This window comes from Lithobates pipiens, unplaced genomic scaffold (genome assembly GCF_037356315.1).
Source record: "Lithobates pipiens isolate NorthernLeopardFrog02 unplaced genomic scaffold, aLitPip1_a1.2 Scaffold_16, whole genome shotgun sequence".
NCBI lineage: Eukaryota > Metazoa > Chordata > Amphibia > Anura > Ranidae > Lithobates > Lithobates pipiens.
Window position 1 is genome coordinate 496462253 of NW_027507748.1, and position 144179 is coordinate 496606431.

Sequence of the window (144179 nt, forward strand, 5' to 3'; positions counted from 1 at the left end):
GCTGGTCAGGCGGACTCAATGTCTGCTGGCTGCCCACAATAGTTCCCCGCAGGGAAAAAACAAAGCAGATCTCTGTCAGCTAAGCAGGAAGATAGATCTGTGTGTTTTCCCAGTCACACAGTCCCCCATACAGTTAGAAAACACAAACAGGGAACACATTTAACCCTTTGATCGCATCTGATGTTAACTCCCCTGCCAGTGTCATTAGTACAATGTCAGTACATATATTTAGGACTGATCACTGTAATAATGTCATTAGTTCCCCAAAAAAGTGTCAAAAATGTCCGTTAGCTGTCCAATCTGTCTGACGCAATGTCGCAGTCCTGCTAAAAATCACTGATCGCTGCCATTACTAGTAAAAAAAAAATGCCATAAATCTATCCCCTATTTTATAGACACTATAACTTTTGTGCAGACCAATCAATATATGCTTATTGTGATTTTTTTTTTTACCAAAAATATGTAGAAGAATACATATCAGCCTAAACTGATGAATAAATTAGTTTTTTTATATTTTTTTGGGATATGTATTATAACAGAAAGCAAAAAATGATTTTTTTTTTCAAAATTGTCAGTCTTTTTTTGTTTATAGCGCAAAAAATAAAAAGGCAGAGATGATCAAATACCACCAAAAGAAATATCTATTTGTGGGGAAAAAAAGTCATCAATTTTGTTTGGGTACAGCGTCACACGACTGCGCAATTATCAGATAAAGTAACTTCTGATCATTAAGGAGGTAAATCCTTCCGGGCTGAATTGGTTAATCCAGCATTTCCTCAATTCTATGTAACAACAAGTGCAGAGCCATTCTCTGCTCAGGAGCTGTCAAAAAAAAAAAAGCAGACAAATGTTTGTCAACATTCCTTAGCACTGAGAAATAGAGAAGAGAAGATATACAATGTATCATTTGGTTCTTTTATAACAGATAAACTTCTGTCTGTAAATGAGGTCAGTTTAACCACTTAAAGACTAAAACCTTTTTCTGACACTTGTTGCTTACAGAAAATTACCAAAAATGATACATATATTTTTAGCAGAGCCCCTAAAGAATAAAATGGCGGTCATAGCAATATTTTATGTCACCCTGTATTTGCAAAGCTGTCTTTCAAACACAATTTTTGGGGAAAAAATACACTTCAGTGAATTAAAAAAATGAAACAGTAAAGTTAGCCCAATTTCTTTGAATAGTATGAAAGATGATGTTACGCTGCCAAGCTTGTGAGAGAATTGTGATCTTTATTCTAAGCAAAACAATTGTGATTCTCATTTTATCCAGAATCGTGCAGTTCTAATATAATACATTTTTGTTCTGGGTTTTTATACACTTTGGTGTTGGTTTACTAAAACTGGTGAGTGCAAATTCTGGTGCATGGTAGCCAATCGGCTTCTAACTTCCGTTTGTTCAATTAAGATTTGACAATAAAAAGCTGATTGGTTTCTATGCAGAGCTTCACCAGATTGCACTCTCCAGTATTATTAAATCAATCCCTTTAAATACGACAGAGTGGACAAAATCATTTAGCTATTGGGATTTAAAAGAATGTCTAAAAAACACTAGGAAATCATGCAATCATATTTTATACATTATAAATGATATGCTGGTATTATTTTGAGAATAATTACACAACACTTGGGACCTGTACTGTAATATGCTCAAGCTAAACTTATTTTCTACTGTATCAAACACTACATAATATGCCCAGTGTCTACAATACAGTTATGACACTGCAGCATAAGTGACAACTAAATGTTGTTTAGCACTTACCCCCGAAAGGAGCTGCTGGTTTTTATTGGGTTTACCGTTACCTCAACTGCTCACTGTGTCCATCTTAAGGGTCCCGTTGTAGAGTGGATTAAAAAATGTTAGCTCCGACACTTTTTCCAAGTGTCCCATTTCCAAAGATTTATTTGAAAGAAACATGAAGTTTTTCCAATAGAGGGATAGAGGGTTAAGGGGAGTTCAGGTACCTTATAATTGTGGGTTAGAGGTATTTCCTTGATCCAGCGGACAAACAGCTTCCACAGGCTGGATCTAGCAATCACCGGATAGGCCTCTCTCACTGACCTAGCAGCTGGTGAGATGTCAAAGTCTCTGCCACAGATTTGTCAATTCAACTGAATTGCTGTGCAATCCTCTGCCACAGGAAGGTACAACCATCAGCTTGTTGAGAAATTAAAGAATTGTCACACAGTACCAGTTCCTTTCAGCCAGTCCGGCGGTACTGTGCGGTAGGTGACCCGGGATGCATCCTCCAACTGAGTCTCCAGGCTCTTCCAGAGATACCAGCCTTGTTGCTCGGTCCTCTCCTGAAAAAGTTCTCCCTTGGATCCTCCAGTTGCTTGGCTTCTCCCCGCAGGCAAGACAGCACAGGACCACCCCTGGATCAGTAGGCCCCAAGACTTCTGGGCCCACCTTTTCAGTTGCAAAGCCTTGAGCCAGCCGGCCCCAAGACATAGAGGAAGGCAGCACACACCTCAGGCCAGGAGGGCCATGAGGCCGGGACAACAAACCCCAAAAATATGGTGCCTGTACCTTATGTACCCTTACCCAGTGGGGGTGAACCACTCCCACTGGGCTATTTCTGAGTAAAAGGGGTACCTAATGCATTCAGCCTATTGCATTTCCAACACTTACCGGTGGTGACAGTGACGCCCATGGCCAAGTGGAAACTAGCACAACCCAGCCAAACTGGTACAGAAACCAGAACTTTGACATAATTAGTCTGAGCCAAACTGCAGCTTCAGACAAACTTAAATTTACAAAAACAATAGCGTCTGCTCATTAGGAGCAGGGCGCTACAGTTGCTTTACATTTTTGTAACTTAAAGAGACCCTATCATTTAGAACAGCAACATAAACTAAAGCCAGATTGTAAAAGAAGAAAATGTATATTTACCTTTCCAGCATTCCCCAGGTCTTAAAGATGTGTTGCAGATCTCTGGTTTCTTGCTCTTATCTTAGGCCGCGTACACACGCGGGGACTGTTCGCTCAACTTTGTCCGCTGAACAGTGTTTCGGCGGACAGTCCGCTCGTGTGTGGGCTTCAGCGGACAGTCTGACGAACAAAGTTTTTCGGAAATTCCGAAAAACTGTCCGCTGAAACTTGGTTTGAGCGGACAGTCCGCCCGTGTGTAGGCTTGTTCGTCAAACTAAGTCTCGCGCATGCTCAGAAAGAATTTACACGCCGAAGGTTGCATTGCAGTGTATTGGACGTCGTTTTCTAGTCCCGTCGTACGTGCCGTTCACGTCATCGCGCACGGTTTCAGCAGACTGTTCGTTCGTCGTGTGTGGGCAAGTCCGTCCATGCTAATTTTGAGCGGACTGTCCGCTGAAACTGTTTGACGAACAAAGTTGAGCGAACAGTCCCCGCGTGTGTATGCGGCCTTAGACTTCCAAGTATGTGGAATACCTGCTTCCCTGCTGCATGCTGTGGTTCCTCCTATTGGCTTCTAATAGAGGATTTAGGGCCCAGCAAGAGGAATAAGAGCATGCAGAGAGAGAGAGCATATATTCAACACACCCTGATGGGCAAAACTGTTACATTTTAAAATACATGCTGCCAGAAAGGTTAGTATGCTTTTTTTACAGACTAGTTTTAGTTTAATTTTAACCCGTCTGCTGGTAAAAGCTGGCCTCTTTCACACATACAATTCACTTTCCACCATCTCAAGTACCAAAAATTGCAGAATACTTAAAAAAAAATATTTTTCTGAAATCTTTTTTTCTTTACTAATGGTTGACCCATCCCCTGTCCCTGACAATAATGTTTTCACTTCCCCCTGCATCCTCCTGGGACACCAACATCACATTCCATAGGCTACTGTCTTCCAATACACAGGGGTTGATTTAGTAAAACTGGAGTATGCTAAATCTGATGCAGCTCTGCATAGTAACCAATCAGCTTCCAGGTTTTTTTGGCAAAGCTTAATTGTACAAGCTGAAGTTAGAAACTGATTGGCTACCATGTACAACTGCACCAGATTTTGCACACTTCAGTTTTAGTAAATCAACACCACAGTGTCAGGAAGGTACATTGTGTGCCACCCCAACAGGGGACCAGCTGCAAGGACCAGGAACAGCATCCATTGGGCTAGCAAGTACATTTATTTAGCATAAAAAAGCAGCAAAAGTATAGGGCAGTGTTTCTCAACTATATTCCTCAAGGCGCTTTTTTTTTTCCAGGATTTTCCTCAGATGAAAGGGCTGAGGTAATTACTAAGGCAGTGAAATGGATCAAATCACCTGTGCAAAATAATGAAGAGCCTGAAAACATGACCAGTTGGGGCACCTTGAGGACTGGAATTGAGAAAAACTTGTATAGGGCACATGAACCACATTTTTTGGTGGGAAAGAAAAGTTCCTCACAGAGGCATTTCCTGGGCTCATGTGATTATGTTTTTGGCTGTCACTATGGTTATGTTATCAGGAGCCCATCCTACCAGCTCTAGATTGTAAACAGTGACTATGAGCCTTTGGCTCATAGTCACTTTTGCTTGGAGTCATGTGATCTACATCGATCCCACAGAACAGCACCACCAGCTGTCAACATACAGTACATGTATACAGCTGGAGGGAAGGGGTTAATGACAGGGTTGATTTCATTTATGTACAGGACACCAAGAATGGGTCCTATATGAGTGCTATGTGGCACCAATATTTGGGTTGTGGTCCCTTTAAGAGAAATGTTTTGGGTACTCAGGGGTCTCACCTGTGATGGGTGAAGAATTTCGGTCTAGTGAAGCAGACGGATAGAAAAATAGGATTTTCCTCCGTCTGCAGAATCGGACAGTTGCGGAGGCGGACAATAGTGGGTGTCTACGGATGTTTATCCGCAGACACCCGCTATCCCATAGGAATGCATGTATGTCCGTATTTCATCCGCAAACGGATGGATGAAATACAGACATAATGTCCGCATGTGTGAAAGGGGCCTTAAGCCGTCCAGCCCAGAGGATCTCTGCCTTCACCTTAGTCAACATCACAGAGACACTCGCCTGCATTCCTGTTTAAAGGCTTGCTTGGTTGACATCCCTTCTGGCTCCAGATCCTGCTTGCTGTTTTACTATGATCATCTACAGCTCTCTGACGTTTGGCTTGTCTGACTATCCGCTCCAGTTCCTGAACTCTGGCTATGTTTTGACTAAGTTTGTTCTATTTACTTTTATTATTAAACAAGTGTGATTTAACTGTACTTCTGTCTCGATCTGATTTCATGGTTTCTGACAGGTCTCTGTGTAATTCGTTGTGGACTGCGCATGTGTCCACGATCTCCGATAAAGTTGAAGGCCGAGCATCAATTGTGACTTGAGGCCGGCCTGAAGTCGATGATGATGCAGGCAGAGCTGATGACACAGGAAACCGAGACACCGAAGATCCGGAGGAAGCATTGGACATGGAAGGGGGGAGATCAGTAGACGTTCCTGTCCAGGGCACCGGGGAATCGGATACAAGGGATCCAGGGGAAACATGGCAGAAGCAGGCAAGGCAGCAAGCTGTCCCAGAATAGAGGAAGATCCAGGAAGACAGGGGCATTGACGCATCCAGTTATCACCATCTTCCGCCGCGGCCCAGTCCATCATTAGGCAAAGAAAATGCTCCATGAGAGGTAAGCGCAGATGTGCTCCTTTGTGATTCTAGTCGTCTGCTGCCCACTAATGACGCATCCTCTGTTCTTTTTATAGGTTGAGACTCGTGCCAGAGGACCATTTTATAGGGCAACTGTCAACTCATCAACCAATCCCTGTTAAGTATATATATATTTTATTTATTTTTTAAATTGCCTTAACTGACTTTACCCACTTCAATACCAGGCACTTTTGCCCTTTCCTGCCCAGGACAATTTTGAGCTTTCAGTACTGTCGCACTTTGACAATTGCGTGGTCATACAACAGTGTACCCAAACAACATTTTTATCATTTTGTTCACACAAATAGAGCTTTCTTTTGGTGGTATTTGTTTACCTCTGCAGTTTTTATTTTTTGCTAAACAAATTTTGTTTTCTCCTTCACTGAAGAGCACTGATAAGTCAGCACTGATGGGCACTATTGAGGCAGAACCGATGGGCACTGATGAGTTGGCACTGACAAGGAGGCATTGATATGTAGAATTGATGGGCACTGATAGGCGGCACTGATATGGAGCACTGATGGGCATCAATAGGTGGCACTGACAGGTGGCACTGACAGGTGGCATTGATGGGCAATGACAGACGGCACTGACCGGCTGCACTGATTGGCACTGATCGGCCCTGACAGGTGGCATTGATGGACACTAATAGATGGCACTGATGGGCAGCACTGATTGGGCAGATGCTGACAGGTGTTAATGCTGGGCACTGATTGGCACTGTTATGGACACTGGCACTATGGTGGGCACTGATTTGCACTGTGGTGGGCAATGATTGGCAATTTACTGGGCATTGGCAGGGGGTTATGATGGGGCACTGACTGGGCACCGATTGGCAGCTTATTGGTATATTTGATGGGGGCTGTGCTGATAATCAGTGTGCCTATTATGCAATCACCTGACGCCTAGCGTCTGGCAACCAGTCACGCCAGGGGCTTGCTGCCGCCCCAGCATGCAGAGCGCTCATCTTCAGCGCCTAGTAAATTAGTTCTATCCACCTCTTCCATGTTCTTCAGCGTGGCTCAGCGCCTGAGGGAAAGGAGCACATTCTGAAGAGAGCTGCCTTTGCCTAAGCCTGTGCCTGTGACCTGCCTGTGAGTGTGAGCTGAGCAGCTGTCCACAGTCCACCTGCACAGCACCTGCCGCTGCCTGAGGTGTTGCAGCCTGTCACTGTGTCCATGTTCTGGAGGCTCGGAAATCGGCATTGACCTCTCACCCTGTCCATTTTGCCACCAGTGGGATCCCCATAGCAGCAATGTCTACAGGAGTCTGAATCAAAATTTTAAGTACAAACACACATCACAAGTTGCATGAGACATGAGAGCTTGAAAGGGACTTGCCTTGCCCAGCTCTGATTAACCACTTACAGACTGGAAGGATTTTCTCCTTAAAGAGGGATTCCACCAAAAAAAAAATATTAAAAGCCAGCAGCTATAAATACTACAGCTGCTGACTTTTAATAAATGGACACTCACCTGTCCCGGGTTCCAGCGATGCCGACAGCCGAGGCCGATCGATCGCTCGGCTCTCGGCTGCTGTAGTCACCATTCTAGGTGAGGGAATCAGGAAGTGAAGCGAATCGGCTTCACTTCCCGGTTCCCTACTGCGCATGCTCGAGCCGCGCCGCGCAATAGGAAATCTCCGCGCTGTCACTGGGACTCGTGTGTGTCCCAGCAGACAGCGCGGCAGGGCAGGAAATGGCGTAGACTCCCACGGGAGTCTATGCCCGGAAGTGGGTGAAAATACCTGTCTTTGACAGGTATCTCCACCCCCTCCCCCCTGAAAGGTGTCACCGGAGGGGGGGAGGGATCCGATCAGTGGAGGTTCCACTTTAGGCTGGAATCCCGCTTTAATGACCAGGCCATTTTTTGCGATACAGCACTGCGTTGCTTTAACTGCTTTGCGATGTTGTACCCAAACAAAATTATTGTCCTTTTTTTCCTCACAAATAGAGCTTTCTTTTGGTATTGGATCACTTCTGCGGTTTTTATTTTTTGAGCTATAGACAAAAAAAGAGGGTCAATTTTCAAAAAAAAAAATATATTTTTTAATTTCTGCTATAATAAATATCTGTGGGGGTGCTTTTGGTGGGCGTGATTTTTTTTTTTTTTTTTTATTGGGGGGGGCAGCATTTCATTCTTGGTCGCAGGCAGCACAATGTCTTGGGTCAGGTCCTGCTCTTACTATGGTCTTTTGATTGGAGAAAAAAAAATGCTAATATTTAATTTCATATCTAAAAATGAAAAAAAACGTGTTATTATTTAAGGTAAACATCTTCACAGATAAAATCTATTTTCTGTACTACTAATTGGCAAATAAATGCAGTTTAGCTCATGTCATTTTGCTGGAATATTACAACACCTAATCTGTGTTCATTAAAAGATAAAAATATCCTGGGTAACAGTTTCACTCTTATTAAGGCATGCCCTTTAATTTAAGAACATTTCCTTGTTTTTTGGACTTGGGGCTATAAAAATTCATCTGCTCAGTCACAGACCATTTAATTTTGGATGCATCATTGCCAGTTGGTTACAGTAATTAGCATTCCCTGTGTTGTGGCAGATTCCCCTAAGCTATGCTAACTAGGGTTGCACTTCTTGTATGAAAACATAAGCAGCAATGTGCAAATGAGCCAGGCCACCCATCTCACAGACATAAGCTCAAACTACAGTTTTTTGGCTCAGGGTGACTTGTAAACCCACCTGCAGATCTTATTTACCGATTATTTATGACCAGAACTGACAGCATCTGTGAACAAGCACATTATGGCATTTCAGATTCATACCTAATGTTTAATAAATTTACTATTTTTATCATGGCTCGTTAATTCTAATGCCTCAATACTCTCATAAATCACAACTCAAATTTTACCTAGAACTATCTTTGTGTATTTGCTCAGCTAAAGATCAGTGAAGGGAAGGTAGACTGGTAATAAATTGCATGCATCCAGGTTTTGCGGTTTTGCCTCAAGGTACAAGTTATTACAAAGAAAAAGTCAGCAATATCCAACCACAGTTTTTATCTACAAGCTCCTCCTTACAAGGGCACAAGTTTGAAGATGTATTTTGACAAAAGTAACGATTCAGCCAGGTTGCAGCCAGAAGCCACATGCTACCGAGATGGGCTACAACCCCCTAAGTACATGATTCTACGGGTATTATTTACAAAAGGCAAATCTACTTTGCACTGAAAGTACACTTAAGCCGCGTACACACGTATCCGTCTGTCCGACGTACTTAGTCTGGCGGACTTACCGCCAGACTGTCCGTCGGACTTTCCGAGCTGGCTACTTGCCCACACACGGTACTTTTTCAGTGGACTAATACGGCGTACTAAGTCCGCCGTACTATCCGCCCTACTTTTGAAATGAACGGACTCGCCCACACACGCGGAGGAAAGTCCGCTCATTTCGAGCGGGTCTCCAGGTAGGCGGGGCCCGCGAAGGATACGTCGCTGGCCCCACCGCCTGGTATGGACTTAATGCTGGGTTCACATTGCAGCGATGCGGGAAAGCTGCGAATCCGCGGCGGGTTCCCGCATTGCATGCCTCCCGGCGGCAGTTCACACTGCCCTATGCGAACTGCTGGGAGTGTCAGTGAAACGTTAAGGCTGGGTTCACACTGCTGCGGTTACGAGAACCGGATGTGATTCGCACCGCACTGCAGTGCAAATCACATCCGATCTCTGTGCGATGCGAGTTCAGCCATACAGATAGTATGGCTGAATTCGCATCGCACCCGCCCCAAACTCGCACAGGACCCTTTTTTTGGTCCGCAGCAGAATCGGATCGCATGGGTGTTCACACCATGCGATCTGATTCCTGTCCGAGTTCGCAGATCGCACTGCGATATGCGAACTGATCTGGGGGTGTCATTAACGTTTCACTGACACTCCCAGCAGTTCGCATAGGGCAGTGTGAACTGCCGCCGGGAGGCATGCGATGCGGGAACCCGCCGCGGATTCGCAGCTTTCCCGCATCGCTGCAATGTGAACCCAGCCTAATGACACCCCCAGATCAGTTCGCATATCGCAGTGCGATCTGAAAACTCGGACAGGAATCAGATCGCATGGTGTGAACACCCATGCGATCCGATTCTGCTGCGGACCAAAAAAAGGGTCCTGTGCAAGTTTGGGGCGGGTGCGATGCGAATTCAGCCATACTATCTGTATGGCTGAACTCGCAGTGCGGTGCGAATCACATCCGGTTCTCGTAACCCCAGCAGTGTGAACCCAGCCTTAAGGGGAACCCCAACGCCGAAAAAAATCGGCGTGGGGTCCCCCCAAAGTCCACAACAGACCCTTGTCCGAGCACGCTACCCGGCCGGCAAGGAAAGGAGGGGCGAGCGAGCGCCCCCCCCCCCCCCCCCTCCTGAGCCGTACCAGGCCGCGTGCCCTCAACATGGGGGTGCCTTGGGGAAGGGGGGCCGCGCGGCCCCCCCACCCCAAAGCACCTTGTCCCCATGTTGATGAGGACAAGGACCTCTTCCCGACAACCCTGGCCGTTGGTTGTCGGGGTCTGCGGGCGGGGGGCTTATCGGAATCCGTGAGCCCCCTTTAATAAGGGGGCCCCCGGATACTGGCCCCCCACCCTATGTGAATGAGTATGGGGTACAATGTACCCCTACCCATTCACCTGTAAAATAAAGTACAAAAAAAAACACAACACACAAGATAAAATAATTTATTGCACAGCTCCGGGGGTCTTCCGTCTTCGGGGGTCTTCTCGCCGGACTCCTCCGCTATCTTCTTGTAGCTCTTTTACTAGCAGAGGAGCCCGGCATTCTTCTTCGTCGCCGCGGCCTCTTCTTCCGACTTCGGGGGTCTTGTCCCCCTCTTCGGTTCTTCTGCCGGGCCACCGCGCCTTCTTATAGCTCTTTTACAGGCGGTGGCCCGGTCTTCTGTCGCCACCGCCGCCGCCTTCCGTTCTTCTTCTTCTTCTTCTCCTGGAGATGTTGACTCGACGTTCTCTCCGGCCGCAATGCCAGGGACGCGCTGTGCTGCCACTTATATAGGGACAAGGGGCGGTGTCACATGGGTTGATGTCACATGGGTTGGTGTCACATGGTGACCCCGCCCCCTACGATGTCACAGTCCCGGAGGATGCTGGGATTGTCGCCATGTGACATCAACCCATGTGACCAACCCATGTGACATCAACCCATGTGACACCACCCCTTGTCCCTATATAAGTGGCAGCGCGTCCCTGGCATTGCGGCCGGAGAGAACGTCGAGTCAACATCTCCAAAGAAGAAGAAGAACGGAAGACGGCGGCGGCGGCGACAGAAGACCGGGCCACCGCCTGTAAAAGAGCCCCGAAGTCGGAAGAAGAGGCCGCGGCGACGAAGAAGAATGCCGGGCTCCTCCGCTAGTAAAAGAGCTACAAGAAGATAGCGGAGGAGTCCGGCGAGAAGACCCCGGAAGACCCCCGGAGCTGTGCAATAAATAATTTTATCTTGTGTGTTGTGTTTTTTTTTTGTACTTTATTTTACAGGTGAATGGGTAGGGGTACATTGTACCCCATACTCATTCACATAGGGTGGGGGGCCAGTATCCGGGGGCCCCCTTATTAAAGGGGGCTCACGGATTCCGATAAGCCCCCCGCCCGCAGACCCCGACAACCAACGGCCAGGGTTGTCGGGAAGAGGCCCTTGTCCTCATCAACATGGGGACAAGGTGCTTTGGGGTGGGGGAGCCGCGCGGCCCCCCCTTCCCCAAGGCACCCCCCATGTTGAGGGCACGCGGCCTGGTACGGCTCAGGAGGGGGGGGCGCTCTCTCGCCTCTTCTTTCCTGGCCGGCCGGGTAGCGTGCTCAGACAAGGGTCTGTTGTGGACTTTGGGGAGACCCCCACGCTGATTTTTTTCGGCGTTGGGGTTCCCCTTTAAGTCCATACTAGGCGGCGGGGCCAGCGACGTATCCTTCGCGGGCCCCGCCTACCTGGAGACCCGTTAGAAATGAGCGGACTTTTCTCCGGGCGGGAAAAGTCCGTTCATTTCAAAAGTACGGCGGACTGGCACACACACGGCCGGATTGTCCGCCGAAATGCGAGTCTGGCGGGAAGATTGGAGTGTAAAACTACATTCTAAGTCCGCCGTACTTTCGGGTCAAAAAAGTATGCCGGAGGCTACACACGGGGGGGTTGTTTGGCGGACTTTTCCACCCGCTTGTTTGATCGTGTGTACGCGGCATTAGAAGTGCAGTCGCTATAAATCTAGGGGGTAGATCTGAAATGAAGGGAAGCTCTGCTGATTTTATCATCCAATCATGTACAAGCTAAAATGCTGTTTTTTATTTTCCTTGCATGTTCCCCTCGGATCTACAGTGACTTTACTTCCAAGTGCACTTGCAGTGCAAAGTGGATTTTCCTTTAGTGAATAACCCCCTGTGTCTTGCACAGTCAGAGGGCGTTGCTTGGAGTCTTCAAAACATGTGACATACTCTTTTTGTGCGATTGTTTAGAACATTCTTTAACCACTTGACCACTGGGCACTTAAACCCCCTTCCTAACCAGACCAATTTTCAGCTTTCGGTGCTCTCACATTTTGAACAACAGTTACTCAGTCATGCAACACTGTACCTATATGAAATTTTCGTCCTTTTTATCACATAAGTAGAGCTTTCTTTTGGTGGCATTTAATCACTGCTGTTTTTTATTTTTTGCACTATAAAAGAAAAAAGACCGAATATTCTGTAAAAAAAATGAATTTTTCTTTGTTTCTGTTATAAAATTTAGCAAATTAGTATTTTTTTTTCATAAATTTTAGCCAAAATGTATACTGCTACATATCTTTGGTAAAAAATAAGTATAAATTGGTGTATATTATTTTGCCTTTGTGAAAGTTATAGAGGCCACAAGCTATGGTGCCAATATCTGAAAATTGATCACACCTGAAGTACTGACGGCCTATCTCAGTTCTTGAGACCCTAACATGCCATAGAATTACAAATACTCCCCAAATTACCCCTTTTTGGAAAGAACACATTCCAAGGTATTTAGAAAGCTGCATGGTGAGGTTTTTGAAGTTGTTATTTTTTCCCACAATTCTTTGCAATATCAAGATTTTTTTTCTTTTTTTTTTCACAAAATTTTCATAGTAGCAGGTTATTTCTCACACACAGCATATGCATACCACAAATTACACCCCAAAACACATTCTGCTATTACTCCTGAGTATGGCAATACGACATGTGTGAGACTTTTACACAGTGTGGCCACATACAGAGGCCCAACATGCAGGGAGCACCTGCAGGCGTTCTAGAGCACCCAGGACAATTCTGACATTTCTCTACTACATGTAAAAATCATCATTTATTTGCTAGAAAATTACATAGAACCCCAAAACAATATATATATATGTTTTTTTTAGCAAAGACCCTAGAGAATACAATGGCGGTTGTTGCAATTTTTTATCTTGCACGGTATTTGCGCAGCAATTTTTCGAATGCATTTTTTTTTAAACAGTTTTGTGCTTTAAAACAAAACAGTAAAGATAGCCCAATGTTTTTGCATAATGTGAAAGATGAAGTTATGTAAGTAAATAGATACCTAAGATGTCACCCTTCAAAACTGTACACACTCATGGAATGGCGTCAAACTTCGCTACTTAAAAATACCCATAGGTGATGCTTTAAAAATTTTGAGTTACAGAGGAGGTCTAGGGCCAAAATTATTGCTCTCTCTCTAACATTTTCAGCGATACCTCACATGTGTGGTTTGAACACTGTTTTCATATGTGGGCGGGATTTACGTATGCTTTCGCTTCTGCATGCGAGCACACGGGAACAGGGGTGATTTAATATTTTTTTTTTTATTGTTAATTTTACTTTATTTTAGTTTGACACTTTTTCCCCAAAAAATAATTTTTTGATCACTTTTATTCCAATTACAAGTAAACATTCCTTGTAATAGGAATATGGCATGACAGTTCCTCTTTAAAGTGAGATATGGAGTCAATAAGACCCCACATCTCACCTCTAGGCTGCGTAGCCTGAAATAAAAAAATAAAAAAAATATCCTGGCTTTGATCGTGTTGGCGAGTCGGTAGAAGCACCAGAGGGCGGCAGAAGGGGGGATGTCCCCTCTCACCTCCCATAAGAATGATCAAGCAGCAGAACAGCTGCTATGATCATGCTTATGGTGTAGGGAATCGCCGGCTGAAAAAGCTGATATCTGAATGATGCCTGTAGCTGCAGGCATCATTCAGATATCCCCACACAAAGTCAAGAACGTCATATGGAAGTGGTTAAAATGCATTTTTTTTAACACAAAATTGTCAATTTATACAATATTTCTAACACATAGCATGTACAGATCAAAAATTACATCCCAAAATAGATTCTCCTACTCCTCCTGAGTATGGCGATACCACATGTGTGAGACTTTCACAGCTTGTTCACATAGAGAGGCTGAGTACAACCAAGCATGGCTGGGTATGGCTGAGTATGGCTGAGTATGGCTGGGTACGGCTGGATATCGCCGAGTATTACCGAGTATGACTGGGTATCACTGAGTATTGCAGAGTATGGCTGGGTATGGCAGAGTATTGCAGAGTATGGCTGGGTATGGCAAGGTACTGCAGAGTATGGCAGGGTATTGCAGAGTATGGCTTGGTATTGCAGGGTATTGCAGGGTATGGCTGGGTGTTACAGGCTATGGCTGGATATTGCAGCGTATTGCAGAGTATGGCTGGGTATGGCAGAGCATTGCAGGGTATGGCAGAGTATTGCAGAGTATGGCTGGGTATTACAGAGTATTGGCAGGGTATGGCAGAGTATTGCAGATTATGGAGGGATGGCTGAGCATAGATGGATGGATCCATAGATGTGACTGCAATTGTCACAGAGCAGCGCTGTGGGCACTACAGATCCATCTGCAAAGCAGCACAGGTGGCCCACACCCCAGGGCAAGGATCAGTAATGCAGCTTTTGGGTACTGTACACAAATCTGCAATGGCCACGTCCATGGACACTTGTATCCGGGTGGACCCCAGGTTAACCAGTTGCACCAACACTTGTCCCTACCGGACAACAGACAGAGTTCTGGCTACCAACCATTCACCTTTGGTTTCAGGTTGCATTGTGGTTCGACCATCACAGTGGCCCCTCTTATGTGTCTTCTAGATACCACAGGAAGGGGACACACCAACTCTTGACATGGGGGTATAATAACCCGATGACGGGCAGGGAGACGGATGACTCCCAACTTCTCTGTGTGTTTATGACTCTGCGTCTGAACAGTCCGACAAGCATTGATCAGGTTCTGCAGTTGTGGTTCTGACTGCCCGGATGCTTGCGTTGACGACTCCCGCAGAAGGCGAGTTAAGTCCAGTTATTTTAGGGCCCAACACCACTGGAATTTCTGGGAAGGAGAACTTTCGGGTCACTATGACCCCAACCCTAGGGAGGGTTTGCTCATAAACTTTCATGGACATCCAAGTGACCCCTACTACTGGAATTGGTAGGTTGTTAGCAGCTTTCAGCCTCAACCAGGAGGGGTCTAGAGTTGGGGTCGGCCCAAAATGTTGCTGGTAGAATGAATAGGCCATAGTGGTGATTTCTGATCCAGTGTCCACCAGAAATCTGGCCAGCTATCTGTTGAACTTCACTGTCCCCACTGGGCACCCAGAAATCATTGTAGGATCATGTTCTAAGGCCGTGAACAAACATTTCCCGTGGGCCGCCCCTCCACCACAGGAATCTCTAGTTTAAAGGATGGTGTTGGAAGTCCTGGGCTCCCATCTCGCACAATTCCTTGCAATGTGGCCTAACCCTCCACACTGCCAGCATTTACGTCAATATCGGGGTCCCTCCGGAGGTGGTTGATCGCCGCCCAGGGTTGTTCGGACCCGCTCCTCAGAGCTGCCACCTCTTGCCTGAGAGAGGCCACCATATCAACTAGATCTCACACAACCTTTTCCATCGAGGGCATCCCCGCATTTGAGGCGGTAGCAGGGCATGGGGCAGTCGCTTCCTTCCACTCCACTGGCCACCTGGCTCCATGAGTGAGGGTGACCTGGCACCTGGCACGTTTCTGACACTGACCCGATCATGGTCCGGCTCTTCCTGTTCCCTCTCAATGGCCTCTTGTAGGATAGCAGCGAATTTCACCATACCATCAGCCCTCACTCAATCCCTTAAGGCTCTCTTTAATGAAGAGGACCATACATACACCAGCGATCGGGGTTAGGGACCCCAGTTCCGGCGGGGGCCATTTTCTCCTCCAACCAGCACCAGATTTCCTGTAAGGCCACTGCAAATTGAGGAATAGTCTCTCTGTTGTGCTGCTCCCGACAACAGAAACTCTTCCGGAGTTTGGCTATAGGGGAACTCTCGTCATACAGACATTATAGGTGTTCCACAATAGCTGTTCTGCAATCCCTTTCCTTCTCGGGCAGAACCATCACAGCCTGGCAGGCTTCTCCTTCTAGCGCATTAACCACCAAATCTCTAAAGTGTGCTGTGGGTATTTCGAGCAAGCGGACCAAATTGCCAATCTCTCCACCCAGTCTCTCAGGAGAATATTTGTGCCATTACATTTTGGAATCAGAGCCAAAGCCGCACCGTATGATGCCATGGTTGACCCTCTAGCCACTCCCCCACTTGAGGAAGTTGGTTCAGACATCCTGCCCACTATGCCAAAATGTTAGCGGGTGTAGCGGCTTCACAGAGGGAATCACGCGTGCTGACTTTATAAACCAGGCGTTTATTACCAGAGAGATGGTAGTAGAAAGAGTATTTACAGCAGTAATGCAAGTAGTTTCACTCCAAGCATGGAGGCATAGATACACAGCACAGTCACTTCTGATGTAAGCAGTAGTTGTATTCGTCAGCACCTGTAAGGCCACTGCAAATTGAGGAATAGTCTCTCTGTTGTGCTGCTCCCGACAACAGAAACTCTTCCGGAGTTCGGCTATGGGGGTACTCTCGTCATACAGACATTATAGGTGTTCCACAATAGCTGTTCTGCAATCCCTTTCCTTCTCAGGCAGAACCATCACAGCCTGGCAGGCTTCTCCTTCTAGCGTATTAACCACCAAATCTCTAAAGTGTGCTGTGGGTATTTCGAGCAAGCGGACCAAATTGCCAATCTCTCCACCCAGTCTGTCAGGGGAATATTTGTGCCATTAAATTTTGTAATCAGAGCCAAAGCCGCACCGTATGATGCCATGGTTGACCCTCTAGCCACTCCCCCACTTGAGGAAGTTGGTTCAGACATCCTGCCCACTATGCCAAAATGTTAGCGGGTGTAGCGGCTTCACAGAGGGAATCACGGGTGCTGACTTTATAAACCAGGCGTTTATTACCAGAGAGATGGTAGTAGAAAGAGTATTTACAGCAGTAATGCAAGTAGTTTCACTCCAAGCATGGAGGCATAGATACACAGCACAGTCACTTCTGATGTAAGCAGTAGTTGTATTCGTCAGCACTATAGTCACGTTCCACTGACTGACACAGTATAAACCCAAGCACACAGTGAGTTTCTGTAGAAGCTGATATGCACACACGTTACCCGGTAACAGCGTTATTCCTTCAGCAGATGGATATAGGCATCCGATACACTTGTGCCTCTTTCACAGCGAGGACACCGGATTTATTATCGGCAATGGGGAGTCTTTCACACGTGAACTGAACTAAACATGGCTGCGCTTTCTTATATCAAGTATCCACCCAAAAATGGCCAATCAAATCTCTCAAGATTTGCTTGTCCTTTCAGGACACCAGGCTTCTCCAAAATGGTGCTGGAGACATTATAGAGGCCAAACAGCTCTGAACATATGTACACATAACATATCAAATAGGCATTAAAAATAAAAATATACACTTGCTAACCCACTACCTCTAGATGCCAACTAGGCTGCCCTGCACCACAGCTGCCTATAGGTATATGAAACAGAGATAATCGGTGGAGAACATGTTCTCCCGCCAATGATCTCTGCACACTGAGAACTCTCATTGACTGACACAGAAACTGCCAGTTTATGAAGCTGCGATCTCAGCGATTCACTGCGATCTGTGTCAGAATTCACCTCCCCAATTCACCAGCTCAGAGGTGGATAATCAGGGAGTGAAGAGAGAATCCCAGGGGATCTGAGGAGGAAGGAGGAAGATTATTAACTTCCTTCTACCTCGATCAGACCCCCAAGACAGTAACCATGTCCCCTTGTCATATTTATGTGCATGTATATATATATATATATATATATATATATATATATATATTGTGGCACGGCGAGGCTCTGTCCCTATGAAATTGGAGATAAAAGAGACACAGAATTTGCATATCTGCGGACTGCAAGACTACAGAGTGTAGAGTAGGCCTCCAGTCTTGGATGCACACAGCTTCGGGATTCTTTACTTTCAAAAGATTTTATTTTATGATAAAGGCACTTACAAAAATACACCAGAATAATAAACAATCTTCAGCAGGGAGGGCCCGCTGTCACAATGTAAGTATTGAAAACAGGAGACAGTAGTGAAAGACAAACAAAATCAAATGGGTACAGACATCTTGCCCCGCCTCAGCGAGGGGCTAAACAAATAAAGAGAAAAACACAGGGTAACCCCCCGTGGGGAGCCCATCCAATAGAACCGTAAGGGGTAGCAACCAGGAGCCCCCACCCCGACACCCCTAAGAGGGAACTTGATGTGCCAGGATGGGGGAGTACCCTCCCGGGACCCCCCCTCTCAGAGGGAAAAAGAATTCGATGGGCCGTCCACAGTGGGCACCGCAACATTCAATTGGACTGTACGGTGAACCTGTCAATTATAGCTCTGTTGAGCAAACCACAAACACAGAACATCTAGAGGGACAAAGGAGAGAAGAGAGGAGGAAAAGAGAAGGACAGAGGGGTAAAGGGAGGTGAGCTATGTCCTAAAAGGGTGGAGGGGTACAGTGGAAGAATGTTTAGCACTTAATGTAAGAGGGGGAGCTTTAGGGGTGAGGTCTGGTCACTAAAGTAGAGCCTGGGGGCACCCCAGGCAGCAGAGATATTCCCATGTAACGGGCCCAAGGGTCCCACATCTTTCTGAATTTAGGCGTGGTATCTGACAGAATGCCTGACAGTTTTTCTTGGGACATTATCCAAGATATCTTCCTCTTAACTGCGAGGAAGGAGGGTCTGGGTTGCTTCCAGGCGGAGGCAATCGCAATTTTGGCTCCTAAGAGTATAAAATATGTTAGTTTCTGAGTGTTACCAGGCAACAAAGGAGCAGGGGCATTGAGTAACGCAACCTCTGGAGTTCTTGGAACCCGGCAGCCTGTGACTATGTAAATCAAGTTAAAGATTTTAGTCCAGAACGATCGAAGCCTAGGGCATTCCCACCAGATGTGGATCATGGAGCCACGAAGTTGGCACCCCCTAAAACATAAGGGGTTAGCCAGGGGGTAGATTTTGGCTAGCCTGGCTGGAGTGAGGTACCACCTGGTTATCAATTTGATGCTAGCATCCATAAGTGAGGTGTTTTGGATCCCACGAAAGGATCTGGCTAGGGCCAGCTGCCAGGTTTCAAGACTGCCAGAGGTCTGGAGATCAGATTCCCATGCTGTCATGAAAGGGGATTTGCCCGTTGGGGCAGTGAGAGCCGCATAGATTACTGAAATACCACCCCTCTGCTCCTCGATCTTACCACACCAGGCTTCGTATTCAGTAAAGGGAGGAGGAAGGGGTTTGGTCTTCCAAAGCGAGTTTAAAAAGTGAGATATTTGTTGGAAGCGGAACCTCTCTGAGTCTGGTAGCTTTAAGTGTTCAATACAATGAGCCAGGGAAATCGGACCCCTTGAATTGAAAAAGTGACCTATCCGGTATAATCCCTTGTCCAACCACCATCTGAAGGCCTCAATGTCCAGGCCAGGGGGAAAGTCATAATTACGGAACATGTGGGCAAGGGGTCTTAAAGTGGAGACTAGGGAAGGCTCTTTGCGGAGACCATCCCATAGGGCGCAGGAGTGAGAGAGGGAGGGGGACATAATGGGCGGCCTGGCTTTGGGCGGGCACCACAATAGAAAATCTAGTGTAAAAGAGGGTACGCAGCAGCGTTCAATGGACAGCCAATCCGGTTTCTCGTATTTGGAGTAGATCGTGGAGAGTTGGGCTAGGCGAGCTGCAAGGTAGTATTTGTGAAGGTTAGGCAAGCCCAACCCCCCCTGCGTCTGTGCAGGAATAGCGTGTTTTGCGAGAGACGGTACCCCTTGTTGCTCCAAATATATTTCAGTATTTTGCTTTGCAGAGAGCAGAGGTGGTCCTTCCGGACTGGTATTGGAAGGGCTCGGAAATAGTATAGGATTTTGGGAAGAAGGGTCATTTTTATGGAGTTGATCCGGCCAAGCCAGGAAAGTTCGTGTTTAGACCATGAGGAGAGATCAGTTTCCAGCTGTCTGTATAATTTGGGGTAATTGTGGGCATACAACATCTCCATTTTAGGTGTAAGGGAGATACCCAAGTATTGGATGGCAGTATCACTCCATTGGAACGGAAAGGATTGTTTGAGTGAGAGAACTTGGTGGGTGGGGAGAGAAATATTCAAAGCCACAGACTTAGAGTAATTAACCCGCAAGCCTGAGACCTTGGCAAAGTCGTCTAGTACTCGGGATAAGTTGGGCAGGGTTGTGAGGGGGGAAGTAAGGAATAACAGTATGTCGTCCGCAAAGAGTCCGCATTTGTGCGTTTGACTACCGCACTGGACACCTCCAATGTCTATGTTGTGGCGGACTGCTATCGCTAGTGTTTCAATGGCTATTGCAAATATGAGGGGAGATAGGGGGCACCCTTGTCTGGTCCCCCTGGTAATGGGAATTGGAGTGGAAAGGTATCCCTGAATTCGAATTTGGGCCCTCGGCTTTGAGTATAAGGCCCGTAATAAGCCAAGGAAGCGAGCCCCAAATCCCCACCTGTCAAAGAGCTGGAAGATGTTCTGCCAGGAGACCGAGTCGAAAGCCTTCTGGATATCTAAGGAAAGGAGGAAGCCAGATTGTTTGGGTCCCCCTTCCCAATTAGACTGCAGAATGGAGATAATATCGATCGCCCTCCGAATTTGATCAGGTCCCTGTCTGCCAGGGATAAAACCAACTTGGTCCTTGTGGACGTAGCGTCCGATAAAGGAGGCCAGCCTATTGGGCATAACTTTCGTGAGAATTTTGAGGTCATTATTAATGAGGGAAATCGGTCTGTAGTTGCTGACATCCTCCAAGTTCTTGCCAGGTTTGGGGATGACCGTGATATACGCCGTGTTAAGGTGGGGATCTAGGGGGCTTTTATTAGCTGTATGATTACCGAGATTGGCCAGGTGGGGGGCAAGCGTATTGGCAAAGGCTTTATAGTAAGGGCTCGAGAGACCGTCGGGGCCTGGGGCGGAGCTTTTTTTGAGTTCCTTTATGACTCCCAATATCTCCTCCACCTGGAAGGGGCATTCCATGACTTGTTTGTGAACATCCGATAAGACAGGGATGGGGAGTCCCTCCAAAAACTTTGGAAGGAGGTTTGCTTTGGGAGATGGGGGGCTGCTGTAAAGAGAGGTGTAAAAGTCCTGAAAGGCATTCAGAACTGTGACCGGATTAGACATGGGCGGGTGTCCTGCACTTCTGATCCGAGGGAGGGTGCTTAGCTTGGTTCTAGGGGAGAGTCTATTAGCCAGGAATGTGCCTATTTTATCCGCCTGTGAGTAAAACTTGTGGCCAGACCACCTAACCGATTTTTCTGCTTTCGTGGTGAGGGCGAGATTAAGTTCTAAGCGAATCTTGTCAAGCAAGGAGGTGGGGGTGCGGAGGGGGTCCTTTTTGTGAAGAGCCCTGAGATTAGAGTATTCCTCTTCTAGCTTCAGGATGGTTGATTGCCTTTCCCGTTTTATTTGAGTTCCTAATTGAATGAGTTTTCCCCTAATAAACGCTTTGTGCGCCGCCCACAGGGTTTCGGGGGAGACATCAGGTGTCGCATTAATAGAGAAATATTCCTGCAGTGCTTTGTCGAGATCCATAACTCGTGATGGCTCTGATAGGAGAGATTCGTTTAACCTCCAATGCCTGGGGTGTCTCCCACTCGAACCCCCGAGGGCCGTCACAATTACCAGCGAGTGATCCGAGATCACTGTGTCAGTGATGGAGGCTTTGAGCACCCTGGGAAGGAACGAGGAGGGGACAAGTATGTGGTCAATCCGTGCATATGAATGGTGTGGTGCTGAGTAGTGAGTGTAGTCTCTCTTTGTGGGGTTTAATTCCCGCCAAGCATCGGATAACCCATAAGCGTGAAGCAATTTGGCGATCCGCAGGCTTGCCTTTGTGGGTCTGGTTAAACGGGCATGAGAGGAGGAGGATTTGTCAAGGCCTTGATCAAAGGCGACGTTAGAGTCCCCTCCGACAATGACCGTCCCCTCTAAAAGAGGCGCGAGGGTGCGCAGCAGGGATTCAAAGAATTTGACCTGTCCTGTGTTCGGGGCATAGTAGGAGACCAAGGAATAAAGGTGGTCCCCCACAGTGCCCTTCACAAGTAGAAACCTGCCCTCCGGATCCGCCTTTTCAAAACTTTTATTGAATTTGCATGTTTTGGCAATCAAAATGGCCACCCCCTTGGTTTTGGATTCTGCGTTGGCTAAGTAGAACTGAGGGAAGTGGGCATGAAGGAACTTGGGACTATACCGGATAGGAAGGTGCGTTTCCTGAAGTAGAATTATATCTAGTTTCAGAGATTTATAGTAATCAAGAGCTTTTCTCCGTTTGATGGGGGAATTAAGGCCCTGTATGTTGTGGGTGGCTATCTTAAGCCTAGCAGCTTGTGGATCAGCCATGGAGCAGAGGGGGAGCCCAGCATCTGAAGGCGACCTCAGTTACCCAGTCCATAGCGGGGTTCTTGGCAAGAGCATTGGGATTGGCGGCCTGTGGTTTTCTCGCAGAATACATTGCCGACTGGGTTAGCTCAGCCGGACCTGAAGAGAAAAAAAATAGTGTAATGTAAACATTCAACAGGAGTAGCTTACCACCTAGTGGGGAGAGAGAAGGAGAAAGGGCAAGGAAATAAAGTGTTCCTGGGAAGAGAAAGAGGAGATCAGGGCAGGAGACAACCCCCGAAATCCCAAGAAAGAACAATGTAAACAACCGACCCATAAGGTCAGATGTCCCGACCCTCAGGCGCCCGGGAGAGACCGAGGGAGGGGGAGTTGCACATGTGGTCCCTCGCGGAACTGGGGACCCCTAGTCGGGCAACAACCCGATCTGTTGATTCAACATTATATAACAATAGAAGATAAGCAACAATAAAGAACTTAAGGCACGGCTAAACATAATGATTAGGAGACACTGGGGCTAATCAGTGAATGCTGGTCATTAAACAGAAAGTGAGATGGTATATCCAGGGAGGGTGCTGGGGACTGCAGCCCCCTAAAGAGTCCTTCAAGCAGCCCGTAGGGCCCATTTCGAGGGGGCGCAAATAATGTGAGGGGTTACGGGCAGTCCAGTAGATGGACGAAGTACTGCATAGCGTCCCGGGATATTGAAGGCGATGGGGAAGAGGGTAGCACAGGTCCTAGGCAAGGGGAGGGCAAAAAAGGGTGGAGGACCAAACTTCCAATGGTTGGGGAGAAGTCCTCCGGCCCTCTCCAGGACCTCGGACGGTCAGACACAAAATGGAGAGTCTGAAAAGGGGTCTGAATGTTGCTCAGGTGGGTGCATTATCCTTGACCTTCTTGGCTCTTCCGGAGGTCCACAACGGGGATTGTGGGCTGTTAGGAGTGGGCCGTTTGTTTGAGCTCTGGCCAGGGTTAGAAGTGTCCATATCAGCTTCTTGAGAAATGATTTTCAGCCTGGTAAGGAGCTTTTCCCCCTCGGGAAAAGTGGAGAAAGCATAAGACTTCCCTTTATCCGTGAACCTGACCGCAAATGGGAATGCCCATTTGTATTTTATGTCTTTTTGTGACATTGCAAGCAAAAGGGGTTTCAGAGCTCTCCGTCTCTGTATGGTGGAGGGGGAGAGGTCCGCAAAGATCTGAACCTGGTGGCCCTGGTATATGACGTGTTGCAGGGATCTGGCTCTCTTCATAACTTCTTCTTTCACCGAAAAGTGATGTGGCTTGGCCAGAACATCACGCGGAGTGCCATCCTTCCTAGGGGGGCCGAGGGTTCTATGGACCCGGTCAAGTTCAAGCTTAGGAGCTGGGATGTCAGGGATTAGCTGTGTAATGAGGTCTTGCACCGCCCTGGACACATCAGTTATCGATTCTGGAAGCCCGCAAATTCTGATGTTGTATCTGCGTGACCTATTTTCAAGGTCATCAATACGGGCCATGGCTAGGTCTAATTGCTCTTGTACTGAATAAATGTGCCTGGAGTTTTGAATGGATCTGGCAATGGTATCCTCCATTTTATGTTCGATCGTTTCGATCCGGGAGCCTAGGTTAATAAAGTCAGCTTTCAATTCCCCCGTGATTTGCAAGGCAGTTTGGGAGAGGCCCCTTTCCAATAGTTCAGAGAATTTGCCAAACAGGGCATCCATGTGGGAGACTGGGTCTGCATGAGCAGCCTCATGGGAGGCCATGGCAGCCTGGGCAGCCCTGTATGTCCCCGCTGGGGAGGGGGAGAACTCCTGGAGGGTGCGTTCCAGCAGGGAGACCGTGGAGGCCGGGGACGGTGTGGCTTCCTTGGGTGGACCCCTGAGGTTGCCTGGGGTGGCGTGGAGAGGGGGAAAGTCTGTATCTGACCTGAAATCCACTGTGCCTGCGGATCTGTGGTCCTGAGATAGGAGCTGTGCTGCGGTGGCCATCTTGGATTTCTCCCACACGTCCAATGAAGCGAACAGCGGGCCCAGATTGCGTTTAGCTAGTCCACCGGTCATTCGGTAATGTGCCCCAACTCTCCGGGAGTCCGTCCCTACAGCTCGGGAAGCGGAAGGGTAGCCGTGTCGTGCGGTAGGGGTTCCGTCGTTCCGCGAGGCAGCGGAGCTTTAGATGATCACGGCCATCTTGGAAGCCTCGCGCATGCGCACTCCAGCTTCGGGATTCTTAAACACACACAGGCTTCAAGCCCCTCAATGCACACAGCTTCTGTCTTCACACAGAGACACTCACTAGGAGGCACTGCTCCAACTCCACCTTCCTTCCCCCTTTTGCTCTCACCAGCCCCTCGATATATGGGCTGTGTGCAGCTGGGAACACAGCCTGCTTCCTATCCTCAAGACTCGGACACAGGGTTGGAGATCCCATCCCACCCATGACTCTCAGGGATCTCCAAACTACAGAATCCCATCCAGAACTAGCAAAACCTGGAGAAAACTGACAGAGCAGTTTTCTTCATTTACACTCTACACTCTGTAGTCTTGCAGTCTGCAGGTATGCAAACTCTGTGTCTCTTTTAGAGAGAGAGGTTAGAGCCTCGCTCTGCCACAATATATACCGTATTTTTCGGACTATAAGGCGCACTTAAAAGCCCTAAATTTTCTCACAAAATCGACCGTGCGCCTTATAATGCGGTGCGCCTTATATATGACCTGTTGACATCGCTGGAGTTCTTTGGTTAATGCACCCGGAATGATGGCAAGCACCGAATTAGTTTTCTTCACTTGGGCTTTGACAGTATCTGTCAGATGGGCGCGCAGATCAATAGGGATGGAGATTTGTGGAAAAAGCCACCCGGTCTCTTACCGTAAACCGACGTACCGTAAACCTCTCTCAGGTTGTTCTACTGCGTGACTGATAGCGATGAGTTTGAAATCCGCTTCGTAAGCATGTCTCTTAACAGGAGCCATTTTTGGGGCAGCGGGTATACCGTAGAAAATGAACGAATGAATGCGCACACCTCCTGACTAAGATGGCCGTAATGCCCAATCCAAGCAGTGCAGCTTCATGGGATTGCCAAAGCTAGGAAGCTGCACTGCTTGGATTGGGCATTACGGCCATCTTAGTCAGGAGGTGTGCGCATTCATTCGTTCATTTTCTACGGTATACCCGCTGCCCCAAAAATGGCTCCTGTTAAGAGACATGCTTATGATGCGGATTTCAAACTGAAGGCTATCAGTCATGCAGTAGAGCATGGAAATAGAGTAGCTGCGAGAGAATTCAACATTAATGAATCAATGGTACGGAAGTGGAGGAAGCAAGAAGATGCCCTGCGCCAGGTAAAGAAGACCAAACTGAGTTTCCGAGGAAACAAAGCAAGATGGCCACAGTTGGAGGACAAAATTGAACAGTGGGTTATTGAACAGAGAACCGCAGGTAGAAGTGTCTCTACTGTCTCTATTCGACTCAAAGCAACAGCGATCGCACGTGACATGGAGATCAACGGCTTTCGAAGAGGTCCCTCTTGGTGCTTCCGTTTCATGAAAAGGCGGAATCTCTCTATCCGCACAAGAACCACTATGTCACAGCAACTGCCAAAGGATTACGAAGAAAAGCTGGCCATTTTCCGTACCTACTGCAAGAACAAGATCAATGAACAGAAGATCCGGCCAGAGCACATCACCAACATGGATGAGGTCCCCCTTACCTTTGATATCCCTGTAAACCATACTGTCGAGAGAACAGGGACCAGTACGGTATCTATACGCACTACAGGAAACGAGAAGTCATCCTTCACTGTAGTTCTCGGTTGCCAGGCTAATGGCCAGAAACTACCATCCATGGTCATTTTCAAGAGGAAGACACTGCCAAAAGAAAAGTTCCCGGTTGGCATCATCATCAAGGCTAACCCGAAGGGCTGGATGGACGAGGAGAAGATGAGTGAGTGGCTGAGAGAGGTTTACGTCAAGAGACCGGGTGGCTTTTTCCACAAATCTCCATCCCTATTGGTCTGTGACTCCATGCGCGCCCATCTGACAGATACTGTCAAAGCCCAAGTGAAGAAAACTAATTCGGTGCTTGCCATCATTCCGGGTGGATTAACCAAAGAACTGCAGCCACTAGATATAGGTGTCAACAGGTCATTTAAAGTTAAATTGCGAGCTGCGTGGGAGCATTGGATGACAGAAGGCGAACACACATTCACCAACACAGGGAGGCAACGCCGGGCGAGTTACGCCACTATCTGCCAGTGGATCGTGGATGCCTGGGCGAAGGTATCAGTCACCAGTGTAATCCGAGCTTTCAAGAAGTCCGGAATTATCACTGAACAGCTAAGTACCGGTACCGATGACAGCAACGAGCCTGACTCGGATACTGATGAGAATGATGAGAGGGATACGGGCGTGCTTGATGCCGAAATCGCCCAATTGTTAAACTCAGACACTGAAGATGAAGAATTTGATGGATTTGCGGGAGAAGAATAAAGTGAAAAAGTGAGTGTCTGGTTTTGTACGGTATTCACCGGTAACTGAACAGTGTTAAGAGTTATTGAAGAATAAAGTGAAAAAGTGAGTGTCTGGTTTTGTATTTAACTGAACAGTGTTAAGAGTTATTGTTATAGACCATTTTATGGTTATTGCTAAAGAGTTGAATAAAATTTGACTTACGGTACCGCATCAGAGTTTTGTTTCATTAAATGCGCCTTATAATCCAGTGCGCCTTATAGTCCGGTGCGCCTTATATATGGAAATATCCCATTAGCAGCCGATCATTGCTAGTGCGCCTTATAATCCGGTGCGCCTTATAGTCCGGAAAATACGGTGTGTATATATATATATATATATATATATATATACACACACATACACATATGTATGTATGTGTGTGTGTGTATGTATCTATAGTGTGTGTGTATACATACATATATATATATATATATATATATATATATATATATATATATATATATAAAATATATATATATATATATGTAGGGGGACTCTTTATTTTATTAGCATTAACAATGTCATCTGTCTGTTTACTGAGCAGTGATAATTTATCACTGCTTAATAAACTCACATCTCAGTGTTTCTGTGAATTTCTGGTACTGTAATCTCGCAAAGTCTCACGAGATTCCAGTATCAGGGGACGTTCTCCAATGTTTGAAGCGTTTGTAGATCACGTCACTCCTCCAAAGGAGAAGCAATCTACAAAGCTTCATAAACTGGCATCCAGAGGAGAAAAATCTCGTCTGAGAATGCCAGAGAATGAAGCAGTGAAGAGCGATTTTCATGGTTGCAGGAAAGAAAATCGCTCGACTCAAATCCCTCCTGCAGAGCCATTGTATTCTCCCAGTGGGGGAAGCCATCCCCACTGGGAGAACACAGTGAGTATTGCTAGCAGTTATAACAGCTGCTAGCAATAATCGTATGTAAAATCCAACAGGCTGGTTGTACCCAATTTGATCGATCAATCAACTTGTGTACATTCAGCCTGTTCATACAGTGTTCGAATCTTGGCTTGATCCTGCTGAATCAGCCAGAATTCAAACTGACTATGGCCATCTTAAGCGAACACAGAGTTGTTTGGTTTATTTTTGGGGTTTTAAGTAACAGCAGTGAATTCACACACATATTTTTTTACACCTTTCTTTAGTTTTTAACACAAAAGTTTGTGATATAATTTTTTTTATAAAGGAAATTTTTTAATTCTGTATATTATTGTATTCTATTTTGTATGTCTTGCACACTGCACTCACTGTGCACACAATACTAATAATGTTTTCATTACATGTTTTCATTATTTCGAGTCCTGATTAGAATTAGCCTGCCTAAGTTACATCCCTTCTTACCTTAAAAGTACAATTGTAATATTAATGTGATAATTAACTAATCATGTGTATAAAACCTTCAATTGCGTAAAAAAAACCCCAGAACAATTACTTTGGAAAGATGCTGAGTGTAACTTTTTGTGTCTGTTCCCTACTGCAGTAGGTATTATTAATTTGGAACCACTAATCATTATATGAGGATAGGAGTTGCCCATCTATAAATTTCCAGAACAGTCGGTGAGCCAGCCAGCATGACCAATTCTCGCACATGCCTTTGCTTCGTAAGATCCAGGAGAATAATCCTGGTCATTTCAGGAATTATCTCAGGGTGACAGACCCTGTTTTTCACCGTCTGTTGGCTTTGCTGACCCCATATATTAGCAGGCAGGATACCTGCATGTGGCAAGCCATCGAACCGGAGCAGAGGCTAGTTGCCGCGTTGCGTTACATGGCGACTGGAAGAAGCCTGCAGGACCTCAAGTTCTCGACAGGCATCTCTCCCCAAGCTCTCGGGATCACTATCCCAGACACCTGTTGTGCTATTATTCAGGTCCTGCAGAAGGACTATATTAGGGTAAGTTTTGTCCTTTAACATCACATTCTATTGTATTTAATGTTTGCTAATGTTTTGTATTTCTTTCATCATTTCCTAATTACCATGATTGTAAAATGCTGTGAATGTCCCCTTTGTGCCCATGCATGCTGTAATCTTTTAATGCTCTTTTTTGGCCTACATGTATATTTTCTTTCACTAACCTCCCCAGCATGCTATCCTGGGCCCATATACACCTATAGCCTAGTCACTTAACAATGTATTTTGTCAGCTCCATTGTAGTGCTTTACCCCAAACACCCCCTAAAATATGTGCAAATGCTATTGTTGTCCTTAAATTCATGCAGAGTGCCAGAGGCTTTTTTGGGGGGGCCCAAACTCATCTCAAACCCTACCCCACCCTAAAATTTGTACAATGGGCCATCGGGGGGTGGGGAATTAATCTGATAAGTGGCCCTTATATTTTTGCATTTTTAAAAATGTTATACTGATGTTGGCTGAATGTTTGTGTTTAATCTGCTTGCAATGTTATGTGTACAAGTACTAATATTATTTTTTTTTCTGTTTTGACTCCACAGTTTCCTTCAATGCCACAGGAATGGCAGACTGTGGCCTCCCATTTTTCCAACTGTTGGGACTTTCCTAACTGAGGCTGGACTTACTTCCAATCCTCTTACGGGCCTGGATACTGGCGGACCTGTCTTGGCACCCCAAAGCGCCCGTGAAGTTCGGGAAAAATATGTTAATTGTTTTATGGGTAGGGGGGGGGGCCATTGCAATGCCAGACAATGTGTAATTTTTAATAATAAAAAAAAAATGACTTACAAAACTGGTATTGAGCATTCAAAGAAGAAGCCACACATTGTTGATTCTCAAAATTTTTACTCTGTGACATTCACATGTGTGTTAAAAAAAATTTTTTTCTAAGAAACAGACATATTTTAAAACATAACATACACAACTCTGGAACTTACAAAGTTCAATGTATAAAAACTGAAGGCAATATCAGACATTATAGAGTCAAAAATGTCTTGACATTGCCTTCATCAGATGGTGTGATGTCACCCCTGTAAAAGCCAAATTTTGAAGATGCACACAAATTGGGAGTCCAAATGCGCATTTCCCTCCTGATCCCATGCCTAATGTCAACATGTGCTATCTCCCATCATGGGGGATCAATGGATGTGTTTTGGGGGTGCAACCCCTTCCTCTCACCTACTAGAGTTACGAGGAAGGGGTTGCACCCACAAAACGCGTACATTGAGATCCCCTGATGGCAGAAAGCACGTGCTGACACACCGTGTGCATCTTCAAAACTTGGCTTTTAAAATGTACAAACAAAAATTGGGTTTAGTCCAACAAATGGGTAAATGGATGGAATTTGAACGCAATTTATATTCTACCCAACACATCAATTATGTTCTTCATTTGTTGTTCCATAACATTCAGTTTCTTCCTTATAATGTCTATTTTGCCCTTCTACAGCATGATGTCATGGATGAGCTTTTGTGCGCTGTCGCTTGTGAAAGGTTCAGCTTGCTCTTCAACAACCAGCACATCACCTAAAAATTGGTTAAAAAACATGTATTATAAATATGCAGGCATACATAGATTACCTGAAGCTGGGGTGTCAGACACTCACCTGTTTAGATGACAATCTAACCCAATTCCTCCACCTCTTCTTCCTCCAGATCTTCAGGGGGTCTTGGGCTGATTTCCCCTTCTTGGTGATGTGGGGGGGTCCCTGGTATCCAAGTCTTTTCTCCCCTGTGAGAACGAAACAAAAGGTATACTTAGCACACAGATATTTGAGTCCAGAAATAGGAATGTGAAACATTGCTTGGAAGTGGTGTACATTTGTCTGTTTGGGCAGAGTTCCAAGTTGAAGACATCATTAAGCACTTCAGCCCCGGAAGAATTTACCTGACCAGAGCAGGAAGAATTCTTCCTGACCAGAGCACTTTTTGCGATTCGGCACTGCGTTGCTTTAACTGACGATTGCGCGGCCGTGCAACGTGGCTCCCAAACAAAATTGATGTCCTTTTTTGCCCACAAATAGAGCTTTCTTTTAGGTATTTTTTTTAACATTAATTTTTTATTGAAGAAAACTATTTCCATGACATATTTATGTTGTACACAGTATACAGCAATGATATATTATAGGTCTGATTCTCATTGACATGTTAATGTAGAACAGTACTAATGAAGGGTTTCAGAAGTGTATAGTTATGATTTTTTAGGTTCTTTCCTGTTCCTGTGAAGCTCTTCCAGCTCAAGCTGGCCCATTGGGAACACTCTGCATCTCAGAGCTGGAATTGCTACTGCATTGTACACTCTGGTGGCCTAGATCGCTAACTAACAGTTAATAAAGCAAACAAAACATGAATGAAGGATGTAGTGAAGAATTACCAAATACGATTATGTACACCAGTTATATACTGTCGTCCATATACTCCAGTTCTGGTCAAATTCCTTACACTTTAAGGAGTTAATTGCTAGTTTCCTTTCAAGGTAGTAATGTCTTTGGACTGTCCTTGTCAAGTCAGGTATATTTATGTATGTGGTGTTTTTCCATGAGCGTAGCACTAGGGATTTAGCGGTTAGGAGAATGTGGGTGACTACCTATAGCATATTATGATGGAATTTTTTTTATTCCTATATGTAGTATTGCTAGCGCTGGGTTGGGTGGTGTAAGTATTCCAGTGAGTGTAGCGATGATCTGGAAGACCTGGTTCTAGAAGCTGGTCAAGCAAGGGCAATCCCCAAAGGTGTGTAAAAGGTATCCTTGTTGGCCGCAATTCCTCCAGCATTGTGTTGTTGCTTGTGGAAATAGTTTGGATATTCTGCAGGGAGTGTACTGCCATCTGTTTTGTTATTCTGACTGTCATTTCCCAGTGTTTAGTGCAGTGTGACTGACATTTGAAGAGTGCTTTTTTCCATTGCTCTTGCGTGACTGTAGATCCTATATCTAATTCCCATTTGTGTATTGCTTTGGTTTTGTGGAAGTTGGATTTGTTTTTTAACATGTTGTAAAACAACGAGATGCCCTTACCTTTGGTTTGTGTCTGTGTGAAAAACTGCCATGTTATGTGTGATATTTTAAAGGTGGGTAGCGTATTAGCTAGCATGAAGTGTGCTATACATGTGCAAGTGAAGTGAAGGTGTGTCGGTAGTTTGTAAGTTGACATCAATGAATGGGCGGACAGTGATTTTCCCTCATGGAGAAGGTCGTGTATTGACTTAATTCCATGCTGTGAGAGTTCTTTTACTGAGAGTACTGGAAATTTGGCTTCTAACAGTCTTAGCCCTTGTACACACGGTGGGACATTTCGACAATCAAATCCGTTGGACAAAGTTGTCAGAAAATCCGATCGTACTTAACATGATGACGTTATTTCGTTACGACTGGACTACGTTCAGGCTAGTAGCCAATAGCTTTGGTCTAGAAATTTGATCTGAGCATGCGTGGCACTTTGTCCGATCAGAATTCTCTACACATGATCGGACAAAGTCCGATCGGAGCATGTTGTCAGAAAATTTTATAGACAAGTTACTCCGATGAAAACAGTCCGATGGAGCCCACACACTGTCGGATTATCCGACAACACGGTCCTATCGGACATTGTCCATCGGAATATCCGACCGTGTGTACAAGGGCTTATTGTCCATGAATGGTCAATTGTGGTGAGTTTACTGTCAGATTGGTTCACAATAAATCTCCACGCCAGGAGTGTCGTCAGTATTGTGGGTGGTAAATTTCGAGTTTCCCAGTGTAACCACATGTCACCTATTAGTAGTTCACTAAGATCAGACAACGGAGCCAAGCATTTCTCCATTTCAACCCAGAGTGGTGTATCATCTTTCATAAACCAGTATCTTATTTGTTCAAATCTGGTCGCCCACATGTAATCATAAATATCTACCAATCCCGCTCCTCCTGCTTTTTTGTGTGGTATTAGATTTTTAGGTGAGCATCTGGCTCTTTTGTTTTGCCATAGGAGTCTCCACATCATTGTGGATAGGGATTTAAGGAGGTGTTGTGGGAGCAGGATTGGTAGCATTCTAAACATATATAACACTTGTGGTAATATCAACATTTTGTATGCCACTAGTCTCCCCATCCAGGATAATTCTTTACTCTCTAATTTCCTAGTCTGGGCCTCCAGTTTGGTCAGCAATGGTTTGTAGTTTGCATTGATGGGATCTTTTGTGGAAGTTGTTAAGGTTATGCCTAAATATATGCCCTTGTCGCTCCAGCCATAGGGGAGAGCGTTTCGTAGTTTAAGTTTGTCTGTTCGTGACATGCCCAGATTCAGGATCAAGGATTTGGCAAAGTTGACCTTGTAGTAAGATATCTCCCCAAATTTCTGAAGGAGTTCGTGGGGCTGCTGGGAGTGACTTGGTTGGGTCAGTCAGCATCAAGATGACGTCATCCAAAAATAAGTTGATAACACTGTGTTTTGGTCCAAACTGGAAGCCCGAGATGTTAATGTGTGTTCTAACGGTCTACGCCAGGGGTTCTATCATTTGGTTGAATATTGACGGGGACAAGGGACAGCCCTGGCGGGTCCCATTAGTAATGCTGAATGGGGAGGACAGCATACCAGCAGTAAACACTTGTGCTGATGGTTAAGAATACAATGCCATCATTGCCCTAAAGATATGGCCAGAGAATCCAAATTTGGCTAGTACTTCTGTCATGTAGCCCCAATAGATCCTATCAAACGCCTTCTCTGCATCTATAGATAGAAGCAGAGAAGGCGCTTTGGTACTAGTGATGGACGAACGTTTCGCCCGGCGGTCGTTTCGCGGCGAATTTCCGACATTCGCGGTCCGCACGTTCGAACGCCTTTTTCCGTCGTTCGCCGCGGCGGACTTACGTGTTTAATGTATACAAGAACTTTAACCTTTGGTGACACGTTTATCATGTGATACAGGACAGCCAATTGAGACATGACAGCACATGGACACTTGGACATTCCCCCTAACCTATAAATACACCCGATCCGGTGGCCATTTTACATTCTTTCTTCTGTTACGATAGGGACAGGTTCCTGTGTGGAGTAGGGAGAGATAAACCACTAGCTATTTGGTACACAAAAGTTCTTTTCAGGACTGGTATAGGTGTTAGGTGTTGATAGGTTTGCTGTGCTGCTGATTCTTGCAGCAGCCTGAGTGTCTTTTGTTAGTTTAGAGAAAGGGAAAGGACGGTGTATGCTACAGGGACAGCCAGATTAGTCTTTCATCATCATCATCATCATCATCATCATTAGCTGTTACTATCAAGGTCCACAAAAGAGCTGTTCCAGTAACCACTAATCGTTCTCTTTTTTTGCCAATTTGTATAGGGACAGGAAGGAAGCAGTGTTGTCAGGCAGTGAGGGTAATTTTAAAGACTTGCTGTTATTATTAGTTCCACAAAGGTTCTTTTCAGGACTGGTATCAGTGGTACAGTAATAGGCTTGTACATGTATAATATTCTTTCTTCCAAATATAGAAAGGATATTATACTTGACTGCTGCCCTTCTGCTGCAGTCTGCTAAACATTCACAACTCACTTGTTCCACAAAAGTTCTTATAAGGACTGGTAACTTGGTATAGGGTGCTACGGTACATAGGCTTGAGTGCGGTACAGTCTGCTGTTCTGTAAGGACCGCTATCGGTCCACAATAGATAGGGTTGACGTGCACCACTGCTGACCGCTGCCCTATACTGCAGCAGTCCTTCAGCGGTATAGGGACTGACGTACAGTCTGCTAATCACTAACACACAACCTGCTTGTTCCACAAAAGTTCTTATAAGGACTGGTAACTTGGTATAGGGTGCTACGGTACATAGGCTTGAGTGCGGTACAGTCTGCTGTTCTGTAAGGACCGCTATCGGTCCACAATAGATAGGGTTGACGTGCACCACTGCTGACCGCTGCCCTATACTGCAGCAGTCCTTCAGCGGTATAGGGACTGACGTACAGTCTGCTAAACACTAACACACAACCTGCTTGGTCCACAAAAGTTCTTATAAGGACTGGTAACTTGGTATAGGGTGCTACGGTACATAGGCTTGAGTGCGGTACAGTCTGCTGTTCTGTAAGGACCGCTATCGGTCCACAATAGATAGGGTTGACGTGCACCACTGCTGACCGCTGCCCTATACTGCAGCAGTCCTTCAGCGGTATAGGGACTGACGTACAGTCTGCTAAACACTAATACACAACCTGCTTGGTCCACAAAAGTTCTTATAAGGACTGGTAACTTGGTATAGGGTGCTACGGTACATAGGCTTGAGTGCGGTACAGTCTGCTGTTCTGTAAGGACCGCTATCGGTCCACAATAGATAGGGTTGACGTGCACCACTGCTGACCGCTGCCCTATACTGCAGCAGTCCTTCAGCGGTATAGGGACTGACGTACAGTCTGCTCACTTCCTTGACCCAAAAAAGCACACCGTACTATATGCCCCTACCCTCCTCTTTGAAGAGGTTGAGCGGTGTCATATTTCTACTGGGGCTGCTTATGATATCCCTGTGCTGTGCTGACTTCCTCCTGGGGGTTCTTATTATGAAGGGATCACACTATCCCTGTGCTGTGCTGACTTCCTCCTGGGGGTTCTTATTATGAGGGGATCACACCATCCCTGTGCTGTGCTGACTTCCTCCTGGGGCTGCTTACGGTGCTGCTGTCAGTGCTGTATGTCACGGTGCTGCTGTCAGCGCTGTATGTCACGGTGCTGCTGTCAGCGCTGTATGTCACGGTGCTGCTGTCAGCGCTGTATGTCACGGTGCTGCTGTCAGCGCTGTATGTCACGGTGCTGCTGTCAGTGCTCTGTATTACGGTGCTGCTGTCAGATGCCTCTATCACGGTGCATGTGTCATTCCGGTATGTCACGCTGCTGGTGATCATCTCCTGCACCCTCTTCTTTGCCTACCCTGGTCCCTGACCTTCCCTCTCCTCCATTGCCTTCATTAGCTCCATAGTCCTGAATTGTTAGAACAATTTCCCAAATAAAATAAAAATGCTTGTAGTTATCGATCCCAAATTCACCTCATACATGTATTATGTCATTGTCCAGATGGTGGGACTACGTTTTACCCCCTAATAATTACCACGTGGCCGCAAATTCGACATGAAGGTTTGCAAAGTTCGCCTCCCATTGAAGTCAATGGGGCCCGCGGCGAACGTTCGGTTTCGCGAACGTTTGGGTCCGTTCGCATTTCGCTTTCGCGAAACGTCCCGTCGGAAGTTCGTCCATCACTATTTGGTACATTCAACATGGTGTATAATGTTGATGATGCGCCTGATAGCGTCCGAGGTCTGTCTCCCCCTAAAAAAAAACATCTGGTCTTTCTGTATTAGCAGGGGAATATATTTCGCTATTCTTTTGGCTATAAGTTTGGCGTTTATCTTAACATCTGTGTTTAGTAGCGATATGGGTCTGAAATTGCTTGGTGTCACTGGATCCTTCCCAGGTTTCAGTAGTGTGATGATATGTGCTTTTAACATCTCAGAAGGGAATGAGGTTTCTGTTGCGACTTGTTGGAATACTTTGCGCAAGTGTGGAGCCAATATATTTTTATAAACTTTAAAATATTCATTTCCAAATCCATCTGGGCCTGGTGATTTCCCATTTGGTATGGTGGAAATTATTTTTTCAATTTCAGGGATTGTAAATGGGTCGTTTAGTGACTGTAATTGGGTTTCTGACAGAGAGGGTAGTTTCATGTTTTTCAAGAAATTTTTTATGCTCTCGGTTGATGGTTGGGTGATTGTTGTGTCGTTTTTAATATTGTATAGCTCACTGTAGTAAGTGGCGAAGTGTTCTGCGATTTCTTGGGGGTTTGTGATCTTGTGTTTGAGAGTGGGGTGTATAAGATGTGTGATTCTTGTTCTGACTTGTGTCGCTTTGATTCTGTTGGCTAAGTATTTTTCTGCTTTGTTGGCATTGGAATATGAATGCAATTGTAAACGTCTAATGTATATATCATATCGGTAAGATAGTAGTTCTCTAAATTTTTCTCTAAGGTAGGTACGTTTTTGGTCCAATTTAGCATTTGGGGTAGTTTTATTTTGTGTTTCTGTTGCACCGATTTCCGACACTGCTTTATCTATTTCTAGTGTGTGACGTTTTTTCTCCCTGGCTCCTAGCAGGATCAGTATTCCTCTTAGGTACGCTTTATGAGCGTTCCATAAGGAGAAGGAATTGTCTATCGATTGCTCATTTTTGGTGAAAAATTCTGAGAGGTGTTGCGAGATTTCTTCGGAAGTTTTTTGTTCTTGGAATAGTCTAACATTATTATGCCAGATGGATGAGCAGGGGGAGGCACCCTTTTCAGCTATCGTCAAAGAAATGACTGCGTGGTCCGTCCACGTTATATCGTGGATCTTTGTAGACGCTATACCCTTGTCAGTTAAAAATAGGTCTGCCTATGTGAGAAAAAGGTGCAGTCTTGTTCATTGGCATGCATACATCTCCATGCATCGAATAGTTCCGCCTCATGAAGCAACTTGTCTAGGCGTACAGTGTTTCTGAAGTTATGGGCAGTAGTGTCCAATTTGGGATCTAGAATGGAGTTTCTACTATGAAATGACCATATGCTTGCGACCTTATTCTTTTAAGTATCCTGCTTAAAAATCTTGCTTGGTGGGAGTTTGGCGTGTAAATTGATGCCAAGGTATATGGTTTTGAGTTGATGTCTCCTTTAACTATGACATAGCATCCATTATCATCTGATAGCGTTTCTTTAAGATGGAAGGTTACTGTATTTCGGATTGTTAGGAGCACCCCACCTTTTTTCCCTTCAGGTGTTGTGGCTAAGAAAATGTGGGGGTAGTACCTGTGTGTCCACTTGGGGTGTTTGTTTGAAAGTGCGTTGCTTGCACACATAGGATATCTGCTCCCTGTTTCACAGCTTCTTCCTACATAGAGTGTCTTTTTACGGGGTGGTTGAGGCCCCTAATATTAATGGATATATAGTTAATATTCATTAAGGCTTGTCAGTGCTGTTGTGTGGTAGAGTATTCACTGTGATCCTTTGAACTTCATTGGAGTGGTGGTTTTGCTTGCATGGTGGTTTTGCTTGCGTGCTGTATTGCTGCGGTGTATGTTGGTCTTCTTCTTCCGATGTTTCCTTCAAAAAAAGTGCTCAAAAATAACCATATAAAACCAACCTTATATCTTAGCCCTTGTACACACTGTTGGAGATTCCGACGGAATGTGTCCGATCGGACCGTATTGTCGGATAATCCGACTGTGTGTGGTCTCCATCGGACTGTTTCTGTCGGAATATCCGACGGACCAAGTTTTCCAACTTGTCTATAAAATTTTCCGACAACATGCTCCGATCGGACATACTCCGATCAGGTGTAGCCTACTCTGATAGACAAAGTGCCATGCATGCTCAGATCAAATTCCTAGACCAAAGCTATTGGCTACTAGCCTGAACGTAGTCCCGTCGTAACAAAATAACGTCATCACGCTATGTACAATCGGATTTTCCGACAACTTTGTCCGACCATGTGTATGCAACAGTTTTGGACAAAATCCGTCGGACAAAATCCAACGGATTTGGTTGTCAGAATGTCCGACCGTGTGTACAAGGGCTAAGTAGAGTTTATTAAGAATGGGATCTAACAAGCGATCCATGAGCAGACGTAGCTGCTGGGATGTATTCGGGGGGGGGGGGGGAGGACTGTGGCACCATTGTGTGTGACTGACAATTTTGCAGTGTATTTCAATTTGTGTGGTATGTTATGGTTCCTTAGAGCCTTGGTAATAGTTGCTAAGTTGTGGCGCTGCTGAAGAATGTGTCTGGATAAGTCTGGTAGCAGAATTACTTCTGCGTATTGTGGGGGTTTGCTGTCATTCCTGCGGGAGGCTAGGAGGATTTGTTCCTTAGCATGGTAGTAATGCATACGCAGGAGAACATCTCTGGGGGTGTTTTCAGGGAGGAATGATGGTTTAGGGACCCTGTGAATTCTGTCCACCATCATGTCTTGTGCCAACATGCCAGGGACTGAGAGGCTGAAAAGAGTGTTTGGGCGTATTGTAGTAACTGCGTGGCTGGAATACTTTTGGGTATTCCTCTAATTTTTATGTTTTGTCTTCTGGACTGGTCTTCTAAGTCTGCCACCTTGTTTTTCAACCACAGAATTTCCTCATTAGCGTGTTGTATGATATGGAGTAGTCCCCCATCTGTCGCTCCATGTGGTCTACCCTGACCCCCAGAGCTTGCACTTCTTTCTGGCATCTCCTTATGCCTGCTGTCAGGTCAGTGTGGAGGGATGCCTTTAAGGACAGTAACATGTCTTTCAGGACAGTGTCTGACACCGGTTTGTCAGTGGTAAGCTGCTATGGGGTCCTGCACATGGTGTTGTGGTTCTGTGTTGTTGTCTGTGGGCTCGCTTACCTCCATGTCCTGCTCTATGTGTGCCTCCTCCTGTGTGCTCATCCTCAATCTCTGCTTGGCTGGGCTGCTGGTGGATGGAGTGTTTGTGCCATATGAGGAGCTGCTCCGCTGTGCCTCTGCTGCTTTTTGTTTCCCAGGTCCCCTGTATCCTCCGTTGCTGTGCCCTCTGTGGCATGCTTCCTGGCTTCCTTGCATCTCCGCATGCGTGCCTCCGCCATAATGGTGTAGGCCGCGCGGCTGGAAGAAGCTGGGAAGCTTCTGCGGTTGTTGCTCCCCTTTTTTATTTTTGGGCATCTTTCGGCTGCACGGGGGTTCGTTTGTGTCTCAGAGGTATTTGTTGTCTCTGGAGCTGCCGGCTTTCCTGTGTTGTCGTCCTCTCTCCGGCGGCCGAGCGGAGCTCAGGATCAGGCGTCCATTCCGGAGCTTGGTCGCCACGCCCCCCCCCCTTTCTTTTTGGTATTTGATCACCCCTGCTGTTTTGTTTTTTTTGAGCTATAAACAAAAAAAAGAGCGACAATCTTAAAAAAGACGCATTATTTTTTACTTTTTGCTATAATAATATCCCCCAAAATATATAAAAAATATTTTTTTTCCTCAGTTTAGGTTTATACATATTTTTGGTTAAAAAAAAAAAAAACGCAATAAGCGATTATTGATTGGTTTGCACAAAAGTTATAGCGTTTACAAAATAGGGGATAGTTTTATGGCATTTTTATTAATTTTTTTTTTTAAATGGCGGCGATCAGCAATTTTTATCGTGACTGCAACATTATGGCGGACACATCGGACATTTTTGGGACCATTGTCATTTATACAGCAATCAGTGCTATACAAATGTACTGATTCCTGTGTAAATTACGCTGGCAGTGAAGGGGTTAACCACTAGGTGATAGTGTAGGGGTTAAGTGTATCCTAGGGGCGTGTGTCTAACTGTGGGGGGGCGTGGCTGTGTATGACATGTCACTGATCTATGCTCCAATCACACGGAGCAGAGATCAGTGACACTGTCACTAGGCAGAACAGGGAGATGCTTGTTTACATTAGCATCTCCCCTTTCTCCTTCCCGTGAGCGATCGAGTCCATGGGACTCGTGACCCGACTCATGGAGCTTGCCGTGGGCATGCGCTACAGGCCGCCTCTTAAAGGGCAAGGTACAGGTATGCGATTCTGCCTGTACGAGCCCTTCTGCCGATGTATATCAGCGTGAGGCGGTTGGCAAGCGATTAATTCCCTTTTAACCAAGCTGGAATACTTACCTTTTTTGCACAGGTTTCACAGATGGAGACACCCCAAGTATCCACTGGAGTGCCTGTGTGGTTCACCCTAAAAAATGTGCTCTGGTGCCCCACACTAGGGCTCCTGAGTCCAGATGTGTAAACAGCTGCTGAGTGTCCTCTCCTTACATTCCACTGAATCAAGTTTGCAATTCATTCTAGTTTCAAAGACATCTAGACAACAATGTCCTAAACTTCTGTAGCACTTACCCCTGAAGGAGCTTCTGGTTTTGCTTGGCTTACCATTTACCTTCTCCACCTTGTTCTTGTCTAGGGGTTCCCGAGGTTGATGGCCCAATAAACTGTAGAGACCGACACTGGAATCCCTTTTAGGAATTTTTATTTGCTTTATTTTGTCTCTCAGGCCGCGTACACACGCGCGGACTGTTTGCCCAACCTTGTTCGTCAAACAGTTTCGGCAAACAGTCCGCTCAAAATTTGCATGAGCGGACTTGCCCACACACGAGCGGACTGTTTCAGCGAACTGTTTGACAAACAGTTCGCTCAACTTTTGAAATGAACGGACTCGCCCACGTAAGGAGGAGGCAAATCCGCCCATTTCGAGCGCGTGTACAGGTAGGCGGGGCCCGCGAAGGAGACGTCGCGGGCTCCGCCGCCTGGAATGGGCTTAAAGGGGAACCCCAACGCCGAAAAAAATCGGCGTGGGGGTTCCCCCAAAGTCCACACCAGACCCTTGTCCGAGCACGCTACCCGGCCGGCCAGGAAAGGGGGGCGAGCGAGCGCGCCCCCCCTCCTGAGCCGTACCAGGCCGCGTGCCCTCAACATGGGGGGTGCCTTGGGGAAGGGGGGGCCGCGCGGCCCCCCCACCCCAAAGCACCTTGTCCCCATGTTGATGAGGACAAGGGCCTCTTCCCGACAACCCTGGCCGTTGGTTGTCGGGGTCTGCGGGCGGGGGGCTTATCGGAATCCGGGAGCCCCCTTTAAGAAGGGGGCCCCCAGATACCGGCCCCCCACCCTATGTGAATGAGTATGGGGTACAATGTACCCCTACCCATTCACCTGTGAAATAAAGTACAAAAAAAAACACAACACAGGGAAAAAATATTTTATTGCACAGCTCCGGGGGTCTTCCGTCTTCGGGGGTCTTCTCGCCGGACTCCTCCGCTATCTGTGTGTAGCTCTTTTACTAGCGGAGGAGTCCGGCTTTCTTCCTCCCCGCCGCCGGCCTCTTCTCCCGACTTCGGGGGTCTTGTCCCCCTCTTCGGTTCTTCTGCCGGGCCACCGCGCCTTCTTGTAGCTCTTTTGCAGGCGGTGGCCCGGTCTTCTGTCGCCGCTGCCTTCCGTTCTTCTGTCGCCGCCTTCGGTTCTTCTGCCGGGCCACCGCGCCTTCTTGTAGCTCTTTTACAGGCGGTGGCCCGGTCTTCTGTCGCCGCTGTCGTCGCCGCTGTCGTCGCCGCCGCCTTCCGTTCTTGTTCTTCTTCTTGTTCTTCTTCTTCTTCTCCTGGAGATGTTGACTCGACGAGCTCTCCGGCCGGAATGCCAGAGCCGCGCTGTGCGGTCACTTATATAGTGACAATGGGGCGGTGTCACATGGTATATGTCACATGGGTTGGTCACATGGGTTGATGTCACATGGGGACTATGACATCGTAAGGGGGCGGGGTCACCATGTGACCAACCCATGTGACATATACCATGTGACACCGCCCCATTGTCACTATATAAGTGGCAGCGGAGCGTGTCCCTGGCATTCCGGCCGGAGAGCTCGTCGAGTCAACATCTCAAGGAGAAGAAGAAGAACAAGAAGAAGAACAAGAACAAGAACGGAAGGCGGCGGCGACGACAGCGGCGACAGAAGACCGGGCCACCGCCTGTAAAAGAGCTACAAGAAGGCACGGTGGCCCGGCAGAAGAACCGAAGGCGGCGACAGAAGAACGGAAGGCAGCGGCGACAGAAGACCGGGCCACCGCCTGCAAAAGAGCTACAAGAAGGCGCGGTGGCCCGGCAGAAGAACCGAAGAGGGGGACAAGACCCCCGAAGTCGGGAGAAGAGGCCGGCGGCGGGGAGGAAGAAAGCCGGACTCCTCCGCTAGTAAAAGAGCTACACACAGATAGCGGAGGAGTCCGGCGAGAAGACCCCCGAAGACGGAAGACCCCCGGAGCTGTGCAATAAAATATTTTTTCCCTGTGTTGTGTTTTTTTTGTACTTTATTTCACAGGTGAATGGGTAGGGGTACATTGTACCCCATACTCATTCACATAGGGTGGGGGGCCGGTATCTGGGGGCCCCCTTCTTAAAGGGGGCTCCCGGATTCCGATAAGCCCCCCGCCCGCAGACCCCGACAACCAACGGCCAGGGTTGTCGGGAAGAGGCCCTTGTCCTCATCAACATGGGGACAAGGTGCTTTGGGGTGGGGGGGCCGCGCGGCCCCCCCTTCCCCAAGGCACCCCCCATGTTGAGGGCACGCGGCCTGTTACGGCTCAGGAGGGGGGGCGCGCTCGCTCGCCCCCCTTTCCTGGCCGGCCGGGTAGCGTGCTCGGACAAGGGTCTGGTGTGCACTTTGGGGGAACCCCCACGCCGATTTTTTTCGGCGTTGGGGTTCCCCTTTAAGCCCATTCCAGGTGGCGGAGCCCGCGACGTCTCCTTCGCGGGCCCCGCCTACCTGTACATGCGCTCGAAATGGGCGGACTTTCCGAGCGGGAACAGTTTGCTCATTTCGAAAGTAGCCTACACACGGGCGGACTGTTCGCTCAAACACAGTTTCAGCGGACAGTTTTTCGGAATTTCCGAAAGACTTTGTCCGTCCAACTGTCCGCTGAAACTGTCCGCTGAAAGCCCACACACGGGCGGACTGTCCGCCCAAACACTGTTCAGCGGACAAGGTTGGGCGAACAGTCCGCCCGTGTGTACGCGGCCTCAGTTGGGAATAGAGGGTATGAGTAGCAAAGCTCAGGCACTTTTGGAAACTGCTGACACTTGAAATGTCTCTCTCTAGATGATCCAGGGAATAGCCATTTGCAACTGGATATTTCAACTACCGGATAAATCCCTGTTAGTAGATTTAGCAGCCGACAGGGGATTTAAGCTTAGCAAAGTCTCTGCCACAGACTTGGTTGTAGAACTTTAAACTAGCACAGAAACTTAGGCGTAACTGAAGGATGCACTTAGGAACTTTCTTACAGTACCAGTATCTTGCAGCCGGTCCGGCGATACTGTAAGAATGCGGATTTCCTTGGTGTCCTTACAGCTCAGCTTCCAGGCTCTTACTGAACAGCCAGCCTCGTGCGTGGCCCTCTTCTGAAGAGTCTTCCCCTTGTTGCGGTTTAAGTTGCCTCTCCAAACCCGAGATGGCACCGGACCACCTTGAAATCCTCCTTCCAGTTACTGTGCCTCGGGCTAGCCAGTCCTGAGAGTCGGAAATGGATCCGCACCCCAAGCCATGCGGGCCTCTGGGGGCTGGTCAGGAGGACCAGAACCATGGAGTCAGAACGTACTTCTGGACCGGAACCCAGAACCACATGATATCAGCACCTTAAGTACCCTCTCCTGGAATACACAGCGAGACAACGCACCCAATGATTGGCTCAGAGAGAGAGATTGGTACCCAGTGCGTCCAACCAGACTGCGTTCCAATGCCTGTCAAAGGTGATACATGCACCTATGACCAGGCAGAACACAATACAGTCCAGCCAAACTGATGCCAAAATCACAATTTACATAATTTAACCCTAGGACCCAACTATGGTCTTAGGAAAAACTAAATTTACAAAACATAGCATGTGCTCTTCAGGAGTACCGGCGTTACACTTCTTTTAATACAAATTAGCATGACCAAATATAGTTAACTCTGTATCAGCTAAAAACATCATATTTAGTTGGCAAATGAAAAATATTTCCTACGAACGATTACTGTGCCCACAAACCTGAAATTAGCCATTTAAAACTGTACAACAGTAAAGAAAAGCTCATGGAGCATCATGCAAGTTAATAATCGTAATAGGAACACATGACAAGTACTTACTTTTTTGAAGCACTTTCTTTATCCTTCTGTACTGATCCTGCTCCCTTAATTTTAGGTCTGCCCAGCATTTTCTTAATTGCTCCTTTGATCGTTGTATTCCAAATTTCTGTCGCAGACTCTTCACCACTTTCATCATGATTTTGGCCTCTCGCAGATTGGGGTTTGGGTACGGCCCATTCTTTCCATCATAGTCGGCCCTCTTAAACATGTCGACCATCTCCAACATCTCTTCAAAGGCCATATTGGAGGCCTTAAATCTCCTCCTCTGGGATCGGGCCGTTTTCGGGCTCTGGGCTTTCCTCCTCCTCATTAGTGGAATTACCACAACCTGCTCTTTATCCTCCATGTTGCTCTTGCTCCTACTGCACGCTGAAGAGATAAGGGGTGGGGAATCTTTGATAAAGAACGTCGGGTGGGTGACACGGGCGGAGATTCACGCATGGGCAATCTATATCAAGCTAACACGCATGTGTCATACATACGATGTGTGCGGAAGAAGGACGAACGGAAGTGGCGAGCGTCCCAAATGAAGGTAAAATTTGAACTTGGCCCATCACAGTGGCCTATACTGCTTCAAGATTAAGGCCTATATTGGGATATGATAATGAAAGTTTAGGCTGACATTAGTGTTTTTGTCTTGTGTATTGTCTTACAGCAAAGATGAATCACTTTAAGGACCCAGAATTCATGGCCAGTTTCATAGACAGATAAAGGGAGATGAGGAATTTGTGGGACGTGAAACACAGCTTATATTATAATAAACAAACGAGGAGGTCAACGCTGGAGAAACTTCTGGAATTTGTGAAGACTCGGGTCCCTGATGCAACCATCGTGTTCTTGGAAAAGAAAATTGGGATCTTGAGGAACATGTATAAGAAGGAGCATAATAAGATCCAGAAATCACTCCGATCAGGAGCATCAGCATCGAAAGTGTATGTCCCCACGCTGTGGTACTTCAACAAACTGCAGTTTCTGGATGACTAGACTGAAGCCAGGGAATCACTTTATAACCTTCCATGCAGCCTTCCCTCCACCCTTCCCTCAACCCCAGCAGAGGCTGACGAGGAACAACCTGGCCCTTCTATCCTGGATAATATGCATATGTACCATAGGAATGATCATAGCGGCTGTTCCGCTGTTTGATCGTTCTTACGGGAGGCGCGGGGACATCCCCATCCGGTGCTTCTACCGACTTGCCAATACGATCAAAGCCAGGATTGTTTTTTTTTTATTATTTCAGGCTTCCCAGCCTAGGGGTGAGATGTGGGGTCTTATTGACCCCATATCTCACTTTAAAGAGGACCTGTCATTTCATATTCCTATTACAAGGGATGTTTACGTTCCTTGTAATAGGAATAAAAGTGATCAAAAAATAAATTTTTGGGGAAAAAGTGTCAAACTAAAATAAATAAAGTAAAATGAACAATAAAAAATGTTGTTTTGTTTTTTAATAGCCCCGTCCCCGTGTGCTCGCATGCAGAAGCGAACGCATACATAAGTCCCACCCACATATGAAAACGGTGTTCAAACAACACATGTGAGGTATCAATGTAACACAATGTGATTGATCTAATAAATCAAGCACTAACAGCGCTTAACTGCATATTCGGAAAAATACTACTTTCCTATTGTTCTCAAAATGCAGTCCAAATCTGTTTGTTACACCACTCTTAATCTCAGTGATTGCCAACAACCAGTGTCCAAACCAGTGGAAAATGAGTATAAGCAAATCCAGCAAAAAAACTGTTCAAAGTTTTTCCAATCGATCTATATGAAGGGTACATGCAGGGTAGAAGAAATCTTCCCGTGTTGTAAATATTAGCAGAGTTTGTCCTACACCTTCACCGTTTGCACCGCAGTGTGGACCCCCTTGGATGGCAGCTTACCAGAAGCTTTTTGCGTTGAAGCCTGTCTGTTTGATCCCGCTGTGTAGGCGTCTCTTATCTCCTCCTGCCTCCTCCGTTTTATTTTGCTGTCCTCATTGGCAATAAGCGTGTAAGAAATGCAAGGGGTCCAATATCGTGTTATACCCTTTATTGTACATAACCCTCTCCCCCCTTACAAATTGCGCTTACTTAAAATCAATATGTTAAAAGCATATACATAGGTTGCCAGTACTTCAGATCGAACGTCTCACCATCAGGCTGCTATCCTCTCATGTCACTGCCTGTCAGTAGAGTCCCTGGTGTTCGTCTGCTCCTGTTCAACCTCACTACTCGCGTGGCCTCCTACATGTGAGGTATCGCTGCAAACGCTAGAGAGCAATAATTTTGGCCCTAGACTTCCTCTGTAACTCAAAACATGTAACCAGTAAAAAAATTTAAAGCATCACCTATGGGTATTTTTAAGTAGCGAAGTTTGGCGCCATACCACGAGTGTGTGCAATTTTGAAAGGGTGACACGTTAGGTATCTATTTACTCGGCGTAACTTCATCTTTCACATTATGCAAAAATATTGGGCTAACTTTACTGTTTTTTTTTAAAGCACAAAACAGTTTTTTTCCAAAAAAAATGCGTTCAAAAAAATTGCTGCGCAAATACCGTGCCAGATAAAAAGTTGCAACAACCACCATTGTATTCTCTAGGGTCTTTGCTAAAAAAACATATATAATGTTTTGGGGCTCTATGTAATTTTCTAGCAAATAAATGATGATTTTTACATGTAGGAGAGAAATGTCAGAATTGTCCTGGGTGCTCCAGAACGCCTGAAGGTGCTCCCTGCATGTTGGGCCTCTGTATGTGGTCATTCTGTGTAAAAGTCTCAAACATGTGGTATTGTCATATGCAGGACTAATAGCAGAATGTGTTTTGGGTGTAATTTGTGGTATGCATATGCTGAGTGAGAAATAACCTGCTAATATGACAATTTTGTGAAAAAAAACAAAAAATAAAAAAATAAATCTTGATTTTGCAAAGAATTGTGGGAAAAAATTACAACTTCAAAAACCTCACCATGCATCTTTCTAAATACCTTGGAATGTTTTTTTTCCGAAAACAGGTCATTTGGGGGGTATTTGTACTTTTCAGGCATGTTAGGGTCTCAAGAAATGAGATAGGCCATCAGTACTTCAGGTGTGATCAATTTTTAGATATTGGCACCATAGCTTGTGGACTCTATAACTTTCAAAAAGACCTAATAATATACACCAATTTGTATTTATTTTTTACCAAAGGTATGTAGCAGTATATATTTTGGCCAAAATTTGAATAAATACCAAAAAAAAAAAAAAAGGACAACTATTTCATGTAGGTACAGTGTTGCATGACTGAGTAATTGTCATTCAAAATGCGAGAACACCGAAAGCTGACAATTGGTCTGGTTAGGAAGGGGGTTTAAGTGCCCAGTGGTCAAGTGGTTAAGGGGAAACATGTAAATGTGTTGGAATAGCCTAGTCAAAGCCCAGACCTTAATCCAATAGAAAATATTTGGTCAGCCTTAAAGATTGCTGTTCACAAGTGCAAACCATCCAACTTGAAGGAGCTGGAGCAGTTTTGCAAGGAGGAATGGGCAAAAATCCCATTGGTAAGATGTGGCAAGCTCATAGAGACTTATCCAAAGCGACTTGGAGCTGTGATAGCCACAAAAGGTGGCTCTACAAAGTATTGACTTTAGGGGTGTGAATAGTTATGCACATTAACTTTTTTTTTGTCATTTTGTCCTATTTGTTGTTTGCTTCACAATAAAAAAATAATAATAATTCAAACTTGTGGGCATGTTCTGTAAATTAAATGATACAAGTCCTCAAACAATCCATGTCAATTCCAGGTTGTGAGGCAACAAAACACGAAAAATGCCAAGGGGGGTGAATACTTTTGCAAGGCACTGTATGTAGAAGAATACATATCAGCCTAAACTGATGGAAAAAAAATTGGTTTAAAAAAAAAGGGGATATTTATTATAGCAAAAAGGACAAAATATTGTGTTTTTCTAAATTGTCGCTCTTTTTTTGTTTATAGCGCAAAAAATAAAAACTGCTGAGATGATCAAATACACCCAAAATAAAGCTCTATTTGTGGGGTAAAAAGGACCACAATTTTGTTTGGGTACAGCGTCGCAAAATTGACAGTTAAAGCGACGCAGTGCCGTATCTCAAAAAATGCCAAAAATGGCCTGGTCATTGAGCAGCCAAATCTTCTGGGGCTGAAGTGGTTAAAGAATGTCTCTTCATCATCCTCTTTAAAGGAAAATCTCCTTTTCCAGGTTTTTTGTCTGACAATTCTCCTTTCAGGTTCCTTCCATTCCTGTAGGATCAGGTCCTTTAGGGATTGATGGCGTGGGAACACCCTGGATTGAGCCTTGCTCAGTCCCCTGTATACCTTGTCCTGTTGCGGAAGCAACTACAGGGGTCTCTGGAATGTCCTCTGTGGCATATATCGCCTGTAGGAATCCATCCAGATCCTCCAGAGTGAAACGGTTTCTCCTTGGCCTTGCATCTTCCTGTGTCTTACTTAGTTGGTCTGGATCAACCTCCCCGTCTGAGCTGTGATCTGGCCTGGCTCTCCATTTCCCCCCATCCTGCTCTTCTACCTGAATTAGAGGTAGTGACTGTGAGGGTGGGAGGAGACCCTTCTGGAGAGACTTTCCTGGGAGGATTGGCCTTCTCTAGGGGTAAGCTCCTCTGGGTCAGGGCGGTTTCACGGAAAGATCTGACTGTGGCCAGCTTTTCCACCTGCATAGATGAAAGGAACTTCTTCATCAAGGTAGCCGCAGGAGGCTGTTTATCTGCGGCCTCCTGGGTTTTGCTGGGGGATTCTGTAAGACAGAACATACATGTAATTTTACTCTGTCTTTCACCTACCTGCAGGCTTATACTGAGGGGGTGGGGTGGGGAGGGTAAGGTGATTGGGGAGACCTAGCCTATCCTGGCTGGCCAAGGGATTCTCAATCCCCATGAAGCCTGGGCCTCTCTCCGGGCCCCAACTTGGATCTGCCTGCAGTTGTAGTTGCCTTCCCTTCCTCCGGTTCCATGTGGAGGTTGGCTCGGTCCTGGGCTGCTGGTACTGCTTGAGGGGCTAGTACAGCGAACCGACCACTGTCCCTCGCCTTGTTCTGTCTCTCCTCCACGCTGTTCTCCCAGCGTTTTTTAGCACTTCTGGGTTACGCCGTTCCTTCGTCACCATCCACTTCCTGTGACGTGGCCATGTAACAGAGTGATGCTTGGAGCACAGCACTTTCTTCGGGACAGCTCCAGGAATGAAGAGAGCAGCTGGTGGTGGAGTTTTATGCACATGCAGCAATGGCGCGCACTCCCTGTGGCCAGAGTGCTGGTGCAGCCTTGAGGGCGACCTGTGAGAAGGACAAGCATGCAGGTTAGTTCAGTCCTCCCTGGCCTCCCTAGACCCTGTCTCAACAGGGGACCATCTGACCCTCCCTGGTCATTTGGTCTTTAAACAAAATAAACATGCTGCTGTGCTCGGGAGAAACATAATCAATACGGGATCAGGGGGAAGAGTGGGGACTTATAACAAGCTGTCAATTGATTGTGTTTCCTGTAGGGAGGAGCCCTCACCTCTCAGATGTGCCGTCCTGGAAGGTGATAGGAGAAGTAGCCACTGATCACTGTATAAATGCCATTGGCAGGGTAGGGGTTAACACTAGGGGGCAATCAAGGGGTTAAGTGTTCCCTAGGGAGGTGTCGCTAACTGTGGTGGGAGGGGACTGACTAGAGGAGGAGAGAGATCACCGTTCCTGATCACTAGGAACAGACCATCACTCTGTACTTTGTACATTGGAGCGATTTGACATGTCATATTGTATGCCAAATCGGTGGCAATGGCACTGATTCCCAAAAGTAGTTTATGTACTACTTTTGGCGACTTCGGGTGCGATTTCCATTGACATCTGTGCAGCAACCCGCAAAGATGTCTCTGAAAACATCTGCAATAGCTGTTAAAGGGACCGATGTACAGCTACGCTGATTTGCGCAGCTGAGCCAACGCACTGGCGGCTGGTTGCCAAGCAGAAGTTCTATTTTTGGGTTGAACTCTGCTTAAGGGCCGGCTCAAACTATTGTGATGGCAGACATCGCATGTAATGCGCAGCGCACTGCTGTTCACATTAAATGCGATGTCTGTGCGGGTGTGATGTCAGCCATACAGATAGCATGGCTGATATCACACCGTATTCGGTGCAAACACGCACAGGACCCTTTTTTTCAGTTCGGACCAGAATTGGATCGCATGTGTGTTCACACATATGCGATTCAATCCATGACCGAACTGTCAGTTCGCAGTGCGATCTGAAATGGGGGTGTCCTTAACATATAATGACACTCCCCAGCAGTGCATATGGCAGTGTGAACTTGTGTGTGTGCCGGGTGCAATGCGGTTGATTTGCAGGGTTCTTGCATCGCAATAGTGTGAACCGGCCCTTAACCACTTGGGACCCGTGCTATAGCTGAATGACGGCTACAGCGCGGATCTCCTTTTCCGGGACTACGTCTATTGACGTAGTCCCGTGCACGAGTGGCCTGCACGCCCCCTGAGGGGCGCGCGCGGCGCGCTCTGTGATCGGCGAGTCTATGAGACTCGCCTGATCACCGATCCGTGCAAGGGGTCGATCCCGACCCCTTATCAAGTGATCAGCTGTCAGCCAATGACAGCTGATCATGTGATATAACGGAGCCGGTAATCGCGCTATTATTCCTCCTCGCACTGTCAGCGCGAGGAGAAAAAAAAAGGCGATCACCGGCGGCCGTGATCGGGACATAAGTCCCGATCACGGCCAGCCCTGCTAGTGCCCACCTGCCCCCTGCCAGTGCCCACCTGCCCCCTGCCAGTGTCACATTAATAAAAAGTAAGTGCCCCCTGTCAGTGCCACCTAGCAGTGCCCATAGTGCCACCCAGAAGTGCCCACAGTGCCACCCAGCAGTGCCCACAATCTGCTCAACAAAGGTTCTGCACCCCAGTGCCACATATCCGTGCCCATCAGTGCCGCCCATCAATGCCCAGCAGTGCCACCTATCAGAGCCACCTATCAGTGCCCATCAGTCCCATCTATCAGTGGTACCTATCAGTGCCCATCCGTGCCACCCATCCGTGCCACCCATCTGTGCCCCCCATCCGTGCCATCTTATCTGTGCCCATCAGTGCCGCCTTATCTGTGCCTATTAGTGCCGCCTTAACTATGCCTATCAGTGCCCACCAATGCAGCCTATCAGTGCCGCCTCATCAGCGCACTTCAATGAAGGAGAAAAATGACCCGTTTGCAAAATTTTATAACAAACTATTAAACATGATTTTTTTTTTTTTTTTGCATCTTTTTTTGTTTGTTTAGCAAAAAATAAAACTCCCAGCTGTAATTAAATACCACCAAAAGAAAGCTCTATTTGTGGGAAAAAAATGATAAAAATTTCATTTGGGTACAGTGTTGTATGGCCGCGCAATTGTCATTCAAAGTGCATCAGCGCTGAAAGCTGAAAATTGGTCAGGGCAGGAGGGGGGTTTAAGTGCCCAGTAAGCAAGTGGTTAAGGAAGGCACAGACAGCAATAAAAACTGGCAGGGGTTCTTCTCCCCTCTATCCAAAACTTTAAAAAAAAAAAAAGTTTATCCTTTAGTTATATTATAAGCAGAAGGTGTGGGGAAACCCTTATAAGCTAGGTGTCCCCAATGAAAGAGTTAATGTGTTTGTCTACCCTCTGTGATAATATTCTCCCTAGTAATATGAAGGATGAGCAGTGTAGCGGGAATAATGACCTCAGTGCAGTGTATGTTTGTGTTTGTATACACAAGAGCCGCCCATCTCCCCCCGGCACTTCCTGTGTGCAGGGCGCCAACTTCCCCGGGAACAGGGAGCTGTGTGTACGGAGGGAGGGGATTGGTCTGTACAGGCATCCGTAGCTGATGATTGGCCAGGATGGAGCGCTGTGTCGAGTAATGGTAGTAGTAGTGATCCCGGACAATGGAGCACAACGTGCAGAATGTTACCCTATCTCTGACCCTGCCGATCAGTTGTCACATCTGTCTGGGCAAGGTAAGTACTTCCTATAGGGAAAGCTGGGCTCCCCTAGTCATCTGATCTCCTGTATAGATGGGATCCTGATGGAGGTGTCATGGTGGACGATCCTTGTACACAGGTGTCTTCCAGTGATCGATTGTCACCTGGGAACTGTCAGTGATAACAATGGTGGGTGGTAGGTGGTTGCAGTGTGAGGAGGTGGAATTCATACTATGTATGTGGAGCTGCTTTGCTCCATGGTGGGTCAGTGTAAGAAAATAATCGTTTCCTCTGTTTATATGTGCGTTACGTATGAATGTGGCATGTGTGCGTTTCTACAGCGCCCTGCACTGCGTTATACAATACGTAGAGGTAATGGAAGTGTCATTTTGTGTCACTTTATAAATATGAACAGTACAAAGCATTAGAACAATGCTGCACACTGCCCCAACACCGCGTACGTCTGCACCTTACCCCCCTGGGTGGGTGTAAACAAAGCCCTAACCTCTTCATAGGTATCCACTAGGAATGAGCTCCGGCGTATTCGCACACTCCACGTGCAGAGCCCGCCAGGAAGTATGCGCAGCGCTAATCACAGGCAGCGAGACATTGCCCGATCTCTGCAGCCGTGCATTGGGTAAATGTCTCACTGCCTGTGATTAGCGCAGCACTGCGCTGACTTCCTGGCGGGCTCTGCACGTGGAGTGTGCGAACACGCCGGAGCTCATCCTTAGTATCCACATGGCATGCGAGCTTGAACACCATCTGTACACATTTATTGGGGGCTGCAGGTTTGGGAATACCCCAGATCACCTGGGAGTACAGGAAAGTGGAGTTAAAGCGTTTGGGTTGGAGATGAGTCAGGAGAACGCCTGAGCTTTCTTAGCCTAGGTTTGATTTGACGGACATCTGTGTGGGTTCCTGTACAGATGCCTATTGAAATCGCCCCCCCCAACGTTTCCAATATTAGTGCAGAAACTACTTTTGGGAATTGGTGCGTCATCACAACAATTCAAACAGTGCCATTGCTGGCAATAGGCTCCAATTTGGCACGCAGTTTGACCTGTAACATTGCATGACAAATCGGCCCAATGTGAACGTGGGCTTGCACCCCCCGTTCAGTTATAACCCCCCAGCTCTGCTGCCTCCGCTCAGTAGTATCCCCCCAGCTCGGCCACCCCCCCTCCACTCAGTAGCTGTCCCCCAGCTCTGCCATTACCCCGTCCAGTTATAACCCCCCAGCTCTGCCGCCCCCCCAGTAGTAACCCCCCAGCTCTGCCATTCCCCCACTACCTCAGTAGTAACCCCCCAGCTCTGCCGTCCCCCCTGCTCAGTAGTAACCCCCCAGCTCTGCCGTCCCCCTGCTTAGTAACCCCCCAGCTCTGCCGTCCCCCTGCTCAGTAGTAACCCCCCAGCTCTGCCGTCCCCCCTGCTCAGTAGTAATCCCCCAGCTCTGCCGTCCCCCCTGCTCAGTAGTAATCCCCCAGCTCTGCCGTCCCCCCTGCTCAGTAGTAACCCCCCTGCTCTGCCGTCCCCCCTGCTCTGCCGTCCCCCCTGCTCAGTAGTAATCCCCCAGCTCTGCCGTCCCCCCTGCTCAGTAGTAATCCCCCAGCTCTGCCGTCCCCCCTGCTCAGTAGTAATCCCCCAGCTCTGCCGTCCCCCCTGCTCAGTAGTAATCCCCCAGCTCTGCCGTCCCCCCTGCTCAGTAGTAATCCCCCAGCTCTGCCGTCCCCCCTGCTCAGTAGTAATCCCCCAGCTCTGCCGTCCCCCCTGCTCAGTAGTAATCCCCCAGCTCTGCCGTCCCCCCTGCTCAGTAGTAATCCCCCAGCTCTGCCGTTCCCCCTGCTCAGTAGTAATCCCCCAGCTCTGCCGTCCCCCCTGCTCAGTAGTAATCCCCCAGCTCTGCCGTTCCCCCTGCTCAGTAGTAATCCCCCAGCTCTGCCGTCCCCCCTTCTCAGTAGTAATCCCCCAGCTCTGCCGTCCCCCCTTCTCAGTAGTAATCCCCCAGCTCTGCCGTTCCCCCTGCTCAGTAGTAATCCCCCAGCTCTGCCGTTCCCCCTGCTCAGTAGTAATCCCCCAGCTCTGCCGTTCCCCCTGCTCAGTAGTAATCCCCCAGCTCTGCCGTCCCCCCTTCTCAGTAGTAATCCCCCAGCTCTGCCGTCCCCCCTTCTCAGTAGTAATCCCCCAGCTCTGCCGTCCCCCCTGCTCAGTAGTAATCCCCCAGCTCTGCGATCCCCCCTGCTCTGCCGTCCCTATCCCCCCTGCTCTGTAGTATCCCCCCTGCTCTGTAGTATCCCCCCTGCTCTGTAGTATCCCCCCTGCTCTGTAGTATCCCCCCTGCTCTGTAGTATCCCCCCTGCTCTGTAGTATCCCCCCTGCTCTGTAGTATCCCCCCTGCTCTGTAGTAACCCTCCAGCTCTGCCTCCACTCAGTAGAAACCTCCCAGCTCTGCCACTTCCCCTCCACTCAGTAGTAACTGCTCAGTAGTAACCCTCCAGCTTTGCCCCCCCCCCCCCCCCGATCAGTAGTAACACCCCAGCTCTGCCATTCCCCCTCGCTCTGTAGTAATCCCCCCCATCTCTGCCAATTCCCCTCGCTCGGTAGTAACCCCACCCCCCATCTCTGCCGATTCCCCTCGCTCAGTAGTAACCCCATCTCTGCCGATTCCCCTCGCTCGGTAGTAACCCCACCCCCCATCTCTGCCGATTCCCCTCGCTCGGTAGTAACCCCACCCCCCATCTCTGCCGATTCCCCTCGCTCGGTAGTAACCCCACCCCCCATCTCTGCCGATTCCCCTCGCTCGGTAGTAACCCCACCCCCCATCTCTGCCGATTCCCCCTCGCTCGGTAGTAACCCCACCCCCATCTCTGCCGATTCCCCCTCGCTCGGTAGTAACCCCACCCCCATCTCTGCCGATTCCCCCTCGCTCTGTAGTAACGCCACCCCCCATCTCTGCCGATTCCCCTCGCTCTGTAGTAACCCCCACCCCCCATCTCTGCCGATTCCCCTCGCTCGGTAGTAACCCGCCCACCCCCCATCTCTGCCGATTCCCCTCGCTCGGTAGTAACCCGCCCACCCCCCATCTCTGCCGATTCCCCTCGCTCGGTAGTAACCCCCCCCACCCCCCATCTCTGCCGATTCCCCTCGCTCGGTAGTAACCCCCCCATCTCTGCCAATTCCCCTCGCTCGGTAGTAACCCCCCCTTCTCTGCCAATTCCCCTCGCTCGGTAGTAACCCCCCCATCTCTGCCGATTCCCCTCGCTCGGTAGTAACCCCCCCATCTCTGCCGATTCCCCTCGCTCGGTAGTAACCCCCCCTCCCCCCATCTCTGCCGATTCCCCTCGCTCGGTAGTAACCCCCCCTCCCCCCATCTCTGCCGATTCCCCTCGCTCGGTAGTAACCCCCCCTCCCCCCATCTCTGCCGATTCCCCTCGCTCGGTAGTAACCCCCCCCTCCCCCCATCTCTGCCGATTCCCCTCGCTCGGTAGTAACCCCCCCTCCCCCCATCTCTGCCGATTCCCCTCGCTCGGTAGTAACCCCCCCACCCCCCATCTCTGCCGATTCCCCTCGCTCGGTAGTAACCCCCCCACCCCCCAGCTCGTTGGTAATCCCCCAGCTCTGCCGATTTCCCCTCGCTCGTTAGTAATCCCCCAGCTCTGCCGATTCCCCTCGCTCGGTAGTAACCACCCCAGCTCTGCCAATCCTGTGCCACCCAGCCCTCTCTCTCTCTTGTCCCCGCTTGCCTTCCACTATAGCATTCCATCTTGCACACTATGTGTGTTGTCTGCTAGTTGCTCCGGACTGGACCCCACTCCCATTTCTGCTGCACACCAGATGTGACATCTGGACCAGACACTTCTAGAATCTATACACATGAACCAGAAGTGACTGCTGATGTCTTTCAGGTTCGCTTGTTAGTTTCCCAGTGTATCCTGGGATATCTCATACCTTCAATACCTCCAAAACAAATTTGAGCTAATGCTGAATAAAAGTCTTTCAAAAGCTTCAGGTGCTATAAGCAAGCATTGTCATAGACTTCTATGGAGGCTTTGGAGACCATTTGAAGCACCAAGAAAGTCACATGGGTATAATTTTTCAAAGCAAATGCATGGTGTGAACAAGACTATAAGGTAACTGTTTTATTTAGTTACAGGGGCTTCTATTGGTATTTAGCCTGGATTCACACTGCAGTGATGTGGGAACCAGCACTGGTTCCCGCATTGCATCACTCCTGCAGACAGCTCACACTGCCTTCTGTGAACCGTTGCCGGTGTCAATATGTTAATGATGCCCCCTGAACTGTGGATTCAGACAAGAATCAGATAGCATGGGTGAGAACACTCGTGCGACCCGATACCAGTGCAGGGATAAAAAATAAAATAAAAATCCTGCACGCTACTGTGTGAACCTGGATTGTGAGAGCTTTGAAGCAGCGTGTCCAGTGCTAGATTTTTAAACACGTGTAAGCTAGCCCTAAGGGCAATCCAGGGGGGGGGGGGATGCTTTTCGGGGGACATTTGGCAGGCAGTTAGGAGGCAACGTGTTGCCTACAAAATCATTGAGGAGAAAACGTAGCTCTTTTTTTTTTTTTTTCATGAATAATCATGCATGGCATCTGTATGTCTGATAAGAGAATTTAATACTAGTTCACTCTTCCCTAAATGTAGTCCGTTATATGCCACCTTTACTAACTTTTCACCGATCAGATACTGTCTGCACTCTAATATTGACCCAATATCAGGAACTGATTTCAGATTCACTTGTCTCAATACTTTATTTTATCTGCAAAGCTTGGTAGAAGCTGCCCAATATTTGTCACGGTGGGGTTGATTTAGTAAAATTGGAGAGTGCAAAATAGTGCAGCTAGGCTTCTATCTTCAGCTTGTTCAGATAAGCTTTGAAAATAAAATCTAGAAGCTGATCTACGCAGAGCTGCACCAGATTTTGCACTCCAGTTTTAGTAAATCAACTTCAGGGTGGTCTACCTCCACATACAACCATCCTCTGATTTTCTGCCTCTTTAGATCTCTCTGCCCTTGTACACACGGTCGGACATTCCAGCGGAAAATGTCCGATTGGACTGCATTGTCGGATAATCCGACCGTGTGTGGGCCTCATCTGACTTTTTCCGTCGGAATGTCCGAGCAACAAAGTTTGAGAGCTGGATATAAAAATTTTCCGACAAGATGATCCGATCGGACCTTGTCCGACTTATTGTGGGGAATTCCGATCGGGCATAGTGCCGCGCATGCTCAGATCAAATTCCTAGACCAAAGCTATTGGCTACAAGCCTAAACGTAGTCCCGTCATAACTAAAAAAAAGTCATCACGTTACAAACGATCGGATTTTCCGACAACTTTGTCCGACCGTGTGTATGAAACACCAGTTTCAGACAAAATCCGACGGATTTTGTTGTCGGAATGTCCGACCATGTGTACAAGGGCTAAGAATGGGTCCCCAATGACTTAAGTTGGCCATACACAGAGTAAATGTTATATTGCCACTGATACGGTGTTTATACCTTGTATACCAACCTTGCCAATAAATCTAAAAAACTATGAAGTGCGAAGTGACAATAAGTGCAAAATACCATAAAGTGCAAACTGTCACAACCTACAACATAGGTATTTTATAATAATCCCCAAAGCCCATTTAACATATGTATTCAATGTGCTTATTATGTTTGTAGTGTTGGTATCTCATAAAAATTAAACATCCATCATTGCGCAACATATTTATATAAACAGTTTGGAAAAGACTAAGACCTCATTCACACCATAGCATAGCGGTTTTGACGCACGTATTTGCGTGTTTCCATGCAGCATTTTTCGAGCTTTGGTGTTTTCTTTTTAATTAGCCAATAGAAAACATGATCATCTGTTTCATCTCTCTCGCTATCTTGATCAGGCGCAAAACGCGTAGTCGTAGTGACAGGACCTTCACTTCCTAGCCTTCGGTCCATGGTTCCACCATCCCCAGAGGCTTCAGCCCAGCCCTCCGATCCGGTGTGGCTCTGTGACATCAATGCTGGTCGCCTCCATAATATAGTGTCTCCACGAAGTGAACAATGCAGGTTCCTCCATCTTCACCCTACCATTGATGTCCTGAGTGGTGGCCGTGACAGCAGCCTAGCTATTCTTCGCGCTCCCCGTGTGTGTCCGGGCAACTACATTATCCATGATTCTGCCACGGCTGAGAACCCCTGGTTGTTTACATCTGCCCATTGGTGGATCTGGTACAAGCTTCTTCTACAGCAAATAATTTTAACTATTGAATCTCTTTTGGATTTTGGATTTATGCTATTATCAGTTCATTAAACTGTTTCAGTGACTCTGGAGACTAGTGCCTTTTTTAAGACTGGTGTTCAATAGAGGTGTCTGTACACCCATGCCACATACAGTCTTGTTCTAAGCGCTACGCAGACACATTTGGTGGTTGCTTTTACGTTTTTCCTTCCTCCCTGGGGTTGTCTCCAGCTGCTAGGATCAGCAGAGCTGTTATCAATAACTCCCCCAGTCATTTTTTCTAATTGGCGCCTGATCTCGCTGTGTTGCTTTCTAGGGCTGCAACTGACGATTATTTTCATAATCGATTAGTTGACCGATTTATTGTTTAGCTTAATTGGATAATAACCTCAAAAATGTAAAAAAATTAATACATATATCTATATCTCTATCTATCTCCAACTATATGGTTAGGGAACAAGTTCTCTACTCTGAGAGTAACCGACACGAGAGATACTGTATATGCTATTAGAGGTTGAATCTGGTAAATATCGTCCGACTTTAACCACTTCAGCCCCAGACCAATTGTCAGCCTAAGGACCAGAGGTCTTTTTACAATTTTGCACTGCACTGTTTTAACTGGTAATTGCGCGGTCATGCAATGTTGTAACTAAACGAAATTTGCGTCCTTTTCTTCCCACAAATAGAGCTTTCTTTTGATGGTATTTGATTGCCTCTGCGATTTTTATATTTTGCGATATAAATGGAAAAAGACCGAAAATTTCGAGGGGGAAAAAATATATTTTCTACTTTGTTATAAGAAAAATCGAATAAACTCAATTTTAGTCATACATTTAGGGCAAAATTTATTCAGCCACATGTCTTTAGTAAAAAAAAATGTCAATAAGCGTATATTTATTGGTTTGCGCAAAAGTTATAGCGTCTACAAACTAGAGTACATTTTCTGGAATTTACACAGCTTTCAATTTATTACTGCCTATCTCATTTCTTGAGGTGCTAAAATGGCAGGGCAGTACAACCCCCCCCCCCCCACCCAAATGACTCCATTTTGGAAAGTAGACACCCCAAGGAAATTGCTGAGGGGCATGTTGAGCCCATTGAATATTTTTTTTTTTTGTCCCAAGTGATTGAATAATGACACAAAAAAAAAAGTTTACAAAAAGTTGTCACTAAATGATATATTGCTCACACATGCCATCGTTATTTGTGGAATTGCACCCCAAAATAGATTCTGCTGCTTCTCCTGAGTACGAGGATACCACATATGTGGGACTTTTTGGGAGCCTAGCCGAGTACGGCACCCCGAAAACCAAGCACTGCCTTCAGGATTTCTAAGGGTGCAAATTTTTGATTTCACTCCTCACTATCTATCAGTTTCGAAGGCCATAAAATGCCAAAATAGCACAAAACCCTCCCAAATGACCCCATTTTGGAAAGTAGACACCCCAAGCTATTTACTGAGAGGCATGTTGAGTCCATGAAATATTTTATATTTTGCCACAAGTTGCAGGAATATTACAATTTCTTTTTTTTTTTTTGCACAAAGTTGTCACTAAATGATATATTGCTCACACATGCTATGGGCATAAGTGAAATTATACTCCAAAATAAATTCTGCTGCTTCTCCCGAGTATGGGGATACCACATGTGGGGGACTTTTTGGGAGCCTAGCCACATACAGGACCCCGAAATCGAAGCACTGCCTTCCGGATTTAAATGTAAATCGCTACCAAAAAAAACTGTTAGCGATCGCAGGGATCAGGCCTGACTCTGCAAACGCTGCAGTTATGTTTTTAGTGTTTTGTAAGTGACAGTGATCGATCGATACTGCACTTGGGTGGGCTGGGCGGAGGGGCAAAACGCAGGTATCTGGGCTGATCCCGCTAACGATGCGTTTTTTTTGGAACCCTAAACTTCTGGGGACGCTAGTATAGATCTGATCAGTCAGATATTGATCTGTTCAGATTCTATACCACTACGGGAGGTTTATGCTTTGCGCATGGGTGTTAGCGGTACTGGCACTAACCTAGCGCTGCCTGGGGCGACGCATTTATTGGGTAATAAATGGTGGGTGCCCTGATGCTATAAAAATCAAACTAACTAACCAGAGTCACCCGTAACACTTATACGGTGATCGCTGGTGAAAGGGTTAACTAGGGGCAATCAGGGGGTTAAAACCATTATTGGGTAGTATATGGGGGTACCTAGCGCTATAAAAACCTGGTGGTGAACCTAAAAAAATAACTAGCTACCTAGCGACACTAATGCTGCGATCAGAAAACGATCGCTTAGTGATACTGGCAAAAGGGGGTGAAAGGGTTAACTCTAGGGGCAATCAGGGGGTTAAAACCTTTATTGGGGGGGTAGGGGGCTACCCTGGACCTAACACTAACTGCCCTGACAGTTTTTACTGTCACAACTGACACTAAATGCAGTTATCGGTAAATAAATGATCGCTGCAATCAGTGACACTGTGACTGGGAGGGGGGGGGTGATCGGGGGGGGGAGGGGTTTGTGTGCCTGTGTGTGCCTTCATGTCAGTGTAGTGTTGGTGCACACTTACTTTCTGTGTTCTCCTCCTAGTCCGGTCAAAAAGACCGCCCCGAGGAGAATGACATCACTTCCTCCCTGCCTGTGTTTACAATACACAGCGGGGGAAGCTTCTCATTCGCCAGGAGCGATCGAGAGGGGATGGCCAGAAACCAACGGCCATCCCCCTCATCCCGAATCGCTCCTGCAGCGAAACGGACCGCCGCATCCAGCGGGAGGGGGTCCGATCGGACCCCCCACCCGCTGGAAGGCGAGCGCGTACATGTACGTGCTTGTGCCTGTCGGTGCCATTGCACCGACGTACATCGCCATGCGGCGGTCCTTAAGTGGTTAAAGAATAAAAAAAATTAGGCGGTTTTCCAGATTTTGAGATAGAACTGTAATCTATTATATGCTGCCCATACCAAAACAATGTCTTCCTTCAAAAAACAAAATGTAATTTTAAGAACATTCTTTCGGTTTTCTAATCATTAGTGTGGTGAAATCAACATTAATTTTCGACCACAGTGATGGGAAAATTTGAAAGAGCCGAAAAGAAAACTTCTTGGTCAAAGGGATTTTCAGACAGTGTATGTAGTTTTTGTTCAGAAATTACATTCATTTTAAAACTGAATGTTAAAAGCAAGTGAAATTTTCAAACAACATTTTTTTTTTTTCATTCCGCAAATATACAAATTTTTTTTTTTTTTTTTCGTATGAATATTCTCGTCCAGAAATTGATACGTGTATGGCCAGCATAAGGCTATACAGTTTTTGCTTTTGATTCGCTTCTGCAGTGCGTTTTGCATATGCAATTTTTCCGAAAGTGCTTTTTCTTGGCCAATTTGTTGTTGGGCAGATAAAAAAAAAAAAAGCACAGTTTTGCATTGAATAAAGTCCTTGACCCTTTCCAAATACGCAACGGCTGAAAAAGGCATAGATGAGAATGTGTTCCATAGGAAACCATGTAAATGAGCTGTAGTGCTTCTTTGCAAAAAATGCATAGGTGTGCACCAGGCCTAAGACGTTTAGTAGCAGCAGGGTGCGTTTTTTTTTATTTTATTTTTTTTAATCACCTGTCATCATGGGGTTAAAAAATAAAATAAAATTAGCCCTTTATAGTACAAAAAGAGCAGATAATCTCTACTATAAAGGTGTTTATACTGTGAAACAGTGAGTGACAGCAATAATATATATTACTTATAATATATATATAATGCACCCAGAAGTAGGATATATGGGCATTATAACTGGGAATTAGACATGAAGCTCTATGAAGGGTGGAAGGGAGATATAAATATTTTATATTAAAGTAGTACTAAAAGCTGAGACTTTATTTTTTCATGGATATGATCATTTTAATTATAGTGACCAAAGCTGGTAAAACAATTGCTTTTAAATCTAATTATAATGCATTCCATTACCTCCAGTCTATCAGCCTCCACCTTCTCTGGGTTAAAGTGTTGTGTGTGTTTTTTTTTTTTTTTTTTTTTTTTACCACTTCCATACCAGGCAATTTTTAGCTTTCAGTGCTGTCGCACTTTGACAATCGCGTGATCATACAACACTGTACCTAAACTAACATTTTTATCATTTTCTTCCCACAAATAGAGCTTTCTGTTGGTGGTATTTAAACATCTCTGCGTTTTTTTTTTTTTTTTTTTTTTTTGCGCTTTAAGAAAGGAAAAAAAACAAACCTCATGGGCACTGATAGGTGACACTGGATAGGCAGCGCTGATGAGGAGCTACTGACAGGCATTACTGGTTGGCACTTTGGGGCACTGATTGGCACTGTTGTGGGCACTGACAGGCATTTATTATGGGGACAGGCTGGCAGGTGTTGGGCACTGACTGGCACCTTTTGATGGGGGGGCGGCTCTCCCCGACAGGGAGAGTTGCTGATCACGTGATAAGAAGCCTCTGTCAGATGCTTCATACCACAATCGGAGTTGCACCATGTCAGACTGACACACCACACCTCCGATCACCATGCTGCGGCTGTGATATCTTGATAACGTCATATGATGTCCAGTCAGGATATCACAACCACTTTGCCGCCTTCATTTTGCTATATGGCGGGTGGCAAGTGGTTAAGCAACAAACATTTTATACTTGCCCGTTCTGTGTAATTGTTTTGGACAGAGCAGTCCTGATTCCTCTTCTGGGGTCCCCCACCCCACTTCTGGCTTCTCCTGCCTTCAGAGTGCCCCAATAACAAGCTGCAAAATATAGTATAGAGTGCCCCTATAGCAAGGCAAAAAACTTCTGACTTTAGAACCACTCACTGCCTGCCCAGGACTACATGTCCCATGAGGCATTGCTCCTCACACATTCACAAGTTCTCAGGCCCTTATTGACATGTATGGATGGTGTACTGAGCTGTGTGTGTGTGCTGCACTGTGTCTTCTGACGTGTGTGTGTGTGTGTATGTCCTGTGACATTGGCACTGATGGGTGGGCACTGATAGGCACGGAAGAGGTGTGAACTGTGTCAGGTGTATGTATGTATTTATTTATGTATGTATATGTGTATATATATTATTATATAATTTTTTATTTGAGGTGAGGATTTGAATGGTGTCAGTTTTTATTGTGTGTGTGTGTGTTTTTGTTTTTTACATTTTAACCCTTAAATATTTATTTATTGCAATTCTTTATTCAATTTTTTTATCAACCTGTCGGGGGTGGCTTTGGTGAGATATCAGCGGTCTAAACAGACCCCTGACATCTCCCTTTTGAGGAAGGAAAGGGACTGAGGGCATAGATTCCCCAGTCTCTTTGCACTGAAGATAAATGGACAGGAGACAGAGGCTCCTGTTCATTCATAAGCTGGAGCATCATATACAGAGGTTACAGTGCTCAGTTGTGAATGGACAGAGGCAGTGATTACTGCCTCTGTTCATTCAGAAAAGAAGGAACCGGTAAATAACATATTTACCAGCTCCTTCCTCCACTCTTCATCCTGACAGATCTGGTTTGAGAGGGGGGACCAGAGGGAGGACCCAGAGAGGAGGAGGGGACAGTGTGGGTGATCGGTGGGGGCAGTTACAAGCACCGATCTCCCTTTTTATAGCTTTCAATAAAGCAGCTGACAGCCAGGGGAGGGAGAGGAGGAGAAGCGGTTGTCAGATGCTAAATTTTGAAAGCTATACATTGAGATCGGTCCTTGTAAGGCTGCCCTGGGAACCAGAAATCTTGCTGATTGATAAGGGGATCAAATACTTATTCCACTCATTAAAATGCAAATACATTTATAACTTTTTTTTTTTTTTTTTTTTTTTTTTTTTAAATGCGTTCTCTGGATTTTTTCATTGTTATTCTGTCTCTCACTGTTAAAAACAAAACAAAAAACCTGCCATTAAAATTATAGACTGATCATTTCTTTATCGGTGGGGAAACGTACAAAATCGGCAGGGAATCAAATACTTTTTTTTTCCCCTCATTGTCTATCCCTTAAGCTTCATTTTACGTTAGGTGCTGCCTTCTCCAAAAGGAAACGCATTATGCATGGTAGTGCTTACACCAGTGCCTCTAACATTAGAGGAGGCATGTATATAAAAAAAATCAAGCTAACTCAAGAGTTGGGCATATTGGCCTAAATAAATCTCTAGGACATCATATGCTGGCCTGGACTTTGAGTGGAGATATGGCAATGGTGCCTGTAGCTGCAGGCATCATTCAGAAATAGTTTTTTTCAGCAGGTGAGTAAAAACCATCATAGTGGCTGTTTATTGCTTGATTGCATTTACAGGTGGTGGGAGGGGAGGCCCCCTGCCGCCCTTCAGCTGGAAAATGGATCTGGCGGCGGTTCACCATAGAGCTAACCCCTGACCCAAGTGGTCCCTGGCCATCTCTATGACCCTCGGAGGCCAGAAGCGATGTCATGACATCAATTCTGTGAACGGCAGATGTAAACTTTTTTTTGCTGGGAAGCCTTGAAATCGCTTGTTTTTTTTTTTTTGTTTTTATCTCGGGCTTTTTCATAATAGAGAAGTATAAAGAGGGCCTGTCATGTCCTATTCCAAGGGATGTTTACATTCCTTATAATAGGACTTAGGCTGAGTTTACATTTGAGCCACATTCGGCTCCCAGCAGGGGTCCAGTGTGTCCTGGTTCATCATTTGAAGTCTGATTTCAGCCCGCATTTAGGATAAGACGCATATCGTGTTTGAGCAAATTGCACCAGAATCGCTGCAGGGATGTGTAAACCTCCTCCATAGAGCCAGTCAAAATCTCCTGCTATTGCAAACCTAGCCTAAAAGCGATCAGAAAAAAAGGGAAAAATTAAAGCACCATGTGCCCATTGTGCCCGTGCAGAAGCAAATACATAGGTAGGTTACACACGCATATGTAAATGCCATTCAAAACCACACGTGCGGTATCACCGCGAACATTAGTGTTGTGTTTTTTTTTTTTTTATTTTTTTTTTTTTTATTGTGGATGAATATTGTTTGCGCAAATACCATGTGGCATATAAAATTTCAGCAACCGCACTTTTATTCCCTGGGGTCTCTGCTAAAAAATATATGCCGTATATAATGTTAAAGGATTACGAGTAATTTTCTAGCCAAAAAATTATGATTTTTACCAGAAGAATTGGCCCCATATGGAAGGGGTTAAAAACAAACTCCAGCCAATAATCTTTTTTTTTAGATCCCATTCGCACCAATCGGTTTTTCATAAAAAAAAAAAAAAAAAAAAGAAAAATGCATCCCTTTAAATCCTATGGAACGTTTCTTTTTGGTGCGGTAAAAAAACACACCTCTCTATTGAAATTAATATAAAAAACAGCAAAAAATCATAAATTGCAACGCACCTGTGGAAAGTGCTATATCCAGGGGAAAAACGCAATGCAAATGCAGCAAATATGTGTCAAAAATGCAATACAGAGCAAAAACGCATATGTGTTTTATCCATGAAGCAATGTAAAAGCAGCCTAGGTTTTGGATAAAGTGGGAAAGAACTTTTCAGGTTGTCTGTGTTCCCAGGAAGGATATTTCCTGTTCTATCTGACACCCTTTACCTGAAACAGAGGGGAGGGGAAATCACTGTTAGGAGTACACCAACTGTATCAAAAGCCTGAACTAAATATTTTACACTGTACTGGAAAATGTGTTTTTATTACTACCTGTGTCTCCACTTGGGGTATGTACCATCGCTTCCTGTTCTGACTAGGGGTGCAACGGATCAAAAAACTCACGGATCGGATCGTTCCTCAAATCAGAGTCACAGATTGGATCATTTTTCGGATTGGCAAATAATAATTGAATTTTCAAAAACCTGTGAATATTCCACCACCATATAGTCCCCACTGTAATATCCATGTCATCTCCCCCACTGTAATGGTCATCTCTCACAATGTAATATTGGCTGGGTATCGCCGAGTATGGCTGGGTATGAGCGGAGTATTGGCAGAGTATGGAGGGATGGCTGTGACTGCAATTGTCACAGAGCAGCACTGTGGGCACTACAGATCCAGCCCACAGCGCTACTGCCATCCGATCTCTCCCCTTCGCTGTACAGATCAGTACACAGAGGGGAGAGACGCCGGTTTGTTTACAAGTGATCGCTCCGTCATTTGACGGAGCGATCACATTGTAAACAGCCGCTGGGTGTACAAAGATGGCAGCCGTTCTGGAGCTAGGCCAAAGCCACAGAGCACTCCGTGGATTGTGGAGTGTGCCGATCCGAACAGGGTGACCCATTTGGATCACGGATCGGTGTCGATGCGTTGCACCCCTAGTTCTGACTGACACCCATCAAATAGGAAGTAGGGAGATTCACCCAGACTTCATGTTCTATCTTACACAGACAGCAATAGGAAGTTAAAGCCCAACTTGGGGAACTTTAAAATGATCCCTTTGCAGTTAGGCTGCGCCAGCACTCAGGCATCATCTAGTTTAACCACTTCAGCTCCGGACCAATAAACACCTTAAGGACCAGAGGTCTTTTTGCAATTTCGCACTGCGCTGCTTTAACTGGTAATTGCGCGGTCATGCAATATTGCACCCAAACGAAATTTGCGTCCTTTTCTTCCCACAGATAGAGCTTTCTTTTGATGGTATTTGATCGCCTCTGCGATTTTTTTTTTTTTTTTTTTTTTTTTTTTTTTTTGCGATATAAATGGAAAAAGAGCGAAAATTTTGAAAAAAAAAGATATTTTCTTCTTTTTGTTATAAGAAAAATCGAATAAACTAAATTTTAGTCATACATTGAGGGCAAAATTTATTCAGCCACATGTCTTTAGTAAAAAAAATGTCAATAAGCGTATATTTTTTGGTTTGCGCAAAAGTTATAGCGTCTACAAACTAGAGTACATTTTCTGGAATTTACACAGCTTTTAATTTATGACTGCCGATCTCATTTCTTGAGGTGCTAAAATGGCAGGGCAGTACAAATCCCCCCCAAATGACCCCATTTTGGAAAGTAGACACCCCAAGGAAATTGCTGATGGGTATGTTGAGCCCATTGAATATTTTTTTTTTTTTGTCCTAAGGGATTGAATAATGACAAAAAAAAAAAAAAAAAAATGTTTTTACAAAAAGTTGTCACTAAATGATATATTGCTCACACATGCCATGGTTATATGTGGAATTGCACCCCAAAATATATTCCGCTACTTCTCCCGAGTATGGGGATACCACGTGTGTGGGACTTTTTGGGAGTCTAGTCGCGCACGGCACCCCGAAAACCAATCACCACCTTCAGGATTTCTAAGGGTGCAAATTTTTGATTTAACTCCTCACTACCTATCACAGTTTCGAAGGCCATAAAATGCCAAAATAGCACAAAACCCCCCAAAATGACCCCATTTTGGAAAGTAGACACCCCAAGCTATTTACTGAGAGGCATGTTGAGTCCATGGAATATTTTATATTTTGCCAAAAGTTGCGGGAATATTACAAACTTTTTTTTTTTTTTGCACAAAGTTGTCACTAAATGATATATTGCTCACACATGCTATGGGCAGAAGTCAAATTACACCCCAAAATAAATTCTGCTGCTTCTCCCGAGTACGGGGATACCACATGTGGGGGACTTTTTGGGAGCCTAGCCACGTACGGGACCCCGAAAACCAAGCACTGCCTTCCGGATTTGAATATAAAATGCTATAAAAAACAAACTAACCAGAGTCACCCGTAACACTTATACGGTGATCAGTGGTGAAAGGGTTAACTAGGGGCAATCAGGGGGTTCAAATTTTTATTAGGTAGTATATGGGGGTCCCTGGCGCTATATAAAAACCTGACGGGGAACCTAAATAACTAACTGGCTAACCAGCGTCACCAGTGACACTTATACTGTGATCGCTGGTGAAAGGGGGTGAAAGGGTTAACTAGCAGCAATCAGGGGGTTAAAACCATTATTGGGTAGTATATCGGGGTACCTAGCGCTATAAAAACCTGGCGGTGAACCTAAAAAAATAACTAGCTACCTAGCGACTGTAGCGACACTAATGCAGCGATCAGAAAAACGATCGCTTAGTGACACTGGCAAAAGGGGGTGAAAGGGTTAACTAGCGGCAATCAGGGGGTTAAAACCATTATTGGGTAGTATATCGGGGTACCTAGCGATATAAAAACCTGGCGGTGAACCTAAAAAAATAACTAGCTACCTAGCGACACATGCAGCGATCAGAAAAATGATCGCTTAGTGACACTGGCAAAAGGGGGTGAAAGGGTTAACTAGCGGCAATCAGGGGGTTAAAACCATTATTGGGTAGTATATCGGGGTACCTAGCGCTATAAAAACCTGGCGGTGAACCTAAAAAAATAACTAGCTACCTAGCGACTGTAGCGACACTAATGCAGCGATCAGAAAAACGATCGCTTAGTGACACTGGCAAAAGGGGGTGAAAGGGTTAACTAGCGGCAATCTGGGGGTTAAAACCATTATTGGGTAGTATATCGGGGTACCTAGCGATATAAAAACCTGGCGGTGAACCTAAAAAAATAACTAGCTACCTAGCGACACATGCAGCGATCAGAAAAATGATCGCTTAGTGACACTGGCAAAAGGGGGTGAAAGGGTTAACTCTAGGGGCAATCAGGGGGTTAAATCTTTATTGGGGGGTGATAGGGGGCTACCCTGGACCTAACACTAACTGTCCTGACAGTTTTTACTGTCACAACTGACACTGAATGCATTGATCAGTAAAGAAATGATCAATGCAATCAGTGACACTGTGACTGGGGGGCGGGGGGGGGATCGGGGGGGGTTTGTGTGCCTGTGTGTACCTACATGTCAGTGTAGTGTTGGTGCACACTTACTTTTACTCTTCTCCTCGTAGTCCGGTCAAAAAGACCGCCCCGAGGAGAATGACATCACTTCCTCCTTCCTGTGTAAACAATACACAGGGGAGGAAGCTTCTCATTGGCCAGGAGCGATCCAGAGGGGGTGGCCGAAAACCAACGGCCATCCCCTCATCACGGAGCGCTCCTGGACCGAATCGGACCGCCGTAAACAGCGGGAGGGGGTCCGATCGGACCCCCCACCCGCTGGAAGGCAATCACGTAGATGTACGTCATTGTGCCTGCCTGTGCCATTGTGCTGACGTACAATGGCAATACGGCGGTCCTTAAGTGGTTAACCACTTGACCGATGGGCACTTAAACACCCTTAACCACTTCAATACCGGGCACTTAAACACCTTCCTGCCCAGACCAATTTTGAGCTTTCAGCGCTGTCGCACTTTGAATGACAATTGTGCGGTCATGCTACACTGTACCCAAATGACATTTTTATCATTTTTTTCCCACAAATAGAGCTTTCTTTTGGTGGTATTTGACCACCTCTGCGGTTTTTATTTTTTGCTAAACAAATAAAAAAATACAGAAAATTAAAAAAAAAAAAATGTTGTGTTTTTTTTGTTTCAGTTTCAAAACTTTGCAAATAAGTAAGTTTTCTCCTTCACTGATGGGCACTGATGGGGTTACACTGATGGGCAATGATAAGGCGGCACTGATGGGCACCGATGAGGTGGCACCAATGAAGTGGCACTGATGAGGTGGCATTGATGGGCACGGATGGGCGGCACGGATGGGCGACACGGATGGGCACTGATAGGTGGCACAAATTGGCATGGATGGGCATGGGTTAGGCGGCACAGGTGGGCATGGGTTAGGCGGCACAGGTGGGCATGGGTAGGCACTGATAGGCGGCACAGATGGGAACTGATAGGCGGCATTGTATTATAATATATTGTACTAATGGATGCCAATCAGTGCCAATCAATAATGCATGCCAATCAGTGATGCCCATTGTGGGCACTGATTGGCATCCATTATGGGCACTGATTGGCATCCATTGTGGCACTGACTGGAATCCCTGGTGGTCTAGGGTGGCATACCTTGTCCTTGGCATCCCTGGTGGTCTGGTGGCGTCCCTGGTGGTCCAGTGTGGGCATCCTCGGGTTGGCTGTGCTGATAATTGATCAGCACAGACCCCCCCTGTCGGAGGAGCAGCCGATCGGCTCTCCTCTACTCGCGTCTGACAGACGCGAGTGAGGAAAAGCCGATCACCGGCTTTTCCTATTTACACTGTGATCAGCCGTGATTGGACACGGCTGATCACGTGGTAAAGAGTCTCCGTCGGAGACTCTTTACCGAGATCGTAGTTGCCGGGTGTCAGACTGACACCCCGCAACAACGATCGCCGCGATGCGCGCCCCCTGGGGCGCGCAGCGGCTCATAATCCTGATCACGTCATATGACGTCCGGTCCGTCTATTTGCTATAGGGCGGGCGGCAAGTGGTTAATAACCAGACCAATTTTCAGCTTTCGGTGCTCTCACATTTTGAATGACAATTAGTCATGCAACACTGTACCCATATGACATTTTTGTTATTTTTTTCACACAAATAGAGCTTTCTTTTGGTGGTATTTAATCACCGCTGGGTTTTTTATTTTTTGTGCTATAAAAGAAAAAATGATTTTTTTCTTTGTTTCTGTTATAAAATTTAGCAGATTAGTAATTTTTCTTCATACATTTTGGCCAAAATGTATACTACTACATATCTTTGGTAAAAATAAGTACAAATTGGTGCATATTATTTGGTCTTTGTGAAAGTTATAGAGTCCACAAGCTATGGTGCCAATATCTGAAAATTGATCACACCTGATGTACGGACGGCCTATCTCTTTTCTTGAGACCCTAATATGCCAGAAATGTACAAATACCCCCCAAATGACCCCCCTTTGGAAAGAAGATATTCCAAGGTATTTAGTAAGAGGCATGATGAGCTTTTTGAAGTTGGCATTTTTTTCCTACAATTCTTTGCAAAATCAAGATTTTTTATTTATTTTTTCACAAAATTGTCATATTATCAGGTTATTTCTCACACACAGCATATGCATACCACAAATTACACCCCAAAACACATTCTGCTATTACTCCCGAGTATGGCGATGCCACATAGGTAAGACTTTTACACAGTGTGGCCACATACAGAGGCCCAACATGCAGGGAGCACCATCAGGCGTTCTGGAGCACCCAGGACAATTCTGACATTTCTCTCCTACATGTAAAAATCATAATTTGCTAGAAAATTACATAGAACCCCAAAACATTATATATATATATATATATATATCTATATCAAAGACCCTAGAGAATACGATGGTGGTCGTTACAACTTTTTATCCCGCACAGTATTTGCGCAGGAATTTTTTGCACGTGTTTTTTTGGGGGGGAAAAAACAGTTTTGTGGTTTAAAAAAAAACAAAACATTAAAGTTAGCCAAATTTTTGCATAATGTGAAAGATGAAGTTACGCTGAGTAAATAGATACCTAACATGTCACCTTTCAAAATTGCACATGCTCGTGAAATGGCGCCAAACGTCGATACTTAAAAGTCCCCATAGGCGATGCTTTAAATTTTTTTACTGGTTACATGTTTTGAGTTACAGAGGAGGTCTAGGGCCAAAATTATTGTTCTCGCTCTAACGTTTGCAGCGATACCTCACATGTGTGGTTTGAACACCGTTTTCATATGTGGGAGGGACGTATGCGTTCGCTTCTACATGCGAGCACATGGGGACAGGGGCGCTTTAAAAAAAAAAAAAAAAAATTCTTTGTTATTGTTCATTTTACTTTATTTTAGTTTGACATTTTTTTTTTTTCCAAAAATACATTTTTTGATCACTTTTATTCCTATTACAAGGAATGTAAACATCCCTTGTAATAGGAATATGGTATGACAGGTCCTCTTTACAGTGAGATATGGGGTCAATAAGACCCCACATCTCACCTCCTTGCCTGAAATATTGGGATATTGGGTATTGGCAGGATATTGGCAGGGTATTGAGGGGTTACATTTCGGTGAGCAGCGATGTGGGCACTGCAGATGCAGCCCACGGCGCTGCTGACACCGTTCTCTTCCCCCTCCACTGTACCGATCGGTACAGAGAGGGGAGGGAGGAACCAGCGTCCTAACATTTTACAAGTGATCACTCTGTCATTTGACGGAGCATTCTCGTGGTAAACGGCCGCGATGAGCAGCCGTTTACCGTGATCCGTGATGCGCCTGGTCCTGTGGACCCGGCGGTCACGGATGCTCTCGAGTGCGTGCCCCAGGGGGCGCGAGAGAGCGGAATTCTGGGAGGCCGTTAATTAATGGCCTCTCAGAGTTAAACAACCGCCCTGTAGCCGTTATTCGGCTATGGGCCGGTTGTTAAGTGGTTAAGGGTGCGTTTATGCACTTTAACTTACCTGATTCTCTGCGCCCCTCGGGAGATGACGCTATTCCCACGCCCCAGTGGTGGACTGTCTCTCAGTATCAACACGTCTTCATCTTTATGATATCTGAACATTAGTCAGGTGGATTATTGTGGGGGATTCTATAGCATGGAAGAGCGGAGGATTGGTCCGCCGAAACCTAAATGAGCAGTCAACCCTTGTACTACAGGTGCAGCTCCACTCCAAGGATTAATTTGGAAGCTTCCTGGAGTTCGTTCCTTTTACAGAATTTCTAACTTTTCCGCACTCTCTAACATTTTATATATATATATATATATATATATATATATATAATATATTGCACTTTTTTTTTTGGCTGGAGTGGGGTTTTAACCACTTGCTTACTGGGCACATAAACCCCCCCCCCCCCCATCCAGACCAGCTTTCAGCGCTGATGCACTTTGAATGACAATTGCGCAGTCATACAACACTGTACCCAAATTAATTTTTATCATTCCCCCCCCCCCCCAAATAGAGCTTTCTTTTGATGGTATTTGATCACCTGTACAGTTTATTGATTTTTTTTTTTTTTTTTTTTTTTTTTTTTTATAAAAGAAAATGTAAAAAGACCGAAAATTATTTATTTACATTTTAAAGCGGGTAATTTTTGTCCGTCATTGATGGGTGGCAGTGATGGGCACTGATCAGTAACACTGATAGGCAGCACTTCTAGGTGGCATTGATAGGTGGCACTGGTGGGCATTGATAGGTGGCACTTTTGGGCACTGTTAGATGGCACAAATGAGGCATAATTGCCTCTTCCTTTTCGGGACTGATGTCCCTTTTAAGATGAGCCGGTGATTGGCTTTTTTTGTCAGCGCGAGGAGAGAAAAAAAATGATCACAGAGCTTTTGTTTTGATCATGTGATCAGCTGTCATGGGCTGACAGCTGATCACATGGTAAGGGGCCAGGAACCCCCCTTACTCGGATCGGTGATCACCCGAGTCTCATTGACTCAGTGATCACAGCATGCTCCGCTACAGGGCCCGCGCAGGGAGTGTACACACGGGAAGGGTGTCATATGACGGCCTCCCAGGAATTCAGGTCCGCGCTGTGGCCGAAGGATGTCAAGTGGTTAATCCTCAGTTCTGATGTATACTAACCCACTAGTGGTTTGTGTTGGACATTAGGGAAAATGTACATTCATTTATAAGATCTTCAGTCCAATAAATTCTAGGGAGCTGAGCAGCATATTTTCTTGAATAATAATACACTGTCACTGTAATTATTTAAATTGTTAGCCTTGTTTCTGGTTGTTGCCCAGGTCTACTACTAGACATCTGTGTGCTGGGTAATGTGTCAGACAGCGTACCTGACTTTTACAAGCTTTTTTTTCCTCTTCTTTACAGGTACGGCAACCAGTCATTTGCGTCAACCATCATGTTTTCTGTTCGAGTTGCATTGACTTGTGGCTGAAGAACAACAACCAATGCCCAGCCTGCAGAGTCCCTATTACACGTGATAATCCCTGCAAAGACATCATAGGTACTGTGAATGGCTTTTTCTTTTTAAGTGTTTGGGATGGTTGCAATTTTTAAGATAAAAAAAAAAAAAAAAAAAAAAAAAAACTTTATAAAAAATGTTTGGGTTTTTATATGGAATATGCTCGTGTACATGTACAAAATACTTATACTTAATATTTGATGTTTCTTTCTTTTTTAAGTCAAATAAATATGAAATATTCTATATACAGTTAGGTCCATATATATTTGGACACAGACACAATTTTCGATTTTTTTTTTTTTTTTTTTTTTTTTTTTTTTTTTTTTCAGGTATTTACCAAAATATATGAGAGTGCACACTCTTAGGTTTAATTTGATGTACATCCAAATTGGAGGAAGGGTTTAGGAATGACAACTCTTAAGAATAGCCATCACCCCCTTTTTCAAGGGACCAAAAGTAATTGGACAATTGAATCAAAAGCTGTATCATGGCCAGGCGAGGGCTACTCCTTCATAATTTCTTCATCAATTAGACCCCTTTCACACCACACCGTCCATAGAGTGGGCGGTAAAACGCTGCTATTTTTAGCGGCATTTTACCGACGGATTTGTGGTGCATTTCGGCCACTAGCGGGGCGCTTTTACCCCCCCCCCCCCCCCCCCCGCTAGCGGCCGAGAGGGTTAAAAACCGCCGGCAATACGCTGCAATAGCAGCGTTTTGCCGGCGGTATTACAGCGCTGCCCCATTGATTTCAGTGGGGAGCAGCAGTGGAGGAGCGGTAAGCACACCGCTCCTTCACCGCTCCAAAGAAGCTGCTGGCAGGACTTTTCCCTGACGTCCTGCCAGCGCACCGCTGTAGTGTGAAACCCCTCGGGCTTTCACACTACAGACAATGGTGCAGCTTTTTTAGGGCGGATTGCAGGTGCTATTTATAACGCTATAGCGCCTGCAAAACGCCCTGGTGTGAAAGGGGTCTTAAGCACCTGTCCTGTAGGAGCCTTTGCTTTTACTTAGTATTTGTAAAGGCTAAACTTTTTATTACCTTCATGCATTCTATCTTCTCGCCCACCACTAATACTTACCTGAGCCCGATCTCAATCCAGTGTTGGGCATGAGAGCAGCGTCACTCCCGCGTCTCTCTCTCTCTCTCCTCATTGGCTGAGACGGCACTGGGAGCCATTGGTTACTGCTACTGTCAATCACAACCAGTGAGCCAATAAGGAGAGAGCGGAGCCAAGCCACACTTTGTATGTGAATAGACAGAGCAGCAGCGGGGGACCTGAGAAGAGAAGGATCGGGGCTGCTCTGTGCAATGCCACTGTCAATGACATGGTTGGTTTATTTTTTTATTTTTTTTTAAGAAGAAAAAACTGCCTTTAATATCAATTTAAAAAAGCATGTTTACACCACCTGTAGGTACAATTTTCTTAAGCATTTAGAAATAGATAACTCGTACTTTATTATGAGAGGGTTCAGTCAGACAGAGGGAGTCGCAAAGTTAAAAAAAAGTTATCAGGGTAGGCTTTGCCATCTCTTTAACTAACCTATCCACTTAAGGACCAGGCCTCTTTTTCAGACTCTGTGTTTACATGTTTAAAACTGTTTTTTTTTTCTATAAAATTACTTAGAACCCCCAAACATTTTATATTGTATTATTTTTTTATTTATTTTTTTAACACCCTAGAGAATAAAAAATGGCGGTCATTGCAATACTTTTTTTTCACACCGTATTTGCGCAGCGGTCTTACAAGTGCCCTTTTTTGAGGAAAAAAATCACTTTTTTGAATAAAAAAATAAGACAACAGTAAAATTAGCGCAATTTTTTTGTATATTGTGAAAGATAATGTTACGCCGAGTAAATTGATACCCAACATGTCAGGCTTCAAAATTGCGCCTGCTCGTGGAATGGCGTCAAACTTTTAGCCTCAAATATCTCCATAAGCGACATTTAAAAAATTCTACAGGTTGCATTTTTTTGTGTTACAGAGGAGATTTAGGGCTTTAATTATTGCTCTCGCCCGATCGCGGCGATACCTCACATGTGTGGTTTGACTACCATTTTCATATGCGGGCGCTACTCATAGCTCGCTTCTGCGCGTGAGCTCGTCGGGACGGGGTGTTTTTAAAAACCTTTTTTTATTTATTTTAATTGATTTTATTTATTTTTACACTGTTAAAAAAAAAAAAAAATTTTTTTATAAAGGATCACTTTTATTCCTATTACAAGACATTACATGACAGGTCCTCTTAAACAAGATCTGGGGTCAAAAAGTCCTCAGATCTCATATTTGAACTTTAAATGCAATAATAAAAAAAAAAAATTCATTTGAAAAAAATTACATTGAAAAAATATACCTTTTAAGAGGTATGGGCGGAACTGACGATTTGACGTCGCTTCCGCCCTCCTATGGTATAGAGATGGGTGGCGGCCATCTTAGCCGCACTCGTCTCTATACCCAGCACAGGAAAGGACCTGATCGCCTCCGGGGGGGGTGGCACCTCTCCCGCCGCCGATAACGGTGATCTCGTTGGCGAACCCACCGCAGAGACCACCATTATCACACACACGACCGGCGCCTGAACAGATGGATATCTCAGTTGTGGCAGCAGCTGCTGCCGTTACCCAGATATCCCTCTTCAAAAAATGGACGTACATCAGCGTGCGCTGGTCGTAAATTGGCTATAGTGCCCTGGGAATGCTTTTATTAAATAAAACTTCTAAACAAAAAAAAATCATAAATTGGTCCCAAATTCATTATAGTTTCCCTTTTTAGCATCTTCTTTTGAGATCTAGCTCTTTGCACTTATACATGTTTTCTTTTGTAGGAGGGACAAGTGAAAATGAACGTGTGCTCAGTCATTCAGTGCGAAAACACCTCCGAAAAACTAGACTTGATCTTCTTCAAAAAGAGTATGAGGTAATCTCATTTGTGGATATTTTTGTATTCCTGTATCCATGTGCCATATTCAGCATTTAGAATGTAATTGTTGGTGGAAATTTTATGTTTACGGTTTTAGTTACTTTGGGACATATTTATAAAGCAGTAACTTTGACATTTCTAAACATTCACTATAAGTGAATCTTTCAGGTGCATGTGTTTTTAAATGGCAGCGATTTGCTTTACCACCAGTAAATGTTTATAGTCACTGCTCTATAAATATGCTCCTTTTTGTGTTCTCCTGGAACTAAGAGGAAAATCCTTTAGGCTAGGTTCACACCATAGCGATGCGGGAACGCTGCGAATCCGTGGCGTTTTCCCGCATCGCATGCCTCCCACCGGCAGTTCACACTGCCCTATGCGGACTGCTGGGAGTGTCAATGAAATCTTAATGACACCCCCAGACCAGTCCGCATATCGCAGTGCGATCTGCAAACTCGGACAGGAATCGGATCGCATGGTGTGAACACCCATGCGATCCGATTCTGCTGCGGACCAAAAAAAGGGTCCTGTGCGAGTTTGCGGCGGGTGCGATGCGAATTCAGCCATACTATCTGTATGGCTGAACTCGCATCGCACAGAGATCGGATGTGATTTGCACTGCAGTGCGGTGCGAATCACATCCGGGTCTCCCACCCGCAGCGGTGTGAACCCAGCCTTAAAGTGATAATAAACCCTTACCTAAGCCCACTGAAGTGACGAGGTTTTGCTGATACACAGTGATGAAATAAATTCACCTACATAAGCTATACCTGTTTGCAGCCTTTTCTCCTCCCACAGCTTTCAAAAGTACACAATTTAGATAACATGTCAAATGCAAGGCCTGCAGGTTGAATCCGGCTTGCCAGGCCGTTTCGTGTGGCCCCTTATACCTTCCCTGCAGCACCAGCACCCCCTTGTTTCCGGCCGCTCCTGGTCTCAGCATCCAGCAGACTCTGACAGCTAACACTAGCCCTCCACTGGTCCTCCACCAGACTCTGCTTCCCAGCTCAAACAGAACACCATTGCAGTACCATGTTCTGTCTGTGCGGTCTTCAGTAGCGTTTTTTTTTGTGGCTGATACCAGCATTGTGCAACTGTCCTTTTCAAACTTTGATCATTTGCTAAAGGAGTGAGTGGGCTCCATGCTGGTCTGCACCTGTCCTTCACAGCTTAAAGTGGAGTTCCACCCAAAAGTGGAACTTCCGCTCATTTGTCTCCCCCCCCCCCCCCCCTCTGGTGCCACAACTGGCACCTTTCGGGGGGAGGGGGGACAAGATATCTCTCTTTGACAGGTATCTGTTCCCACTTCTAGGAGTCCAGGTCGGGGCCCGTTACATCACTGTGGGGCTCCTCCTCCTCTCCCTGTCGCCGGGCCAGCAGAGAGAGGAGCGGGGCCTCGTGCATGCACAGTAGGGCTCCAGGTAAGGCTACACTGCCAGGTACTGTTACCCACAATGGCGGCAGCAGCATCCAGCAGTTGATGGAAACATCAGCTGATGTTTCCAACATCACTGGACTCCAGGACAGGTAAGTGTCCTATTGTTAACCACTTGTCGCCCGCCAATTGTCAAATGACGGCTGCAAAGTTGTTTCAAAATCCTGACCGGATGTCCTAGGACGTCCTCAGGATTTTGAGCCACTGTGCGCCCCCTGGGGCGCGCATCGCAGAGATCATTGTTGTGGGGTGTCATTCTGACACCCCGCAACTACAATCTCGATAAAGAGTCTCCGACGGAGACTCTTTACCACGTGATCAGCCTTGTCCAATCACGGCTGATCACAGTGTAAATAGGAAGAGCCGGTGATCGGCTTTTCCTCACTCACGTTTGTCAGACGCGAGTAGAGGAGAGCCAAACGGCTGCTCCTCTGACAGGGTGGGGGGTCTGTGCTGATCGATTATCAGCACAGCCCCCCGAGGATGCCCACACTGGACCACCAGAGATGCCACCGTACCACCAGGTATGCCACCCTAGACCACCAAAGATGCCAGTCAGTGCCCACAATGGATGCCAGTCAGTGCCCACAATGGGCATCACTGATTGGCATGCATTATTGTTTGGCACTGAATGGCATCCATCAGTACAAAACTAAGCAACATTGTATTTCCTATCCGTGCCCATCTGTGCCGCCTGTCCGTGCCCATCTGTGCCGCCTGTCCGTGCCCATCTGTGCCGCCTGTCCGTGCCCATCTGTGCCGCCTGTCCGTGCCCATCTGTGCCGCCTGTCCGTGCCCATCTGTGCCGCCTGTCCATGCCCATCTGTCCATGCCCATCTGTGCCGCCCATCAGTGAAGGAGAAACTTATTTACAAAGTTTTGAAACTGAAACAAAAAAACATATTTTTTTTTTTTCACAATTTTCGGTCTTTTTTTATTTAGCAAAAAATAAAAACCGTAGAGGTGATCAAATACCACCAAAATAAAGCTCTATTTGTAGGAAAAAAAATTATAAAAATTTCATTTGGGTACAGTGTAGCATGACCGCGCAATTGTCATTCAAAGTGCGACAGCGCTGAAAGCTCAAAATTGGTCTGGGCAGGAAGGTGTTTAAGTGCCCAGTATTGAAGTGGTTAAAAGTCAGCAGCTGCAGTATGTGTAGCTGCTGGCTTTTAATTTCTTTTTTTTTTTAGGTCGGAACACCACTTTAAGTCTTAAGACCTTACTAAAACCAGTAATAATCAAATGCAGAGGCAATTATTTAATATGATAAAGAGTATATAAATGTATTTAGTCTTACAGATTCAGACAGCCCTTTTGAGGGCAGCCATAATGCTGTTGCGGCCCACAATGAAATTGAAGTTGACACTCCTGGTTTGGATGGTATTTCTCAGCATCCAGGAGGTAAGGAGTAGGGATCTGATATCACACACTACACAGCACAAAGCTTAGTGTAATCAAAATCTTAAGAGGGCTTTCACACTGAGCCGTGGGGGTCGTTGGCGCTAAAGCGGCGCTATTTTTAGCACTGGTTTACCGCTGTTCGGCAGCTAGTGGGGCAGGTTTAACCCCCCGCTAGTGGCCGAAAAGGGGTTAAACGCACCTGCAAATCGCCGCCGGGGCAGCGTTTTTCAGGTGGTATCGCAGCGCTGCTCCATTGATTTCAATGGGGAGCAGAGGTGGATGAGTTCACCACTCCAAATAAGCTGCTGGCAGGACTTTTTGTGACTCCCTGCCAGCGCACCGCTTCAGTGTGAAAGCTTTTTCACACTGGAGTGAAAGGAGCTGCTTTTTTCAGGTGCTATACAGGCACTATTTTTTAGCACTGTAGCGCCTGAAAAACGCCTCCCGTGTGAAAGGGGTCTAAGTGGAGGGAATGGACACACTTCCTCTATAATGACTCACTGAGAAACATGCACAGCTGAGGCTATCAATTGCTGTGTGCTGGTTTAATTGACCATCTGCAAAGATTGCCTGGTGTCTGGAAAAACCATCAGATGTGATTCATGCAGATAGCAAAGGATAGAGAGCAGACAGGATCTACATTATATGCTATAGATTCAGGCAAGTACACATTATATGGCTTTGTTCATTTTTTTTATTTAAGAGGTTTACAACTACTTTAAAAAAAGAAAAAAAAAAAGACTTTCTCTCATGAACCTTTATAACCACTTGACCTCAAACGTTTACCCCCCCTTAATGACCAGGCCATTTTTTTGTGATACAGCACTGCGATACTTTTACCTGAAAATTGCGTGGTCCTACGACACTGTTCCCAAATTAAATGCATGTCTTTTTTTTTTTTTTTTTTTTTTTTGGTAGAATTCGATTACCTCTGCATTTTGATGACTGGCAATTTTGAAAAAAAAAAACTTTGTGCTATAAAACATATATCTAATAAAAAATATTGAACAATAAACACATTTCTTTATTAATTTAGGCCAATATGTATTCTGCTGCATGTTTTTTTTTTTTTTTTTTTTTAATCCCAATAAGCATATATTGATTGATTTGCGCTCAAGTTATAGTGTCTACAAACGATGGGATATTTATTTTTATTACCTGAACTGCGATATTGCGGCTGACACTCTGGGAACCAGTGACACTAATACAGCAATCATTGCTAAAATTATGCACTGTCACTGTACTAATGACACTGGCTGGGAAGGGGTTAACATCAGGGGATATTAAAGGGTTAACTTTGCCTGACCAGTGTTTTACTAAACTCTGGGGGTTACTTTTACTAGGGGAAGAGAAGGATCCTAGTCCCTGCTTTGCAGGATCCATGCCTCCCCTCATGTCAGAATGGCAATCTTCCTTGTTTTAATAGGCAAACTGCACTTCTGACTCTGTGGCTGATGGGTGGGTGCCAGAGGACACAGACAGCTGGAGCGACCAGCCAATGGCACGTGTTCGCACTCCCTACCTGGAAGTGCAGGATCGTGTGTATGATTTTATATACACACATGCACACATACAGCGGCCTCCCAAAAAGGAATAGTTCTAAGAAAACAGATATGTGAGTGTTGGTTGAGATTTTCAGTGTGCATTATATATTGCACTTAACCATATTTTGAAGTGTCCAAACTGAGAATCTTTGCCCTATCATTCCTCTTTCACACTTGTACGACTTGTCCCACGATTTGGGACTGCAACATCGTATGACAAGTCGTTCTCCATGATTTCCGAAGCTTACTATTCATATTACTAAGACTTCAAGTCGTGCCAACTTCAAAGTAGTCCCTGCACTACTTTGGTCCAACTTTGATGCTACTTCAGCCCATTGAATATCACTGAAGTCGGATCAGAGTCTTAACTGATCTGACTTTGGCTTGGGACTTGTGCTCTGATAATCTTGAAGGGCCAATTAAAAAAAAAAAAAAAAAAAAAGTTTCCCCTCCAAGAGCCTACCAGGCCCTTCAGTCTGGCATGGATTTTAAGATGAACCCCCCCCCCCCCCACGCCGCAAACGGAAGAGCCGGAGAAGATGTTGAAAGAGACCTAGGAGCTGCCTAATAAATTACTTTAAAAACGTGTTCTGTGTTTTATTTTTGACACTTGCTTTTCCCCACCCCCTTTCCCGACCTGCCAAGCTGTTTGCTCGGATAAGGGTCTGGTATGGATTTGGGGGAGGACCCATGTCAGTGTTTTTTTTTTTTTTTTTTTTTTTTTAATTGCCGTGGAGTTACATAGTAGGTGAGGTTGAAAATGGACACAAGTCCAACCTGTGTGTGTGATTATATGTCAGTATTACATTGTATATCCCTGTATGTTGTGGTCATTCAGGTGTTTATCTAATAGTTTCTTGAAACTATCAACTCCCCCCTCCCCCCCCCCCCTGCTGAGACCACCGCCAGTGGAAGGGAATTCCACATCCTTGCCACTCTTACAGTAAAGAATCCTCTACATAGTTTAAGGTTAAACCTCTTTTCTTCTAATTTTAATGAGTGGCCACAAGTCTTGTTAAACTTCCTTCTGAGAACGTTTTATCCCTATTGTGGGTTCACCAGTATGGTATTTTGTAGATTGAAATCATATCCCCTCTCAAGCGTCTCTTCTTCAGAGAGAATTAAGTTCAGTGCTTTCCTCAGTTTAGCTCCTAAGTCCCTAAAATCGTTCTTTGGGACACTCCATCTGCCTCTGACTTTGTCCTTGGAGCCAAGGTGCACCATGACAGCTGGGTCTTCCCCAGCCCCTCCCAATAATCTGTCCACCAGATTCCAACCCGAGCGCCCGGCAGACCACATATTGTTCGGCGCTTCAGGTCTTTGTTACAGATTGGCCTCTCTGTCCTTCTAATAATTGAGTCCCCTACCACCAGAATCTGTCTTTCCTTTCCCTTTAGTTCCCCCTAAAGATTCAGGGATCAAAGTTGGATCCCTGTTCATTAAAGTCGGTCTTCAAGTCGCAGGGCAAAGTTGGATCCACAGTCGTATGACAATTTTGTCGAAATCGTGGCAAAGTCGCACGAGTGTGAAAGGGGCCTAAAGTATATTGAGTTTTACTCCCTTCCTTCCCCACTTTTAAAACTATAGAATATTAAAAATCTTTCCTGCATGTTGTGTTGTACAATATACTGGCATCCACAAGCCCCTTCAGGATACATTAGTGATGTAAGATCTGAGGGGATGAACCACAGCACACATCAGGGTGCCAGGCATCTGATACACACAAGATTGTGTCACATGTGAAGATTCCGCTGGAGGCCATAGCTCTTGGAGATCCCACCGAAGAGGTAAGTATTAAGAGCTGCCTTTTTATGGTCACTTTTATTTTTTACATTTTTTTTTTTTCCCCGTCGATTTGTTTAAAGTGTTCAAGACAACAGTAAAATCAGTCTGTAAATGTAGTAAAGCATGCTTGTTATACTCGCTGTGGAACGTAAGGGGTAAATCCTCTGCATTGTATAAAAAGGCTGTTTGATCCTGTCTTCTCTGGTCCTCCCCTTCAACAGTGCCCAAACGATCTCCTGATAGAACAGACCATTGTATTGCTAGAGTTTTTCCTTTTTTTTTGTCTTGGGAGAGAGTGAATGTGATTAGAACAGGGCCAGATAGAGGGTTAGGGGTCCTGGAGCCTCATAGGACAGTCAGAGAATGAAAACTCATCCTACAAGCTTTAGCCAGACACTGATAGAAGACACAAGACTGCTCTATCTACTGATGAGAAAAGATGTTTAGTATTTTATATTTACTAAAACTATTTTTAATTTCCTACTTATAATTTCCATGTTCTGTGTACTGCGGGAGATGAGATATAGTGAATGCAGGGTCCTGGGTTTAGTAACACTTTAAAAGTAAACCCTATCATGGAGTTGACTTCTTTCTGAAAATCTTTCTTGTCTGGTTACTATACTGACCATTTGGCTTCGGTCCCTGGCCCATAACAAGTATTTTCATCAGGAATTAAGCCAAAACTTGTTTGCATCATAACTGAGACAAGTATGAAGATAAGTATTGACGCCCGATGTTCAATATAACTGTAAAATAACACACACGCGGAATGGAAAGTCGCCAGTGGCAAGCGCCAAGGTTCTCTATTCTATCTAGGATTAGAGTGCAGGACTTTTTGTTAGGAACACAGGTCATGTGGCAGAATTTGCATTCTTTTGATCTCTTGGCTTGCTGAAAGTCTGGACCACTTAACTTTATACAACAGCCTAATATATATTTTTCTTTTTTTAGGATGAAATTGAATACCTAGTAAAAGAGACAGAAGAACTAAAAAGAACAAATCTTATATTGGAGGAAAGGCTTAATGAAGTTGCTGATCCTATCGCTGAGTCTTCGCCTTGCAGTTGTGGAAATAGGCAAGAAGAGGACAAGAGCAGTGTTTGTAATAAACTGCTAAAGGACTGGAACAGAAAGCTCGAGGAAGTCAATGCTGCAAATAAAAGAGTTACAGAGGACATTGACAAGTTCAAAGAGGTACCTTTTGTGTTTGTATGTTATACTTTATTTTTTCCATTGAAAAGGATATCATGATGAGTAATGACAGCCTATGGTAGCACAGCATTTTTATGAAGAGGTTTTATGTGTTATATGACTAATTTTTGCTAAGCAGCTCAAAAGCTGGCCATACACTGTTAGAATTTTGGCCTATTCAGAGGGAGTGACTGAAATTCTAACAGAGGGTGGTAGCCACGTCGGCTCAACAATTGTTCCGTTGGTTTGTGTTGAAGCAATAGTAAACTATTACTATAACAGCACCTGCAGTCAGTTCAGCTGCTGGAATTGTTCAGGTATTCTGACTGCCGGTGCTAGCGCCTGTCAGAATAACATAGTCTGGTAAGGAGGATTCGTTCATCCATGCTGTTTGTGTAGATGGAGAAATCTGTTAGATTTCTGTCTTATGACCCATAGGCTGAGCAAAAGAAATCTATTAGTGTATGGCCAGCATTATTGAGCATAGAATTCAAAAGTTTGAGGGGAAAGGGGATTTATGTTCGTGGGAAGGAGGGGGGAATGCTTTACATCATCATTCCTTTGTGTATGGTCTTCTTCCGTAAGGTTGTGTGGCATATGGATGCCCCTGTCATGTTGGTTATGGGAACCCATTGGATTCTTACAAGTTAGGTTCAAAAGCAGCATCACTGAAAGTGGCAGAGATTCTGTGTTGGAGGATAAAGTCAATGTCAATAATTCTGCTGAGTATAAAAAGAGACTAGGACAGACAGATTGGTGGAAGCCTCCATCTTAAAGTGGGAGTAAACTCCCATGTCTGATTTGTACCTATAGATAGGCCTATAATAAGGTTTTCCTATAGGTACTGTAACTATCTCCTAAACGTGCACCGTTTATTAAATATTTACTGTATATGTAGCTGTTGACATCATTGGCGCATGCGCTCTGAAGGAATGGCCACCCAGGCTATTCCTTCAGAGTCCTGTGCTGTAAACGGCAGCTCCCACGTGCATGCACGGGAGTGATGTCATCGCATGTTCTGGCCAGTCACACAGCTGGTGTCTGCGGCCCCGGAAAGGAGACAGGTTAAGATGGAAGCGACCTCCAGCTGTGACATCACGGTGCTGGAGGGCTTTGATTTTTAGGTAAGTTTCACATAATCTGTAAGTATGCAATACATGCTAGCGCATATTACCTTGCAGGTCAGAAAAATAAAACCTCACCCAGCAGTTTCCTACCACTTTCGGTACGGCTTGGGTATGCCATTAGTAAAATACACGTTTTCATAATTATGAAGACCAACTCCAGTGAGTGTGGAAGGGTTAGATCCTCAGATCTTTATTGCTGTCTTTGTTGGGGAAATTTCCCATCTTTTCCTTTCACAGAACAGGGATTTGCATTGCCAGGAATTGATAGAAAATCTCACAAGTGGCTACACAACATTAAAAAAATAAAAAAAAATAAAAAAAAAACCTCATGCACACTATTGGATTTTCTGCAGATTGTTGTCTTCAAATTTACCAAAACCATGTAGTGCAAGGGCCTGCCTGATTGCATACAAATTTAAGCTCTTAAGGTTTGACCTCATATTATATGGTTTTGGTAAATCTGAAGACAAAAATCTGCAGAAAATCTAATAGTGTGTATGGGGCTTAAGGAAAGATTAGAGAATCTGTGAGGTTTTTGTTGTTGTCTTGATGGGTTTTTTTTTTGTTTTTTTGTTTTTATCCTGGTGGCTGTTTTCCCTAATTTCTTGTACAAGGATAAATGGTAAACCTAAAGCCCTCTGATGGAATCGGAGAGCAATAAAATCTGCCATACTTTCATCCTTCCCTATTGCTAAAAAGTATCGGAGTCACGTTTATTTCATTACATCTGAGAGTGAACAGGGGCCATTGAAATGAATGGGGTTTTACTTGTTGAGCGTCTTCAAGCTTTGAGCTACAAAACCCTGAGATGTGAATGTAGCCTTATATTGCAGTAAAAAAAGGTTTCCCGGCCTGCCAGACAGGACTGTGCATGTGGCTGAGCTGTGTAAACCTCCGAATCTCTGGATGGACAGAATTACTTATCTTATGGTAGGTAGGCAGCGCCCTTCTATGTATTTATCTGTGTGTTTAGCTGTTTGCTCCTGGAGTTCATCATTTTATTTATTCTGCCCCAAAAAAAGCGAACAGCTCTTTTGAAGGTGCACACAATTTGGAAAATGTTTGTGGTTCTGCTCGCTTTACATTTGAGATCTGTTGGATCTCACAGTCTATGTAATTTTCCCCCTATAGCAAGTGTTATTTTATCTATATTTCAGTTTCTTGTATTGTCCTTAAAATGCAGCATCATAGGACATCAAAGTAGTAGCTGCCATCATCTATCACACTCTGGTTTGAGAATATTCTCATAACCTGGTGACGGATGGAGACATTTATGTGCCCTTGGGTATCTTCGGTAATGCTTTGCCTGAGATGAGTTCAAACCTTTCTTTTTATAACGGATATATTTTTTCAGGGTGCTCTTGTGTGCAATTCTGTGTATTTTCATAGAATAGCAAGCGTTATTTTTTGGCATTTTTTTCCTTTCACATGGTGTTTTTGCAAATACATAAACAAACCTTTACCCAAAGGCAATTGGAACATGGGACCGCAGACCGCACATGTGAAAGATCAGATATATCCGCTTTGAGCTACAATTTTAAGGTGGTGCGTTTTATTTTTTTTTATTTTTTTCCCCATTACCTGTGTAGATGTGATATGGACCCCAGTATTGTAGCTTTGCAATAAATAGAATTATTTGCACAACTGTGATCTAGACTTTCGGTATGTAATCACAAAATTGTAGGTGTGCCCGCATTTAACAGCACAATTGTGACATACTATAGCACTAGACTTGTTTAGATGTCTGTCTGTATGTCTATCTATCTACGAAACAAATCCAATCAGCCTAACCATATCTATCAGTTTATCTGATAGACGAGCCCTGTAAACCCTTCTCTTCAAAGAAGCCTATTTTGCCCCCCCCCACCTAACTACTGTACTTTTTAGTTTTTCCATTAGCTCATCCCCCACCCAGTTATTACCTTTTTGTATCACTTGAACCTCCCTCTTATGCCCTGTACACACGGTTGCACTTTCCATTGGAAAATGTGCGATCGGATCGTGTTGTTGGAAAATCCAATCGTGTGTGTGTGGGCTCCATCTGACTTTTTCCATCGGAATTTCCGACACACAAAGTTTGAGAGCTGGATCTTAAATTTTTCCGACAACAAAATCTGATCGTTTAAATTCTGATCGCGTGTAGACAATTCCGACGGACAAAGTGCCACACATGCTCACAATAAATTACGAGATGAAAGCTACTGGCCCGTTTATAGTCCCGTCGTACGTGAGCTACACCTATACTGCGATCGTGAGCAATCTGATTTTCTGACAACTTTGTGCGACCCCCCCCGTGTATGTAAGACGAGTTTGGGGCAAAATCCGTTGGAAAAAATCTGACAGATTTTGTCGTCTGAAAGTCCGACCGTGTGTACGGGGTATAAGATTGTAAGCTCTAATGCGCAGGGCCCTCTGATTCCTCTTGTATTTTATTATTATTTCAGGTACTTATAAAGCGCCATCAATTTTACGCAGAGGTTTTTTTTTTTCATATATTGTACATTTACATCCAATTGTGTTGTAACTGTACTGTCTGCCCTTACATTGTAAAGCACTGCACAAACTGTGGGCGCTACATAAATCCTGTATAATACGTTTTTACCCCATCCTGACCAGGCCATTTTTTTTCAGATGCGGCATTGCATTACTTTAGCTGAAAATTGCGCAGTCGTGCGACACTGTACCAAAATAAGATTTTATTTTAATTTTTTTTCCTTTTTTTTTTTCCCACAAACGGAGCTTTCATTTAGTGGCTTTTGATCACCTCCTGCATTTTTTTTTTGTGCCATAAACAAAAGACCGACTATTTAGAAAAAAAAACACATTATTTTACTTTCTGCTATAAAACATACCAAATATAAAATCTAAAAAAATCTAATTTCTTCATCTATTTAGGCCAATGTGTATTCTGTTACATATTACTGGTGAGATAAAATCCCAATAAGTGTATATTGGTTTGCAGAAATATTATAGGGTCTACAAACTATGGTAAAAAAAATTAAAGATTTTATTAGTTAGTATTTAGCAATGGCAGCGATCAGCAACTTATAGCGGGACTTTTATATTGCGGCGGACAGATGGGACACCTAACTGACACTTTTGACGCTTTTTGGGGACCAGTGACACTTGTACATTGATCAGTGCTAAAAAAAAAAAAAATGCGCTGTCACTTTTTTACTGCTCATGTGAACTTTACTTTAGAGTTTAACCACTTGCCAACCTGGCTATAGTCGAAAGACGGCTACAGCGCAGTTGGCTAGTTCTGGGAGGGCATAGAGGGACATCCTCCGGAGCTCATTCTTCCCGCACACTAAAGTGTCCATGATGGCCGGGTCATCCGGACCCGGCGTATCATGGATTAGTGTAAAGGACCAATGACAGTGGCCCTTACTACATGATTACTTGTAAACAAGCCGGCATCATGTCCAGCTCAGCTCCTCCCCTCTCCTCACACCGATCGGTATGGTGTGTGAGGAGAGAAGGAAGCCGGGTGCAGCAGCACTTGTGGGCTGGATGCCAAAATTTATGGAAAGAAAATTTGCAAAATGTTATCATGCAAACTAAGAAAAATTTAATTTTTTACAAAATTTTCTGTCTTTTTTTTTTGTTTTGTTTTATTTATAGCGCAAAAAATGAAAACCCAGTGAGTGGTGATTGAAACCAAAAAAAAAAGATGTATTTGTGTGAAAAAAAAAGGCCAAAAAATTCATATGGGTACAGTGTTGCATGACTGAGTAATTGTCATTCAAAATGTTAGAGCGCTGACAATTGGTCTGGTTAGGAAGGGGTATAAGTGCCCAGTGGGCAAGTGGTTAAAAATGTTGCAACCACAGAAAAAAAAAAAACCTACACAGCCAAAGGTCTTGAATTTGTGTGTAAACTGTACAGAAGGACAGCATACAATTGCTTGCGATGTGAACATTCCCGTGTAGAATGTAATATTAGACAAATCAATTTTTGTGCAGAGATGTGCTTTAATGAGTCATTTAACGTGAACACATGCTGATCTTTCAGAAAAAGTAGTTTCCCATGTTTACCACTTGTGTCTTTCCCTGCCCGTCTATATTCATTAAGCTTCAGAGTTTACCCAGTTTTCAAAAGCACAAAGCCCTCTAAGCTGCTAGACATCAGTATGTACACGTTTCAGAGGTGACCTACCTGATTCACATTTAATATGTCTTGGACCTCCATGTTTCAACTTTAATATGTGTCCATTTATTTAGTCATGTGGAGCAAATGATCATCTATTTTGCTGATACCTGCATATTGTGAGTTTACTTGCCCAAAATATATCTAGTCATGTGAAAAAACATGGAAAAGCAATTAGTACATTCCCTTAATGACTTTCTGCACTAAATGCAAAGCTTTGTTTTCCTCCCTTGATGGGGAATTTGCTTTGTGTTTAGGGAATATGAATACAAAGTGCCATTTCTGTCCCAATGTTAATTAAAAACAATGTTCTTGCAGTGGCACGATGTATCTGCACATTTTTTTTTCCTCTGTATGTTGCAGTTGGTAATGTGTTACTTTTTTCTTACAGGAAAATAGAAGGCTGAAAAATGAAAACGTTGAAATTGTGAGAGAAAACTTAAGGCTGAAAAATGAAGTTGAACTACGTTCACCTCAAAAGTATGCGTTTTCTGTGATTTGCTATTTGATGTATTTTTGTCAATCCTTACTTTTAACAATGTTAATTTCATCAAAACGCATGTATGAGCAAGGATTTAAAACCGACAGAAAATAACACTTTTTCATAAACAATATAATAACAATGAAAGCAAAAAAGTAGGAATAAGCAAATTTCTAGAGACCATCACCTAATCTCCTTTTACAGGGTGAAAAAAAAAATCATCCATTTATAGATCTATTTTAACCACTACGCGCCCGCGCTATAGCCGAAAGACGGTTACAGCGTGGCGCTCAATTGCCGGGAGGGCGTCACTGGGCGTCCTCCTCTTTACTTCCTCCCTGCGCGCCAATGCGGGCATGCATTGGGGGAAATCTGTGTTGGCCGTGTCCCTTGGACACAGCCAATCACAGATCGTGCTAAATGGCCAATCAAAGCGGCAATGAGAGATGATCTCATACGAGATCATCTCTTATTGGACTCAAGTGCTAAATGGCCGCTATATCGCCCCTTTAGGAGAGGACTAGGCTGAAAGTGTTAAAAACAGCAACACTTGCACAGTACCGTTCAGGGGCGGTCCTACTGGCTATAACCCCTCACACTGCATCCAGCAGCTCAGTTTTTTTCTGCCTAGTATAGGAGAAGGACCTGGCTCCCGATGGGAATTCCTGGGAATTTTTTTCCTTTTCCTGCATTTTTGTTTCCTGTGATCTTCAATCAACAGCCGGTCTGGGTGACAGGCTGGATAATATAGATTTTTGTAGTCTCCCCAGCCTTGCCATCGAGCATGAGCAGGCCCTAACTAAGCACTGGGTTGACCACAAAATGCCCCATCTATTCCAGGGGCGCCCGGTGAGCTATATGCTCCGGGGCACATATATGACTGGGCTACTGGTATCTGTGTCAGTGTGCCATGGCCGGCCACCCCGTAATGCTTGGGAGATGGGTCTGTCTGTGGAATGCATCCAGCAGGTCCTGCAGGAGGGGTGAGTATGGTTCTAACTGTCTCTGCAGGATGGAGCAGCTAGGCATTCCCTGGGAGGTCGACTAGGGGGTCTGTCACTCTCCCTTTCTTCTCTCCCTGTCCCTTCCCTCCTCCCCATGCTATGGGCCGCTGTTTGACTGGGCAGGGGGGGGGGGCTCTGGGTCCTGGCAGGGGGCTGCACTGGGTGTTGGAGGTCCGCTCATCCTCTTCCCTTTTTTCTGGGCCATGGTGGGTGTCTTTGCTGTGCGAGCCATGTGGGGAGGCCACCGTGCGCTCTGCAGCCATTTCCCTGGGGCAGTGGCCATTTTGTGGTAGCCACAGTTATTTTTTTGCCTTCAGCCATTTTCTAGTAGTTCGGCAGCCATTTTCTTGGCGCTCCTAGACTTTATTTGCTGAAGCGGCCATTTTCTAGTAGCCTCAGGTGGTTTTGCCTCTAGCACTGGGTGCTTGTTTCCTTCTAGAACAGCACGCTTCCACACAGACACCTTGTGGATGGCACAGGGTAGAGCAGACAGCAGCACAGCGCAGTACCTGGGTCAGGGTGGTGAGTCCTGCGGGGAGCCCCTCGGTCTGTGCAGCTAGGAGGGTGGACTTTTGTGTGACTTGCCTTAGGTCCATAAGTGGTGACAGGCAAGTGTGGGTCAGCATGGTGTCAGTGCTTCTTCCCCAGACATCCCTGTGATTGCAACTGGTTCCCCTGCGCCTTCGGTGCATATGGATGCTCTGTCGGTGGTCCTGGAGACCTTTGTTGTCAGGGTGGAAGTGGCGTGCGGGTGCAAGGGGGGGTAAAAAAAAAGCCCCCTCGCCCCACTGTCTTCTGGGGAAAGCTCTGATTCAGACTCCGGTCCAGCTGTGACTGGCGGCCCCTGTTCTGATGCATCAGAGGATGCAGACCTGAGGATGACTCCGTGTCCGGGTCAGTGCAGGAAAAGGCGCTTGTAGGAGCAATATATTACAGCAGTGCGGGATACCCTAAAAATGGAGGGTAGGGCGGGGGCATCTACAGAGGTGTCAGTGCCTTTCGGGTCCCACAAGCCGACCCGCACGCCTAAGGTGTTTCCTTACCTAACTTATTTTGATAAGTTTATTTACATGGAATGGGGAAAACTGCAGAGGGCCTTTTCAGATCCCCAAAATGCATGGCGGTGCGTTAACCTCTTTGAGGAGAGTTTCCTGAAGAAATGGACATCTCCTCCAATTGGGTTAAATAAAGTAACCACGATTCCGTTGGAAGCGACTCCTGCTTTCAAAGACCCTGCCGACAGAAGGGCCGAGGCGGTTGCCGGTCCATGTTTACCGTGGTGGGGTCAGCATTGCGGGCAGTGTTAGCCATGTACCTGGTATCTCAGATGCTGACTGAATGGGCTAAATTGTACACATATCCTAATAGCAGCAAAACTAACTATAACTTCTAAATGGAAGTCCACAACAGCACCTACCCTAGCTGAAGTCATATCTCGGGTTCAGACACAATACGCATGAAAAATTCTTTGCCACTAGAAATCCTACTTAATGTGATTGTAGCCGTATTAGTGCAATTGTGACAGAGAAAATTGAGTACTGTCCATGATACTTTTTTTATTTGCACTAACATACAATTTTTCAGGACAAGCTTTCGGGGTATGTCCCCTTCTTCAAGGTCCAAGTAGTACTCAGCAGTACTCTGTAATGCGGCCTTAGATACGGCCTCCTTGCTCTCTAGAGCCTCAGTATCAGCAGTAGTGCTATATTGTCTGATTTGGCTAAAATGCTGGTCTGCAGACCAGGCATCTAATAAAGCACTGGCGTACTTGCCCTTCCAGGGAGAGAGGCTATTTGGAGCCTCGCTGGATGACATTATTAAGACTGTTACTAGAGCAGGAGCAATAGTAACAAACAAAGCTAGTCCCTGTAATAGATTATTGATGTTAGGATGTCCACATAACACGCTCATGGAAGCGCTTGAGGCAAACTCGTTCAATATGCATTGCCCAACGATTACTCAAATCGCTAAACTTTGGAAAACAGTCAAGGTTCTATTGGGATATCAGAAGGTATCCGTTCTGGCTCCCTTATGGGATAATAGAAATTTAGCTGAGCTATTTAAAGTTGAAAGATGCAGGGAATGGGTAAATCAAGGGATAGATAAATTGGCGTAAATGTTTCAGGGTTCAGATATTAAACCATTTGCGGATTTAAAGTCCGAGTTGTTCTTGTCGAACCGCTCGTTCTATAAATATCTTCAGGTCAGACATGCAATTCAGGCTCAATTTAGATTCCAAGAGGTGCAGTTGATTCAGATCCCGGTGCTATCACAAATTATGTCTCGAGACACGCTTAAAGGCCTGATCTCATTCCTATACGCCAGACTGGGGGATAAACTATTAGATCGCAACGGTATGATTAAAAGTAAAGGGAAATGGGAGAGGGACATGAGCCCAGTGTCCATACCTGACTGGGATTGGATAATGGAACAGGGAACTAAGGTTTCTATCTATCCGTCACAGAAAGCCTCTCAACTTTTTTTTCTTCATCAAGTATATCATACACCCAGGAAAATGTTTAAACTGGGGAGAGACAATGATCAGTGTCCCAGATGCGGCCAGGTTGGAGATTTTATTCATATGTTCTGGAGGTGTCCGAAACTTTTTAGGTATTGGACACAGGTTATAGATCATATAAATGGAATCTTCAGTTTAACAGTTTAACATTGGAGGCAACAGCAAGGACTTGTCTGTTGGCTATACCGGAGGGATATAAAATCCCAAAAAACACGTTTACACCAGTTACTAGATGCCTTTTTCAGGCAAGAAAGTTAATCGCCCAAAACTGGCAGTCACATTCTAGCCCGCTACCTGAAACATGGCTAGCTAATACAATGAAAATAATTAGTAATGAAAGGGTTTTTTTTTAATAAGCAGGGCAATAGCAAGAAGTTCGAGAGGATATGGGGCTCCGGACTGGTGAAACTGGGGATCCCTTTATAAGTAGATGCGATAGAACGTGTGCCCTTACAGTCTATAGTTCTCTCCTAGTCGCTCTTGCCATGTATATCCTTGTCTAGTGTGTTTCCCTATGTGATGGGGGGTGGGGGTGGGATTGAGAGGAGGGGGGGCGGGGGAGGGGTGAAGTAGGTAGAATAAAAAAGAACATACACACTTAGGAGTAGAATAAGGTAAATAACTATTGTGGTTAGTTTAAAAAGATTAAGGGGTGGCGGGGTTTGATATTTTGCTTGTTTACTTGGTTTCGGAGGTACTTTAACTTTCTTAAATTAAAAGGAAAGCAAAAAGAAGAAAGGAAAGCAAAAAGGAAAATATTTTAATAAAGAAACAAGCCACAATAATGTGTAAATTGGGAGGAGATAAAGATGAGCTTTAAGGTGAATTAAGTCTCCTGCATAAACTCACTGCCAATGTTACTAGGGGTAAGAGTATGTTGCTCCCACAGTCCAGGAAAGGTAAGGAGCCACGCCGTAGGCAAGGGCCCTCCTATTCTGCTCAGAAGTGGATTTTTAATTTGCCCGGGTCGGCAGGTAAGCGTTCCCAGTCCAACAAGGTGCCTGCTGAGGGACAAAAGCGTCCCCAGTTTCGCAAGCCAAACAAGCCTGTGAACAAATCTGTTACCGCATGAAGGTTTGCCCAGGCCTGACTCTCGGGTGGGGGGTCACCTTCAGGAGTTTGCAGCATGATGGACCTCCCTGCTTTCTGACCAGTGGGTCTGCGAACTGGTTTCTTCAGGATACAAGATTACTCCAATCTGTTTGTAGTCCCAAAGAAGGAAGAGGTCCATCCAGTCCTGGACCTCAACGCCCTCAACAGCTTTGTGAAAGTATAAAGGCTCAGGATGGAATCAGTTCGCTCAGTGGTCACTGCACTCCATCAGAGGGATTTTCTGTCATCCCTGGACATCAAGGATGCATACTTGCATGTCCCCATATGCATCAAGCATAAGAGGTTTCTGCGATTTGCGGTCGGGGACAAGCACTACCCATTTGTAGGAGGAATGCTGCCTGCCGATCGATGTACTGGAGCTTCAGGCAATCAGGCGGTGCCTCTCCACATGTTCAGAGGCTGCAGGGGCGTCCAGTCAGGATCCAACCATCAAGGAGGAACAAGGAGCTAGTTTGCAGCACTGGAGGTCGCTCATATTCTGCGGTGGGCAGAGCGGCGCATGCCGGCTCTGTTGGCCAAGTACTTTCTGGGTGTAGAAAACTGACAAGCGGACTACCTATGTCATGAGATGCTGGACCAAGGGGAATGGTCGCTACATCCGGATGTATTTCAGCTCCTTTGCCTAAGGTGGGGCATGCCAGATGTGGATCTCCTGGCTTCTCGGCTCAATCGGAAGGTACAGAGGTTTATGGCCAGGTCAACAGATCCCTGGGCGGTCGCGGCAGACACGTTGGTGGCTCCATGGGGCATTATCGGCTGATTTATGCCTTACGCCCCCCTCAAACTTCTACCACGTCTGCTTCACAGAGGGGCTTCCGGTGATGCTGATTGCCCCAGATTGGCCTTGGCGTCCGTGGTACGCTGACATAGTACAAATGGTGGCGGATGCGAGAGGACCTTCTGTTGCAAAGTCCAATATTTCATCCTGCTTTACCGTCACAGACTTTAACAGCGTGACTATTGAAAGCCAGGTGCTAAGGGACCGAGGTCTGTCGGATTTGGTAATATCCACTATGTGGAGGGGACGGAAGTCATCTTCTCTGAAGATTTATCATCGTACGTGGAAGGCCCACATCTCCATGTGTGAGGAGATGGGGTGGCATCCGTGTACGTACTCACTTTCCAGGATCCTGCTGTTTTTTGCTGCGAGGAGTGGATCAGAAACTTGCTTTAAGCACCATTAAGGGACAGATATCAGCTTTGGCTGTCTTTTTTTCAGCAACCCTTGGTGGCTCATTGGTGAGTATGTTTGTTCAGGGGGTTCGACATGTGGCCCCTCCGATTTCTCTCGGTGCTTTTGAAAACAATAGGGAGATTCCCTTATTGACACTCTCTCAGAAGGTGGTCTTTCTAGTGGCCATTACATCTGCCAGGAAGGGTTTCTGAGTTGGCAGCCTTGTTTTGCAAGTCTCCCTACTTGATCCTCCACAAGGATAAGGTGGTGCTGCGTCCGCAGCCTTCGTTTCTTCCAAAGGTTGTTTTGGCCTTTCATCTTAATTAGGAAATTGTGCTTCGGTCCTTATGTCTTGGCCGTCGCACCCTAAAGAGGTGGCTTTGCATTCCCTGGACATGGTCCGGACTCTGCGGTTGTATCTGTCTGCTACGGCTCCTCTTCGGAGATCGGACTCACTGTTTGTATCAGTGGCTGGTCCAAAGAAGGTACTGGCGGTCTCATCGGCCACCATCTCTCGGTGGATCAGACAGACTGTAGTTCAGGCTTAGGGGACGGGTGCTTCCCTTTCCTGTCACGGCGCATTCTACCAGGGCAATTGGGGCCTCTTGGGCTTTCCGACATCAAGCATCTGTTTCTCAGGCGTGTAAGGCGGCAACCTGGTCACACTTTACTAAATTTTACAAGGTTGATGTGAGTGCATCTTCGGATGCTTGCTTCAGCCGCAAGGTTTTGCAGGCAGGTGTTTTAAGGTTGCAACTCCTCCATTGAGGAGCTCTGGCTGTTTTGGGTGGATTTATTGTTGTTTGCTGTTCCTACCCCTTGTTTCTTTGACACTGCTTGGACGTCCCTAAGGTCAAGAAAAGCTGCTGTCCATCAGTGAATGATAGAGAAAATAGGATTTTTGTACTCACCGTTAAATCCTTCCCTCTGAAGTTCATTGACGGACACAGCACCCACCCTTCCTATTTCTGTTTTTACTGCTTTTGACGAACTGAGCTGCTGGATGCAGTGTGAGGGGTTATAACCAGTAGGACTGCCCCCAGGGCGATACTGTGCAAGTGTTGCTGTTTTAAACACTTTCTGCCTAGTCCTCTCCTAAAGGGGCCATGTAACCCTAAGGTCAAGAAGAGCTGCTGCGTTCGTCAATGAACTTCATAGAGAAGGATTTTACGGCGAGTAAAAAAAATCCTATTTTTGGGACATCATTTGTGGTATACACATGCCATGTGAGAAATAACCTGACAATTTTGTGGAAAAAATAATCTTAATTTTGCATAGAATTGTGGGAAAAAATGATATCAAAAACCTCACAATGCATCTTACTAAATACCCTGGAATGTCTACTTTCAAAAAAGGGGTCATTTGGGGGGGTATTTTTCCTTTCCTGGCTTATGGTCGCAATAAATGAGATGGGCCACCAGTACATCAGGTGTGATCAATTTTTTTATGATTAATATCTACTCGTTTGGGTTATTTTTACCAAAGATATGTAGCAGTATAAATTGTGGCCAAAATTTATGAAGAACAATTAAAGTGGAGGGTCACCCTGAAAAAAGAAAATACATTAAAAATTAGAAAAAAATCATTAAAAAATGAAAAAAAAATTTTTTACTTACCAGAAATGCCTGTTGCTAGGCACATCTTCCTAATCTGCCTCTTCCTCCTCCGCGGAGATCTTCTTTCTTCTCTCCTCCGTGCAGCATCTTCTGGGTAATGGGGTGCGCTGTGCTCTGGGAACTGTGTGTCCCAGAACACAGTGCGTCCCATTCACAAAGCGATGCGCGACTTGCGCATGCGCGGTAGGAAACAGGCAGTGAAGCCGCAAGGCTCCACTGCCTGTTTCCCTTACCCAAAATGGCGGCGCCGGGACCTGAGACCGAGGGGCGGGTCAGCCTCGGGCGGCCGACATCGCGGGCGCCCTGGACAGGTAAGTCTACTTATTAAAAGTCAGCAGCTACAGTGTTTGCAGCTGCTGACTTTTAGATTTTTTTTTTTTTTTTTTTTTTCAAAACCGGCCCTCCTCTTTAAATTTTCGCTCTTTTTTCATTTAAAGCGCAAAAAATAAACACAGATGTGATCAAATACCACCAAAAGAAAGCTCTATTTTTATGGGGAAAAAAAGGACAAAAATTCCTTTGGGTACAGTATTACATGACTGAGTAATTGTCATTGAAAGTGTGAGAGCACCGAAAGCTGAAAATTGGTCTGGGCAGGAGGGGGGTTAAGTGCCCAGTAGGCAAGTGTGTAAAGTGATACTAAGCCCATACTGTTTAATTTACATTGTCCCTTCTATTTCTGTATGTGGATGATTGCACTGTAATTATTTTAATAAAAACAAAAACTTCTAAGTACCTTTTTTTCCTAATCGATATACAGCTGTCGCATGACCCAGATCTTTCTTGGCCGGTCTGCAGAGAAACATAAGCAGGAGGAGCTTCTAGTCCTCTGCTACTTGTCACATGTTCAAAATAAAAAACAGAGTAAACATAATGTCAATAAACTGATTTAAAGCATTATACAAATATATATTTGAAGATAATCAAATCTTTATTATTTTGTGGAAATAACATGGTGTGGGTGGACTTCTGCCTGTTACAGGCTGTGTCTCACCCCTCCAACCTTTTGTTTTGGGATAAGAGGGAGGTGAAGCCTCCATTAACTGCTTGCCGACCAGCCGCCGTCATTATACTGCGGCAAGTTGGCACGGCTGTGCGAATTGCCGTAGCTGTACAGCAGCTCCTTTAAGAGTTGTAGGGGTGCCATTGTGTGACCAGCGGCCTTGATGTCCTCCGGCAACCCCCGGTCACTCCTCAGAGAGCCAGAATGGGGATCTGTCAATGTAATCCAACAGATCCCCGTTCTGTTAGGGAAGTAGAGAGATATGCTGTTCCTAGTGATCAGGAACAATAATCTCTCTACACTCCCAGTAGTACACTGCCCCCACATTAGAAAAACCTCCCTAGGGAACACTTAACCCCTTGATCGTTAACCCCATCCCTGCCAGTGACATTTATACAGTAATCATTGGCTATTTTTAGCTCGTATTGCTGTATAAATGTCAGTGGTCCCAAAAAAGTGTCCAATCTGTCTGCCGCAATGTCGCAGTACCGCTAAAAATCGCTAATCACCGGCATTACTAGTAAAAAAAAATAATGAAAAATAAAAATGCCATAAATATATCACCTATTTCATATACGCTATAACTCTTGTGCAAACCAATCAATATACGCTTTTTTTTTCTACCAAAAATATGTAGAAGAATACATATTGGCCTAAACTGAAGAATAAATATTGTATAACAACGTAAACTGTTGGTGCTATATAAATCCTGTATAATAATAATAATAATTTGGGATATTTATTATAGCAAAAAGTAAAAAATATTGGATCACGCAATTGTCGGTCAAATCGGAGCAGTGCTCTGTCTCAAGAAATGGCCTGGTCAGGAAGTAGGTAAATCCTTCCGGACCTGAAGTGGTTAATCTGCATGTAATATACCACCCCCATTGTGTTTAACTGGTTGAGGGACTGAGTATGAACAGCATGCAATACACTATTTATTGATGTGGGTTTATTTAACACTTTAAGTCTGTTAACAGAATACACAATATACCCTAGAAACACATTTGAATATATTGAGATTAGAATTTACATGGTACAAATAAAGCAGTATAAAAGTTGGTACCCGACACAGCTAGAATACATACTGTATATGGAATCTGTTTTCCCATGTTTGTAATTCTCTTTAGCTAATCTTGTAAACCCCCCAGCACATCTACCTGGCTGCACAGCCAGATTCTCAATTTTCACTGCAGCAAAGCTTGGTCAAAATGCACCCCCTCAGCTGATGTGCATACAGCTGAATTTGATTGGCTCCTAGGGCTGGTTTTCGTTTACCCTTGTGTGCATTTGTGAAATAACAGAATGCAATCATCAATAAAGAAACTCCCAGAGTGGCGCATCAGGCATTAAAACTTCCACAAGATTAACTGTGAAAGTATCATAAAATAGTTTTCTAAAATCGGGTCACACAATCTTGTTGGTCTCTTCTTATTTCAAACTTATGCAAACTAGGAGAAATCAATGTAGATGCTCAAGTTGGTAATGAGATGCAGACACACGGCACTTGGATGAAACTTTCTTTGGAGAATTGGAAAAAAGTGGCAGTAGGGTCCTTTTCAGATACGGCACCTCATCCCAAAAGTTATAAAGGTAGATAGTTGGGAACGGAGGGATTATTACGGTGCCAAATACTTATAAAGATAAGAATTATGATATAAAACGATTTTATTACAACATGATTAAACAGAAAATTATACACTCAAATACATAGGAAAGAAGCAATTAAAATACAGGGAGCACAACAGATATACTATGTAGGGCCAGAATGATGGTGGCCTTGATGTGCTGTTAGGTCAAATCTTCCCTACATGTTTCACCATTTCAATGACTTCCTCAGGGGAAATTAGGACTTGACCAATAACGTAAAATGAGTTACCCAAATTCGACCCCAGCATGAGGCGGGCAAGCCTGCTTTTACGAGGGTGCTGATCTGCATGTATGGCTGTATCAAGGGATTCTCAATTAGTGGATACTCTCTAATTTGGCTGCTTACAAGCTTAGGCATCTTTTGTGTTGCGGAAATTCTGTGCTATCTAATCCATTACCTGCTTGTATGCTTGCAATTAGAGAGCTACTAAATACCCCATTAAAATGTATCTATACACCTGGCTCTTTGGTTTCTCAGCACCCCTGTTTTTAAACTAAGTATAATTTTTATTGGTTTTATTGGTTGCCTTTTGCCCCCTGCAGTCACCTCAAGGTGGTCTTTCAGTTGAGGCACCACCCACTGGGTGGTCGCTTTGCCCGCCTCATGCTGGGGTTGAATTCGGGTAACTCATTTTACATTATCGGTCAAGTCCTATTTCCCCTGAGGAAGTCATTAAAATGGTGAAACATGTAGGGAAGATTCGACCCAACAGCACATCAAGGCCACCATCATTCTGGCCCTACATAGTATATCTGTTGTGCTCCCTGTATTTTAATTGCTTCTTTCCTATGTATTTGAGTGTTTAATCATGTACTAAAATCGTTTTATATCATAATTCTTATCTATCTTAGTATTTGGCACCGTAATAATCCCTCCTTTTCCAACTATCTACTTTGGAGAAATGTTTGTTGTTTGTGCAACCACAGCCTCTCCTGACAATGTGACCAGGGCTCACCAGACACTTCCCACCAAACATGCCACCTTAATATTTATTTTTCAGATACCCAGGGAAAAAACATTTTTGCCTCTTATACAGGCAACTACTTACGGTATATTCAGGCCTTTTTAGGAGTGCCTATTTTTGGTGACTTGTGCTGAGTTTTTCCAGCAGCTGAATACATTAGTTGATGACTGGAGTTGGTCCTTTGGTTGGGGTATGGTTTTATTCCTAATAAAGAATATTTATTGTTGGTATTTTTGGGATGCAGAATGCTCTATTTTTTACATGATCATTGGCTCCAATAGATGACTCCAGCAGCTACCAAAAACAGCAATTCTTTAGCTAGTTCAAGATGTTGCAAGGGTCAGTTGCTCAGCAACTGGAATTGCTATAGAATATGTCACTTCATGACATTTTCCTTCAGAGCGTTTTTCACCCTGAGCTGCTTTTTTTCCTGCACACCGCACACTGCCATATATGTGTGGTAGTGTTCAGAAAAACACAATTTAATTAACGTGGTGTATGCATGCCTTAAAATGTCCTGCTATATAACTATGGAAGTTGTCATTACCGGTTGTTGTCCTTCATCTCTGCCTGGTTAGTCACATGTGAAGCATGTCTCAACTAAGGGTCGACCGATTATCGTTGCAGCCGATTGTTGTGGGCCAGTATTCACCTTTTTTTGTTTTGTTTTTTAAGAATCGATATCGCGATACCGATATTGTTCTCCCCCTGTCACGACAGCCATCTTTTTGGGGCCCACTAGGTCACCGTCCCTGGGTAGAAGCCAGGACTCAGGAGGTTTTGCACTGCAGGCCCAGTGCATGGAGGCCCGCACACTGGCCCTGCAAACGTTTGACAGTCTGAGCCATGGCTTCTTCTACCTGGATAGGGAAAAAGCCACCGCCTCCCTCGCCTTGGACACTGCACGCCACAGAATGGCTGGACCAAAGAGGTCACGCCAGCCAGCATCCACCCACCCACAGCAGGGTTCCAGCCAGCTACCCAAAAATCGTTATCGGTCGACCCCTAGTCCCAACACATGATATGCAGTGGTGGTTCCCAGTCAGTGACTTGAACCTTCAGAAACCATTCAAAGTGGAAGCTACCCTATTCCTCTCTAGCATCAGTATGCAGGTATGCAGTAGTCTATGTTGGTGTAAAGACTGCATTAGTCCTTTCTCACATTTTCATTATTCGGTTTCTGATATTGAGGAATTCCTCTGGCTGCATTTACTCAAGTACTCTCACTGGTTCTTTAAGATCATTTCACTAACATTAATTAAGAATTTTTTCACATTCTGATTTAATTAAAGATATTAATGACTAAGCTGTAATTAGCCTACAGATATAAATTATGCAGATTTTACTATGATTTATACACAAGGGCTTTCGGGGAAAAAAGGACAAAGGAAAAACTGATGGTGTTTGATTTATTATTTCATTGATGTGTTGCTTTTAGTGGTGCTGAATACCAGTGGAAAGTGTGAAACCCAAATCTTTTCTGTATGTACTTCATTAATGCTTTCTGTTCCTGTTAGCTAATGAAGTGTTCTCTTCCAGCATCCATCTAATTACAAAGAAAATGTAAATTAAACACTGTGCTCCACATTAAAGTGGTGGCCTAAATTTCAGGTTTGGAAACAAATTTTGTACTGCTTTTTTAACTCCAGGTAGATCATCTTTTTTTTTTTTTTATAAATGAATTTCGTTTTTCATATTGAGTACAAAGAGCCTAGTCTGTGTAAGTTTTGAAGAACAGCTCCAAGCAACAAGTGAAGTAAATCAATAAAGTGCTAACACTATAAAGGGAAACCTTGCAATTAAACTGAATTCCATAAGGCTACTCGGTTTACCTTATAAAAATGAATGCTATGATTTTTCTATGTTTTGTGTAGGGTTTCTGCCCATTGTATCACATAAATGTGTGCTGTGCAGCCTTCCTCCTATGCTGCAGTTTATGAAGGTGAACTTTGCTTTTTTTTTTTTAGAGAGAGAGCGAGCGGGACATGCTAGGACTAAGGGTTATTTAGAATTTACCAGTGTTCGAATTCGGAGGTCAATAGTATGTAACCTGTTTACCCATTTCCTGACTAGGCCATTTTATGCAATACGGCACTGTGTCCCTTTAACACACAACCGTGCAGTTGTGCGTCATAACTAAACAAAATTGATGTCCTTTTTTCCCATAAATAGAGCTTTCTTTTGGTGGAATTTGATCACCTTTGCGGTTTTTATCTTTTGCGCTATAAACAAAAAAAGATAAAATTTTGAAGAAATTTTTATTATTTTTTTTTTTTTACACTTTGCTATAATAAATATCCCCAAAAAAATTCATCAGCTTAGGTCAGGTTTTTTACTAGTAATAGCGGTGATCAGTGATTTTAGCAGAACTGCGACATTGCAGCAGACATATAGGACACTTTTGGGACCAGTGTTGTTTACAGATTGATAGCAGCGGGAGCCATTGGCTCTCAATGCGGTAAAAAAAAATTCAGTGACGATGGAGAAGGGGGCAGCGCCGATCCACACTGTCTGTCAATGGATGAAGACAAGACGGCTCAGGAGTGAGCCCAAGAGTACCCCCATAGGAATCGGCTTCTTTTGGTGGGCACTCACTGAAGAGCAGGAGCGTTCCATTTTAATAAACAATTTAAAATTCTTTCATGTGGTTAACCCCTTATTTAGAGAGCCACCTAATAACTGGATGATGAGAGGAAACATGTCCGTATTTGAGCATTTGACACAGTTCCCCACACATGGCTTATGTGCAAGTTAATATCTATAGGCTTAGAAATTTTCAATTTGTAAATGGGTAGAAAACTGACTAAAAGACTGTATTCGGAGAGCAGTGGTTAAAGAGGAAGTAAAGCCCCATAAATAAAAATACAATAACCCCTGCAAGACAAAGGCATAATGCATAGCATACTAGCTCATTATGAATTACTTGCCTGAGATCGAAGCCCCTGAAGCGGTCCTCGTTCGTCTCCTCCGATGCCGCCATCTATCCCGCAGTGACTTGTGGGTATCACGGCTCCGGTGCTGTGACTGGCCAGAGCTGCGATGACGTCACTCATGCGCATGCACGCTGGTGCCGCCACTAATGGCATAATCGCTGTTAGCAACGGCACGCTCAGTGCGCCTGCACGCCGTTGTCTATTGCTTGCACCTATAGATAAGCCTTAATCCAGACTTACCTGTAGGTTAAAGTGGTTGTAAAATGAATCTTACTTTGAATGGTCTAAGGTCATCAGTTGTGTACCCCAGGTTGAGTGTTGGGACCCTTCTTTTTTTAATATCTTTATAAATGATATTGGGTGTGGCATCTGGCATTAAAAGTAACATTTCAGTCTTGGCACATTACACCAGTGCAGTGGAATAACATTCTTACAGGATGTCTCCAATTTAGAAGCCAACCTCAATGCACTGTTTTTAATCTGGCACTATGTGACAAATGAGGTTTACTGTTCATAAATGTAAAGTTATACACTTGGGGGCTAAGAATATGCATGCATTGTGCATTCTAGGAGGAGAACAGGGGGAGTTGAAAAGGTATAATAAAATATTTACAAAAATGTGAGGGATGTACTCACTTTTGTAAGATACTGTATGTGAAAGAAATTTAAAAAAAAAGTACCAAAAAAAAAAAAAAGAGAGGACAAGTTGTGATGAAAAAGGTGCCATGAAGGTAATGAACACAAAGGAACACCCATACATGAACACAAATTAAATGCTATGCAAAGTAATAAAGAATATCATACAAACACTATATGTAAGTATAAACATAAGTAAAATAAACAAAGAATAATATAATTCTGTACATGTGTGACACAATTAGGTAAACATGTATATGGAAACTAACTGGTGATTTTAAGCACGTTAGTTGTGTTCACAGGACCTGCCAGTAGGGATGAGCTTTGAGTTCGAGTCAAACTCATGTTCGACTCAAACAATTTGGGCTGTTCGTAGCAAATTCGAAAAGCCATAACACCCTGTACAAGTCTATGGGAGAAATCTAAAATGCTAATATGCAAGTTACTGTTCTAAAAAGTGTTTGGGGACCCGGGTCCTGCCCCAGGGGACATGAATCAATGTAAAAAAAGTTTTAAAAATGGCCATTTTTTCAGGAGCAGTGATTTTAATAATGATTAAAGTGAAACAATAAAAGTGTAATATTCCTTTAAATTTCGTACCTGGGGGGTGTCTATAGTATGCCTGTGAAGGGGCGCATGTTTCCCGTGCTTAGAACTGTCCCTGCACAAAGTGTAATTTCGCAAGGAAAAAAAGTCTTTTAAAATCACTTTCCATTGTCGGCTCCCGTAATACAGAGAGCACTCAATGGGTGTTCTCTGTATTAGCCGACAATTCATTCATTCATTGATAAAAAAAAAAAGCATGGGGGTTCCCCTAAATTCAATTACCAGGCCCTTCAGGTCTGGTATGGATATTAAGGGGAACCCCGTGTCAAATTTACAAAGAAATTTGACGTGGGGTTCCCCCTAAAAATCCATACCAGACCCTTTATCCTGGCAGGCCCCAGGAAAAGAGGGGGGGACGAGAGAGCACCCCTCCTGAACCGTACCAGGCCACATGCCCTCAACATTGGGAGGATGCTTTGGGGGTCTGTGACCCCCTCAAAGCACCATGTCCCCATGTTGATGTGGACAAGGGCCTCATCCCCACAACCCTGGCCGGTGGTTGTGGGGGTCTGCGGGCGGAGGGCTTATCAGAATCTGGAAGCCCCCTTTAACAAGGGGACCCCCCAGATCCCGCCCCCCTCTGTTTGAAATGGTAAGGGGGTACAAAAGTACCCCTACCATTTCACAAAGAAAGTGTAAAAATGGTTAAATAAGACACACACTTTTGAAAAATTCCTTTATTAAAAATATAAAAAAGTTTCCAGCGGTGGTAATCCACTCTTGCTATCCAGCAATGGATTATCATCTCTCCCGGGTCCAGCGATGGCAGGTGCGTTACATCAGAGGTGGGCGGGGTCACCCATACGTCACTGGGGAACCCCATGGCTTCCCTCATCAGCGTCAGAGGGGGTGGGGTCAGGTGACGGGTGGCCCCGCCCTCCTAATATAAGAAACATCAGCGCTGGGATCCCTGCAGTGTCTCCACAGTGAAGACAGAAGACTGATGCATGTATGGACAGCGCTGGACTGAAAATCACCAATCGCTGGATCAGATCAGCCATCACTGGACGCCGGTGAGATGATCATCCATCGCTGGATAGCAAGAGTGGATTACCACTGCTGGAATCTTTTTTTTTTTTTTTTTTTTAAATAAAGGAATTTTTCAAAAGTGTGTTTGTCTTATTTAACCATTTTTACACTTTTTTTGTGAAATGGTAGGGGTACCCCCTTACCATTTCAAACAGGGGGGGGGGCCGGGATCTGGGGGTCCCCTTGTTAAAGGGGGCTTCCAGATTCTGATAAGCCCCCCGCCCGCAGACCCCCACAACCAGGGTTGTGGGGATGAGGCCCTTGTCCACATAAACATGGGGACATGGTGCTTTGAGGGGTCACAGACCCCCAAAGCATCCTCCCAATGTTGAGGGCATGTGGCCTTGTACGGTTCAGGGGGGGCTCTCTCTCGTCCCCCCCCTCTTTTCCTGCGGCCTGCCAGGTTGCATGCTCGGATAAAGGGTCTGGTATGGATTTTTAGGGGGACCCCCACATCAATTTTTTTTTTCAGTTTGATGCGGGGTTCCCCTTAATATCCATACCAGACCTGACGCTTATATATATATATATATATATATATATATATATATATATATATATATATATATATATATATATATAAAATCTCTCAATGAATGAATTGTCGGCTAATACAGAAAGCACTCATTGAGTGTTCTCTGTATTACGGTTGCTGACAATGGAAAGTGATTTTAAAATACTTTTTTTGCCTTACGAAATGACACTTTGTGCGGGGACAGTTGTAAGCATGGGAAACGTGCCCCCTTCACAGGCATACTATAGACACCCCCAGGTACGAAATTTAAAGGAATATTACACTTTTATTGTTTCACTTTAATCATTATTAAAATCACTGCTCCTGAAAAAAACTACAGTTTTTAAAACATTTTTTTTTTGCATTGATCCATGTACCCTGGGGCAGGACCCAGGTCCCCAAACACTTTTTAGGACAGTAACTTGCATATTAACCTTTAAAATTAGCACTTTATATTGTGAACGTTCGAGTCCCATAGAGTGTAATAGGGTTCTAAAGCTCACACGAAGTTTAGGTCTGTTCGCAGGTTCTGGTGCGAACCGAACAGGGGGATGTTCGGCTCATCCTTGCCTGCCAGCCATCAAATATGCATATATTAATATGAGCAAGCAAATAGAAATACAGAAAAACATGTATTTCAAATGTAAAAGGAAGAAAGAGTGTTTCGCTTAATTAATAAAGTGCCATGAATTAATATACTTAAAGAATGAACATAAGTATCCAAAACATACAAATAAATGTAAATAAAAGTCCAGCTAAAGATAAACGTACCTTTTTAAAGACGCTGATTTTCAGAGTCACATAGATGGGGGAAAAGGTGCCATTGAAATCAATGGACTGTGACTTGTCATGCAACTTTGTGTCCAAAGTCACATTACACATCCCACTAGTGGAAACGGACCCTTAGTGTGGTTGCCTGTACAATGATCATTGTAGACTGTGAGCTGAGACCTCAAAGCACTTCCAGCTACACTGACAGTCTTTTTATTTCTTCATTTTGTCATGAAGTAGGATGTACAATGAGCGAACACTGGGCAGGAACCTATGATCAGCTCCTCCCATCCTAGATACCCTCACTGCCTACACAGGAGCAGTGTCCCTCCCTTCAAGTGATGTCACTAGCTTTCAGCAACCACACCCACTGGCTGTTCTCAGACTCAGAAGGAAGTAGAATTGAAGTCATGCAATGGCACTTGAATACTACAAAATAAAGTATATATAAATGAAACTGGGATTTTTTTATTTTTTTTATTTTTTTTATTTTGAGTCATAAGTCTGAACTTAGCTCAGATTAATGATTGCAGCGGAGAATTTAAGTATTAGGCCGGACTTCCACTTTAATTCATATATAGCATCAACAGTTTGCGCAGCACTTTACAACATGAGGACAGACAGTACAGTTACAATACAACTCAAAACAGGAGGAATCAGAGGGCCCTGCTCGTTAGAGTTTACAATCTAGGAGATCACTTGGGTTACTCCTCAAATAATTATTGGAGGTTGTGATGTGAAGAAGAAATAATCAGTTCTACAATATTAAAGCAGTTGTACTATGTGAAGTCCAAGTTGCAATCCTAATTATTTTGCAAAACTTTTTTGTGTTGTAATTTTTTATTCCTGAACTTTTTTTTTTTTTTTTTGCCTTCATTCAAATCCTGACCACTATGGACAGTGCTGTTTTAAAAATGTATTACTTTTGATGCAAATAATTTCTGGGCAGTTTGTATTGGATGTTCTCATAGTATAAAGGGACTCTTCTTATTAAATATTCCTGAGTATCTTTTGTAAGGCTCACTTTCTATCAGTCTTTCCAGATTTGAGATTAAACTTTCTGTCTTTCGTTTGTTCTCTGCTTTCAGATTTGGACGGTTTACAGTGGCTGCATTGCAAGCTAAAGTAGATCAGTATGAAAGAGAGATGAGCAGACTCAAAAAAGCTCTAGAGAGGAGTGATCAATACATAGAAGAACTGGAAGCGCAGATTGTGCAGCTGAAAAGGCCACCAGAGGATAAGCAAATGGAAAAATCTCAGTGTGGAAATACTGCCTTCATGGAAGAACATACTGTCAGAGCTGCAACTAGTCACGTCTGTCAAGATATTAGCACTGCCAAATCATTTCCGAAGTACAGCAAGGATGATGGAATCTATTCTGATCACTCCAAAGGCCTTTGCCCCATTTCGGTTAGATTAAAGCAAACACAATCTAAAACTGTTGGCTCATCTAAACTGAAAAATGGTTTACATACCACTGTTTTGAATGACGAGGAACAAACTAGCTTGGATAGAGACAGTCCTAGTAAGATCATGGTTTCAATGTCCCAGGACCTGAGTAGCCCTTCTTCATCCATACCTTTTAGCGCTCTTAAACTGAACACACCAAACTGCAAAACTAGCTCTCTCAGCAATACAAATTTAAAAAAGCCACTAACGTACCTTCGAAAATTAGTGTTTGATGATTTGCCACGGAGGCGAGAACTTGGCAGATTGGCTTCTGCAGGTGGTGAGTACAATGTAAATATTGCTGATGGAGCAACACAACCTGGGCAAACGAATGCTGTATTTTCACATTTTTGCCATATTAAAGAAGACTCCCAGGAAAAGAATTCTGAAAAGGAAGACAATAGTTTACAGTTCCGAAAACAAGGGAGAAATGCAGCAGATCAATTTTTAAGCAGGTTACACAGTAAAAGTGGAGAAGACTTAAACCAGGCTGGGACCTCGTGTGAAAACACTGGAGATGTAAACTTAAATTATGACAGTGTTGATCCTAATAATGCGGTGTCTCGCCTGGAAAGCCAAGAAAATCTTCCTCATACTAGTGTTCCCTGTTTGACACCAGACTGGGTCAAACAGTTTCAAAGTGACTCTCCAGTCCACATGTGTGAATCTTCTGAAAAAACGACACTGTCTCATCATGAAAGCAGTCTGTTCAACTCACTGTCCTCTTCTTTAGCCGACAATGAAGAGCAAGCAGATTTGTTTATGGCTCAGCAATCTACTGATGGGTATAATATAGATTTTAATAACCATTTGCACTCAAATAATTTACCTTGTCAAGAAGAAGTCAGACCCCATGCTTATTCTGATAAGGTCTTCCTTCCAGGATATATTTGCGAGCCAGCAGGTCTATCTTCCTCTCTTCCTCAAATCTACTGTGGGAGTCCTCCAGCAAAACGAAAGCTACTGAAACGAAGTAATAACAGTCCTTCAAAATCCTCAAAACACTGAACCTGCATCCTCCCTCGCATGTCAATATAAATTGGTGTGATTGATGTAGAAGCTGAATATTCTTGTAAAATATCCAGTGACTGCTCTTTTTAAAACACACAGAATTTGATGCGTATCTATTTTTCTATACTACTTTAGTTTTAACCTGTAATAAAATGTTTTTTTACCGGTTTTGAAATTATTTGGATTTCATAGATTGATCAGCATTTTAGTATTCTTCTGTTGCTGTTGTACACTAAATGCCTCTCGCTTCCCCACACTGTCCAAAAAAAAAATGAGATTAGTTGGCGTTAGGCTTTAAGCTGTTTGTCTATAGACTGATGGAAAACACAACCTTTAGAAAGAATTTTGTAAATTTTTCTGTGTTATAAGCCCTTACGGCCTAGATCAAAATGATTTGTCTATTTAACCCCACCTAAGGGTTAAACAAATCCTAATGCCCAAGCACAATTTTTAACTTTGACATGTGTTAGTATAACCGTACACACTATCTCACAAAAGTGAGTACACCCTTCACATTTTTGTAAATATTTTATTCTATCTTTTCATGTGACAGCACTGAAGAAATTACACTTTGCTACAATATAAAGTAGCGGGTGTACAGCTTGTATAACAGTGTAAATTTGCTGTCCCCTCAAAATAACACGCAGCCATTAATGTCTAAACCGCTGACAACAAAATTTAAGTGCACCCCTACGGGAAAATGTCCAAATTGGGCCCAAAGTGTCAATATTTTGGGTGACCACTATTATTTTCCAGCACTGCCTTAACCCTCTTGGGCATGGAGTTCACCAGAGCGTCACAGGTTGCCACTGGAGTCCTCTTCCACTCCTCCATGACGACTTCACGGAGCTGGTGGATGTTGGAGATCTTGCGCTCCTTCACCTGTTTGAGGATGCCCCACAGATGCTCACTGGTGTTTAGGTCTGGAGACATGCTTGCAGTCAATCACCTTTACTCTCAGCTTCTTTAGCAAGGCAATGGTCATCTTGGAGGCATGTTTGGGGTTATGTTGGAATACTGCCCTGCGGCCCAGTCTCTGAAGGGAGGGGGATCATGCTCTGCTTCAGTATGTCACAGTAGATGTTGGCATTCATGGTTCCCTCAATGAACTGTAGCACCACAGTCCTGGCAGCACTTGTGCAACCCCAGACCATGACACTCACACCACCATACTTGACTGTAAGCAAGACACACTTTTCTTTGTACTCCTCATCTGGTTGCCGCCACACATGCTTGACACCTTCTGAACCAAATAAGTTTATCTTGGTCTCGGACCACGTGACATGGTTCCAGTAATCCATGTCCTTAGTCTGTTTGTCTTAAGCAAACTGTTTCTTGTGCATCATCTTTAGAAGAGGCTTCCTTCTGGGACAAAAGCCATGTAGACCAATTTGATGCAGTGTGCGGCATATGGTCTGAGCACTGGCAGGCTGACCCCCCACCCCTTTAGCCTCTGCAGCAGTGCTGGCAGCACTCATATGTCTATTTCCCAAAGGCAACCTCTGGATATGACGCTGAGAATGTGCACTCAATTTCTTTGGTCGACCATGGCGAGGCCTGTTTTGAGTGGAACCTGTCCTGTTCAATCACTGTATGATCTTGGCCACCATGCTGTAGCTCAATTTTCAGGGTTTTGGCAATCTTCATATAGACTAGGCCATCTTTATGTAACGCAACAATTGTAAATCTGAAGACAAAAATCAGCAGAAAATGTGATAGTGGGTATGGGGCTTAACGAGTCACATGACACAGTGGAGAGAAAATGGCAAATTGGATCCAATTTGGACATTTACTTATTGGGTGTGTACTCACTTTTGTTGCCAGCAGTTTAAACATCAATGGCTGTGTGTCAAGTTATTTTGAGGGGATAGCGAATTTACAGTTATACAAGCTGTACACTCACTACTTTACATTTTAGAAAAGTGTCATTTCTTCAGGGTTGTCACATGAAAATATATATAATATTTACAAAAATGTGAGTATACTCACTTTTGTGAGATACTGTATCATCACAACTACTTTTGCATCCAGGTGGATTATACCTTGTTTTGTTTTTTTAGGACTGGGCTTTCATTTGAAGGTAAATGATTATGGATATCGCCTGATTTTTATTTTTTTTATTTTTATTTTTTTTCTTTATTTTTATTATTTTCAAAAGTGTCCCAAAATAACCTACCACCAAAGAACAACCTAAAATAAATTATCCTGCTTCTGGCGATCGCAGCGATACCTCATATGTGTAAGTTATTTATTGTTTGTACCCATAGTACAGCCCAGATCCAATAGTGCACGTTTTTTTTTTTTTTTGTGTCCAACCTAAACACCACTGGATTTAAAAAATCCTGCCCAAAATATACTGTACCCTGACCTTGACCTTTTGACCCTCCCCCCCCCCCCCCCCCCCCCAATACTGGTGGTGATTAAGCAGGGGAGTGTGAAACGCGTTTGCTGACTTTCCATGAGCTGTACATGCATGTCCTTGCCTTTAATGAATTTTCAATAAAGACACTGATATTTTATGGTGGAAGTGCCACTTTCTCTCCTTTGTGCAGCTAACCCTGGCACTGACCTAGATCAAACCTTTTTCTATATATTTTTCTTTTCTTCCTTCTCCAATGTGAGATAAAGATGCTTTGTATTTTTATTCTCCATTCACAGAGAAAACACTGGGGTGGGCTTCACAGAAGCTACCACAGCAATTGGGTGACCCAGAATCGTGAGTTCCAGGTCCCAATTGTTGCACATATATGCAGCCCCACAGAAAAAACAGTGCAGTGGGGGGCGCATATATGTGTCTGTGTCAGGGAATAAAACATGAATAGAATTTTGTTGCAAAGAGCAGGTCTGAATCGCGCTTGACTTATTGATTACAGTTACCTGTCTGTAATTACCCACTTGTAATGATGTCAGCCCTCTATAAATGAATGAACTGCCAATGAATGACAATAGAAGGAAAATACAGCACATCACATTGCAACTTGCGTGCATTGTGCTGCACTGTGGTCTAGGTATTTACTTTGCTTGTGTGTTGGGGTTCCATTCTAAATCTGGCACATGGTTTGAAACTAACCTAAATGTTTAAGTTCAGTAAAGATAATCCTTTATCAAAAATGTATTTGTTAAAACTGGCTTTATTATTTTTAACTACTCCTAAATGAGGGACGGAAATCTAGAAATTTCCTAAGAATTCACAACTATTTTTCACAACTGTATCAGGTTATCTTAAATTTAAAAATGTTGATGTTCCCTCAATGCACCGACATTCCTACATAGTTCTTCCATCCAAAACCCTACCTTGATAAATGAGTCAAAATCCATTTTATAATTATTAGGTTAATAAAATAAAATTAGTAAATATAAATGATATAGTGATCCTCACCCTCATACAAAACTGTGCGGCTCAGTTAATTGTCTTCACATAGGGAGTCTTCAGGTCGGGGTCCTGGGAAATGCAGATATATCTCCTGGTGTGCAAATAACTCTCCCCAGCTTCACCAAGGGTTAAATACCCAGTTTCTGGCAGACTTGCACACCCTGTGCTGTAGCACTTAGAAATTATTACAAAAAAACCCTGAAAAAGACCAACTTATTATTGAACGTTCAACTTGACTGCATTATATAAATTAAATATAGAAGGTTCAGTTTGGCTATAAGGGTAAATGTTTTACCCCCAAGTCAAGGGTCTCCACACTTTCTAAACAAATGGCCAGTTTACGGTCCATCAGACTTTAGAAGGTTCAGACTGTGACCAGTTGGAATAGAAACCCCCCCCCTTCAGTGTGGGTGGTAGTATACTTCTGCCGCTTGGTGATCAGTGGGAGTTAGAAAAATTACCTAATGCCTGTGGTCAGCAGAAAGAAGAATGGTGCCCCATCACTGATGTCAGTGCGAGGCGTAGTGCCCCATCATTGGTGTCGGTGGAAGGATTTGTGCCCCATCATTAGTATCAGTGGGAGGAATAGTGCCCCATCATTTGTGTCAGTGGGAGAAATTGTGCCCTATTGTTGGGGAGGAAAAGGGCCCAATCGTTGCTAACAGTGGAGGAAATAATGCCTCTTATCAGTGTGAGGAACAGTGCCCTAAGGGCCACAGTTTGGAGACCATTGCTCTAAGGTAAGGCCCCCATGCACTGTATTCTTTAAATCCCAGCTTTGTTTTTTTTTTTTTTTATTATTATATTGCATGGTTACAATTGCATCACATGCCCACTTGTAGAATTGGATGTCCATACAAATAGTGCCATTCAACTCATGTACTGATATTATGTTCAGACAGTAGGGTCCTAGTTTCCCATCCCTTTCGAACAACACCATATCATCATCAAATCAAATAATCCACTTAAGGCCTGGAAGATTTTACCTCCCTCATGACCAGGTAATTTTTTGCAGTTCGGCACTGTGCTGCTTTAACTGGCAATTGTGTAGTCATGCAATGCTGTACGCAAAAGTAATTTGTATAATTGTTTTACACAGACATTCTTTTGGTGGCATTTGATCACCACTGGTTTTTTTTTTTTTTAATTATTTTTTTTGCTATATAAACTAAAAACAAAAAAATGTGTGTATGTATATGTGTGTATATATATATGTGTGTGTGTATGTGTGTGTGTATTACCACCAACCATTACTTATCTTCGGTATGCCCCCTTTTAGGTATACTAACCAGGGCACACTTCAGTTCTGTTATGTTGTGAGTCTTGTGTCGTCTTTATGTGGTTTCACATCTATCTCAGTTGGAGGGCTCCAACCATAAACATAATTTCTCTTATATTCAACGGCCGTCACAGCTCCTCTCTAACTAAATGGGTTGTTTAGCCTGCCATTAGGAGAATTAGGCAAAATTGTTACACGATACACAGAACTTTTAGTCCCGTCCCAGGGGGGTGGACCCTGTGCTAACAACCCACCCCTCTGCTCCCAGCAGATTCAGTTTTTGTTTTGCCTAGTAAGGAGTATGACCTAGGAACCCTGCGGGCCTTTTTGGTCCATGTTTTTGCTGCAGGTTTGTTTTTTGCGCAAGATGAAAGATCCTGGGATCTTCTATCAACTGCCGGCTAGGTGACAGGCTGGTTAATGATTATCCTTGTAGTCTCTCCAGTCCGGCCATCGAGCGTGTGCAGGCCGCAGCTAAGGCTCGGCAGGCCACGACATGCCTCAGCTCCAGAGGGGGTCGGTGTGCTTCAATGCTCCGGGGTATACATATGACTGGGCTACTGATGTCTGGATCACAGTATACCGGGCCAACAGCTACCCTGTAACTGTGCAGGAGTAGGTCTGTGATGGAATGTCTCCCAGCTCTTCAGGACTGGTAAGTATGGCTCTCCCTACTTCAGTGGGGGGTCGATTCGGGGCCACCTCACCTCCTTATCTTCTCTTCCTAGTCCCCCCCTCTGAGGGGGGTGGCTGCATGCGCTGTGGGCGGTGTGTGTGTGGGGGGTTCTCTGGGTCTCTTGCCTGTGAGGCATTGTGCGGCTAGCATTGGTCCTGGTCCCAGTCTGGGGGGTCCCACAAGGTGTCTGTGGAGGTGTTCTGGCTGTAGGCAGGCAGCACTATTCTCGGTTTTGTCCTGTCACCGCATGGCGCTGTCCGGCGGCCATCTTAACTGTGGGAAAGGCAGGTTCCCCTTGTGAGCCTCTATGGTATTCTCCTATAAGTTGCATTGGCGCCCATTTTCTTGAAGCCCGAGTGCTCTTTTCACCGCAGTTCTCTTGTGACAGCTTTACATGTGCTCTCGCAGGCTGTGTTCTGTGTCCACTGTGTGTACAGGACGCTGGATGGCTCTTTGCTGAACGCTGGAGCAAGCTCTGCAGAATGTTTCACCGCTATTGTAGACAGCTGCTGCCGACACAGTTTTCTCCACTCTGCATCTGGGTAACCTCCTAAGGACTACAGGCACGGCTAGTGGTATTCACAGAACACCCCAGGGTGGTGAGTCTGGCCCCATGCGGCGGCAACAGGAGGGTGGGGCCTTCACTGTCCTAAGTCCCCTTGCAGATGGCAGACAGGCTAGAGTCAGCATGGCTTCAGAAACTGGTGTTTCTTCCCCCAAAAGCCTGGTTATTGCAACCGGGTCACCTGCGGATTTCACGGTGCCCATGGACACCCTGACTGCGGTCCTTAACTTTTTTGTTGCTAAGATAGAGGCGGTGCATGGAAGGAAAGGTGCACGTAAGAGGCCCCTGCCCCCCGTCCTCTGGGGAGAGCTCTGATGCAGACGCGGGCCCTGCTGCGGCTGGTGACCCCTGCTCTGACCTATCAGACGTGGCTGACCAGGACCGTTCGGACAGTGAGGATGATTCCCCGTCTGGGTCCGGGTGTGACAAATCGCTTGTTGGAACACTTATCACAGCTGTGCGTGATACCCTGAAGTTTCAGGAGCCAGCGGATCCCTCTGCTGATGTACCGGTCCCTTTTGGGTCCAGCAAGCCAGCACGTTCACCTAAGGTGTTGCCGTATTCGACTTATTTTGACAAATTCATCTAAAGGAAATGGGGTCGCCCGCAACGGACCTTTTCGGTTCCCAAAAATTTGGCGGTGCGTTACCCCTTTGAGGAAAGCTTTCTCAAAAAATGGTCGGCTCCTCCGGTCGTGGACCCCCCAGTATCCAGGTTAAATAAAGTAACCACGATCCCGGTTGAGGGGACTCCTGCATTCAAGGATCCCACGGATAGGAAGGCCGAGGCAGTGGCTCGTTCCTTGTTTACGGTTGTGGGGTCAGCCGTGCGACCTGTACTGACTTCCGCACTGGTGTCGCAGACACTGAGTGGGCAAAACTTTTGCACCACGAATTGGGAGAGCAAAACGCCTCCCCTGTCTGCGTGGAACTAGCAGACCAACTAGTGCAAGGCCTTAAATACATTTGACGCGGCCCTGGATACACTCCCTCTGTTATCCAGGGCTTCAGTGTCAGCTGTGGTGCTGAGGCAGCTGATTTGGCTAAAATCCAAGAAAGCCCTGACGAATCTTCCCTTCCTTGGTGACCGGCTCTTTGGAGCATCGTTGGATGGCATTATTAAAAATGCCACTGGGGGTAAGAGTACCCTACTCCCACAGGCCAGGAAGGCTAAGGAGCCACGCCGTAGGCAAGGGCCCTCTTTTTCCGCTCACAAGCGGCTTTTTTGTCCTCCCGGTGCTTCGGCAAAACGTCCCCAGCCAACAGGACGTCCACGTAAGGCCAGAAGCGTCCCTGGAACCGCAAGCCTAACAAGCCTGCGAACAAAAGTGCTACCGCATGAAGGTTTGCCCCCACCCACGTATCGGGTGGGGGGTCGTCTTCTGGAGTTTACAGCCCGGTGGAACTCCCGGTTATCCGACCAATGGGTCTGCGATCTGATTTCCAACAGCTACAAGATAGTTTCTCTCTTGGCCGCCAACCAGATTCTTCCCCTCCAGCATACCCCGTCCCCAGTTCACCGGGAGGCCCTGTTAGGGGCAGTAAGGGACTTGCTGAATCGGGGGGGGGGGGGGGGGTGATCGTACCGGTTCCGGAATCTATTCAAATCTCTTTGTGGTTCCCAAGAAGGAAGGGGTACGTCCGATCTTGGACTTAAAGGCCCTCAATCACTTAGTGAAAGTGCAGAGGTTCAGAATGGAATAAGTTCGCTCAGTAGTCGCTGCACCATCAAGGGGACTTCCTGGCGTCTTTGGACATCCAGGATGCTTACCTGCACATACCCATATGCCTTCGGCATCACAAATGTCTGCGTTTGGCAGTAGAGGAAGCCCACTACCAGTTTGTGGCTCTTCCTTTTGGCCTCGCATCAGCCCCCCGAGTCTTTACCAAAGTACTGGCTCCAGTATTGGCGTTGCTGAGGCAGCGCGGGATCGCGATCGTGGGTTACCTATCTATCTGGGTTATCTCCTCCTGAGAGCATCTTCCGCCTCAGAATTAGAGGAGGATGTGGCGATCACCATGCAGACCCTGCAAGAATTTGAGTGGCTGTTGAGCCTAAAGAAGTCGGTGGTTGTACCAACTCAGCATCTGGAGTACCTGGGGTTACTGTTGGACTCCAGAGAAGCGAGGGTTTTTCTCCCCCCAGACAAATTGCTGACTCTCAGATCTGCGGTCAATCTACTGATGAACCGCAAGTGGTCGTCGCTCCGCTTTTGCATGCGGGTACTGGGACTCATGGAGGCCTCCCAAGCAGTACCTTATGCCCAGTTCCACACCAAAGTCCTGCAGAAGGAGATATTGACAAAATGGGACAAGTCTCCGTTGTCCCTGGATCGGCAGGTCCAGGTGAGCCAACCAGTCAGGGACTCCCTGATCTGGTGGTTGAGATACCCGGTGATTCAGTCCGAAAAATCGTTTCTTCCTCTGAAATGGACGGTGATCACTTCGGACGCCAGTCTGTCCAGCTGGGGTGGAGTGATGGGGATTCAGTTGGCTCAGGGCTTCTGGTCGCAGGAGGAATCCAAGTTGCCGATCAATCTGCTCGAATTGAGAGCGATCAGGCTGTGCCTCCACACTTGGTCGATGAGTCTTCAAGGGTGTCCGATCAGGCTGTGGCGTACATAAATCACCAGGGGGGAACAAGAAGCTCAGCCGCTGCTCGGGAGGTCGCTCACATACTTCGGTGGGTAGAGCGACACATTCCGGCTCTGTCAGCCATTTACATCCGGGGGGGGTGGAAAATTGGCAGGCGGACTATCTGAGTCGTCAGATGCTGGACCCAGGAGAATGGGCGTTGCACCCGGAGATATTCAGGCTGCTGTGCCTGAAATGGGGCACACCAGATGTGGATCTATTGGCCTCCCGTCTCAATCGGAAGGTGCCAAGATTCGTGTCCAGGACAAGAGATCTGTGGGCAGACGCGTCAGACGAGCTGGTGGCTCCGTGGGATCAGTACCAGCTGATCTACGCCTTTCCTCCACTGAAACTGTTGCCACATCTCCTTCGCAGATTGGAAGCCGAGGGGATTCCAGTAATCCTGGTTGCCCCAGATTGTCCTCAGCGGCCCTGGTACGCAGACCTGGTGCGTCTGGTGCCAGACGCTCCCTGGCGACTGTCGCTGCGAGAGGACCTCCTGTCTCAAGGTCCAATCTTTCACCCTGCTTTTACCATTGCTGGCTTTAACGGCATGGCTATTGAGAGCCAGGTGCTGAGGAACCGGAGTCTGTCGGACTCGTGATTCCTACTATGTTGAGGGCGCGGAAATCTTCACAGAAGATATACCATCGTACCTGGAAGGTCTACATCTCCATGTGTGAGGAGAAAGGATGGCATCCACGCTCCTTTTTCTATATCCAGGATCCTGCTGTTTCTTCAGCACGGAGTAGACCAGAAGTTGGCGTTAAGCACCATTAAGGGGCAAATTTCAGCCTCGGCTGTCTTTTTTTTTTTCAGCGACCCCTGGCGTCTCACTCATTTATGAGTGCCTTCGTTCAGGGGGTGCGACATGTAGTCCCTTCGGTGCGTCCGCCATTACCCCCATGGGATTTGAACATGGTGTTGTCGGCGCTTCAAAAGCCGCCATTTGAAAACATCAAGGAGATTCTCCTGTTGACCCTTTCACAGAAGGTGGTCTTTCTAGTGGCCATCACATTGGCCAGGAGGGTTTTCGGAATTGGCGTCCTTGTCATGCAAGTCGCCTTATCTGGTCATCCACAGGGATAAGGTGGTGTTGCGTCCGCAACCGTCCTTTCTACCGAAGGTGGTTTCGGAAGTCAGACTCACTGTTTGTTTCGGTGACTGGTCCAAAGAAAGGTATGGCGGTCTCGTTGGCCACCATTTCCAGGTGGATCAGACATTTGTAGTCCAAGCCTACGCCTTGAAGGGGCAGGTGCCCCCCTTTCCAGTCACGGCCCACTCTACAAGAGCTATCGGAACGTCTTGGGCCTTCCGACACCAAGCGTCTGTCGCTCAGGTGTGTAAGGCGGCGACCTGGTCGTCTGTCCATACGTTTACCAAGTTCTACAAGGTAGACGTCAGTGCATCGGCTGATGCCTGTTTTGGCTGCAAAGTTTTGCAGACGGCCGTGTAGTTGCACTTGCTTTTTTTTTTTTTTTCAGTTTTTTTGATAAAACGCAATACTGTTTGTTAATGCACTGTTGCATTACTTCCGCAAAAAAGGTTGCGGTATTGGGGATCTCTCCTGAATGAATGAATGACTTGTATAGCGCTACCTATGCGAACTGAATCGCCTCAGGGCGCTTTCTTGCCACCGGTGTCTGTCTGCAGCTTTTATGCGGTCCTTTAACCTGTAGGGTCCTGACACACTTACAACATTGACATACACATACGGCCAATTTTTTTGGACAGGGTCTAATTAACCTACCAGAATGTCTTTGGAGTGTGGGAGGAAACCGGAGTACCCGGAGGAAACCCACACAGGCACAGGGAGAACATGCAAACTCCAGGCAGATAGTGTCGTGGTTGGGATTTGAACCAGCAACCCTATTGCTGCTAGGTGAAAGTGCTAACCACTACACCGCTGTGCTGCCCCTCCTGTTGAGAATGCCTGGTTATGGCTGTGTGGTTTTTCCATACACTGCTGTTTTTTTGTGGGTTTAGTTTCACTAGTTCCCACTTGCCATGGTGGATGAAGTTTTTTTAATGCTGTTTTTTCCCACCCCTCGTTTGGCACTGCTTGGGGACGTCCCATTTAGTTACAGAGAGGAGCTGTGTCAGTCGGTGAATATAAGAGAAAATAGGATTTTTGTACTCACCGTAAAATCCTTTTCTCTGTAATTCACCGACCGACACAGCACCCACCCCTCCTTTTCTGTTGACGTACTGAATCTGCTGGGAGTAGAGGGGAGGGTTGTTAGCACAGGGTCCGCCCCCCTGGGGCAGGACTAAAAGTTCTGTTTATTGTGTAACAATTTTGCCTAGTTCTCCTAATGTCAGGCTAAACAACCCATTTAGTTACAGAGAGGAGCTGTGTCGCTCGGTGAATTACAGAGAAAAGGATTTTACGGTGAGTACAAAAATCCTATTTTTACTGTCTGCCTATCTAATAATAATTTTAAAAAAAATCATAAATTTAGGCCAAAATGTATTCTGCTACAGGTTTAGGTAAAAGAAAATCCCAATACATGTATATTGATTGTTTTGTGTGAAACTTATAGCATCTACAAACAATGGTATAGATAATGGGTGCCCAACCGCTTCATCCCCTTCTGTCTGATCCGATCGGAGGGCCCATAGAGTAGAGCAGGCTGTGTCCATGTCTGTTCTGCATATGCAGAGTGGACGTGTCATCTGCCTGCTCCGCTCATTGTGGATGATTACCGGTTACCAATTCGCTAAAATGGCCCTTGCTCCTCAAAAGGTTGGGCACCCCTTGTATAGATTCTGAAATTTCTTTTTTTAATACTAGTAATGGCAGGGATCAGTGACTTTTATAGTGGGACTGTGATAGGGCAGCAGTCTGACACTGACTGGGAGCTGACTGACACTGACATCTCCAGTGATACTAATAATATGCACTGTCACTGTACTAATGACGCTGTGTAGGAAGGGGTTAAACGGTGTGGGATAGCAAGCATTTGTGTTGACTGTGTGTTACTTTTAGGTATTTAACTGTTTTTATTCCCTGCTTTACAGGGATACAAAAACCGGGGCAAGGCCGTCAGTAGAGAGATCTGTCTTGTTTACATACACAGATCTCTCTCCTGTCATCCACTCCACCGATCTGCAGGTCCCAGCCATGACTCATTGCCCAGAACCCACTGATCGGCATGTGGAGCCAGTGACAGCACGTCTGGGTCTGTGGGCATGTGCTCATCTCTACCCGGAAAAACCAAATCACCTATATATACGTGATTCTGAAGCTGGCCAGCATTGTAGCAGTAAAGCTACAGTGCCCAGTTGGCAAGTGATTTAAAAAAATTTTTTAAGTTGAGTGGCTCTTTTAAGCATTGAAATGTGCAAAGATGAGCAGCAAGTCAAAAAAAAACTATACGCTGTACTGTTGTAGGGAAAAAAGGCTGTGTGTGAATGAGTATGCGTCGCAGTTTCCGGGACTATAAAGTCCCACCATTCCTCTTTCCCCCTTTTTATTTTTTTTTATTTCTTTCTTTCTTTCTTTCTTTCTTTCTTTCTTTCTATGATTCAGGGATGGAGACGTATGAACTCTGTAGCAGTCGTTGGGCAAATGGGCATACCTGTATGTCCGCTTTAAGATGCGACATTGTGGGCACTCGTACTCCATTACCGTGCTCACCGGTCCTGCAGACTCGATGTCTGCCGGGGTCATGCGATCGTGACATGGAGCAGCAGAGCGGTTAGATGTAAACAAGGCATTTACCTGTTCTGCCTAGCAACATGATGGGGATCTACTGCTCCCTGTCATCAGGAGCAGTGATCTCTGTCATGTAGTGAGCCCCCCCCCCAGTTAAAATCACTCCCTAGGACACACTTAACCCCCTTGATCGCTCCCTATTGTTTAACACAGTATAAATTTACACAGTAATTGGTGCATTTTTATAGCACTGATTGCTGTATAAATGACAATGGTCCCAAAATAGTCCAATGTGTCTGCCATAATGTCGCAGTCATGATAAAAATTGCAGATCGCTGCCGTTACTAATAAAAAAAAAATAATAAAAATGCCATAAATCTATCCCCTATTTTGTAGACGCTATAACTTTTCCGCAAACCAATCAATATACGTATTGCGTTTTTTGGGGTTTTTCTTTTTACCAAAAATATGTAGAAGAATACATATCGGCCTAAACAGAGATTGATTATAGCAAAAAGTAAAAAATATTGCTTTTTTTCAAAATTGACGCTTTTTTTGTTTATAGCGCAAAAAATAAACGCAGAGGTGTTCAAAAACCTCCAAAAGAAAGCTCTATTTGTGAGAAAAAAGGACGTTGATTTTGTCTGGGTGCAACATTTCACAACCGCAATTGTCAGTTAAAGCAACGCAGTGCCGTATCGCAAAAAGTGCGGAGGGAGTTAAATTCTTCCGTGGCTGAAGTGGTTAATGAATGCTAATTGAGGGATGGAAGCACACACCTTTTTGTTATTTATTTTGAATGGTCAATCTGTTACATACATCTGCCAATGTAATTTATTTATTTTAACTGCATCTACTCCAGGGTTGCGATTGTGCTGGGGGTTCATTTTGTTTTCGCCATTCCTGGAAACTGCGACATGCACTGGAGCCCTCCCCTCTTCTCCCGTTTCTCAGACTTACAATCGTACATTCGTGATGGCACACATCTTGCAGCCTTACAGTTGGGAACCAACTTATGTCTGGCTCTCGCTGGACGTTTGCTCATTCTACACTTCAATTCCACATACTTTTGGATTAATGGCATTGGAACAATTTTTGCTCCTAGACCCATTAATCAATCCACGTCAGGCGGACTTCATTGTAAAAGCTACAGCATTCTGCCTGACGCACAATTATTTTACATTTGATGATGATTTCTATCAGCAACTGCAAGGTACTGCGATGGGGGCCAACTTTGCCCCTTCATACGCAAACCTTGCAATGGGTTTTTGGGAAAATAATCATATTTATAAAGATAACCCTTTTGCAGCCAATATAGTTTTCTTTGGGAGGTATATTGATGATCTCATTGTCATCTGGGATGGTTCTCCAGACTTGATTCCTCAATTCGTCCAACATTGTAAAAACAATACCTATGGATTGTCCTTTACGTTTGTAACCCACCCTTCTACCATGGCTTTTCTAGACTTAGAATTAAGTCACGATGGTCAACAGATTTGTGCCAAAAACTATACCAAACCTACAGCGGGAAATTCCTATCTGCACTTTAGAAGTTGCCACCATCCGAACTGGATAAAAAATATCCCAAAAGTTCTGTTTTTCCGGCTTAGGCAAAACTGTACCAAAGAGTCTGACTATATTGAATTAAGTACCCATCTCAAAAATAAATTTCTGGATAAACAATACCCCTAAGGCCTGATTGATGAGGCTTATGAATCATACCTTCAGGGAAAACCAAAAAAACCTGGCCATGATTCCCAAGGTCGGTGCTGTGAGATTTGTTACAACCTTTCACTCTAAACACAGAAAGATGGAAGGAATACTATCTAAACATTGGAATATCCTTCAGCAGGATCCCCATTTAAAAACTATTTTACCAGCCCACCCTACCGTTACCTACCGGAGAGCTCCCAACTTGAAAAACAAAATTGCACCCAGCAAATTAAAGACCAATACTATCTCCCCAAATGTACCTGTCCTAATACCTATTACAAGCATGTATCAATGCAAAAAAACATTATGCAAAACGTGCCACTTTGTCTGTCATGGCCAAAAATCATTCACGACAAAAGGGAAATTCTGCCAACTAAAGGACTTTTTTAATTGTTCATCAGACTATGTCGTTTATGCCCTTATCTGTCCTTGCGACCTGCTTTATGTAGGCCGGACGATTCGGGCACTAAGAACAAGATTCGGTGAACACAGAAGGTTTATAGAGGGTGGCACAGACCCTCATAGTGTTCCCTGACACTTTGCTACAGTTCACCAAAAATCCACTGCAGGCCTTCAAGTTTGGGTGATTGAGCAAATCTCCAGCGCCCTTCCTGCAGCAGAGAGATTTAAAAAGCTCTGTGCACGGGAAACGTACTGGATATATACACTAGATGTACTTTACCCTGGTGGCATCAATGAGAGTATTGAAATTTCTACTGTTATCTAATGTGCCCTCACCTCTTGGAGAATTTTGTATATTTTTTTTTTTATCTCTTCCCCCAGTTCTATTCTGCCCTCCCCTTCCCTTTTTTGACCTTGCAGTATCCTTTGACTATGCACGTGCGCACGCATATGCGTGTGTATGTATATACGCGCGCATGTGCGTAACCAGTATATGTTTAGTACAATATGCGTTTCTCCTCTTATAAATAGATCTGAAAACTCTGTTGTGCATGGTTGCCCTGTGGTGCACGCGTGTGTGCGCAAGTATATTCATGGGTATGTGAGCGCATATATTGCGCTCGCATGTGTTTTATGTGCGTTCCCTCTCCTTAAGATGTAAAATAGTAACTAAATCATTGGCGCGCATCATTAACTAAGGGCGCACGCACATGTTTTTGTATGTGTATGTGTATACGTGTGTATATATACATATAATGTGTGCACTCATACATATTTTATAGTTTCTATGTTTATGTGCATATGCACATATATGTTTATATGTGTACATTTTTTGATCTATATACATATTTATATTTTTGCATCAGCAGTAACTTCTTAATACATGATTTTTATACAAATAGTTTTTATTCCTCATGCTAGTTATTTTTATATTGTTCCTTTTCTCTCCCTCCCTTTTCTCCATATCATGTCGATTTAACTTTAATTTATTTACGGTATAGTGTGTATATAATTTATCTATTGCTGTCTCTGTATTTACCCATGAGTCTTGAATTTTTTTATTTTATTTCATTTTTTTTTTTTTATTTTTTTTTTTTTTTTCCGTACCATGGTTATATTTATTTTATTTTTAATTTTATTTTTACATTCATCATCTTTATTATTTTATTTTAATTTGTTTTTGTTTTTTTGTTCATCTTCCATTTCCAATCCAGTTATATCTTATTTCATGTTCTCGCTGACACCCTTTTTTTTTTTTTTTTTTTTTTGCAACTAAGATTTGTAATCCTCTGCAACTGCATTTTAAGTGCCTCCTCCCCCTCCTCCTGTGCATGGCCTATATATATCAGTCTTTGTTGTTGTCCCACTTGCTTGATGAAGGAGCGTGGCTGTCAAACAACCTCAGCCTGTACGCTCACAAAACCGGTCGCACCCACCTCATGTCATCTCTCTGTGCCACTTGCTGGCCACTAGTGGCTACAGCACCTCAGCTTGACGGACTATCAGATGACCACATCCATGCTCAGCTTTTAAAGTGACTGAATGCTCATAGACCACATCCAAAATGTGAGTTGCCTGTATTAAATATGTTTTTATAATTAAAGTGTATGTTATCTCTACACCCAGAGGCGCCTCTTCCTTTGCTTTTTTTTCTCAGACTTGGGGGGAATGGGTGGACACTCATTGCATATCGACGTCACGCCCACACAGTGCCTTTTAATGTCGATCTTGACACTGTATGGATTGTGGTGTTCGGTTTTGCACGCCAATGGACGCTTGAATGCTGGCTCTGCCTTCCAATCAGCGTGACGTGGGTGAGGTCCTGTGGCGATGTGGTGGGTATTTATTCCACACCCTTATGGAGCACACACCCAGTCTGCTCCTTGCACCTTGATGACACTATGCACATCTCTGGACTATGCTTTACACTTCATACTAAGGGTAACATTTGGCTTTCTATTTTATATATGTTTTTTGTGCTATCTTTGATCCCATCACCCATTCTATGGTGAGCCAATCGCCTGTTTCTCTTCCTTTTGATATTGGCTTTTCTTTATCTTCCCCAGTTATTTATTGTGTAGTCACTTTTCTGATGCACTTTATTTACAATTTTTCCGCAGAAGCCCTATGGGCCCCTATTCAGCACTTTTATTACAACCACATTCATTTATTGGGGACGACATCTCTATTGATGCTTACCTCTTGTTTTTTGTTTGCTGCTGCAGTCACCGCCACCTCAGTTTCTGGGATGATGTTTCCCATAGTGCCTCCAGCTACTAATACTACCCATGCTGTTGAATACTGTACATATAGGTAAGAGTGTTGGGATTGGGTCGTGGTTCACCCTCTTCCTGTTATTTTAGTTACTATATTATTTGGGATTCACATTTTATTACAGACATCCCTAGATCGCATTTGCTCCTGATTAGTGGAATTTTTAGCCACGAAACGTGCATAGAGCTTTATAACGATTATATTGATACAGTTACCATGCGTCTACTATGCAACTACCTTGACGAAGTTTGAATAAACTTTATATTATGTGTGCAATCAATCATGTTTATATGCAAGCTTGGGCTATATTTAATACATTTAAAATGTAGGAATTACTTATGTGTATGTATGCATTTACCATGGTGTAGTATCTCCACCTCGTTTTGGGAGAGGAATGTTGTCCCATTCTAACTGCTCATCAGTTTGTCCTATTTTTGTTTCAAGATGCACCAAATATTTTCAATTGGCAGAAGTTATGGACAGTAGGCAGGCCAGCTAACCACTTCAATACCCCATTACTAACCAGGCCAAATTTCAGCTTTCAGCACCGTCACACTTTGACAATTGCATGGTCATGCAACCCTGTACCCATAAGAAATTTTTATAATTTTTTCCTAGCCACAAATAGAGCTTTCTTTTGGTGGTTTTAATCAATGGGTTTTTTTATTTTTTGCTAACTAAACCAAAAAAAGACTGAAAATTCTGAAAAAAGCCCCAAATTTTTCTTATTATTACATTTTGCTAATAAATCTTTCTTTATAAAGTTAGGTCAAAATGTATTCTGCTATATTTGAAAGCAACAAATTAGTGTTTAACCCCTTGCCGACTGGCTCACGCCGATATATGTTGGCAGTAGGGCACGTACAGGCATATTAACGTACCAGTACATTGCCCTTTAAGACGTGGCACTGTGGGCATGCTCCCGCCATGAGCTCTGTGAGTGTTATCGCGGGTCAGGAATACCCGCGATCGTCTCACAGAGAGGAAGAACGGGGCAAATGCTTATGTAAACAAGCATTTCCCCATTCTTCCTAGTGAGAGGACACTGATCACTGCTCCCTGTGATCGGGAGCGGTGATAAGTGTCATGACGCACGTAGCCCACCCCCCCCCCACAGTTAGAACACATCCCTAGGACACACTTAACCTCTGCAGCGCCCCCCACTGGTTAACCCCTTCACTGCCAGTCACATTTTTAATCGCTGTATAAATGTGAATGGTCCCAAAATAGTGCCAAAATTGTCTGATCTGTCCTCCATAATGTTGCAGTCACAATAAAAATCGCAGATCGCCGCCATTGCTAGTAAAAAAAATAATAAAAATGCCATAAAACTATCCCCAATTTTGTAGATGCTATAACTTTTTTGCGCAAACCAATGATCGCTTATTGCGATTTTACCAAAAATACGTAGATGAATGCGTATTGGCCTAAACTGAGGGAAAATAAATAAAAACAAAACCAATAAAAACTGACTGCAGAGGTGATCAAATACCACCAAAAGAAAGCTCTATTTGTGGGGAAAAAAGGACATCAATTTTGTTTGGGAGCCACGTCGCACAACTGCGCAATTGTCAGTTAAAGCGACACCGTGCTGAATCACAAAAAACGCTCTGGTCTTTGGCCAGCCAAATGGTCCGGGGCTGAAGTGGCTAATTTAGTCTGTAGGAAAGTTAGTCTACAAGCTATGGTGTGTGTGTGTGTGTGTGTGTGTGTATATATATAATCTGAAAATCGATCAGTCCTAATGTACTGACACCCTATCTCTTTTCTTGAGGTCCGAAAATGCCAGCACAGTACAAATACCTCCAAATTACTCCTTTTTGGAAATTAGACAGTCCAATGTATTTGGTAAGAGGCTGGCAAATTTTTCAAGTTGTAATTTTTTATTTGGAAAATTAAAAAGAAAAAAAAGATTTTACAATTTTTTTTTATTTTATTTTTTTATACATTTTGTCACCAGTGCAGTACATAGTTATAATATAACTGGTGTGGTAGTGATCAGAGACACTGACTGGTGATTTATTTTATTTTTTTATGATTTTGTTTTATAACACACTGTGACCAGAGCAATACAGCATTACCATAGTAACACTGTACTACTCTGGGGATGTGATCAGGATTTTTTTTTTTTACACATTATGATTACATATACCAATGAATTTCGTTGGTATAAGCAACCTTTTTTTTACTGAATGAAACTGGTGGCATGAAGAGAAGTAATCCATTTTTTACAATTGTCGTGTGATCCGCTGTGATTGGTCACAGCGATCACATGACACTGGCAGCAGGCTAGTGCAGTGATCAGTCATCAGCAGTGATTGGTGACAGATTGCGCCACTGCACAGCCCTGTAAAAGGCATGTCCTGGGAGGACTTCATTTGACGTCACCCCAGAACAACAGTGTTCTTGCCCAGCTGTCATTTTAGTATAGGCCAGGCGGGAAGGTGTTAAGCACCTGGACTTATCTACTTCAAAGCCATGCTGTTGTCATAGATGCAGTATACAGTTTAGCATTGTCCTGCTGAAATACACATGGCCTTCTCTGAAAGACATCATATGGATGGGAGCTAAAACTTGGATATATCTTTCAGCATTGATGGTGCCTTTCCAGATGTGCAAGCTGCCCATTCAATATGCACTGATGCACCTTCATACCATCAGAGATGCAAGCTTTTGAACTATGCTAACAAGCCAGAAGGTCGCTCTCCTCTTTTGTCCAGAGGATGTGATGCCCATGGTTGCCCAATATTTCAAATTTTTATTAATCTGACCGCAGAGCAGTTTTCTACCTTAACAGACCATTTAAATGAGCTTTAGCCCAGAGAAGATGGCAGCGTTTCTGAATCATGTTCAGATATGGCTTCTTCTTTGCATGATAGAGCTTTAACTTTTTGCATGGCATGGCGAACTGTGTTCAGAGACAGTGTTTGTTGGAAGTATTCCTGAGCCCATGCAGTGATGTCCATCACAGAATCATTCTGTTTTTTAACCGCTTCCCGCCCGCCCTATAGCCGAATGACGGCTATAGAGCAGGCGCTTTCCTCCGGGAGGCCATCCCTGGACGTCCTGGTGTTTACTTCCGCAATGCGGGCGCGCATCGGGAGAAGTTTTGTGTTTGCCGTGTCCCCAGGAGACAGGCAAACACAGATCGCTGTAAACGGCCAATCACAGCGGCCGTTTACAGCGCGATCGGCGTGTCCAATGTGAGATGATCTCATATGTAAACATATGAGATCATCTCTCAGCGCCGCTCTCCCTCCTCACACAGACAGCGTGTGAGAGGGGAGAGATGAACGGCTGCAGCGGCCGTAAGTGGGAAAATAAAATAAAAAAAAGTGGCATCCGCCCCAGTGCCATCCTCCCCCAGTGCTACCTGTTAGTGCTATCTGTCCCCAGTGCCATTTGTCCCCAGTGCCATCTGTCATCAGTGCCACGTATAAGTGCCATCTGTCATCAGTACCACATAGTGCCATCTGTCATCAGTGCCACATATCAGTGCCATTTGTCATCAGTGCTACCTGTCAGTGTCACGTGCCATCTGTTGTCAGTGTCGCGTGTCATCAATGACACTTATCAGTGCCATCTGTCATCGGTGCCACGTATCAGTGCCACGTATTAGTGCCATCTGTCATCAGTGCCATCTGTCATCAGTGCCACGTGTCATCAGTGCCACGTGTAAGTGCTGTCATCAGTGCCACGTGTCATCAGTGCCACGTATAAGTGTCGTCATTGCCACGTATCAGTGCCATCTGTCATCAGTGTCACGTGTCATTATCCTGGTGCTCCAGGGCCTTCAAAAGTGTAATAAGTAGTCAACAAGTTAGATGTGTAATTTATGCTCCTAGAACACCTGATGGCGCTCCCTGCATGTTGGGCCTCTCTATGTGGCCAGGCTGTGCAAAAGTCCCACATATGTGGTATTGTAATACTCAGGAGGATTAGCAGAATATTTTTGGGGGTGTCATTTGTGGTATACACATGCCAAGTGAGAGAAATGACCTATTACAATGACCATTTTGTGGAAAAAAAAAATGAAAAATCTTAATTTTGCGAAGAATTGTGGGAAAAAATGACAACATCAAAAAGCTCACCATGCCTCTTATTAAATACCTTGGAATATCTACTTTACAAAAAGGGGTCATTTGGGGGGTATTTGTACTTTCCTGGCTTGTTCGGGTCACAAGAAGCGAGATAGGCCACCAGTACATCAGATGTGATCAATTTTGTGCGATTCGCACCACAGCTTGTAGACTCTCTAACTTTCACAAAGACCAAATAATATCCACTAATTTGGGTTATTTTTACCAAAGATATGTAGCAGTATAAATTGTGGCCAATATTTATGAAGAAAAATTAATTTGCATAATTTTGTCACCGAAACAAAGAAATATGCGTTTTTTTCAAAATTTTCATTTATAGCGCAAAAAATAAAAAACCCAGAGGTGATCAAATACCACCAAAAGAAAGCTCTATTTGTGGGAAAAAAGGGCAAAAAATTAATTTGGGTACAGTATTGCATGACTGAGTAATTGTCATTCAAAGTGTGAGAGCACCGAAAGCTGAAAATTGGTCTGGGCAGGAAGGGTGTTTAAGTGCCCAGTAAGCAAGTGGTTAATGCAGTGCTGCCTGAGTGCCTAAAAATCACAGATATCCAATATTGTGCTTCTGCCTTGTTCCTTTCACACAGATTTCTCCAGATTCTCTGAATCTTTTGATGATACTATGTATTGTAGATGATGCTATATTTAAAGTCTTTGCAATTGAGGAACATTAGTCTCTAAATTTTTAGATGTAGCTTTTCACAGATTGGTGAACCTTTGCCCATCATTATTTCTGAGACACTCTGACTCTCTAATAAGATGCCCTTTTAATACCCAATCATGTTATCGGCCTGTTGCCATTTAACCTAAATAGTTGTAAAATCTTCCAGCTCTTCCTTGTTAGTACTACTTTTTGTTGCCCTGTCCCAAGTTTTTGAGACATGTTGCTGTCCTCAATTTCATAATACCTTATTTTTTTCTTAAAATGGTACATTTTCTTAGTTTAAATATTTGATATGTTTTCTATTTTCTATTGTGAATAAAATATGAGTTTGAGATTTGCAAATCATTGCATTCTGTTTTTATGTAGATTTTACACAGCATCCCAACTTTTTTGGAATTGGGGATGTACATCAAGTATGTTTCTAAGAGCTCAACTTATGGTTGTTTTAAACAGTGGTCATTCAAAAATGAAATGTTAACTAAAATTAAGTTTAAAAAGACCAGGTTTTAAATCTACTGTTCATATATCAATTTATTTGCATTTCACAAATTATCAACTTTATTCCTTAATGCATTTACAAAGTGTTTTCTTTCTTTGATTGTGTGATCAGCTATTTTGTTGTTTTTATGCACACTAGCCAGTAATCTTTAGTAAAACTCCCGTAATTACTGCTTTCTGGCTTATGAATATGTAATGTGTCTAACTTGCTAACAAAATTTGCGTAGATACCAGTGCACACTTGCAGGCATGCTGTATCAAAACTTCTCATTGTGGACCTGAAAAGAGTGTTTAATAAATACAGTGTGATGCAAATGAGGCTATTCTGTGCCCAAAGTACACTTATCTCGGTTTAATGACTGGAACCCTTATGTCCATCTCAAGTTAGTAATTTAGTCAGTGAGTACTGCTACAGAAACTATTGTTGTCCCTTCCATGTGCTTTGCCAAATCAGAAAGACATTAATCTGTCATTGAGCTGTCTTAATTACTGCCTGTGCAGTGTAGCTTTAAAGGTTAATTAAGCAGAGCAAAACATGTCAGCATTCTTGTTCACAGTTGTACGGAATTGTTATATGCAAATGTATACACATTGCCATAATACTGCATTGTCTATTAGTTAATATTTAGATTATGCATCACCGTTTTAGCTGTTTCCATATAAATTAACATTTGTAAAATAAAAGCACAACTCTGTTTATTCCCCTTAGCAAGTGAAATGTGTGATTAAGATTTTCTCACACATGATTAAACTGATTTGCCAAATCAAGTTCCAATGCCATTTGTTTGCGACTGTATATGATTTTGTTCCAAGTGGTGCAGCTTTGTAACAACTCTCTTTAATGTTTCATGTGATCGTGTGCTGCCAAATCTATCTATGCTTTAATTCACAATGGGATGACAATGACAATAAGAAAGTTGAGGGCCTTGCTGGACGAGAATGAGGAACACAAGGCAGATCTTTAATTGAGCAATGAGAATGAGAGCCCCTGCCGAGCAGAGTGAAATTCATTAGAAGTGTGAGATGTCTGGCTTGCTTCTAAATGATGCTGTGAGATACAGTATTAAGAAGATACTCCTGAGACCAAAGGTTCTGTTTATAAAGTTAATGATTTCTTTCATTGTTTAGGATTGCAAATGGCCTAAATTTGATGCACATTGCACCCTTAAATTGTACTAAATATGCCCCAGTGCATCTTTCCTTCGTTAAAATTCTAATGTCACTGTACAGTTGTAGCTAGTGGTTAAGTCCACTATCAGTAAAAATGTTATCACAAATAATCCAAAGATCCAAGCCATTTTGATATTAAATGTTTAAAACGAATTTTAGTCTGTAGCCACTCTGAATTTCTGAAAATGCAGTGATGGTCAAACTTCAGAAAAGTGAATATCTGGACTAGGATTCAGAAAAGTGTATATTCCAGAGCAAGAATTATAAAATTGTGCAGAATGGTTTTGGGAGCTGATTGGGCTAAAAATATTCTGAGCCATTTCCTTTCATAATTCTACTAGAGATAGAAGGGTTTGGTCTGGTGGTCAAGCTAAAGTTTCTTAGGCTGTTTTTCTATATATTTTCTTCTGCTTTTCCCCAATGGAGCAGCCTTCAATACCTTTCTTCCAGAAGCCTTTTGGAAATCAGAACCACCAATTATTTACCAAGTATTTGTTAAAAGCTCAGCTCAAGCAAAAACATATTTTTTGGGTTTTGATTAGAGTGGAAAAGGGTTTTAATGTAAGCTATTGCTGCTGTTACTGGTGTTACTATTGAGGAGCTTTCACCAAACTTCCTGTCCTGGTGATTTTTACAGGATGTGACCAACAGCAACACAGTCAACAATAAAAACCTGAAAAGGGTTAAAATTACATTTAACAAATTATTTTATCAGCGCCCCTGTTGGAGAGATGTTGCTCACTTAATGCATCAATGGCCCTACAAGTGAAGGATTGTCACCTTTGTGGCTTCACAAAAAGAAAACCTGAAAATGATTCTAAAGCCTGGTACACACTGTCAGCTCTGGTTGGAGCCGTTGTACTCACTATGCAAAGTAAGTACAGCGATCTCCACGGCTGAGCTATTGTGTTCTGACAGGGGGATGGCTCCCACCAGAACACTCCAATCAGCGCTCTCCACCATTGGCTTAGAGCACCAATCTGGAGTCAGTCGGCTGCTGGTTTTTGAGCATGCTAGTCTTCTGTCGAATAGACTAACATGCACACAGGCTGAATGTCAGGCGGTTTATTTTTTTTGAACCAGCAAATGTCTCTTGACATTCAGCCCATGTGTACCGATCTTAACTATTTCCCCACTTTGTCAAAATCTAAACACAAAGCTTTTGTTGGAGTTGGACCATAACATTTCTCCATTGCTATTGACCTTTTTTTGTAGGAAATCAAAGGAGGGTCTTTCACACTTGCACACCCATTTTATGGACTCTGCAATTAAAAATATTACAGTGGACTATCACCATCTAGTAGAATAAGCTATTGCAGCCTATTCTATGACCAAAGTTGCCCTTTTGTCAGGTTATAGTCCATCAAGCTGATGTTTGTCATAAGTGTAAGGGTATTACTGTTGCTTTTTTTTAAAAGACCTTCCTGCCCAGCTCCGGTATCCCTTTATTTGGGATTTTATATCCCTCTGCTGCCCACGGATGCATGCGTGCGGGCTTTAAAACCCTTCATTTTTACGCCGCACATTAACGTTACGTGGGCGGCAACAAGTTAAGTTCTGTACTAGCTTCACAATATTGTTAAACTAGACTTAAAAGCTGTGATGACATTTTCATCTATTCTGCAGTGACTCTAAAGAAATGAATATAATCCATCTTCTCAGTTAAGTTTTGCTGGCAAATATATTGTTTACTTTGTCAAAATGCAAACTTCCAAAGTGTTCGCAGAGTAAACATTAAGCTACCTTTGGGAAGAAAGCTTTGCTCAGCTACAAGTAGATGCATACTGTTTGAGGAATGATAGTAATTCAGTCTCAGCTTCTTCCACTGCATTTAGTCCATTTACTAATGGGCCCTGTAGTGTAACTTGCTTGTGCCCATTGATTATTGGAATTCATTAGGTAATAAAACGATGTTTTGGAAGATGACTTGAAAACACTCTGAAAACAGAACTGTCATCTTTGCACATAACATTGTAATTTCCTACATCACAGAAATGTTTCTCTTGACCAATAAATTTGCACATTCTTATTTCAAGTGTTTAACCCAGTAGGGCATTTTTAAGCCACAACAGGTTAGATGATTTGACAAAAAAAAATGTTTTACAGGTCACCCCGTAGTCTTTTAAATGGATTTGAATGAGTTACAGTGATCATATGAAGCACATCTGGTGACATTGATAGATGTCTGGGCATGTTGCCAAACCAAAGGGAATTCCTGGCTTATCCTATAAGGATTAGTAGTGATCCTGATCCCCCACTGTAAAAAATCTAGAGCAATGAAAACTGCATGGACGTAGGGCCTCCAATATTGTAGCTGGTAGAAATGTTTGGTTTGTTGTTGCCAGCCAAAATACTTATATTGGGTTTTACGACCTAGCTATATGGAATCAAACATTTTTAAAGTAGATTTGAATTTTTGTTATAGGAAATATCTAGAAGAGTTATTTGTGCCAGTGTAGTATCCTAAAAAATGTACCCTTTGTCATGAATAGTATGTTGTACCACTAGATTGGCCAATGTGGGACCAATGTAACTACAGACTGGTTAGTTTAACTTCTATTGGGAAGACTTGGGGGGGGGGGGGGGGGGTGATAAAGAGGCCACATAGAAGTTTCTGCTAGAAAATAATATTTTAAGCAATAGTCAGCATTGATTCACAAAAGATCTTTTGAGGAAGGAATCAAAAACTTAGACAAACGAGTGGCAGTAGACATTGCATACTTGTATTTTGCTTAATTAATTTATTCACGTTCAGGTCATTACAGAGAACAAGGGGGCCACTCTTTACATCTGGAGGAAAAGAGATTTAACCACATATGGAAAGGCTTTTTTCACAGTAAGAGCTGTAAAAATGTAGAACAGACTCCTTCAAGAACTAGTTCTGGTCAGCTCAATAGTTTTAAAAAAAGAGCTGGATGTATGCCTAAATACAGAAAATATAACTGGATACTAACAGTTATAAGTAATAATACCAGGGGTAGTTGAGTCAGGCAATATGAGGAATTCAGGAATGATTTTCCCCCCCCATTTGAATTGTTCCACGTATGCTATTTCGGGGTGTGTTTTTTTTTTTTTTTTTTGCCTTTCTCTGGATAAAATGTGGGTATAGGATTGTGTATATGGATTTCTAGTTTATGGGGGGGGGGGGGGTGTTGGTTGAACTAGATAATTTTTTTTCAACCTGACTAGCTATGAATGCCTTCTGAAAAAGATAGATCACTTCCTGGTAAATTAACCTGGGTATTCCTGTGAATACAAACTTTTATAGGTGCCTTCAGACTGAATCCAAGGCCACTACTGTGCTACTCACTGTTCTCCTTGCTGGAGGCTCTGACATAAGGAAGCAAAGTCCTCCTAAGATGAGCAAAGTATATCATGGGTAAAAGATCAACAACATGGAGACCACAGGCGATACTCAGGCTGCAGATTGAAATAGAAAGGTTTTATATATATATATATATATATATATATATATATATATATATATATATATATATATATATATATATATATATATATATATATATATATATATATATATATATATATATATATAATCATATCATTACATTACAAAATGTCTTGTGTAGCATTTGTATTAAGAAGTTATGTTCAGACAGTTTGTAACCACTTACTACCTTTAAAACTGTGTGCATGTTATATTTTTAATGAGATTTCTCTGTCTTCCACTGATATTCTTACCACTGTAAATGAGTAAAAATCTGAATAGTATGATTTGATAATAGTTGACTGTGTAACTTTTTAGATTTTTTGGGCTAAAAGATCATTATGTGTAAGCTGTCATACTAATACTCTGTTTATCAGATTTTTTTGTTAATCAAACATAGGGTAGAGTTAGATGTGTTGAAAATCCTGAACTTCCTGTTCCATTGGTTTTGTGGCCAAGCAAGTATGGGAATGGAATCCGTACCAATGTTTCTACTTACAGCTTGATAGTCATACTCCTATTCCTTTTTAATGACTAATCAGCTGTGGTAAAATCTTTCCTAAGTAATTTTTTTTTTATTGCTATGCAAATCAATTAAATTAATCTTCAGTGAGTGTTAGTGGAAAACATTTACTAAGTACCCATTTTGTTCCAATACTAGGGTGTTTCAACCCATAAAATTAGCACATGCAACATCTGCTCCTCTGTCATGTAAATGAGGCAAGGGACTGTGAAATGTTAACTGTATAACTGATTGGCATATTGACAAACAGCGAGCAACGACAGTCCGTATTTGTAAATTGAACAGTCAGTCATGGAGCTCTCCATCACCAAAATAGTAGTTACTTGAACATGCTACCTTCAAACAAAGTCATGTGTATCTTGTATTACTAGATTAGGAAAATTGTTCTTTACCCTCTGTTTTTTTAGGTTGGTGCTAGCTGTCCTTAAAGGGCCTTAAGTAATTCTTAGGCCGCAGTGCATATGGCTGATATCTATGAGGGCCAAAAAAACAAATTAAAAACTGGATGTCTACAGACATTAGAGGTTTATTTATATATATTTTCACACAGCTTTTCACCCAGGATTTAAATATGTTCTAATTGGATGTAATTTCACCTTTTCATAAAAAAAAGGTCCCCGCTGCATTTACCCTTGCGGGTGATTAGCTGTTACTGCCCATGCAGCAGATGCAGCGGTCTGGGGATATAAAAGCCCTGCTTTTCTTCCCTGTCTTTCCTTAGGACCCTTTCACACTACCACGACTTCAAAGTCACGCGATTTTGCCCTGATTTTAGTGAATGCCTGTGTAACTCACAGAATCAGACCAAAGTAGTATAGGGACTACTTTGAAGTCGGTGCGACTTAGTCACCCAGATATGAATGGTACTCATTGGAAATCATGGGGTACGACTTTTCATGCGATTTGGCAGTCTCAAGTCGCAGGACAAGTCCCACAAGTGTGAAAGGGGCCTTAAGGCTTCAAGGATGGATCAGAGAAATTCTGATTGGTCAAGTGCTGGCAGGTAACCACTTTGACCAATCAGATACACTCTCATCAGTCCCAGAAGCCCTAAGGAAAAAGAAGTGTGGTGCTTTTGAATCCCTGGACCACTGTACCGGCTGTGTGGGAAGTGACAGCTGATCACCACAGGGGTAAGTGCAACAGAGACCAGGAGGATGTGGTGGGGAGATTTTAGAGTGTTCACCTTTCCATTTTCTATGAAAAAGTTGACTTAAATTTAAAGCACTTCATTACCACGCTATAGCCAAAAGATGACTACAGCATGGCTCTCTCATTCTTGGAGGGCGTCCATGGACATCCTACCAGAACCACAAACCCCCTGGGGCACGCATCAGGCATGCTCTGTGATTGCTGCATCTCCAGGACACAGCTGATCGCAGTAAAGGGCCAATCACACTGGCCCTTTACCATGTGTTCAGCTGTGTCCAATCACAGGTGATCACATGTAAACAGACTTGCCAGTTATCAGCAGTCCTTTCCTCATGCGCTATGTCTGTGTGAGGAAAGAAGTGCTGCTAACTGGCAAGGCTGTCGGCACACTGTTTACACTGAAAATCAGGGCACTGCTCACCCGTGTCCTAATTATCAGTGTTGCCTCATCAGTGTTCTTCAGTGAAGAAAAATTACATATTTGCAAAAAAAGGAAAACTTTTTTTTCTTAAAATGTTTTATTTTCATTTGTTTAGCAAAAAAATAAAAAACACCGGTAATGAAATACCACCAACAGAAAGCTATAGCTGTTTAAAATAAAAAGATAAAAATGTCATATGGGTACAGAGTTGCATGACTGCATAATTGTCAAAAGTGTGACACCACTGAAAGCTGAAAATTGGCCTGGCCAGGAAAGGGGTGAAAGTGGCCAGTATTGAAGTGGTTAAGCATCTCTAACAATAATTATGCAGTGTGAGGTATATAGAAAGATTGACTCTCAGCATATCATACATTGTAGATATTTTCCTTGTAGCTGACCAAATGTTTTCCATTTTTTCTTACAGTATCCTACCCATTGAAATCAATGGGGCAGGGCAGCTATACCACCGGCAAAGCACCGATGCAGTGGCGCTTTGCGGGCGGTTTTAACCCTTTTTTGGCTGCTAGCGGGGGTTAAAACCACCCCACTAGAAGAAGAATACCGCCGCTAAAATGATGGTAAAGCGGCGCTAAAAATAGCATCGCTTTACTGCCGGCGCTCGCACCACCCCAGTGTGAAAGGAGCCTTAGTGTCGTAATATTCTATCACATTTGCGCATATATAGCTGACAGGTAATACTGTATAAAAAGATTCTCCAGCAATGCAGAAAAGGCTGCGGACATAAGAATTCTAAGGAATCACAATGTACTAAAGTTTAAACAAATTCAGGATACGCACATGATAAAGCTGTTGGGATCTAATGATGGGTGAATATGTTTTTGGCCTAATACTAAAATATCCTTTACGGTATATGTTTGTTGTAATGAGTGGTGCATTGAAGCCTTTCTAAAAGTGCATCTCATACCTCAGTGCTATGTTAACTACAAATAAGGAGGAGTATAATTAGGTAATAAAACATAGTTGTTAAAGTTGTAAATGTTTATAGGAAAACAGTACATCTTTAAGAAAAGGGTTTTAATTAATCAGGGAAATGTCAATGCCACATCAGAGAGTGCTTGTAAATCTCTCGCTAAATGCACAATCAGGAGCTCATTGTCCAATAATCATCCCCTTATAGTTCTATATTTGTGGTGGGCAGCAAAGCACAGATGTTATCAGTAGGGTGCAACTGTGCAGCACAAGCACCTATTGTGCAGGGGGTGGGTGCCCTTTTATAAGTAATATTGCAGAGGCTGGACCATTTGGTTAACCAATGCCTTATAGTATAAAGTAAAGGCATTATCGTATGCCTGTACACTGTGGAGGAAGTCTGTTGAGTATATGAACCAATGTTTCTTAGTAAACTAAATTTTGGCTTCTAGTTCTGCCTTACATTTAAACATTTATTTTACTCACTTGCACTGAAAAACTCAGATGGATGACTTCCCTCTGTCAGGCTATTGTATTCTGACAACCGTTTAAAATGACTCTTCATAGGAGCCCAAAGGAAAATTGTTGGCTAGATAGCGCCTGTATCTAATCAGATGCAGGCACTGTTTGGGTATTCCTTATTCACACTGGCACTGTCAAACCAACATACATTTCTAAATTAATATAAATATATATAATGGTTTTTCAACAGAACCATTGACACTGTGGGGGTTATTTCCTAAATGAAAATCCACTTGAAAGAGCACTTAAAGTGCACTTTGTTAGTAAAGTCGCTGTGGATCCGAGGGGGACATGCCAGGAACATAAAAAATAGCATTTCAGCTTGCACATGATTGGATGATAAAATCAGCAGAGCTTCCACTCAATTCAGATCTACCCCTTAGATCTAGAGCGACTGCACTTCCAAGTGCACTTTCAGTGCAAAGTGGATTTGCCTTTCGTACATAACCCCCTGTGTGTTTAGCTGCATTTAGAGAAAATTGAATTCTATGCATCTAGGATCCAATTAGGTACTCCAAGGTCTCATTCACACTGAGGCTGAGGCCCGTTCATACTTATGACGGTGAAACTGCACAGTGTGTATTCAGGGCACTCACCTGCACCAGCATGCCTGCCACCTGCTGACTTGGGACAGATAAACAAATAGCCTGACAGGCTCTTTTGACAAGATTCAATGTAACAATTGCCTTTGCCGAGTTTGATAGCTCTATAATGTTCAAGGTTACTTGAATTCAAAAAGTATAAGTTCAAGGTAAAGAAAACATGAATGAAAAATGTAGCAGAATAAAAAAAAATGGTCGCTGACAGTAAAAGAGGATGTTGTTTCCACACAGGTGTAGAAGCCGGCTAATGATTTTATGCTATGTTTTGACCCACCAGTGTTGCGTAAACTAGGTTTGATGTTTAATCTCTGTGAACTATTTGCATTCCTCAGTGCCTATGATGGTAAAGTTTTCATGCAAGTTCACTATGCACTAACAAATTAAAAATATAGCCCTTTTCCCCAACAACCAAATGTTCAAAACCCAAAGGGACCACCCCCGATGACACTACTTGCAAACATGCCTCCTCAATGATATCTTGTTGTTTAAGTCCTTTTTCTGTGGTCAGCGACCCTTGCATTTCATCAAACTTGCTCTTTTGGGTCCTCCTAAGACATACATCCTTCTATCCTATATATACATCATTGGGTTCTGTGTAAGTAATTGATATTATTGGTTGATTTATAACCTATCTTTTGCTGTTATTGTTTTTTGTTTTGCGTTTTTTTTGTCCTTTGGTAAAACTATGTACATTTATTCATGTTTTTATTTCAGAATATAATTTTTTCTCCTGATGAAGACTCTGAGTTGAAACTCGTTGAGGTGTTGGTACAGACTGATATTGAAGATATCTGCCCATTATGGAATGTATGCCTGTTACATAAAAAAAACCCTGAATGTATTTGATTGCAATCCTTTTAATTGTGTCATGATTTTAACTTTTGTTAATTAATGTTATATTTTTATATAAATTCCTTTATTTGGTTGGTATCTATATAAAGTCTTATTCCATGTTTGTATGCAATATATACTTATTCGGGATGAAGTAACTTTATATTGGTGAGGTGAAAGCAATAAGAGTTTGACACTGGGCTGCTGTTTAGAAGAATGGCTGTAACACTCTACGGTGGCTTTAGATGGATTAGATGATTCTGCAGTTAAGACAGAAAGCTTACTCTAAGATCCATGTATATTAATGAACTGAAGAATTAACTAAAGAATATATTTGGTGGTGTCGTTTGGGGGGGGGGGGGTCCCTGACTCAGGGTTCTACATTTGGTCCCCTATTGTGGTCCCTTTTGTTTGGACCATTCAGGCTGGATGGTGGCCATCTCCTTTCAGATTTTCAGAGCAGCTATTTTACTTTGTATCCCCTATTATCTGCCTCTGAGGAAGTGGAATGCTATTCAAGAAACTCAGAGCCATATAAGGTCCATCCTAAATTATAGCTAGTTTTATCCACTAACTTGTTATAACAATTGATTTGTGAGGGATACCTAAATACGATGATTGGAGACATGTTTGTACTAGATTGTTTTCAACAAAATAACAAAGTATTTGAATAGTTGAAATTATGTAAATACTTTTTTGTAGCAAAATTGTGCCTCTAAAATGGCACCATATTTTATATATTTTTTAATATATATTTTATTTGAATTGCTTTGTTAGGGATGCGGCATGTTTTTGGAGCCAATACATTATGATCACATGACCACTGATAATCCTTCTCCGCTCTTCCCCTTCTGCACTCAGTGGAACACCAGGCTGGAGAGGGGGGTGGGCACAGCTGACTTGGACTCTCAGCCAAACACTGAGAGTGAGGTGCACAATAGGATGGTAATGATGCAAGATTGTGATCACCGATACTGGGAGCCATCAGTCTATAGGTAGACAGTATATTGCAATGGGCAGAGAAGGAAAAGCATTCAAGATGATTCAGCAGATGATGATCCTGCAATAGTGGTGGCCAGTCCGAAACTTAGGGCAAGCCTCTTTGGGGGAGGAGAAGCACGCTCGAGCAACATACTGTATAGAGAAAGACAGAAGCAGAGGCGCCTTCTAAGTGCAGACTGTATAACATTTAATACAATAAAGTATAAAAACCCTCACGTTTGAGTGAAAACAGGCACATCAGGCATATCCTGCAAGCGTGAGTCTCAATGCACGCGGGTGGGCTGCTCTGTATGCTGTGTTCTGCCGTGTCTCCTGTGGGAGCCAAATGCCAGCTCTGTTTGTGGACTGGACCAGGATGGAGGGCTGGAACCCACGTGGACTGCAGCGGTGGGTATGTGACATCACCGGAAAGACTGCAACGAGTTTCCGAGCATGCACACTGATGATGGTGATGACAGGTGCGTCGTTCTATTAAAAGCTATACATTCAGCACTTAGTAAGCACCCCTGCTTCTTCTTTCTCTACACTGAGAGTGAGAGCCAGCTGTCAATCAGGCAGCTAAGTGGATCCTGAAAACATGGTCAAGATCCTTCCAGAACCTGGAGCTGCCCTGTCCATCCACTGACAGCGAGCTTTAGCACACTGTCTGCTGATTCTGGGTCACAGAAGAGCAAAAGAAAATGGCTTTTCTGTAACCAACAAGGGAAGTATGACCAAAAAAAGCATTGGGCATACTTCTCTTTTTATAAACTGCAGGTGTATAGCTGCCTGTACACAAGGTGACAGATCTGAACCATAGATTTTTTTTTTTTTTTTTTTTTATAAAACGCTACTGTCGAGGTATCCCCAAGCATTATTTATCAGTCTGCTTTAAGCAAGAACTGTCTGTATTAGTCCATGACGACCAATCAGATTAACATGCAACCGTGCACAGGGGTATCATGTTTCTGAAAGCAAGTTTGCGTTGAATTGATTGCAATCTGACACTTTAATAAATAAAGCCTGAAGCATGTTTTTTTGTGAGATACATTATTATATGCTTGGTGGCATTGTGTAAACACTTGGCTGCACTAATATGTTGCATATCTTAATTACTGACAACCAATAGAAAAGCAGAACATGAAGTGTGAATTCTAGGCACAAGTCTAGGTACAGCGACCTCAGCAAAGGTCTGTTCATTTCATCCTCGCTGATTACCCAAATAAAATGTGCTGTGCCTGGGGCCTAATCCGATGACCCTTGCTTGGATTTTATCTGGTGTAACCTCATTATCCACAGCAGAGGTTTTGGCTATACAAGCCTGAAATTCCCCAGGGGATCTCACTGAATTATTTGATTCCATTCACAGTGAAGTGGCCCTAATCAACAGCAGTCAACATCTGATGGGGTTAATGTGTTAACCCTTT

At 44.3% G+C, this 144179-nt stretch overlaps 1 protein-coding gene across 1 annotated transcript; it reads left to right on the plus strand.

The window, feature by feature from the left end:
* Positions 1–52178: 52178 nt before the first annotated feature.
* OBI1 (ORC ubiquitin ligase 1) lies at positions 52179–110512 on the plus strand. Its single transcript, XM_077483061.1, has 6 exons — positions 52179–52390; positions 74215–74350; positions 77135–77226; positions 84349–84591; positions 90256–90344; positions 108966–110512. Exons 1-6 carry the CDS (start codon positions 52319–52321, stop codon positions 110332–110334), a joined length of 2001 nt encoding a protein of 666 aa, XP_077339187.1. The 5' UTR covers positions 52179–52318; the 3' UTR covers positions 110335–110512.
* The last annotated feature ends 33667 nt before the right edge of the window (positions 110513–144179 follow it).

What these genes read in the sequence shown, in the direction of transcription:
- OBI1 (XM_077483061.1), top strand. Translation starts at nt 52,319, where the DNA reads ATGGAGCACAACGTGCAGAATGTTACCCTATCTCTGACCCTGCCGATC. An exon ending in GTCACATCTGTCTGGGCAAG is followed by an intron (nt 52,391 to 74,214) that starts GTAAGTACTTCC and finishes TCTTCTTTACAG; the next exon opens with GTACGGCAACCAGTCATTTG. An exon ending in TTCTTCAAAAAGAGTATGAG is followed by an intron (nt 77,227 to 84,348) that starts GTAATCTCATTT and finishes TTCTTTTTTTAG; the next exon opens with GATGAAATTGAATACCTAGT.